The 144,179-nt window shown below is 44.0% G+C and overlaps 1 protein-coding gene across 2 annotated transcripts; it reads left to right on the forward strand.

Moving 5' to 3' along the window:
* The first annotated feature begins 17,279 nt into the window (after positions 1-17,279).
* IGSF5 (immunoglobulin superfamily member 5) lies at positions 17,280-81,306 on the forward strand. Of its 2 annotated transcripts, XM_077479884.1 has the most exons (9): positions 17,285-17,545; positions 40,898-40,990; positions 54,605-54,925; positions 57,171-57,476; positions 61,918-62,046; positions 65,064-65,088; positions 69,551-69,654; positions 75,222-75,292; positions 77,813-81,306. In XM_077479884.1, the coding sequence occupies exons 2-9, from the start codon at positions 40,933-40,935 to the stop codon at positions 77,873-77,875; spliced, it is 1,077 nt and encodes a 358-aa protein (XP_077336010.1). In that variant the 5' UTR covers positions 17,285-17,545; positions 40,898-40,932; the 3' UTR covers positions 77,876-81,306. The 2 variants fall into 2 exon arrangements, with proteins under 2 accessions (XP_077336011.1, XP_077336010.1); XM_077479885.1 differs by lacking the exon at positions 61,918-62,046 and having other exon boundaries at positions 17,280-17,545.
* The last annotated feature ends 62,873 nt before the right edge of the window (positions 81,307-144,179 follow it).

The following is a 144,179-nucleotide window of genomic DNA, read 5'->3' on the forward strand; positions in this document are numbered from 1 at the left end:
GCCGTAGCAGCCAATTATTTTATTATCAAAAATATTAAAACAATTAACATAAATAACATAAATAACATAAATGAACGCAACTAAATCAGATATTAAGGCACTTCCTACATTGCAACTCCTCCCCGTTGGTCTGTGCTCGGATAACCCACCAATCACCATAAACCATTAACGGCACTGCGGTACCCAAACTATAACGGACCTCCAGCTGACGAACTGGCTCAGAGGCCAAACACTGCCCGCAGTGCACCTAATCACCCACTGTAGCTAAAACTGTTAGCTATATCACCAACCGACGGGTACTATAACACCGATAGGCCCCGAACTCTTCCATCCCTGGGGTAAAATCCTGTATCTGCACAGACCAACCACATGCCACAGCAAGCAAGGGGAACACCTTACCCTTGCATGCCCTGCCACACCCTCACAGCTCGCTGGATCCCGTCTTGGATCCCCAGGGACCAAATATCGGTTCCCACATCGTTCAGGTGAACCCCATCCCTCTTCAGGCATCGCCAGGTGTCCACTTCCAGTTCAAGATGCCGGATGGCCAAACCCCCATTCCTGACGAAAAAAACACTAACTTCCCTATTAACCTTTTTTCGGGCCCTGTTCAGCCGGTCGATCGACCGTGCGAACCGCCATGCCGTCCTGGCCACCATGTCAGACCACACCATAACCATGTGTGAAAAAGCAAGGCGCAACTGCCAAAAATCAAACTTGATCTCCTTGACGAGGTCCAGCATGGTCTTGACCCCCAGGTCATTGCCCCCGACGTGCAGCACCAGCACATCCAGAGGCCCGTCCCAGCGAGCAAAACGGTGGACTTCCGACACCGCCCTGCCCCACAGCATGCCCGGCAACCCCAGCCAGCTTATCAAGGCCTCTTGCCTAGAAAACCCAAGCTGGCGCCCATCCGGGCGGGCATCTCCCCGTCTAGCCCCCCAACAAACATATGAGTGGCCCACTATCCACACCCTGCCCGGCCGGCCACCTGGAAGAAAAGGAAGAGAAGAAAGAAAAACAAAAACATACCCCCAACATCAATATAAACACAAACCAAAAACACAAAGAAAAGCAACAAGCAACAATAAGCATTCACATATCCCCCACCCAACACTCTACGCAACCAACAAATGAGGGCGAACGTACGACCGAAACCTCCTGGATTCCCACCTCCCAATACGCTTAACCGCCGCCTCATCCAGACCCCACCGGACCGCCTCCGTGGCCGCCCCAATGCGGAAGGAATGAGAGGAAAACTTTTGCCCCCCCAAACCCAAAGCCTGCAAGCATCGCTGAAAAATCGCCGAAAACTGGAAACGCGAAAGAAATTGCCCATCCTGATGCACCAAAAATGGCCCGTGGATCGCGGGGCGAACCGACAAAAATTTGCGCACCAACCCAATCGGACACAAAGGCGAACCCGGCAAGGCAAACACCTGCACCGACTTGCCCTTGCCCAGCTGATCCGTTTTGGAGCGGCATACCCGGATGGACAGTCTGTCCACCTCACACACCACCGCGTCCCAGCCCAGACCACCCAGCCGGCTCCGCGATGGGCTGACCAACTCGCTAACCCGCAAAGCCCCAAAAAATGCCAAAGCAAAAGCCGCTCTGAACAGAACCACCTCGTATGGCGACGAACAGACCCACACCACCTGCTCCAACAACCGGCCCAAAAGTTCGAACGAAACCGGGCGCCTAGAATCCCTCCGGACCTGAGAACGCCGATAACCCTTCATGGCCTGACCGACCAAGAAATCCTTTGTCGCGTCCAGCAAACCCCTGAGCTTGAACCAAAACGCCAACCCCGCTAATTTCTTAGTAAGCCCGGACGCAGACACCCCAGCCTCAAAGTTCCTGGCCACAAAATAAACAACCAGCAAGCGCAGATCCTGTTCCCCCATACCCCCCGTGGCCTGCTGCATGAACGCAGCCCATTCACTCCACACCCTGCTGTATGCGGACCATGTCGCTTCGCTCACCGACCGCCGTATCCAGCCCGCTACTCGTCCAAGACAATCCTCCACAGCCATTCCGGACAAGGGACCCCCTGCAGTTCCGCCCCCGGCGCCAATTCCCGAAATCTGTCCCACTGAAAGCGAGACAAAGCATCAGCGATGACGTTCTCAACGCCTGGAAGGTGCACAGCATAAATAAACACATTCAACTGTAAGCAGCGCAATACAAGGTGCCTGAGCAACCGGACCACCGGCGGTGAGGCCGCCGACACCTTGTTGATCACCTGCACCACCCCCAAATTGTCCCCATGAAAGCGCACCTTCAGATTCCGGAAAGCCTCCCCCCACAGTTCGACCGCCAAAACCACCGGAAAAAGCTCCAGCAGCAACATGTTTTTAACCAGGCCCGCCTCCTTCCACGCAGCCGGCCAAGGCCCCGCGCTCCACTTGCCCTGAAAAAAGGCACCGAAGCCCGCCGACCCCGCCGCATCCGTGTACAGTTCCAGATCAAAATTGCTGACCGGGCCCGACATCCAAAGCGCCCTGCCGTTGAACTCAGCCAGGAACGCGTGCCATGTCGCAAGGTCATCCCTATGTGCCTTGACCAAGCGCACATAGTGCTTGGGCGAGGTGGCCCCCGCAGTACTGGCCGACAGCCGTCGGCAGAACACCCTCCCCATTGGCAGTATGCGACACGCAAAGTGCAGCTTACCCAGCAGCGATTGCAGCGGCCTAAGTTGAACCTTGCGCAAACCCAACATCCCGCGAATCTCCGCTTGGAGCGCCCGCAGTTTCTCCTCCGGCAACCTACACTCCATCCTCTCCGAGTCCAGCACGATGCCCAAGAAGCTCAACACCGTCCGCGGGCCCTCCGTCTTGTCCGGAGCCAAGGGAACGCCAAACTTGTCCGCAACGTGTTCCAACGTAGCCAAGAGTATCGCGCACAACTCCGAAGCAGGCGGGCCCACGCAGAGGAAGTCGTCCAGATAGTGTATCACTGAGTTCAATCCCGCACCACCCACTCCAAGAAAGAGCTGAACCTCTCGAACAGAGCACACGATATGGAACATCCCATGGGCAGGCACCTATCGACGTAGAACCCCTCCTGCCAATGACACCCCAGCAATCGGAAGCTGTCCGGGTGGACCGGGAGCAGCCGGAAGGCCGCCTCAATGTCGGTCTTAGCCATCAATGCCCCCTTCCCATATTTTCGGACCCAAAAGACCGCCGCGTCAAAGGACGTATAAGACACTGCGCAAATCTCAGGATCAATGGCATCATTCACCGATCCCCCTTTTGGATACGAAAGATGATGAATGAGCCAAAATTTATTAGGCTCCTTTTTGGGCACCACCCCCAAGGGAGACACCACCAAATCTGGAATGGGCGCCGTCGGGAAGGGGCCGCTCATGCGCCCCAAAGCCACCTCCTTTTCCAGTTTCGCAGACACCACCTCGGCGTGAGCCAACGCCGAACGCAGATTACGAGCCAAAGGGGGTGTCACCCCCAGTTGTGCCGGAATATGAAAACCTTCCGCAAACCCCCGGGCCAGCAACTGCGCCGCTTCCCGATCCGGATACCTATCGAGAAAAGGCAGCATCTTTCCCACTTTCACCGGAGTTGTCCCCTTTTCCAGCCGCATCACCGGCCTTGCCCTTCCCGTGCTTGAAACAGCGGGACGAAGGGTGACCCCCACCGCAGCCAGTGCATTCGTGCCTGTACTTGCACGACCCCCCGAACCTACAGGACCCCTCGTTGAACTGCCAACACACCCCTTTTTTCCTTGTGGCCGGTTGTCCGGGGTTAGTGGACCCACCGGCCCCGCCTGGAAAAAACTGGCCAGTCGACCGCGCTGAAGTCATAAGGCGCATCCAAAGACTGATGTCCTTATGATCCCAACGTAAAGACGGGCGAATCGCCCTCCGCTGACGAAACTGTTCGTCGTAACGCAACCACGCCGTTCCCCGTAGACCCGATAGGCTTCTCCCATGGCGTCCAAGTAGCAAAACAGCGCAGAGCAGTGCTCCGGGTTCCTCTCGCCTATCACACTAGCCAAAATCGCGAACGCCTGCAGCCAATTGGCAAACGTCCTGGGAATGAGCCTGTACCGCCGCTTCTCCTCATCCTCCTTCTTGTGATCCTCCGGCTTCACCCTATCCAGATTGAACTTCTCCAGCGGCAGCAGGGTGAAGATCTCCACATACTCACCCTTCCAGATCTTCTCGCGGACCTCAGGCTTCAGATGAGCCCCCCGAGGGGGCCCTCGAAGCAAACATACACCTCACATTTCGCCGCATCCGCTAAACGGACCAAGTCCTGCTTTTTGGAGGCCTCCGAAGCCGTCCCACCCCCAGCGGGTGCCAAACCCGCCCCCAGGTCAGCCACCGCAGCCACTACGGCAGCAGGCGCCACCGGCTCCGCAGCCCCTATCGTCGCCTCCCCCCGCCCCCCAATGTCCCCCATTCCCGGGGCCACCCAAGCCGACACCGGGGCCCCAGCCCCGCCCACTCCCGGTTCAAACCGATGGACCAGCTCCTTCAAACCCGCCAGAAAACCCCGCAACCCCTCATCCGCCGCCGCGCGGTCCGTGACCGCTGCGGTCGGCGCAATGGGCACGGCCCCCGCCGGCCGCCCCGCACATACCCGGCCCCCACCCGCCGCCCCCCCCACATCGCCAGACACAGGATAACAAACATAAGCGGACTCACCGTGTTGCCTGGATGGAGTCCCACCAGCCGAGGGTCCCGGGTCCACTGCCGTCAGAATGCTGTGCCGTCCCTCGTCCTCCGACTGCGACAATTCTCCCTCCGAGCGGACGTCCGCCAACTCCGCCTCGCCTGCTGGCAGCCATCCATCGGAAACGTCACTGGGTGCCGGGGATCCGCGGAGCTCCCTGGCCTTCTGCAACCCGCCAGATCCACCTGCCGACTTCCGCGAGGACTTGCCCGGGCCAGCTTGCCGTTGATCGCAGTGCCGCCCCAGACCACTGCAGGCAGCCGCCGTCTCTCCGCCGTCCGCCACAGCCCGCCGTCCCAAAGCAGGGGACGGCTGCCGACCATCGATCCCAGGAGCGCCACCTGCCGACAGTCCCCTGCGCCCGGCAGCCATTCTCCCGGGCGATCCCGATGCAGGCCCCGCCCCCGCCGCCTCCAGGCCATGAGGTAGGGCCCTCCGCACAGTCCTGGGCCTCCTGCTCCCGTCCGCCACCGGCCCTGAACGTCAAACCCCCCCCCACCTGGCTCACACCAGCCCCAAGGTCCCCAAGCCCAACAGTCCCCCCAGGCCACTCCGCAGGCCGCGCCGCGCGTTTCGCGGGCGGGCCCGAGTGTCCCCTGCCATCCCTGCCGCTGCCTCCACGTGTCCCAGGTCGGGGGGGGGAAGGGGGGTCAGGTGCAAAGCGAGCCGGCGGCCGGGAGCGCCGCGCTCGCGCCCGCCCGCCACCCTCTCGCTCGGCCACCGGGGGTACCTCACCCAGCGCCGCTGCCAGCCTCTCCTCAAGCCATCCCGGACCGCGGGACGCCGATGCGGCCTTCAGCCGCGCGAATAGGTCCTCCACGGCCGCCATGTTGGAGCTCCCTGCTGAAGCTCGTTTCCCTGCAGACTGAGGAGGGGAGGAGCTGTCCACTCTAACACATTAACACTGCTCCTCCCCTCCCAGCCTCTGCACGGCAACGCCCCTACAGGATCCCTGAGTCTCCCAGTTAACCCTGTCATGCCCGCCCTCCGCCTATTTTTTGTCTTGCTGCGGGCTCTCTGTATTGCTGCAGTTGTTCCGTTTTATTTGATTTACTGTATGTGTAATTAAGGAAGTTGTTAGTAAGCAGGCAATTCTGGGTAGAATCTTCACAGGAAGTGAAGCAGCCACCATTCTTTGAGAAGACACGGCAGGAAGCAAGACATGTTTTTCTCAATCTATTGCCATCTCCCCTTAGAGAACTTAAAAAGTATGTTTTTACTATCACATCTTGTATTGTATATCGTTGTTTCTGCAATGTATGCTGTATTGTATGCAATATTGTACCTATTGAGGTCTATTTTTGTTATTTTGTAGTTTCACCTGGCTTGTTCTAATAAAACTGAGATCAAAGAAATATGGTATCTGAAGTTATTGGGAGAAGAAGGTTTAGCTATATGTACTTGAGACAGAACAGTAAAGCTGACGCTTTACCATCAAATTTGCGGCACTATTTGACTGCTAGCGGGCGCTTTTACCCCCCGCGCTAGCGGCCGAGAAAGGGTTAAATCCACTGCAAATCGCTCTTGCCCCATTCATTTCAATATACACACCTTCACCGCTCCAAAGATGGTGCTAGCAGGATTCTTTTTTAGCATCCTGCCAGCGCACCGCTCCAGTGTGAAAGCCTACTCCTCCAATGCTCCTCCCCATTGGGGCAGCTCTGCGATACCACCGGCAAAATGCAGCTCCGGCGGCGTTTTGCGGGCAGATTTAGCCCCTTTTCGGCTGCTAGCATGGCGTTAATAGCACCGCTAAAACTACGGTGGTGGCACAGTGTGAAATAGGTCTTAGGGTGTCCTATCCAAGAAGAAGGAGATAAATATAGTCCCACTAAAATGTAAAGGCAACACAGGGGGCACAGTCAGCAGCACACATTAAATATTTGTGACTTACCCTCCATGCTGCACTCTCCGGCCTGTTGTTGGTGTCTGTGTCCATGTGTACTGACGACTCCCCCTGGCCCTGACCTGCCCAATCACAGCCCCAGCCAATCCTGCAGTAGCCACTAGGCTCTGCCTCCGCAGGGATGGATAAGCAGAGAGTATTGGCCGCAGTGAAAGAAATCTCTTCATGCTTTCTTTCCTCCCCTGTCCAGCAGCCAGCCGATAACTGGGGGGGGGGGGGGTGCTGGTGAAAATGTGTGCTGGGGGATGCGAGATGGCCTGGCCCCTGGAGATATGAGGGGCCCCTTACAAGTGTTATGCCTGTACCCCCATGATGGTGGACCTGTGCATACCTCCCCACTTCTGCACTTCTGATAACTGGAGTTATTGAGTATTATGATGTGTTGGCTCTGGATGGGGTGTTGTCAACCAGAAGGATTTAGGAACTAAAGCAATAAACACAGGCAGATGCCACCTGTCAGCGCCTAATGAACATCATTGTCAATGGGTGGCCTGGTTCCTTTAAGGAAATCAAACATGATATCCAACCATTCTACTCTATGACGGATGAATTGACAGTAGATGATGGTTTACTCCTGAGTGGTCAGAGATATGTAATCCCTCACTCTCTTCAAAAATACTAATTGACACACTCATTCTGGCCTTGATTCCACTAAGCGAAGGGGACGATCCGACAGAGTGTGCCTCCTACCATCCCATATTCCTCCTGAATATGGACTTAAAGATCCTGACCAAAGTGCTTGCACTCAGGCTTGCTAAAGTTATCCCCTCCATAGTTAACTTTAGACATGTGCGATTAGTTTTGTACGAATCTCAAATTCCGAAATACGAATTGCCATGCGTCCGAATTTTGTACGAAATACGAACTTTTGTTTACGAATCCCCAGGAGGAAGTCCGCACAGCACAGGGATGGTGGGAGCCCCTCATCTAACGAAAATGCATATTTCGGATAAAAACCAAACTTCCATCAGCATCAACTGTCATATTGAGGTATATTTTTGCTTTTAAATTCATCATAAAGAACGTTCGTACAAGTTAACGAACCTAACGAAAATACGAAGACATGAAACACGAAGTACGAATTAATTTTAATACGAACCATAACGGAACAGAACGAAACAAATTTATTGACGGCGCCCATGTCTAGTTAACATAGATCAAACGGGTTTTATGCCAGGTAAATCAACACGACACGAATTTAAGGAGACTTTTCACTGCAGGTGGCTCTAGGTATTTTTGAAAAATTTGCTACATTTTCAGGCTTAAAGGTAAACTGGAGTAAGTCCTCTATTCTTCCCCTAGGTGCAGAAGCCAAAGAAATGGCTAATCCAAATCTGGCGCTACAATGGGTCACATATCTTAAGTACCTAGGAGTTAAACTCACAGCGAATGTGCATGACTACATGTCCCTCAACTTACTCCCGTTACTGATGTTACTTAAGCTAAAGGTTCAGACATGGACTAAATTGCCATTGTCTTTGATAGGTTGGATCAGCCTGCTTAAAATGAAGATTCTCCCAGTAATCCTATACTTCCTACGACATGCATCCATATGGGTGCCGAAATCATACTTTAAGAAGATTGACAGTATTATTACCTCTTTCCTGTGGGCACCTAAACTGCCAAGAATAGGTATCAAAGTGTTACAGGAACCCAGGGATCAGGGAGGACTGGTGCTACCGGACTGGCAAAAGTACTATTTAGCGGACCAGATGGTGTATGCCCGTAGATGGTTATTGTCGGATGATGGAGATTCGGCCACAGTACTAGAGGCAGCTCAGTTGGGGTCATATGAAAGTTTACGATTAGCTCTGTTCAGGGGTACTAAATTTGATTTACCAATGAAGGCCACAATAAGAGCATGGGAGGCAGCAGTGAAACTGGCCTGTCCTAGCTACAAGGGAGTAACTTCATCTGCCCCTCTATGGATGAACCCCACACTGCCCCATTTTTACAACCTACCAGATATGAGCAATTACGGGGATAAAACATTGAAAGACATCACCTGCTTTGGGGACCTATTAACCTTTTCCCACCTCAAATCAAGACATGATCTCACCAATTCATACCTATTTCCGTTTTTCCAACTCAGATATGCTTTCCAGATGCAGTTCAGGGAGGTGAAAGTAGAGTCTCTACTATCAGATCTTGAAACACTATTGTCGGTTGAGGAATTCGTCAAATCCCTATCAGTAACCTACAAACAATTCTTCAAAAAGACACCACAGGTATTAACCAGGTGCAGGGAAAGGTGGGCTGCAGAGGTTCCCGATATACAGGGGGAGGATTGGGATGACCTAAGGACACAACTATTCAAACACTTTGTATTGGTTAGAGATATACTGATACAATTTCAATTCCTATATAGGAGTTACTACACCCCGGCTAGGTTAGCCAAGATTTTTCATACAGCCTCAGCAGAGTGTTGGAAATGCTCCTACTCGCCTGCTATTGCTGATTAAATTTTCTGGCAGGGCCCTCACATCCAGCAATTTTGGTCGGAAATCACTTCCTGTATCTTGGATCTCCTGGTAGTACCAGTACCAATGACAGTGAGGGTATGTCTGCTGGGCCTGGTGGATGATGTGGTGCCATCTCGCGCCCTGAGAATTCTGCTTAACATATTACTGTTCTATGGGAGGAATGCCATATTATTGAGTTCATGGGTTGTAGTACAAATTTTGACAAAGTCTGGCAGACATGGTACTTTATCACCAAGGAAGGTATTGAGAAGAGCCTAACGTGGCGCAAAAGGAAATAGATGAAGTATACACTCGCAAGTTAAATGTTATGTAAGGAATTTAGTGAGTAACGCAATAAGCTGTCCCATCTGTCCGTAATGAGATATATCATTAGCTTCCCCTCAAATACTGGATTTGGGGAAAAACTGAAGCTTCCTTCTTAATTGAGCTATGACTAAAGGGGGGGGGGAGGGGTTGTTTTGAAGAGATAGTGAGAGTCACAAATGTTGTGTGATATATGTAAAAAACTCAATAAACAGAATTTATAAAAAAAAAAAAAAAAGATCCACTCTGATCCCTGAGGTCGCGGTTCCAGAGACCCTGTCATTTTCCCCAAAACAGGAAGCTAGAGAGTTCCTGATAAGTTCCTGAGAGAAATTTTCAGAGTTACCTGGCACAACTTCAGCAGTTCAGCATGATATAGTTACTGAACCTGGGGTCCATGTCAAGCTTAAACTCTACCGAATTCCTGAAGCTAGAAGAAAGGACATCAGTGATGAAGTTAAAAGGATGAGGGAGCTAGATGTCATTGAGGAGTCCAATAGTGACTGGTCTAGCCCCGTTGTGTTAGTCCCAAAACCTGATGGCACATGTAGGTTCTGTAACAATAACAGAAAGCTTAGTGCTGTGACAAAGTTTGACACATACTCAATGCCCAGGGTAGACGAACTTATAGACTGACTTGGCAAGGCCCATTATCTGACCACTTTGGACTTAACAAAAGGTTATTGGCAAACACCCCTGACTGGTAGCGCCAAAGAGAATACTGCATTTGTGACCCCGAAGAGTTCCTTTCAATATAAAGAAATGCCTTTTGGGTTGCAAAATGCCCCTGTGACATTTCAGAGGGCCATGGACAGGACCCTAAGACCCCACTGACGATATGCAGCAGCCTATCTAGATGACATAGTGGTACCTAGCACTGACTGGGAGTCTCAATTGCCCCGTGTCCAGGCTGTCCTTGATTATCTCTTCAAAGAAGGTTTTATGGCAAAAAAAATGTGCCATTGGTTTAGAGGAAACCAGGTATTTGGGCTACACTATTGGCCGTGGTGTCATAAAACCTCAAGTGAATAAAATAGAAGCCATCCAGGAGTGGCCATGTCCTGCAAACAAGAAGCAGGTCAGGGCCTTTCATGGGATCACGGGGTATAATAGAAGGTTTATGCCGAATTTTACAACTATAGCTGCCCCACTGATGGACCTTACAAAAGGGAAAGACAATGGTCATTGACAGACATAATGGTGAAATGGTCCCCAGTAGCAGAGGAATAATTTCAAGTCTTGAAGAAGGCTCTTTGTGCACAGCCAGTGCTGTACTCTCCCGATTTCTTCAAAGATTTTTTTGTTCAGATGAATGCGTCTGATGTAGGTATCGGGGCAGTATTGTCACAGGTACACAATGGGGAAGAACTCCCTGAGGTGTACCTAAGCAGAAAGCTCAATGACCATGAGAAAAAGTAAGCAGTCATTGAAAAGGAATATTTAGCCATAAAGTGGGCTGTCGACGCACTAAGGTACTATTTGTTAGGGCACCAATTTGAGTTAATAACTGACCATGCTACCCTGAAATGGATGGCCTAAAAGAAGGAGACTAATAGATGGGTGAACCGGTGGTTTTTGGCTCTACAGGATTACTCCTTCACTGTAAAACACAGGCCAGGTGTTCAGATGGGGAATGTAGATGCCCTGTCCCGTGTTCACTCCTGTTGGGCTACAGGTGTTCCAACCCTGCGGTTGAAACAAGGCGGGGGGATATGCAGCAGAACATCCAAGAGAAAGACGGGAAAAGTCTCCTTTCGGGTTTATACGTTGCCCGGGCTCCTCTCATACACGTTCAGGGATCTCTGATCCACGATCCAGTTTGGATCTTGGTCCTCTCCCCTAGGCCAATCACCTGTGACAGACAGCCTTCGCTCTCTGCTTGGGAAACACAGACAACACTGGTCTGTGAGAGCAACAGGTTGGTAAAAGGCTGTTAAGCTGTATCTGTGGAAGCTGACAAGGTGTGGGCATGCTCAGCCTGGTAGTTGGGGCCTGTATATAGTGTGTAGCTAGTGCCGAGACACGGATGGGTTTTTGTTTGTTTATTTTTTTGTTCTGTTTGTTTTCTGAAACAATGTACAGCACCTGTATATAGACTTGTATACATCACCAGTAAAAAACGCACTGTTTGTCACTACCTCACTGGATTTGGTATCTGTGCCTAAAAGACTGCTTATCCAGGGAGCTTTGTACAGCCTACCTATCCCCCAGGTTACAATATGCATATCCTTTCTTTAAAAGGAGAACGATGTAGAATGTGTATGTGTTGTATTTACAGTTGTGTTAGGCCCTGGGGGTGGGAACAGGAAGTAGGAAGTTGTGAAGTAAAACCAATTTCTTCTAGCTTCACATGTGGCTCTCTGCTGGCGGGAAAAAACAAGCTCTTCATAAGGTTCATCTGACTAGTCATCTTTGCTTCTACAAAATCTACATAAACTAAGAGCATATGTTAATATAACCAGCTCAAAACAACCTGATGCTGGGGTCTCCTTCTATAATCTGTTTATTAAGGTGTTATGTGTTTATTGTTTAGTGTGTCTCTCCCATTGTGTGCCTACTAGGTATGAATTACCATTGTTAATTGAGTCACCTATTGTTTCTGTCTATTGGCTAATCCTCTTGGAGGTTCCTACATGATGATTAGTCTTATGTCAACGTTACCTCTTTATCTAACCATGGTTGAGTCATATTTGGTTTTGTTGTTCATATGGTGACTGTCCTACTTTTGAAGTGTATAAAAACCTGCATTTTGGTTCAATAAACAGTCATTCCTTTGGTTGTGCCTCAACATCTTGTCTGTGCACAATGCTTAGAGTATCGGGTTGGTTTTAGCTCTCAGTCTGCTGGAAGGCTTTGGAGGGGAGGAGGCATTGTTTGGTGGAAGCACCCAGGTGGGTTGCCAAGCGTTCCATCACAATATCTATCACTTATATGTCTCTATCCCCCTTTAGAGCATGTTTCATCATTAACCACTTAAGGACCAGGCCTCTTTTTGAGATTTGTTGTTTACAAGTTAAAAACATATTTTTTTTTGCTAGAAAATTACTTAGAATGCCCAAACATTATACATTTTTTTCTAAAACCCTAGAGAATAAAGTGACGGTTGTTGCAATACTTTCTTTCACACCGTATTTATGCAGCAGTCTTACAAGCGCACTTTTTGTTGGAAAAATTACACTTTTTTGAATGAAAAAATAAGACAGCAGTAAAATTAGCCCAATTTTTTTTTTTATATTGTGCAAGATAATGTTACACCGAGTAAATTGATACCCAACATGTCCCGCTCATGGAATTGCAACAAACTTTTACCGTTAAAAATCTCCATAGGCGATGTTTAAAAAATTCTACAGGTTGCATGTTTCGAGTTACAGAGGAGGTCTAGGGCTGGAATTATTCACTCACTCTACCGATCACGGTGAATCCTCACATGTGTGGTTTGAACACCGCTTTCATATGCGAGTGCTACTAACGTATGTGTTCGCTTCTGCACGCGGGACTGGGTGCGTTTAAAATGACATTTTTTTTTCTTATTTATTTTATCTTTTATTTCTTATTTTTACACTGTTCTTAAAAAAAAAAATCACTTTTATCCCTATTACAAGGTATCCCTTGTAATAGAAAATAAGCATGACAGGACCTCTTAAATATGAGATCTGGGGGTCAAAAAGACCTCAGATCTCATATTTACACTAAACTGCAATAAAAAAAATGGCCCTTTAAGAGCTATGGGCAGAAGTGACACTTTGATGTCACTTTCGCCCTGCGATGGTATGAAGATGGGTGGGAGCCATCTTCCCCTCATTCATCTCCATACCCAGCAAGGAAGACGGCTCCGGTAAGCAGCAGAGGGCACCAGAACGTGGTGCGTGGTGGGAGGCCCCACTCCCGCCGCAGATAAAAGTCATCTTGCAGTGAATCCACCACAGAGACCACTATTATCGTAAACTGGCCGAAGAAGAGGATACTGGGGTTATAGTAGCTAGCTGCCATAACAATGATATCCCTCTTCAAAGTTAGGATGTATATAGGTGGGCGGCGGTGGAAGTGGTTAATGTTTCCTTTTATTTAGTCCTGTAGTGAGAGCAGCTTTTTTTTTTTTTTTTTTTACTCCTGTAACATTATCACCGTGCTTTTAATCTTTTTGCAGGGGCAGCCGCCGCAAGCTTACTCCGTACTGACATACAACATGTAATTACGCCCCCAGAACTACATCCCCTGCTTTTTCTACATGCAGTGTGTGGACGAGCTCTTGGGAGACAAGGTTGCAGTTTTGCTGGGAAAGAAATACTGTAAATGTATGATTGTAGAGAGGAGCAGGGATAGGCAGTTCTGAAGTCCAGCAGGCAGGGCTGACACACACTGTTTGCGATTACAGCACAGAAGCTTGTGTTATCATCTCAAACAGGAAGATAAAAGCTCACTGATTTTCAGTTAGATTAACAGGTATTTTTTGCACTTTCAACCTTTTTTTTCCCTGCCCAGGCCAGTTTTCAGCTTTTTGCACTCTCAAGCCCCATACACACTATCAGATTTTCTGCTGATTTTTTTTCCTTCAGATTTACCAAAACCATATAATATGAGGTCAAACTGTAGGAATTTCAATTAGTATGCAATCAGGCAGGCCCTTGTACTACATGGTTTTGGTAAATCTGAAGACAAAAATCAGCAGAAAATCTGATAGTGTGTATGGGGGCTTTCACACTTGACAATTGACACGGTCATGCAACACTGTTCCCAAACAATTTTTTTATAATTTTCTTCACATAAATAGAACTTCCTTTTGGTGGTATTTAATCACCACAGGGTTTTTTACTTTTTGCAAAATAAATTATTAAAGATTGAAAATTTTGAAAAACAAAACAAAAAACAAAATGTTTTCATAGTTATAAAATTTTAAAAAGGTAATTTTTCTCCTTCGCTGGTGGACACTTATCGGCAGCACTGATGGGCACTTATCGGCAGCACTGATGGGCTCTTATGGGCAGTACTGATGGGCTTTTATCGGCGGACTAATGGACACTTATTGGCAGCACTGATGGGCTCTTATCGGCGGACTGATGGTCTCTTATCGGCAGCACTGATGGACACTTATTGGCAGCACTGATGGACACTTATCGGCAGCACTGATGGACACTTATCGGCAGCACTGATGGGCACTTATCGGCAGCACTGATGGGCACTTATCGGCATGACTGATGGGCACTTATCGGCAGCACTGATGGACACTTATTGGCAGCACTGATGGGCTCTTATCGGCAGCACTGATGGGCTCATATCGGCATGACTGATGGACAATTATCGGCAGCACTGATGGACACTTATTGGCAGCACTGATGGGCTCTTATCGGCAGCACTGATGGACACTTATCAGCATCACTGATGGACAATTATCAGCAGCACTGATGGACAATTATCGGCAGCACTGATGGACACTTATTGGCAGCACTGATGGACACTTATCGGCATCACTGATGGACACTTATCGGCATCACTGATGGACAATTATCGGCAGCACTGATGGGCACTTTTTGGCAGCATTGATGGACTCTTATCGGCGGACTGATGGGCACTTATTGGCAGTATTGCTGGGCACAGATTGGCAGCACTGTTGGTACTGCGCTGATAATCAGGACACTGATAGTCAATGCCTTTATTATCAGTGTACATGTCCTTTTTTAGAGAAGCTGGTTATCAGCTCTCTTCCCCTCTCCTCATGCTGCCAGCATGAGGAAAGAAGTCATGATAACCGGCTACTGTTTACCGCCGTGATCAGCTGTGATTGGACACAGCAGATCACATGGTAAAGAGCCGCTGATTGGCTCTTTACCTCAATCTGTGATCAGCGGTGTCCTCCAGACACTGTGATGACAGAATTCACTCCACAGCGGGCGCACGGCACGCGAGATCACAGTAGGCTGCCATATGACGACCTCCCAGAACTAGCCGGCCACACTGTAGCTGTCACTGAACTATAGTGTGATCGGCCAGTGGTTAAAGTGGTTGTAAACCTCAGACATGAAACATGAACAAAGCATATCCCTCTATAGTGTGTACTTGTCTCAGTCCAGAGCACTAAGTGTCCTTTCTCTCTGCTGTCTCGTTCCTTTTTTGTCAGCATGAGTCACTTCTGACAAGTTTTTCTGACACCAAGAGAAAAAAGGTGACAGGATAGGGAGCTCCAGCACACAGCCTGTGATTGACAGCCTAAGATCTGTTCCTATGTGCCGCTTCGATCAGGGCTTAGAGATCTCCACACTGAGCTCTGCAGAGTGTAACATCAGCTCACCACCCCCCTGCTTTCCGAAAGCTCAGGCAAGCTGTATAAGTTATGGACATTAAACGGCTGTAGAGAAGAGAAGACTACAGATAAACAGGTACAACTTATGTAGGAGAATTTGTTTAATCTCTGTGTGCTACCTGAGGCCAGTCACTGCACTAGGTTTACATATCTCCGAACTTTTGGCAAAATGGAAAAATTCAATTTTTTATGTCACACGGAGATGGGGGGGGGGGGGGTGCTGAGTTTGGTCTGGAGTAGGGTTAACCCACATCCCAAAAAATTCTATGTATAGGGAATTGATTCCCCTTAGGGGATTTTAAAGGGAAAATTACTACTTGACTTTTTTATGTCACACAGTATTTGCCCCATGGTTTTTTAAACACAATTTTTTGGGGAAAAAAAAACTCTTTCAGGAATTAAAAAAAAACAAAAACGAAAGTTAGACGATTTTTTTGTATAATGTAAAAGATGACGTTACCCCGGGTAAATAGGTCTGGTGCTAGAATTATTGCTCTCGCTCTGACGTTCACGACAATACCTCACATGTGTGGTGTGATCACCGTTTACATATAAGTGTGGGAGTAACGCATGCGTTTGCATTTGCACAAAAGCATGGTGTGACGGGGGCGCTTTATATTTTTTTATTAATATTTATATTTTTACATTATTTTTTATACTAACTTTATTGCTATCACAAGGGATGAACAACATCCCTTGTGACAGCATGGGCCGTGACAGGTCCTCTTTATGGAGAGATTTAGGGTCTATTAGACCCCAAATCTTTCCTCTGGCACTCCAATGCAGCCGATCAGACACAGATCGGTCTGGTTGGCTGCTTCCCTGGCCGCTGGTGGCCAGGTAAACAAAGGGGTGGGACTGGAAGTGACAAACTACTCGTCGCTCCCGGTTTCCAGGGTTATAGAGGGAGGGGAATGACTTTGGTTCCTCTCTCTCTGTAGAGGACAGCCATCGCGATGGGACCGGAGAGCCGGGAAGAGGCAGCGGCGGTGGGAGGGGGTGGGATGCAGAAAGTGATCGCGGGGCTAATTCTGCAAAAAAAAGGGAATCACTGGCTTCAGAGAATGATACTGAGAGGACTCCTGTAGGTGCGGGCATCATCTCGGTATAACCACTGCAAGCCAAGGATGTCCATTTACGTACCTTAGGCGGCAAGTGTTGAATTCCTACAATTATCAGCTCCATCTAGTGGTCATAATGTGGTATTTTCTTGATTCATGCTATGAATAAATAGAGAAAAAAAAATAACCTAAGAACATTTGATTTCACATTGAACATGCAAGTTTCCAGAGCGAAAAGCTCTGAATTTGTTATTATAAATACACACTTTTAATTCCATGTAACAAACAATCTGTCTGCTCAGTGTTCTTTGCCAAAAGTGGAAAAAAGAATCGAATCGAGGAAGGCTGGCACATACGCCTCTTTCTTTAAAAGTCAAATAGATGTAATATTCAACTTATACAGCCCTCCTTCAGTAATGAGTGAAGGTGACATAATCATCGAAACTACCATAGTAAATTGCTATCCTCAGTGTACACTCCCAGGCCTTCCTCCTGCATGGTTAATGATTGCCGGCTCCCTGTACAGTAAGCGGACTCTACCCCAATGTTATCATCCGAGACTGACAACCTCATTGCCGGGATCTGCCCTTGCTAGGTCATGCTTTAAACTAAGGAAATACCTAGCCCATTGCCAACGATCGCTGGAGGATTAATCGCTTGCCTTGTGGAGTCTTATCGCCTTGATTGTTGAAGTCCCAACCTGGCAAAAGGAGTTGTTACTGGCTGTGGGATGTGGAGGTCAATGTAAATTTCACCGTCTGTGGTATAAGAAGAAAGTCACACCGCGTGAGCATCAGGTAAACAACTTCTCACATTTTTCTTGTTATATACAATTGTATTAATGATCTACTTGATTTTCTCTTTTGTTTAACCACTTACAAACCCCCCCCCCCCCCCCCACTAAAGTCAGCCCTGGAAGATTTGCCCCCTTAATGACCAGGCCACTTTTTAGCGATACAGCACTGCGTCACTTTAACTGACAATTGTGCGGTTTAGCGACGTTGTACCCAAACAAAATTGACGTCCTTTTCCCCCACAAATAGAGATTTCTTTTGGTGGTATTTGATCACCTCTGCGGTTTTTATTTTTTGCGCTACAAACAAAAAAAAGCTACGAAGATTTTTGAAAAAAACACAATATTTTGTGCGTTTTGCTATATTAAATATCCCCATTTAAAAAACAAAACAAAAACGAATTTCATCAGTTTAGGTCGATATTCTTTTACATATTTTTGGTTAAAAAAATAATCGCAATAAGCGTATATTGATTGGTTTGCGCAAAAGTTATAACGTCTACAAAATAGGAGATAGATTTTTGATAGTTTTATTATTATTATTATTTTTTTTTTTTTTACTAGTAATGGCGGTGATCTGCGATTTTTATTGGGACTGAGACATTATGGTGGACAAATCAGACACTTTTGACACTTTTGGATATTGACATTTATACAGCGATCAGTGCTATAAATCATACCTCCCAACTTTTTAAGATGGGAATGAGGGACACCTATCAACAAAATGATGCAGGCATAGGGACACACCCCTGGCCACGATTAAACCTACAAGTGCTATTTTTAACACTGCTATTCCTTTATATTGGCTTTTGGAATTTACAAATGCAGCAATTTAGAATTTAGATGAAAAGGTGAAATTCTGTGAAACATTTTTTGATAGATAAAAAGTGCATTTTATATACAACTATATGGATCAGACCAAAATGAGGGACAAATGAGGAGGAATGAGGGACAGAGGGACATTACTCTAAATCAGGGACAGTCCCTCGAAATCAGGGACAGCTGGGCACTATAAATAGCCACTAATTACTGTATAAATGTCACTGTCAGGGAAGGAGTTAACACTAGGGGGCAATCAAGGGGTTAAATGTGTTTCCTATGTGTGTTCTAACTGTGGGGTGGGGGGGGGGGGGGGGTAGTGGGACTGACTAGGGGAGGAGAGAGATCGTTGTTCCCACTTGGTAGGAACACACGATCTGTCTCCTCTTCCCTGACTGAATGGGGATTTGTGTTTTTACACACACAGATCGCGGTTCTCGCTCTCTGTCAGAAGCGATCGTGGGTGCCCAGCGTTCATCGCGTATCAACTCTAGGGACACGCTGCCAGTGCATGCGCCTGCTACAGCTTTTTAAAAAGCCGACGTACAGCTACGACGGCTCACGCAGGGGAGCCAGCCTGTCGCGGTATAACTGCAGCGGCTGGTTTGGGAAGGGGTTAAAGTGATTGGAACACAAATAAGGTTCGATCGCAACGAATGTATGCTGACTTGCTGCTGAAAATGCTGGGTTCTTAGCTGCAAGTCTGGTATCAGAATTATCTTACTTACTGAACAGGTTTAAAAGCATGTCCTACCAAAACTTTTTTTTTTTCAATTAAAAACGGATTGGAAACTCTGTCAGTTTTCTTTTTTTAATATTATCTGGTTTTTTTTTTTGCTACAGGCAGTTCTTGGGTTACAAACAAGATCGGGTCTGTAGATTTGTTCTTGAGCCAAATTTGTTTGTAAGTCAGAACAGGTAAAAAAAAAAGTATAGCTCCAGCCCAAAAAATAATTTTTACCTTTTTGGGATAACACAGGGAAGGGTAATCACCCCTGTATCATTTGTTTTTCTGTCTGTGCCCCTGTTCAGAAGATTTCATCTCACTTTCTGTCACAATGACAATTGGATTTTGAAAATGTTGGGCTGTTGTGGAAACAAGGATTGGTGATAAAGCTTCAGTGGAGACACCTTTTTCCCATGATAACTCTAAGCCCTTGTACACACGGTCGGAGATTCCGACGGAATTTGTCAGATCGGACCGTTTTGTCGGATATTCCGACTGTGTGTGGTCTCCATCGGACTGTTTCCATCGGAGTATCCAACGGACCAAATTTTCCAACTTGTTGGTAAAATTTTCAGACAAAATGCTCCGATTGGACATACTCCGATCATGTGTAGAGAATTCCGATCGGACAAAGTGCCACGCATGCTCAGATCAAACTCCTACACCAAAGCTATTGGCTACTAGCGTGAACGTAGTCCCGTCGTAACGAAATAACGTCATCACGTCGGATTTTCCGACAACTTTGTCCGACCGTGTGTATGCAACAGTTTCGGACAAAATCCGTCGGACAAAATCCGATGGATTTGGTTGTCGGAATCTCCGACCGTGTGTACAAGAGCTTAGCCCTTGTACACATGGTCGGACATTCCGACCACAAAATCCGTCAGATATTTTCCGAAGGATTTTGTCCGAAACTGGTGTTGCATACACACGGTCGGACAAAGTTGTCGGACAATCCGATCATTCAGAACGTGATGACGTTCGTTCGTTATGGCGGGACTACGTTCAGGCTAGTAGCCAATAGAGTTAGTCTCGTAATTTGATCTGAGCACGCGTGGCACTTTGTCCGATCGGAATTCTCCACAAACGATCGGACAAAGTCCGATCGGATCATGTTGTCGGAAAATTTTATATCCAGCTCTCAAACTATGTTGGTCGGACATTCCGATGGAAAAAGTCAGATGGCGCCCACACACGGTCGGATTATCCGACAACACGGTCCGATCAGACATTTTCCTTCGGAATTTCCGACCCTGTGTACAAGAGCTAACAGGAGTAAATTTCCCTTCCTAGGGGAAAATGTCCTCTCACTTTCTGTGGTCTCCCTCTGTTTATAGGTAGGAGTCGTTTGTAAGTCAGATGTTTGTAACCCCCGGGACTGTACCCGTTTTTTACTCGTTTGTTACTACTACCATTAGAGAAATGTATTCTCAGTTCTTGTCCTGGTGACAATGGTGTATGTACTGTAAAGCCAAAAGTTTTATTTTAGCTTTGGATAGAGTAGTGAACTTTAAGGACCCCTGTCAATTGTTTTTGTACCATTGTTCCACCACCCTTTACTTCCTTTCACAGGAGAACCAACAGAAAGTAAGAGGAGATTCCTCTAATGCAAGGACCTATCCCCTCTTAGGCAATTGTCACTGGAACTGGTGACATTAGAAGATATCCCCTCACTTATTGTTTTGGTGACCACCAACATTTTGGATTGTCACAAGCACAAATAGGGTGAATTTTCTCAGCAGGGGCACAGAGAGCAGATAAAAACCTGACAGATTATCGAATGCTTCTCCATTCTATCCAAAACAAAAGAGTTTTTTTGGCTTTACATACATTTTAAAGTTGAACCCTTTATCAAAATCACATTTACTAAACAATTGCATATGTGCTGCTTCTATTTCTTGACATTACCCATCATCATGTGATAGTAGCATTACTTCTCTCAGGTTGATATGAAATCACCCCCAAAGTAGTATTTAGCCTGATATTTCTGGAAAGCCCTAGTACTTGGTGCATCCACTCTCATGGCGGAGTCCTTGGTATATGGTGGGATAAACAAGTTGGGCACCAGTCACTTTAGTCTTTTCTTGTATCTTACTGACATGAACTGGGAAAGAGGATTAAGGACAAAGGATACCTAAAAAAGGGTGGCAGCAAATCTGGCCTACACAAGGTTATTTTTAGTTTGGTGTAGCTCGTGTTTGTCTTTCTCTAGTTTCCTAACAGTCTTTGATCCTTAAAGAGCAACCATGATTTAGATCCATTAGAGAGCTACAGAGCAGTCACAATCACTTTGTTAAATTACAATGGATCTTCTTCTTCTGGACAATTTAGGTCCTTGACCCTTCCAGAGCAGCTACAGGTACCTTAATCTGGAAAACAGCCTTTCTCATACTTTTTACCCCTGAAGAATCCCTAAAATAAATTAATTGAATGTCCATGTGAAAAATGTCCCTTACATTGGAGATTAGTAAGAATCCCTCCTTACAGTGGTGATCAGACAACCAAACATATATACAACTAAAAGATAATTAGCGATTTTGCAAAGCAGCGTTGACCCTGTAACTATGCAAGAGCCATCAGATATGAGGTCAATCGGCCACAACCTAAGGTACCCCTAGCCATTTGTGGAGGAACCTAAAGCCCCGTACACACAAGAGGACTTATGTCCGACAGACTTCCGAAGGAGTTCTGTCGGAGTTCTGCTGGAATTCCGACGGAGTTCTGACAGACTTTTCGGCTGAGCGGACTTGGCCACACACAATCACACTAAACTCCGACGGATTCGAACGTGATGACGTACGACTGGATTCGAATAAGGAAGTTCATAGCCGTTCATAGCCAGTAGCCAATAGCTGCCCTAGCGTCGGTTTTAGTCCGTCGGAATAGCATACACACGAGCGAATTTTTCGAAGGGACCAGGTCCGGCGGAGTTCCTTCGGAAAAATTTGAAGCATGTTCCATATTCTAAAGTCCTTCGGACTTTGGCGAGTCAAAAGTCCGTTGCAGCCCACACACGATCGAATAGTCTGACGGACTCAGTCCGTCGGACTTTGGATGTTGAAAAGTCCGCTCGTGTGTACGGGGCTTTAGGGTTCCACGGAACGTTGGTTGAGAATGGTTGCTTCTGAAGTTTCTCCCCAGCTCCCCATGAACATTCTCAAGCACAAAGGTTCAGTTAAAGATGCCTTCTCCAGGCAGACATGTTATTTCCCAGTTCCTTCAGGACACACCGTCCAGCAGGACAATTGTTCTTCATGGAGCATTTACACTGGCTTCACCTGGGGCAGGGCCCGAAGCAGAGAGGAAGACTCGAAAATGTTGGATTATTCATCTACCTCAGCCCACACCTCTGAACAAATTTCTCAATGATTGACTAGAGAGGATCAATATTTAGAACTCAATTATTGTTTTTGCCACTCTGACCTGGAACAACTTCTCCTAAGCAGTAGCCGGCAAAAGCAATCAATATCCTGAGCTGAAGAAAAGCCTGCAGAGCACAGAAAAAGTAAACAAAGGCTTATGCAGGCCATACATGGTCGAATTTTGAACAAATTTTCTTTTCAAAATCAGAAAATTAATATTTTTTTGTGATCCGATGGTGCCACCATTGATTTTCGAATTTTGGCCGACCAAGTCTTCAATTTCACCTCATGTTGCTACAGAAAATAATTTTCTTGGCCGGGAATCTTCTTTTCTCTCCGTAAATTTTCTTTTATTTCCATACATTTTCTTTTCTTATTACATTTCTTGCACGATTCTCCCATCATTGATTAGAAAATCGTTTGTTTTTCAAAAAATTTCCAACATGTCCGATTCCTCAAATTTTATTTCCGCACGAAAATCGGCTGTTGCTGCAGCCCACTAATGGTGCGAAATTCATACGAAAACTCTTAGATACGATTTTCGAAAGAAAATTCTTTCGAAATTCGAACCGTGTATGGCCGGCATTAGACTGCCTACAGCCTAGCTGCTTGTTCAGACACTGAATTTAAAAGGGAAATATGGGCAAGGCCATACACAGAGCCCTATAATTCTCTTCTAGATTGCAGGAGTGCTCTCCTGTGACCCGGAATCGTATCACGTCACAGACCCGGTCTAGGCTTTGGAAGCATCTCACCAATGATGTCATATCCACCCAGATGCCTAACCAATAGCTGGCTCAGCCTCTCAGAATGTCTCAGAGATCTTGAGCCAGCCGCTCAAACCCCCTCCACAGCCTCAAATGAGTGCTGGAGGGGCAGAGCGGAGAGTGGTGACTAACAGTCACCACTCTCTGCTCAGTGAAGACTGAGAACTGTGCGATCAGCAGTCATGTGATCCCTCAGTTCTAAGGTTTAGAGGTGGTGGGGACCAGCTGCAGCATTACACCGATGCTGTAGCAGGAAGATGAGTATGAATGTTTGTTTTTTTACCATGCCCACACTTCTCCTTTAACTACAGACATTGCAGCTCAAAGCAGAACTCCAGAATTCTGACAGCAAGTCCCATGCTTTCAATAAGACACTTGCATCCCCCCACCCCCTGAGCAACAGTGGGGGGGTGACAAACCTGGTGGGAAGGCTACCCAGCCATAGGGCACTCATGGTTTCCAACAACTTGAAGTAGCAGATTCAAGCTGGACTGACAGCTTCTGTTAAGAGGGGGTAGAATGCAGCCTGGCCACCCTGTGCCCAATCAGGAAGGTGTCCAAAAGAGACACCAAGCTTTCCATTTTCATCAGGAACCTTTCCTTAGTGCAATTACTGTCCCTCACAAGCGGCCGGGTACCTGTCCCTACTCCACCAACTCACCAAATGCATGCCAAACCTGGGAGCCAGGGCCTTCAAAAAGCTTTGCCTGACCCAAGATGTCACATGGGGAGGCAGCATCCAATGGGATCACTTCCCCAGTGACCCAGTAAACCATAGAGTAGCCATGTTCCTCCTGACTTCCTGACCAACTGCAGTGCTGCTGCATATAGCGCCACCTGCAGTGGAGAAAGTAGATTGCACCTGCCTACAGGCTTCCCTTGCAGGTCTAGTCCAAGTACCTCTAATAGTAGCAGGTGAGACTCCTCAGGAAAGGATCGTGGTTGGCAGAGTGCAGTGTGGCACCCGAATCAAGAACCTGGGGAGTACGGTGTGAAGACTTGAGCAGGGGCACACTCAGAAACAGTCAATTGCCAGGGTCAAAAACTAGCTCACATAAGGGCCTCCTTTACAAAGGTAGTTTGCCGCCTTTCCTTGGGATTGGAATGTGCACAGACATGCACGTGGATGTGTCTATGTGTCAATGCACACTGATTACTGGCCAGAGCTTGTCTGTGTGTTGGCCCATGTGCATGAGAAATTAGCTGCACGAGTATGAGTATTTGTTTCTGGACAGTAGTAGTATTGCTACTGTTAGCAACAGATATGAAACAATTGTGGTTAAAGGTAGGTACACTTGTGTTAACAAAAGCAGAATCACTTCAACAATAGGCTCAGTAACACTTGCTTTTGGGGTTCTGAGTAATTTTCTAGCAAAAAATACTGATTTTAACTTGTAAACAACAAATTTCAAAAATAGGCTTGGTCCAGAAGTGGCTAACCACTTCAGCCCCAGGAAGATTTTACCCCCTTCCTGACCACGGCACTTTTTACAATTTGCCACTGTGTCGCTTTAACTGACAATTGCGCGGTCATGCAATGCTGTACTCAAACGTGTGTCCTTTTTTTCCCACAAATATAGCTTTCTTTTGGTGGTATTTAATCACCTCTGCGTTTTTTGTTTGTTTTGTTTTTTTAGCTATAAACAAAAAAAATAGACAATTTTGAAAAAAATATATATTTTTTTACTTTTTACTATAATAATTATCCCCAAAAATGTTTTTAAAAAACAAATTTCTTCATCAGTTTAGGCCAATATATATTCTTCTACATATTTTTGTTAAAAAAAAATTGCAATACGCATATATTGATTGGTTTGTGCAAAAGTTATAGTGTCTACAAACTATGGAAAAGGTTTATGGCCTTTTTAATGGCATTTTTATTATTATCTTTTTTTTTTTTACTAGTAATGGTGGTAAATGCGATTTTTAACGGTACTGCAACATTGTGACAGAAAGATCGGACACTTTTGACACATTTTTGGGACCTTTGACATTTATACAGCGATCAGTGCTATAAATATGCACTTATTACTGTGTAGATGTCACTGGCAGGGAAGGGGTTAACACTAGGGGGCGATCAAGGGGTTAAATGTGTGTTCCCTAGATGTGTTCTAACTGTATGGGGATGGGAATGACTGGGGGAGGAGACATGTCGTTGTTCCTACTTTGTGCCACCTATCAGCGTCCATCAGTGCCCCCAATCAGTGCAGCATCATCAGTGGCCACCAGTGCCGCCTATCAGTGCCCATTAGTTCCACCCATCAGTGCCAATTATCAGTGTCCATCAGTGCCACCTATTAGTGCAGCATCGTCAGTACCCACCAGTGGCGCCTCACCAGTGCCCATCAGTGCAGCCTCTCAGTGCCCATCAGTGCAGCCTATCAGTGCCCATCAGTGCAGCCTCACCAGTACCCACCAGTGCCGCCTCACCAGTGCCCATCAGTGCAGCCTCTCAGTGCCCATCAGTGCAGCCTATCAGTGCAGCATCATCAGTGGCCACCAGTACCACCTATCAGTGTCCATCAGTGCTGCCTATCAGTACAGCATCATTAGTGCCCACCAGTACCTCCTCACCAGAGCCCATCAGTGCAGCCTATCAGTGCAGAATCATCAGTGCCCACCAGTGCCGCCTCATCAGTGCCCACCAGTGCCCATTAGCTCCACCCATCAGTGCCACCTATCAGTGTCCATCAGTGCAGCATCATCAGTGCCCACCAGCGCCACCTCACCAGTGCCCATCAGTGCAGCCCATCAGTGCCCATCAGTGCAGCCTATCAGTACACATCAATGAAGTAGAAAAATTAGTTTCCAACATTTTATAACAAACTATGAGAGTTGTTTTTTTTCAAAATTTTTGGTCTTTATGCGCTTATTTAGCAAAAAATAAAAAGCCCAGTGGTGATTAAATACCACCAAAAGGAAACTCTATTTGTGTAAAAAAAAAAATATAAAAATTTCATGTGGGCACAGTGTTTCATGACCGCGTGATTGTCATTCAAAGTGTGACAGCGCTGAAAGCTGAATACTGGCCTGGGCAGGAAGGGGGTGAAAGTGCCCAGCAGGCAAGTGGTTAAGGAGTTAAAATGAGTCATATCTATCGGGCAGACAAACATAGCTGAAAATGAAATGAGTTATCCAGTTGTGCCCCCGGCTGAAGACGCATGGCGCTGCCATCAAACATGACGGTCTGTAGTTACACCGCTGAGTTGGGGAAGAAGATGCATCCCAGGAATCAGCAACTAAAGAGTTAATATATACAATTGGCTGTCAGCTACATTAAGTGGCTGTAAATCTCTCCTTGCTGGCAATATTATGGGGACAGTCACTTATTAACACAGAAAATATGGTTTGCATAAAGCATTCACCTGCATTCCATAGGGTATCATTATACATTATGATGTGCATTCTAGCAATGATCAGCACACTCCAAGCACTCCGCAGGGGGAAGTGAGTGACATACACTGCCAGATATTAAAGCAATGGCACCAAAAAAAAAAAAAACATTTTGCAGCAAAACATAATGCAGCAAATATGGAGATGAGTCGTGTGATACCTGGGATGCCCCATGTAAGTAAGAAGAGTGCAGAGAGTACATCCACCCTCGCCAACAACAACCCGGCACATGCCACCCATAAAGTTTATTCTGCCTCTTTCCATTTCTCATAAACACACTAATTCAATTTAAACTCAAACCTTTCCAATTTAATTCCACCGTTTATTATAGGCCCAATGTGAACATCACAGGGTCTCTGTGCTTCTCTATGCAATGCTGGTGGACAGGGCTGCTGTTAGAAATCACGGGGCCCCATACAGTCTACCTGACTGGCCCCTCCCCCCCCCCCGGTCAAAAGTGACTAAGGACATAGATTTTTCGGTCCCTTTCTCTACAGCCTCAGCTGCACAGATGAATGAATAGGAAGTGCTCTGAGGTTTCCTGTTTATTCACAAACTGAAGCATAGTAAACACAGTTTACTGTGCTTCAGTGACGAATGGACGCAGTGTTCTTTCAGGAATGGTAGGGGTCTGTAAATGACATCCCGCTGATGGCAGGAGAGGTGAGAAACCGGCAGGGGCACACAGAGAGGCAGCAAAAGGAATTGCAGTGCAGCCGGAGGGAGGGAGAGGAGGAGTGGCTGGCAACGCTGAAGTGGGAGACAGAAGAGGATCAGTGTCTGCAAAAAAATAGTACAGTTGGCCCTCCTGCTCAGCAGGTAGCTAGGCCCCCCTCCCCCCTTTTGAACTGATGAGGCCCCAGGCCAGTATGGGAGGGCTGGCTGTACTACCTTATCAGCAGCCCTTGAGGCAAAAAGGAAGTTCTGGGCAGCCGCACTCCAGAATATAGCCTTTATTAGTAAAAAGGCCAACAGATACAAGCCACAGCAAAAAAGGTTCCATGAAACCTCCAGAACCAGGGGGAGGCGATAGAGAACTGGTCTAGAGCTAGAGCCTTCCAGCCTGACCGGAACCTGAACCCTGACCCAATTAACAGACTCATGCAACTACATAGCTCCCAACTGTCCCTGATTTGGAGGGACTGTCCCTGATTTGGAGAAATGTCCCTCTGTCCCTCTTTCCTCCTCATGTGTCCCTCATTTTGGACTGATCTATATAATTGTATAGAAAATGCACTTTTTATTTTTCAAAAAGTGTTTCGCATTGCTAAACCTTTCATCCAATTTCTAAATTGCTGCATTTGTAAATGTTAAAAGTCAATATAAAGAAATAATTTGTTATTTCTCCTTTAACCACTTGACCACTGGGCACTTAAACACCCTTAATAACCAGGCCAATTTTCAGCTTTCGGTGCTCTCACATTTTGAATGACAATTACTCAGTCATGCAACACTGGACCTATATGAAATTTTTGTCTTTTTTTTCACACAAATAGAGCTTTCTTTTGGTGGTATTTAATCACCTCTCAGTTTTTTATTTTTTGTGCTATAAAAGAAAAAAGACTGAAAATTCTGTAAAAAAATGAATTTTTCTTTGTTTCTGTTATAAAATTTAGCAGATTAGTAATTTTTTCTTCATAAATTTTGGCCAAAATTTATACTGCTACATATCTTTGGTAAAAATAAGTACAAATTGGTGGATATTATTTGGTCTTTGTGAAAGTTATAGAGTCCACAAGCTATGGTGCCAATATCTGAAAATTGATCACACTTGAAGTACTGACGGCCTATCTCATTTCTTGAGACCCTAACATGCCAGAAAAGTACAAATACCCCCCAAATGACCCCTTTTTGGAAAGAAGACATTCCAATGTATTTAGTAAGAGGCATGATGAGTTTTTTGAAGTTGTCATTTTTTCCTACAGTTCTTTGAAAAATCAAGATTTTTTTTCCTTTTTTTTCCCCACAAAATTGTCATATTATCAGTTTATTTCTCACACAGCATATGCATACCACAAATTACACCCCAAAACACATTCTGCTGTTACTCCCGAGTATGGCGATACCACATGTGTGAGACTTTTACACAGTGTGGCCACATACAGAGGCCCAACATGCAGGGAGCGCCATCAGGCGTTCTGGAGCACCCAGGACAATTCTGACATTTCTCTCCTACATGTAAAAATCATCATTTATTTGCTAGTAAATTACATAGAACCCCAAAACATTATATATGTTTTTTTAGCAAAGACCCTGGAGAATACAATGGTGGTTGTTGCAACTTTTTATCAGGCACGGTATTTGAGCAGCGATTTTTCGAACGTGTTTAAAAAAAAACAGTTTTGTGCTTAAAAAAAAAAAACAGTAAAGTTAGCCCAATGTTTTAGCATAATGTGAAAGATGAAGTCACGCCGAGTAAATAGATACCTAACATGTCACCCTTCAAAATTGCACACGCTCGTGGAATGGCGCCAAACGTCGCAAATTAAAAATCCCCATAGGTGACGCTTTAATTTTTTTTACTGGTTACATGTTTTCAGCTACAGAGGAGGTCTAGGGCCAAAATGATTGCTCTCCCTCTAACGTTCGCAGCGATACCTCACATGTGTGGTTTGAACACCATTTTCATACGTGGGCGGAACTTACGTATGTGTTCGCTTCTGCATGAAAGCTCATGGGGAAAGGGGCGCTTTACATTTTTTTTTTCTTTTTTATTGTTCATTTTACTTTATTTATTTTAGTTTGACATTTTTTTCCCAAAAAATGTATTCGCCCCCTAAAGTTAACCCCTTCCCTGCCATGGTCATCGGTGCATTTTTATAGCACTGATCGCTGTATAAATGTCACTGGTCCCAAAAATGTGTCAAAAGTGTTTAATTTGTCTGCTATAACATCAATGTAATCGATCGCTGCCATTACTAGTAAAAAAAAATAATAATAATAATAATAAATCCATAAATTTATATATTTCAGGGATATGTAATTAGCGGACCTCCAGCTGTTGCAAAACCACGTCCCATCATGCCTCTGGCTCTGGGTGTAATGCTTGTGGCTATCAGTGTCTTGCTATGCCTCATGGGACTTGTAGTTCTGCAACAGCTGTAGGTCCGCTAATTACATATCCTTGCCCTATTTTGTAGACACTATAACTTTTGCGCAAACCAATCAATATACGCTTATTGCAATTTTTTTAAATATTTTTTACCAAAAATATGTAGAAGACTACGTATCGGCCAAACCTGAGGAAAACATTTTTTTTTTTTTTTTTTTTTTTAATTTGGGATATTTATTATAGCAAAAAGTAAAAGATATTGGGAGTTATTTAAAAAAGGCAAATCCCCTTTGCACTATAAGTGCACTTGGAAGTGCAGTCACAAATTTGAGGGGTAGATTTGAAATGAGGGGAAGCTCTGCTGATTTTATCATCCAATCACGTGCAAGCTAAAATGCTGTTTTTTATTTTCCTTGCATGTCCCCCTCGGATCTACAGTGACTGCACTTCCAAGTGCACTTGTAGTGCAAAGTGGATTTGCCTTTAGTAAATAACGCCTATTGTGTTTTTATTTTAAAATTGTCGCTATTTATTTGTGGGAAAAAAGGACATCAGTTTTGTTTGGGTACAGCGTCACACGACCTCGCAATTGTCAGTTAAAGCGACGCAGTGTCGGTTCACTTTTGACGCGGCCATGAAGCACCATGGCGGCAGCATGTGGCAACCCCGAGCAGCTGCATCTCCCTCTGACTGGAGGTCAGGGGGGGGGGGCCCTGATCATCAATGGTTACAGGATTTTTATATATATACTGTATATATATAAAAATCCTGTAACCATTGATGATCAGGGCCCCCCCCCCCCTGACCTCCAGTCAGAGGGAGATGCAGCTGCTGGGGGGGGGGGGGGTTGGGGGGGTTTATGGTGCTTGTCACTTATGACTATTGATCATGGGTTCATTTTTTTAAGATTAGAGAAATGAAAGGTATATGGAAACAATCTTAAACTCTTTACAGTGATTCCTTTATATACTAAAAAGCAAACAAAAAACAAAACAAAAAACTCCATAATGTTTGGTTAATAATAACTACCACCAAATTAAAGCTCTATCTGTCAAAAAAAAAAAAGATATCAAAGTCAATTGGATACAGTGTGTTGCATGAATGAGCAATTGTCACAGCACTGAAAAATGGAAAAACTGGCCTGGTAATTGCAATTGTTAAATAGGTGGGTGTCTTGGTACTGCAGGGGCGGGGGGAATACCCGTAGGTTGACACCACATGCCCTCTGCTACGGGTACAAGTAGCATGGCCAAGTTGTCAAAAATGACTTTGGGAGCACATTCAGCATCCCAAAGTGATCTGTTGGGGTGGAGGTGACCTGACATAGTCCAATAATTACCAGCACTAGGCTAAAGAAGAGGAACCATAGCATGGACCAAAGGTGTCTACAGCTGTGGACTCCGGTGGCCATTGTCTAAAGAAAGTGCTGTTGCAATGATTAGTATGATGATAATGAAAGATAAGTGAACACCATAGGCGTGCACACGGGGTGTGCCGGGTGTGCCTGGGCACACCCTAATTAGCCTATGTGACGCAGAAGGCCGAGGAGAGGAACCCGCCACCTGGAGAGAAGCGCCATAGATGGAGTAAGTGCAGGATTCGTATGTGACCGGGGAGAGGGGGTGGTTTGGGGTGATGCGAGTGACCCAAGTGACCAACCGACCCACGGGGGGGGCAAAATTATACTGCCAGCTGCCACTGGGAGCCACTGCGGTAGAGATATGAATGGGAGGTCATTGTCCTTTCTACTTGGGTCACAGCTCTCTCTGATATCTACCACTTTTTAAAAGGGGGGGGGGGGGGGCTGCACATGTGAAAGAGCTGGTATTTTTAACACAACACTGAAGGATAGAAAAACAGAAAACAACCTTAAAGTGGATTTCCACCCTAAAGTGGAACTAATACAATTTGCACTCGAATATGCAGTGCTGTTCTCAAAATTCCCCACCAGATGGTGCCATTGTGTTAGAAGCTCACACCGCCTGCTTTCACCTTCCCAAATCCTGTATTCATTCTATTGCATTGTATGACTTCAAAAAAGATTGATGCCACTAAACCAGCCTTTAGTATAGCCACAGATTTTTAAAGTCAAAAAAGACATAATCAAGTCACCATTTTACGTATTTGCTGTGTGTATTACTATTTAACCATCAATTGCATGTCATAAAAATGAGAGACAGGGGGTGCAATGAGCCAACATACTCTGCTCTACTCTACTTCTGCTGTCAGATTAAATCATATTGAGTTTTTAGGGCGGTGGGCATGGTTTATGGTCAATGAAGCGCCTAGAGGCGATTCAGTTCGCATTGCGCGCTATATAAGTATTTCATTCATTCATTCATTCATGAAGGACTTAACTACTGACTAAGAACAAATGCTTGTTAATAGTTAAATATTATTTTTTTTTTACAATAGTACCTTGGATTACAAGCATAATCCGTTCCAGAAGAATGCTTGTAATCCAAAGCACTCGTCTATCAAAGCAAGTTTCCCCATAGTAATCAATGGAAACTCAGATCATTTGTTCCAGTGTCACTGCTAGTGTATGCAGTACCGCCTCTGGCCAGAGGTGGGAGCGCTGGAGACACTCGGAGACACTCGGGGACGGAGTGTTTCTGAGTGTCTCCTTTCGGCTCTGAGTGTCTTTGAATGGCACTGGTGCCCCTGCACCTCTGGTCATATGCGGTAATGCACACCCCAGAGGCTTGAGTCCTGCTCATCTTGCGAGACAACACTCACAAATCCAGCTCGTATTGTGAAACACTCGTAAACTGCATTACTCATAATCTAAGGTTTTACTGTATTTTTATATTTTTAGAAAAAATGTGCCCGATCCCAGGGCCGTATTTAGCACAGGGCAAAAGGGGCAGCTGCTCTGGGCCCAGTAATTGCTGTGGGGTTCAAAGCAGCTGCCTCTTGAGCCCGTAAATAGTTGATAAGTGGATTCTGGAGGGCCCAGGAAAATGTTTTCCTAGGATCAAATCAATATTAAAGATGTCCCTGCTCAATGCTTCAATGGGGAAGAGTGAGAGATTAACATTTTAGCATGATCACCATCACCACTGTTAGCATTGTGCAATCGTTATGGGTCCTGCCAATAGATTTTATTATTCGACCTGAGTATTATCGATGCATTCTCTATAAAATTTGTTTTTAAAAAAATGTAATATTTAAGTTTTTTTTATAGATTTCAAAAAACAATTTCTTATAAACATTACCATGCGACTGTAGCTTAGTGCCTGCCAGCAAGCGGAGCACTCGCATCCCCCTCCCTCCGCTGTGTTGCGAACTATGCTACAAAGTGGACTTTTAACATTTTGGCTTGGGGTTCCTCTTAAAATTCATACCAGACCTGAAGGGCCTGGTATGGATTTTGCGGGGGACTCCTACGCCATTTAAAAAAAAAAAATTGGTGTGGGGTTTCCCTTAATATCCATACCAGACCCAAAGGGCCTGGTAATGGACTGGGGGGACCCATGCCGTTTTTTTCAATGATTTTAATCTATATTGCCGGGACCCCGACAATTCATTACAGCCACAAGCATTTTTACATTACTTTTTTTCCTTCAGAAATGTCATTTTGCTCTGGTATTGTTCTAAACACGGGAAAGATACGCTACTTTACAGGCATACTACAGGAATATTTCATTTTTATTGTTTCACTTTAAGCATTATTAAAATCACTGCTGCCGAAAAAACACCAGTTTTTAAAACTTTTTTTTTTGCATTGACACATGTCCCCTGGGACAGGACCCGGGTCCCCAAACACTTTTTATGACAATAACTTGCATATATGCCTTTAAAATTAGCACTTTTGATTTTTTATGTTCGTGTTCGGCTCATCCATACTGAGAACTACCAGATCCAGAGAGACACCTTGATATGGGAGAGGAGAGCAGAGTTTTCCCGGGAAATTGAGAGGAGAGCTGGGCAGACAGTAAGGTTAACTGGTGTGTGCAGACCTGTTGCTGTGTATGCTTACACTTAGAGAGAGCCTTGTGAGGGCCAGAGCGATGAGGACTGGGTAAGAAGAGTTTCCTGCTGCTAGGGCCCAGAGAACTGCAGATCTGATCCCTGCATGTGTCCCTGCCTAGCCCAGACAGAGCAGCCAAGGACCAGAGAGCCCAGGCTCAGCCTAGAGGCCCTGATTGTGAAGACTGCATTACCAGGGTCGTGTTCTTGAGGACAGCAGACCACCAAGAGTTCAGAACAAGATGAATTGTGTATCGGGATTTGTAAGTGGAAACAACTGTTACTGTCAGCAGTTTAATGTCAGTAGAGGCTGTCCATTACTTAGCAGCCTAACATTCATCCACTGCATACAGTTCTAAAGAAACAGTAACAAGTGCACCACCATACAGATGGGCCCCAATGTTAGCCAATGTTTGCAAATTAGGCGCTGGGTATTATACAAACACCTTTCATGGATACCCCATTCAAGAACGCGTACACATCCACCCATCACAGAGAAAATAGTCACAAACACAAATTCTACCGGGGTAGGGGAGTGAGCCTGTTCAGGATAAATATGCTATATCTCCATCTTAATTCAACAAGGATAAGCCACGTCTAGCTGCTCTCTAAAGACTGGGATAGTCTGATACTATAAAACCACAAGAAAAAAAAAAAAGAAAGGGCGCACCATCCTAGTGCATTATCCCAAAACCATAATTGTATTGTTAAAAAGTGGTAAAAGTATTATACTCACAAAATCACAATTGAGTTAGAGCTCATCACATGATACAGCATAAAAGTTCATTGCATGGTACAACATCGTTCAGTCGATAGTGCATCAAAATCTCAGTCAGGAGGTGAAGACCCAATAGGCTAACCTCTTCCTCAGAGGTTTGCGCCCCTTTTTTTTGATTAGTTATTGCAGAAAGTTACTGTGAGGCTATTCATTGCCATATTTTAGTCTAGTCTTCACCTTATTTCGTTTAATGCATTCAAACATATTCAGTTACCTGTTTATTGCTCTGTGCATTGCACTTATAGTTACATAGTTGGTAAGGTTGAAAAAGACACAAGTCTATCAAGTCTAACCTGTGTGTGTGCTTTTATGTCAATAGTATATCGCTGTATGTTGTGGTCGTTTAGCTACCTATCAATAGTTTTTTGAAATTATCGATGCTGCAACCACAGCTTGTGGAGGAGAATTCCACATTCTTACCGCTCTTACCGTAAAGAACCCCATACACTGTTTGCGGTTCAATTGCTTTTCCTCCAATTCTAGTGAATGGCTGCGAGTCTTTTTAAATGCCCTTTCGCTGAAAAGTTTTATCCCTATTGTGGGGTCACCAGTACGGTATTTGTACATTGAAATAATATTCCCTCTCAAGCGTCTCTTCTCCAGAGAGAAGTTCAGTGCTTGTAGTTTTTCCTCATAACTAATATCCTCCAGTCCCTTTATTAGCTCTGTTGCCCTTCTCTGTACCCTCTCTAGTTCCAGCACATCCCTCCTGAGGACTGGTGCCCCGAACTGGACAGCATACTCCAGGTGCGGCCAGACCAGAGTCTTGTAGAGCGGGAGAATTATTGTTTTATTGCCGGAGTTAATCCCCTTTTTAATGTATGCCAATATTCTGTTTGCTTTGTTAGCAGCAGCTTGGCATTGCTGAGCCAATCATCTACTAGGACCCCCAGGTTCTTCTCCATCCTAGATTCCTCCAGAGGTTCTCCCCCCAATGAGAAGATTGCATTCATGTTTTTGCCGCCTAATTTTATTATTTTTAATTTTTCCACATTAGACCTCATTTGCCATGTAGTTACCCACCCCATTAATTTGTTCAGATCTTCTTGGAAGGTTTCCACTTACCTGCCTTGAAACAATATATTCACTTTATCTACCATCAAGTAGCTTGTGGTCTAGTTCCTAATATAGTGTGTGGTGTACCAATAATCAAGGTACAACCGGGTGTGTCAGAGGGGATAGAAAGGTTTGCAGAGTCACAGCAGAACAGAGAAGCCATCAGACCAAGCAGCTTCAGCAGGGGTAGCGCCACACAACCGTAACATTTTCTCTATTTATAATAAAGACAAAATGTTCGTTCTCTGCGCACTAAATCTCGGTTGGACAATACACAAAAGGCACATTCGAAGGGTCAAATTTCCAAAACCCACAGCAAAATGTCCTGGATATCAGGGGAAGCTGGAAAGTCATAGGGGCATCACAGCATCACAGGGGGTACATAATTGGAATCTAGCCCTGTGTGAAGCCGATATCCAGCTGACCCTCCAGCAGAAGAGACTTTTATGTGTAATTAGCTTTGGCGGGCCTTGTGAAGATTAATTACTGGAGTGAGTCACAGGAAAGACAAAGCTGGCACTGAACAGGGCGCCCTGCAGCCTTCATTTTCCATAGAGGTCCTGGGCAAATCTTGGCATCTTACCTTCGTCTTCTTGGAATTTCCACATCCCAGGTGCTCGCTAATTAAATAACAATAAAAGTATTAATTTTCTTGTTACGTATTGGGCATCAAACAAGGGCTGCGCTGTGCCTAGCTGCTAATGCTGCAGCCTGTCTGAAATACCTGTTCTGAAAGGTTAAAAAAACAAATTAAAAGACCATTGTAATCATTTTGGTCAAGTTTATTTTGTTTTTAAAGTTTATTAGTTTTTAAACCAATGTTTTATATTGATTTTTTATATTTTGTTGCATGATAAAAGAAAGAGGGGTGTTGCAGTTGAAGTCCTTTAAATTCAGATGTTTTGACTTTCCTGTAAAATCATCATGTCTGCAGGTGTACTGCTAAATAATTAGTGAGCCCCGTGCATAGTGTAGAAAATATATGTTAAAAAAATGTTGAGTGACAGAAAAGTACATCAGGTGTAAAAATATAAATGGGGAACAGATGAAGATTTTGATGATAATTCTCTGCAATCTGTTTCCCGTGATTGTGCCCCTTCTGCCTTTAAGAAATATTGCAAATAGACAGCGTAGGGTGATCTATTTATTATGACAGGATGTTTTTGTGGGTAAACCCCATCCCCACCAAAAGAGGCTACCTGCTCTATACTGTTGAGTGCAGTTGAATATACAAACTGCACACAAAGCAGAGATAAACTAATAAACTAGCTCAAACAAAAAATGTGCATATATATATATATATATATATATATATATATATATATATATATATATATATATATAGATAGATAGATAGATAGATAGATAGATATCTCTCTATCTATCTATCTATTCTATCTATATGTGTATATATATATATATATATATATATATATATATAGAGAGAGAGAGAGAGAGAGATAGAGAGAGAGAAGAGATAGATCTATCTATATATAGATATGTATATATAGATATATATGTAGATATATAGATATGTATATATATAATTTTACAATGCCTTAAAAAAGTATTCCCAATCCACATTCTGTCATGTTACAACGAAAAAATGTAAATGTATTTTATTGGGATTTTATGTGATAGACCAACACAAAGTGGCACATAATTGTGAAGCGGAAGGAAAATGATAAATGTTTTTTTTTACAAATAAATATGTGAAAAGTGTGACGTGCATTTGTATGGCGCCCCCCTGAGTCAATCGTTTGTAGAACCTCCTTTCACTGCAATTACAGCTGCAAGTCTTTTTGGGGATGTCTCTACCAGCTTTGCACATCTAGAGAGTGACATTTTTGCCCATTCTTCTTCTTTGCAAAATAGTTCAAGCTCTGTCAGATTGGATGGAGAACGTCTGTGAACAGCAATTGTCATGTCTTGCCACAGATTCTCAATTGGATTTAGGTCTGGACTTTGACTGGGTCATTCTAACACATGAATATGCTTCGATCTAAACCATTCCATTGTAGCTGTGGCTGTATGTTTCGGGTCGTTGTCCTGCTGGAAGGTGAACCTCCGCCCCAGTCTCAAGTCTTTTGCAGACTCTAACAGGTTTTCTTCTAAGATTGCCCTGTATTTGTCTCCATCCATCTTCCCATCAACCCTGCTGAAGAAAAACATCCCCACAACATGATGCTGCCACCACTATGTTTCACAGTGGGGATGGTGTGTTCAGGGTAATTTGCAGTGTTAGTTTTCCGCCACACATAGTGTTTTGCCTTGAGGCCAAAAAGTTAAATTTTGGTCTCATCTGACCAGAGCACCTTCTTCCACATGTTTGCTGTGTCCCCCACATGGCTTCTCACAAACTGCAGACATGACTTCTTATGGCTTTATTTTAACAATGGCTTTCTTCTTGCCACTCTTCCATAAAGGGCAGATTTGTGGAGGACGCAACTAATAGTTGTCCTGTGGACAGATTCTCCCACCTGAGGTGTGGATCTCTTCAGCTCCTCCAGAGTTACCATGGGCCTCTTGGCTGCTTCTCTGATTAATGATCTCCTTGCCCAGCCTGTCAGTTTAGGTGGACGGCCATGTCGTAGGTTTGCAGTTGTGTCATACTCTTACCATTTTTAGATGATGGATTGAGCAGTGATCCCTGAGATGTTCAAAGCTTGGGATTTTTTTTTTATAATCTAACCCTGCTTTAAATTTCTCCACAACTTTATCCCTGACCTGTCTTGTGTGTTCCTTGGCCTTCATGATGCTGTTTTTTCACTAAAATGTTCTAACAAACCTCTGAGGGCTTCACAGAACAGCTGTATTTATACTGAGATTAAATTGCACACATGTGGACTTTATTTACTAATTAGGTGACTTTTGAAGGCAATTTGTTTCACTAGAGTTTAGTTAGGGGTATCAGAGGGGGCTGCATACAAATGTATGCCACACTTTTCAGTTATTTATTTGTAAAACAGTTTGAAAAACATTTATAATTTTCCTTCCAATTAACAATTATGTGCCACTTTGTGTTGGTTTTTCACGTCCCAATAAAATACGTTTTTAGTTGTAACATGATAAAATGTGGAAAATGTCAAGGGGTATGGATACTTTTTCAAGGCACCATATTTATATATATATATATATATATATATATATATATATATATATCTTTTTGCAGCAGTAACGTGGGGAATTGCAGTTCCAGCACCTTTAGCACTGAATGTATGTAATGGCAATGGGTACTGAGGTATTCTGGCAATGGCTACTGGGGTCTATTGTTTCTGGGGGGGGGGGGGGAATTGTTGAGGGAGAGGTCTATTGTTGCTGGCTGCTGGGAAATATGTTTTTGTTGCTGGGGGGGGGGGGGGGGTCTGTTATTGCAGGCATGGATCTATTGTTGCTGGGCTGGATCTAATGTCACTGGGTGGTATTTTGTAATGGGCGGTCCATTGTTGTTGCGGAGGGTATAATGTTCTGTGGGGATATATTGTTGCTGGGGTGGGTCTAGTGTTGCTGGGGGTATCTATTGTTGCTGGGGCATCTATTGTTGCTGGGGTGAGGTTTATTGTTGCTGGGCATTTATTGTTGCTTGAGGGATCTATTGTTGCTGGGGTGGGGTCTGTTGTTGCTGGAGGATCTATTGTTGCTGGGGAGGTTATTTTGGCTAGAGAATATATTGTTGGTGGGGTCATTGTTGCTGGGGTGGGTCTAGTGTTGCTGGGGTATCTATTTTTGCCAGGGGATCCATTGTTGCTGGGGGAATCTATTGTTGATAGTGTGGGGTCTATTGTTGCTGGCTGCAGAGGATCTATTTTACTGCTTTTCCTGTCATCATTAATAAATACTATACAAAATACAAAAAATAATTGGTTCTGTTGTCCTGTAGTCTGTAGTAAAACCTTGTGAACAGCCTTCCCAGAAGAGCTGTTATAGCTACAAAGGGTGGAACAACTCAATATTAAATCCTACATACAAATGCCACATACACATGGTCAGATTTTCCGACGGAAAATGTTCGATGGGAGCTTTTTGTCGGAAATTCTGACCGTGTGTAGGCTCCATAGGGCATTTTCCATCGGAATTTACGACACACAAAATTTGAGATCTGGATCTCAAATTTTCTGACAACAAAATCCGTAGTCGGAAATTGCGATCGTGTGTACACAATTGCGAAGCACAAAGTTCTATACCATATATATATATATATATATATATATATATATATATATATATATATATATACTGTAATATCAAATCCAACCTAAGGGATGAGGCACCATAAGCAGATGTTGTCTTTCATTAGAAGACATTTTCCTTGAAGGCATTCATGGAACAATTTGAACAACACTAAGTAACTGATAAAACAATCTGCTTAAACAATGTATGTATGTATGGGATTACACAGAATACACAAATAATGAACAATTCTTGATAATCCACAAAGAATAAACATATGAACAAAGGTGAATAAACACCTAAATTCTTTATATGATTTTGCAACAGAAAAAAAGATACAGATCATAATCCCTATTAAAACCAGATGGGTACAGTGAGGACAATCCGCGAATCCATTACTTCTCTTTTTCTAATACTAAAATTAATCCATTGCAATGAATGTGAACTGGATGGTGTTTTTTCAACCAGATTGCCTATGAAACTATGTATCTTTTTTTTACTTCAGGGTAAGAACTAAACTCCTCATTTGCATTATTTTCTCCTAGTAAACTTCAAGGAGAAGTTCACCTTTAAGGGAAAAAATATACACATGTTTTTAGAAAAAACTACAAAGCATGCTCCTGCAGTCACGTCCTTCAGCTTCTGCAGTGGAAGATAGGACTTGTAGTCTGTTCATTATGACACGGCTGTGTAGGGCTGTGAGGGGAAGCCTCCAAAAGTTGCACTGATTATAATTGCGACAGCAGCTGTGGGGGACTGGGACTAATAGGGCACAGAGTAGGGGGGGGGAGGGATAGCTTAGGGAATGCGGGGGGGGGGGGGCTGCAGGAACATGTCACACTGTAAATATGGGTGTAACATATTCCAAACAAATCCTTTTTATTTGCACAGCTGCAATGAACATTTGCAGCATTTTGTGTAATATGATCATCATTTTCTATGATTGTCAGCACCATCTAGTGGTCATATTGCAGTAATTTTCCTGATTGAGGTATTTTAGGAAGAAACAGCATTGTGGCCACTAGATGGCACCTGCCACCATAGGAAATATTAATTTTACACAAAATACAGGGATTTTTTTGTTGCGCTTGTGCAACTGTTTGCCGCGTTTATACAGCAATTGTTTTTTATAAATAGAGGCCTTAGTAAAATGTGGGTAGAAAGGCACGTAAACAAAAACACACTAATATGACTATTGTACACCTGAATAGTGAACGTTATGAATCGCTCATCCTAGGTCTGCTCTCATTTGTGTTTTAGGTAGTGAATCATATGGAAGCAAATTGCACAGTCAGATGGAAGGAAGCAGAAGGATCTGTGCGCTGATCATTGTCTTCCTGTGTTTCATGCAAGGTATTGTAAACATTATATATACATATCTCATGAAGGTCCGTGAGATTACAGCTTTATCACATAAACTGCAGCTGCTACCAATCAGCAGTAAATATATAGTTTTATATATAGGAGTTGTAGTTCTATTCCCACATAGCTTTTCCACTATGTTGTCACTGCTCCTCTTTTGTATCCAAATGGCATTTCCGCTGTGCATGTGTCACTGCGCCCCCTTCTGTTTGCTCTGCGGACTGCTGTTGACTCACTATAGATGTGATATCCACATTAAGTCAGCATGGGACAGTTTTGGGGTTTGTTGAAAAATGTGAAAATTTTGAGGTGATGCATTAATGAAACAAGGGAGGTTTGTGTAGTTTATGAAACACTTTTTTAATGTCCAACTTCACCCAAAACTCTTTTTGTTTTGGACAGGGAAAAGGAAAGGTTAAACTTCTTTTGGATTTTACTGCAGTCTCTGTCCCCATTTGCATTTAGTTGTTGGAGCCAGCTCTAAATACTGAGATTTTTTTGCAGTCCTTTCACATTCATGGTCTCTGGTGAAGTGTCCCCCTATATTGTATTGGTGGTTAGAGAAGAGGGACCCTCATACATTTGTGGTCAGTGATGAAGGGACTTTTAACATTGGATTCTTAGCCCTTGTACACACGATCGGAGATTCCGACGGAATGTGTCCAATCGGAGCGTTTTGTCAGATATTCCGACTGTGTGTGGTCTGCATCAGACTGTTTCCGTCGGAATATCCGTCGGACCAAATTTTCCAACTTGCCGGAAATATTTTCCGACAAAATGCTTCGATCGGACATACTCCGATCATGTGTAGAGAATTCCGATCGGACAAAGTGCCACGCATGCTCAGATCAAATTCCTACATCAAAGCTATTGGCTACTAGCCTGAACGTAGTCCCATCGTAACGAAATAACGTCATCACGTTATGAAAGATCGGATTTTCCGACAACTTTGTCCGACCGTGTGTATGCAACAGTTTTGGACAAGATCCGTCGGACAAAATCCGACGGACAAAATCCGACGGATTTGGTTGTCGGAATCTCCGACCGTGTGTACAAGGGCTTTGTGTAGTTCCTCCTTATATTGGTGGCACTGGCCATTGGGGAAGTGCCCCCTTACATTGGTAGTCAGTGTAGTGCCCTTTCATGTTGATAGTCACTGGTGAAGTGCCACCTTTTATTGGTGGTCATCGAAGAAGGGCTCTCTTACAATGGTGGTCAGTGATGAAGGGACTCCTAACATTGCTGATTCTTGGTGTAGTCCCTCCTTACATTGGTGGCCATTGGGAAAGTGCCCTCTTACATTGATAGTCAGTGTAGTGCCCTTTAATGTTGATACTGGTGAAGTGTCACCTTTTATTGGTGGTCTGTGAGGGGTCCTCTTACATAGGTGGTCAGTGGTGAAAAGACTCCTAACATTGGTGATTGATGGTGTAGTGCTCCCTCACAATGGTGGTCATTGGGGAAAGTGCCCCCTTAGGATTGTGGCCAGTGCACTGCCCTTTCATACTGATGATCAGTGGGGAAGTACCTATATTGGTGGCCAGCAAAGAAGGGTCCTCTTACAATGGTGGTCAGTGATGAAGCAACTCCTAACATTGGTGATTAGTGGTGTAGTGCCCCTTAACATCGGTGGTCATTGGGGAAATGCCCCCTGACATTGGTGGCTATTAAAGAAGGGTCCTCTTACAATGGTGGTCAGTAATGAAGGCACTCCTTACATTGATAAGTGGTATAGTACCCTCTTATATTGATAGTCTTTGGGAAAGTATTCTTGATATTAGTGGTCAGTGATGAAGGATCCCCTCTCATTGGTGGCCAGTAGTGAAGGGGTCCCTTACATTGGTGGTCAATACAAGCTCAGCTTAACAGATCATTGGTGTCATTGAGTGTTTATCCAAGAGAAGGGGGCTTCCCTCATCCCACACCATTGCCTTTGATTGCTCTTGATAAATATCAATGCCAGATCTAGCCATCAGACAGAGGATCCATCTGCCCAGGGACGACATGCATGCCAGCTGGTTATTACAAGCTCACAGGCATCAAGCAAGAGGTTCTGGGAACATGCCCAAGATCTAGCCGTGTCTCTGATCTGTGTGTAGCAAGGTCCCAGGCCTCTTTTGATCTGGTGAGAACCTCCAGGACCAGGAACAGCTGACATCCTTCTGTATGTAGTGGGTTGTGAGGTATGGTGGGTGCAGAGTAGTTAAAATTATTGAGTGCCAGACACTTCTTGAATGCAAAAGAAAGTTTATTTCTCTTAACAAACTTTTTTGGGGGAGAGAGGGTTAGGGCCAGGACACCCCTAGGTAGTTGCAAGCTTAATTGGCAGACTCCGAGACTTAAAAAGGAGGACAGCCATGCAGGGAAAGGCATCCAGCAAGATGCTACATCTGCATTTGTAGGAATGCTCTCTCCTTTGGCAACAGCTTGGCACTCTTCACAGTGGTATCTTCCTCCAGCGTCACCCCCACTTCCCTGCTGGGTCTCTAGCTTGGCACTCTAGATACCTCTCAATCTTCACCCACGCTGGCCTGCTCGGTCCCTAGCTTGACACACAGGTCTGCTCTGCAAGCATCACCTCCACTGGCTGGGTCCTTGGCTTGATTCCCATTGAAGTTCCCAAATTCTACACCATCCCTGGTTAGTGAGAATACTGCCTCAGTACTTTCTTACAGTTACTAACTGTGGTCCCTGCTAATAAGGCGGATAGTCCCTTACTGGTGACAGCTTCCCTTCTACCTCTGACCATGACAGATTCTCCAGCCGGCAGAACCGTCACTTCTGGTTGGACTGCAAGCCACAGTCCCAACCCTGCGCTGCTCTCTTGCTTCTGAATAGGCCCTCAGACTGCCTAGAAGCCAGATGTGCTCAGGAAAGGCCCAATCTCCAGCCTAGCAGCCCGGGCAGTACAACACACGTCCACCCAGACAGCCGTCCAGGTGGCACAGAACGTAGATCACCTGACTCCACCTGAATATATAGGCTCTCCTAGCAGGCCAAAGGATTCAAGAAAACCCCTGCCCATTGGCTGACACACCCACATACCCATAACCTGACCTTGGGTTGCCCTTCTCAGATTTAATACCACTAAATACCCGGCCACCTAGTGGTAGCCAGGTATTTAGAAAAAAGTGCAACAAGGCCAAACTTTGGTCAAAATCAATGGATCTCTAACAATCAATCAGGATAATTACTTCTGGCAAGTAAATTTGTGAGAAGCAACCCTGCCTAAACTCCAGGGTGCTACATCACCCCCCTGCCCACAAAACTACATCTCAGAGTTTGCAGAAAAATAATTTTAAGCTCTCAAGCCTGACAGCAAGTGTCCTAGCAAAAACTGGGATGGGTGGGGAAAACAGGAAAGGGTTAAAAATATGACAGTATAGAAATATAAACATATGTTTGGCATACCCTTTGAATAAACGTAGATGTAAAATAGTTATATATCTATTAAAAACTATGATAAGTCATATAGGGCAATAAAGTATCAAACATATCTATGTACAATTTTAAAGGCAGGCCTAAGCAACAACCTTGATTCCTCATTATCTATCTAAAATATATGTACAGTAATAATATGGAAATTGATGAGTGTTGACAGCAGGTTAGATCCTTGTCTCTCCTTAGCCAAGGAAGACGCACCGATACAGCAATACATGAAAGAGAGAATCAACAGCAATGCAAATACATCCTATCCAAAGAGTAACATCGTGTAGTATATACATACGCAATTAAGCAAGTTTGAATTGTCCTCAACTGAAGACAGCATAGCAGTGTAAATACACCCTATGGAATGCTAAATTATTTACGTTATTGAAAGCAGGTCCCATCCTAAACAGAGAATGCCATCAATCTGCAAACTTACACTTAGCGCATAATATGAATAAAGTTCACTCAGGTCAGCACAGCTCACGCCACCTGGTGGCCACACTAGAACAGTTCAACTGGATGGTCTAGTCCATTATTCACATGCATAGTGAGAATTGACCCTTCTATTATAGCCTCTCCGCAACTCCAGGGACAAAAAGGCACAGTTGCATTTCAGGCAACAAGCAGCCTGGCCTTAGTGCAAGGGATCGCACTTCAGGACATCGGTCCCCTTGCAAAGATATACTCAGTCTGTCCATGTGACAGCCGGGGACTTAGAAGATTTTATTTTTCAATTAGGAGCAATAACTTACTGAAGATCACAGGTCGTCCTTCAGGGTGGATCACCTCAACAACTTCAAACTTTAGCCAAGCCAACATGGCTCCAGGTGGGCACTCCGTGTATCTGCTGGCAGCATTTAGTCCAGCATAGTCTGGGCAGATCAGCTCTCTGGAATGTTCTCCACTACACTTGTAGCAACACTTTGCAGGTCGGTTTAACCCTTTTTCAGCCACTAGCGGGGGGTTAAAACCGACCCGCTAGTGGCCTATTGCACCGCTTAAGCGACAGTAATGCGCCGCTAAAAATAGCGCAGATTTACTGCTGGTGTCCGCACTGCCCTAGTGTGAAAGGGCTCTTAGGTTCCACAGTGAGTATAACAAGCACGCTTTACTGCATATACAGACTGATTTTACTGTTGTGGGATTAGTAATACTTTAATGTGCAACTACTTGGCCATACAATGTACAGCCAAACAGCTTACACAGAGAGCCTGCAAGAGCCTTGCATACCATTCATAATCTGCTGATCATGGGTGCAATGCTTTTTCATGCTCCCAATTAAAAAAAATAATAAATGCACATTTTTTTACCTGCAAAAATATATATTTTTTAAAAAGGTGAACTTATCCTTTAACCCCTTAGCGCTGGTGCCTCCCGGCTCCAGCTGCCTTTTTCTGACATTTGTTGCTTACAAGTTTAAATCAGTATTTTTTTGCTAGAAAATTACTTAGAAACCCCAAACTTTATATATATATATATATATATATATATATATATATATATATTTTTTTTTTTTTTTTATTTTTTTTTTGCAGAGACCCCAGAGAATAAAATGGCAGTTGTTTTATGTCACACTGTATTTGTGCAGCAGTCTTTCAAAGTCAAGTGGGGGCTGTGTTGTTCTCACTTGGCTTCCTGCCCAGCCACCAATCGGACCGCTTCCAGGTTTACTGATGAAAGCTCCCAGGAAGTGGCAGGAGGGGGCACCTCTCCTGCTGCTTAGAAAAGTGATCTTGTGGTAAATCTGCCACTGAGACCAGTTTTATATGAAAGCCAGCCACTAGCTGTAAATAAAGATACCAGTGTTATGGCAGCTAGCTCCTTCGATAACCCCGGTATTTAACGTCAAAGTAATGATGTACATTTACAGTTAAGTGGTTATGGGATTTCAGATGCCAGGATTCGTGCCGGGTTTAAGATCATGTGACTGCCGGGATTGCCTGTCACCTGATTAGAAAGCTCTCGATCACAAGTAGCAGGAGGAAGGAGCTTTCCATTAGCTCCCAGCATAGCTGTATTTACATTCTGCACAGTGTTAAAGCAGAATTCCACCCGAAAGTGGAACTTCAGCTTTAACCACTCCTCGCCCCCTTACATGCCACATTTTGTATGTCATTTTTTTTGGGGGGGGGGAGTGGGTACCTAGTTTTGACAGCTACCCAGCTCCCACTCCCGCTGCCTAGGCGACTTATCCTCTCCCCCTTCCTCCCTGCAATCTTCTGGGACACGCCACAGGTCCCAGAAGATTGCCGGGCCGCTGAAAAGGTGCAGCGCGACTGGCGCATGTGCAGTGCACACATGGCTGTGAATCCACAAGCTGTCACAACCTGCTGCTCACAATTGCAATGCCGGCACCACAGAGAGGAGAGGGAGAGGAGGTAGGTTTCAGGGGTGGCCACATAACTGGACCATGGGACAGGTGAGTGTGTGTTTCTTAAAAGTCAGCAGCTATACTTTTTCTAGCTGCTGACTTTTAAGAAACGTAAAATGGCTGGAACTCCGCTTTAAGGCCTACCCTCCAAGAGGCCTCATATTTGCATACTGTCAGCAGTAAAAGGTTAATAAGAGCTTCCATCATCCCTCATTCTTAGAAAGCCCAGACTCCATTTTAAAAACAGAGGGAGAGGAAACCACCAGCCATTATTCCTGCAGCACATGTTGGTGGACTAAACCTATATCCCCTACAGGCAGCATCACCGGTGAATAGGGATGAGCTCGGTGTTCGAGTCGAACGCATGTTCGATTCGAACATCGGCCGTTCGTCTGTTCAGCAAAATCAGAACTTTGTGGACCATTCGCACCATATTCGTTTGGCACGAATGGCCCACAATGCACTACGCCATCGCAGTGCATTGCTGGCTCATGACTGTGACCCCGCATGCTTGGCCAATCACAGCGCCGGCAGCGAGGAGGGCCATAATTGGCCACAGGCTCAGGGGGGTTTAGTACACGCCCCACAGCGTGGCGGCCTTGTGCAGTGTGTTGCGGCATTCAGGGAGAGAGCAGGATAGGCAGAGACAGTGTGTTCTTTTCTTGTGAACCTAGCGCTGTTAAAGTGAGTGTTGTCTGCCTCCAGCACAATATACACCTGAAGATACCCCTTATTGCTGGTGTTCTGTAATACAGGCATCTGCAGCAGTTAAATTGGGTGTTGTGTGCCTACCAGTTCAAATTTACAAACAGATTCTACTTAATACAAGCAACCTACACAGTCTCTGTCTTGTTTGCAATGCCTGTATACTGCTGTTCTGAGTATATAGGGCCTGGGGGCCCCACGCCTTTCCTTTTTTTAATTTGGGTACGGGGTTCTCCTTAATAACCGTACAAGACCCAAAGGGGCTGGTAATGTGCAGGGGGGCTACCCATGCCATTTATTTCTCAATGATTTTCATCCGTATTGCCGGAACCAGACATTACATTAAAACTGCAATCAGTTTTAAATGATTTCTTTCTGTTAAATGTCATTTTGTGCAGGGACTGTTCTAAACACGGGAAACACGTGCCACTTCACAGGCATGCTATAGACACCCCCCAGGCACGATATTTAACCACTTCCCGACCAGCGCACGACGATGTACGTCGACAGCATGGCACGGGCAGGCATATTGGCGTACATGTACGTCCAATATTCGTTGCCGCCGTGCCATCGGGAGCGCGCCGCCGGCGGCGCGCTCCCGCGCTGGTCGGGACCCCCGTGAGTCCGGTCGCGGGACCCGCGGACTCGATCGCCGCGGGCATCCCCGCGATCGTCTCACGGAGCGGCCGAATGGAGGAAATGCTGTATAAACAACATTTTCCCATTCTGCCTAGCAACTAGTGACGCTGATCTCTGCTCCATGTGATTGGAGCAGAGATCAGTGTACACTAAATGAAAGCCCACACCCCCACAGTTAGTAACACACCCCTAGGAACACTTAACCCCTACACTGTCACCCACAGGTTAACCCTTTCACTGCCAGTGTCATTTACACAGGAATCACTGCATTTATATAGCAGTGATTACTGTATAAATGACAATGGTCCCAAAAATGTGTCAAAAAAGTCCGATGGGTCCCCGACAATGTCGCAGTCACAATAAAAATCGCAGATCCCCGCCATTACTAGTAAAAAAAAAAATAATAAAAAATTATTAATAAAAATGCTATAAAACTATCCCTATTTTGTAAACGCTATAACTTTTGCGCAAACCAATCAATAATCGCTTATTGCGATTTTTTTTACCAAAAATATGTAGAAGAATACGTATCGGCCTAAATTGAGGGAAAAAAATGTTTTTTTATATATTTTTGGGGGATATTTATTATAACAAAAAGTAAAAAATAATGCGTTTTTTTCAAAATTGTCGCTCTATTTTTGTTTATAGCGCAAAAAATAAAAACCGCAGGGGTGATCAAATACCACCAAAAGAAAGCTCTATTTGTGGGAAAAAAAGGACGTCAATTTTGTTTGGGAGCCACGTCGCACGACCGCGCAATTGTCAGTTAAAGCGACGCAGTGCCGAATCGCAAAAAGTGGTCTGGTCTTTGACCAGCAAATTGGTCCGGTCTGAAAGTGGTTAAAGGAATATTTCACTTTTTTTTTTTCACTTTAATCGTCATTATAATCAGTGCTCCCGAAAAAACTGCAGTTTTTTTTTTTTTAAATTGGCATTGATCCATGTCCTCTGGGGCAGGAGCCGGGTCCCCAAACCCTTTTTAGGACAGTATCTTGCATATTAGCCATTAAAATTAGCACTTTTTATTTCGAACGTTCGAGTCACATAGACTTCAATGGTGTTCTAAAGTTCATACGAATTTTCGGTCCGTTCGAAAGTTCTGGTGCGAACCGAACCGGGGGGTGTTCGGCTCATCCCTACTGGTGAGCATGGACATATTGCCATCTGCAGCCTAATTATTTAATTGTGTTTTTGTATGCTTTCAGCATTGATTGTATGCATTTCTCATCTGTTTTTTTCCCAGTAGTTTCACACCAATCTGTTTTTTTTTAATAAAGCTTCAAAATTACACACAAGGAAACGTGTAGCAAGGACAGAACATTATGAAAAGGAGCTCCTAGAGATGGAGAATCAAAGACATCAGGGTCTAGGTCAGGGGTGCCCAACCTTTTGAAGAGCGAGGGCTACCTAAGCAACTTGGTAACCGGTTGCGGTCCACAATGAGCGGAGCGGCTGCATGGCAGCCCACACTACTCTATAGAGCCACTTTACTTTTTTTTATATATATTTTGCGGATCGAATTGGAGGTAGGCGTTTGTAAATGGACACAAATCTATGTACATCTTCTACTCCTTAGCCCTTGTACACACAGTCGGAGAATCCGTCGGAATGTGTCCTATCGGACCGCGTTTTTCGGATAATCCGACTGTGTGTGGTATGCATCGGACTGTTTCCGTCGGAATATCCGTCGGACCAAATTTTCCAACTTGCTGGAAATATTTTCCTACAAACTGGTCCGATAGGACATACTCCGATCATGTGTAGAGAATTCTGATCGGACAAAGTGCCACGCATGCTCAGATCAAATTCCTACATCAAAGCTATTGGCGACTAGCCTGAACGTAGTCCCATTGTAATGAAATTACGTCATCATGTTCTGAAAGATCGGATTTTCCGACAACTTTGTCCGACCGTGTGTATGCAACAGTTTTGGACAAGATCCGAAGGACAAAATCCGACGGATTTGGTTGTCGGAATCTCCGACCGTGTGTACAAGGGCTTAGAGGTGAATGGAGGGCCCAATTGGGTTGGACTGACCGTGTGAAAGAGGCCTATGGCTCAGTGCAGGTAACCCCCAGGTGCACTGCTCTGCACCTGCGGATCAGTTTGAAATCAGCACAGTAACCACTGCAGAACAGATATGCCCATATATACACTGGGATTTTAGTAATAAACTTACTATTAATAACAGCATTCTATTCCATCAAAGAGCAGGAGATCACGGGCCACATCAGAGGGTTCTGCGGGCCACTGGTTGGGCACCCCTGGTCTAGGTCAACCCACCAAGCTCCACCAATATAACATAAAATAGCACTGATCAGTGACCAAATATATGAATTGGTTGGACCTTTGATGATACTTCTCAAATGCGAGAAAAAGAAAGGGATGATGTAAAACATTTTTACTGAAAAACTGGATGTTAAAAGAGCTAGTGTGTCTTAAAACATGTACTGATCCTTTAAGAGACTATCATTTCCATAGGTGATTTCACAATACCTGAGGAACTCTTGGCAGCAACATAACTAGGGAATACAATATCCATTTGGTTGTGTGCCTTTTATTATTTCTACCGTGACTGTGATAAATTAGGACCACTCACAGGTCTGCTCTCGTTCCCCTCTAGGAAATAGAAACTTGACAGTGTGACATTGGGCTAAACGACAAACCTTCAACAGTGAAAAATACAGAAAGGCAAAATGAGAATTTCATATTAGATGAAAAAAAATCGCTGAAGTCCAGGCATTTGTCCATGCAGAAATAAATCAACAAAATGTGATAGAAGCCCTTTGGCGAGTCTATCAACGCTGAGATGGATAACACATCACAAACTATGAGATATGCAGCAATTACTGGGCAATTTCCAGCAATTATAGATTGTTATGAGTATTGTGTACAGAACTGGAGGTGTATAATTAAAAGGCCATGCAATCAGAAACTACAGTATCAGGGAGACGGTGCTGATGATTAGATGTTATATGTAAGGAAAGAGATCAGAGACATGAAAACGTATCTAAGCTCATTTAACACAGCCACCTTGGCAGGGCTGGGACAAGGGGTGGGCAGGAGGGGGCGGCTGCCCCTGACGCAATGGTTTATTGCAGGGGTAGGGGGCACCCTGACCCTAACCCTAAGGGAAAGGGGGGGGGCGCAATTTGGCGTCTTTGCCCTGGGCGCTGGATGACCTTGTCCCGGCACTGCACCTTGGAGACAGCATATAAGGTGCTCATACGATGGTATTTTGACCTGGTCCACATTGCCCATGCCAATCCATCCTACAGTGACCGCTGCTTCCGGGTTGTGGCCATCGGGATGATTTTGTCCATATATGGTGGAAGTGTCCTAGACTAACTGGCTTCTAGTCCCATGTATTCGGCCTCCTATTCACGTTGTTTCATCTGTCCATACCAAAAGAAGGCAAGTTTGGCTTTCTCTCTCTTTTTCCCTTTTACCATGCTCAGGTCCCACAAGTACAAGTGAATTCTCTAGGTTCAATAACGACTACAAGTATGGCCTTCCTCACTTAGGCTGTATGGGAATGAGGTCCTGTACCCACCGCTGTGACTGCTGGCCAGAAAGGGAGCTTGTCTATGCTCCAGGCAATGTTAGAGAGTAACTAGACCCACCAGGCCACATCCCACCAGGCCACACTGGACCCCGCCAGGCCACACTCCTAACGATATAATGGAAAAGAAAATACATGCGCTCAAGTAATTATCTATTTATACACTGGTGCGCTGCAATCCAATAAACCCCTTCTATGAAGTGAGAAAAATATGTGTAAAATTGTGTACTGCACCCCGTGTCTACCTTTTAGTGAAATAACAAAAAAATATGAATATATATATATATATATATATATATATATATATATATATCCGAACTTTACCACTGTGCATATAGTACAATCAAATCTCAGCAATACCACCTACTTATTGTTATATTGATCAGTGCTTTAACAAGTGCAAAAAACTCATGCACATATAAATGCATGCATATACAAACACAAAAAACAAAGAAAACGCAAAAGCAGATACCCAAAAAAATACCAGAAACTCCCCCCTATTTCAAATCCATGTGTGTATGGAAATGGGACACTTTTCCCCAGTCCCAATATTAATATAAGTTCCTTAATCAATCAATAATCTTCCAGTATTCACGTGTGCAGCTCTTCACCACAGAACACCCTTCGTGCCGCCACCACCTTACAAAATGGCCACTCCCCAAATTTAAATGGACATTCACCTTTGGTTCAATCAATGGATAACCACTCCTTATACTCGCTTGTTCTCTAGTCAGCAATCCACCGGTTTATGCATACTCATAAAAAAATATATGGAACCAACATAGTGTAAAACGTTCCAACTTTTATTGTAAAAAAACGTAAAAACAAATTGCACTCACATGTTCCTGTGTCATTTAGCCGACACTAAGCTTATCCAGCCATGTATGAAAAGTGCGTTTTGGGCCAATCAAAGTTGTTCCACAGGTAACCTTCCTCTCTCTCTCTTGCACCTGCACTGCACTGCAAACAAATCCCACAGCCTCTACGCGTTTCGCAGTTCCCTCTGCATCATCAGGAAGCTCCCCGATGAGGGCTGAGACTGCCATTCACTATCATACTGCAGGTCTTGATGTGATGTGTGGCTTCTGGGACACCTAGTCACTCTCTACCATTGCCTTGAGCGTAAACAAGTTCCCTTCCCAGCCAACACTCACAGCGGTGGGCACAGAACTTCATTCCCGTACATCCTGAGCAGGTCACACACATATCCTTCCTCCTGCCTCTCATGGAAAGAGCCCCGGGGGAACAACTTCTTATTTCCTATATACCCTGCAACGGGAAGTGACCTAGCCACCAAAGCTAACACACCACCATCCACAGGTAACCCCACAAAAAACAGAAATTAACCCATGCAGTACAATAGTACAATTTCATAGGTCCTGCCTACATGTGTACTTAAAAAAAAAAAAAAAGCAAAAACAATGTTATCTATCTTTTGTAAGCTACTTGTCTCATTGTCCCACTATGTATTAGAGCTGAACAAGAGCAGATTGAAGTCATGCTTGTGTGACACCCATGGCTCCCTCCATAGATGCAGTGAAGAATTGAATGTAGATATGAAGTAACAGAAGTATGAAATCCACTCAATCACCAGGTGAAAACAGAGGGGAATAAAAAACAGAAAATTCGAAGGCAAGCTGAAATATAGTACATTATTGTTTTTGGGTTTAAAGTGATGGGCTCATGGTGCTGCCAAACTCTGGGAGAAAAGAGAAGAGAAGAGAAGACAGAGTGTAGTAACAAGGACATTGTGCTGCTGACCCACAGATGCTAAATATGTATACCATTCCAAGTAAAATGTTTATGGCACAGCTGTGAATGTGGTGAACTTAAAGGTCAACTCCATTCAGACAGCTGCTTGTTGGGTTGAAACAAACCTGTAGGAAATATTTTTGTTGCCAAAGCATTTGTCAAGTAATATACTTACCCCTGTGATACACTCACCATGTCTGTACTTGATGGTTGAGATGGCTGACAGCACTGCTGAGACTACAGTTCTGAAACTTCTACCCAGGCCCTGTTTTGCCCTTTCAGCTTTCTCATTTGTGCTGGAGACCACACTGGACCGAGTAGCTCAGTTACTAGTCATGGATGGATGATGATGTGGATGAGTAGAGAGAGTCCCTTCAGTAGGTTGTGCTCAATGTTGGACAATTGCGGTGAACCGTTTTTTTGGGGTGTGGGCTGCTGCCTTTTTGGTCCAGCCTTATAGTTCTTCCTGTGTGTAGTGTAGGAAAAATAGGAAGGAAGAAGCGCCCGGTGTCCAAGGGAATACAAGTTTTATGGTAGATTAAAAGGTGTTTATTAACAGATAGTAAGTACATCAAACCAACACTTTTTGAGGGGAACTACTCCCTCTTCTTTGGGGCGCTCCTTCCTTTCTATTTTTCCTTTCAACTAACAATGGCCATTGGTCATTGGGACACTGGTGATGCTGAAACGTTTGTCAAGTTATATACTTACCCTTGTAGTACACCATGACTGTTCTACATGATTGAGGTGGCTGACAACACTGTTGAGTCTGCAGCTCTGTAAGTTCTGCCCTACCTCCTGTCTGCTCTTTCAGCTATCAGGCCAGTGGTCATTAGGACACTGGTGATACCCACTTTGACTTTCCATTCCAACATGAAAAATTAGGCACTGAATAACTGCTGAGTGGTTCTAACTTCCATTGAAAGCTGCACTCCAGACAGATCTACAAACTTGATCTAATCCAATCTAAAGATTTAACAGATACCCAAACTATTGTAAACTAAAAAAAAAAATTTTGGATGTTCCAATTTACTTGATTATTCTTTGAAGGTCATTTTATAGGGCCTGGTGATTTTATTACAGATGTTCAGATGAATAAACAACATTTTGGTTTGTCTACAGACTTTTTATTTCTTCCTCTTCATAGATTTTGCCTTGAGCTCTGAGATTGTGCAAGGTCCTCAGAATGTGACGGTCCTCGCTGGTTCCAATGCCAGCTTCACCTGCACCGTAAAGGCTGGATGGAAGAGCATTTCCTGGTATCTGAATGACATTTTTGTTGTCACCATAAGCCAAGCAGGTAGTGATGTTAGTGACGGGCAATTAGTTGTACGGAACAACACAAATACTATCACCGGAGAGTTTACCACCGAAATTATCATTATCAATGTCCAAAAGAACAACTCTGGGACTGTAAGATGCAGCAGCCTCTCTGCGTCATTTCAGGATGCCTACCTCATGGTTCAAGGTATGTACGAGACCACATTTACTATAGGGTGGCCAGGGATTAATTAGGAAGGAAAAAGAGAACAACATCTAAAGTGTTAATCTAAAACACCAAATCAACCCCATATAATGAATCCCATATAAACACTGGAGAAAAAAAAGGAAATTTATTGTCAGATTATCATACCACCTGCCCTTTTTAAAAAAAAGCGCTAAAAGCAAACACTATCCCAGATGTTCTAATAGGACAGATATGACAATAGTCTTATCAGTAGACTCCAAAAGCTCTGATCAGATTAAACGATAATAAATGTATCTGTTACATTTTTAACCAAATGAGTGTAATGTCATGTGATGCATTTGTGATATAAAACCCATGATGTCTTGCACCGTACAACATTACACGTATCTGTTGAAAAAAAATACCTCTTTCTTCCCCCTAGATTTCACAGTTTAAAAACAAGATCTCCCTGGAAGGCACTGGTAATGTAGCCTTCCCAGGGTGCATCTGTGAGGAACTGGCTACATCTTGAGACACGAACAATGGAAAAATGTGTTTTGTTTCATTTCGGACTCATTTGTTAAGTTAATTATTTTGTTTCGTCATACTCGTTATGTTAGAATGATTTGTTTTTGGAATTTATGTATATTTGGATTCGTGTCATTTATTCGGATTCATTTGGTATATTTGTTCCAAATCTATTCATATTTTGGAAGTAAGTTTGGAAGATTGGCTATATTCCTTTTTATAGTGTTAATTCATTATTTTGGGAGATTACTTGTGCACTTTGTTTGGATTGGATGGAGTTGGACCCATCAGACTCTCTAAATCATAATGTAATAAACGGAACAAAATGAATTTCGGATTCATTCATTATGTTATAAATCGGAGATTCTGATAGATCCACCTCCACCCAACCCAAACACAATAAGTAGGAATCATCATTTTATTTCACTTTTATATCTTTTTGTATTTATTGCAGTATTTTTCCATTTCATATGTAGCACATTTTTTATAATGAAAAATGTTAATGCAACATAAAAACAAAATGGATCCAAATAAGTTTGGATCATTTGTTATTTTATGTTATTTCGGATGCTTCAAACATTAACAAAAGGTCTGCATGAATACAAATATATTTTGTTGTTTTGTTATAAATTATTTTGGATTCATATCATCATAATTCCTTACTATTGTGATTCGGAGATTCGGTTACATCCAAATCTTCAAATAACGAAAATGAAATGATGCCAGAATTTCAATTTGTAATGAAACAAATGAGCCTCCTTATACCAGTAAGTGGGGGAAGGTAGGTTTACAACTAAAGATTTCATATTGGCTATGACTTCAGGATGATTACAGATCTTTTCTTATGAGAAGTCTTTATGTTTTTTTTTTTTAAAGTGATTAAAGCAGCGTTCCGCCAATTATTTTTTTTTTTGAGTCAGCAGCTACAAATACTGCAGCTGCTGACTTTTAAAATATGGACATCTACCTGTCCAGGGCGCCCCCGATGTCGGCACCAAAAGCCGATCTGTCCCTCGGCTCTTGGGTGGAGGAGCCACCATCTTCAGTAAGGGAATCAGGAAGTGAAGCCTTGCTGCTTCACTTCCTGGTCCCCTACTGGTCCCTACACATCTCACTGCATGATTCCACGGGTCCCTGCTGTCTTCTGGGATCCCATGTGTCTCCCAGAAGATAGCAGGGGGGACAGAGGAGGCACCGGATATAGCATAGATATCCACAGATACTGCGGCTACCTATGCCCGAAAGTGGGAGCAAATACCTGGATTATGCAAGTATCTGCTCTCCCCTCCCCACCGGAAGGGGGGGGGGACAATTCCGAAAAGCGAAAGTTCAATTTTTGGGTGGAACTCCGCTTTAAATGCCATTGGTGTTGAACCAGTAATGATGAGCAAAAGACAGGAGTGGGCAGACCAAAGACTTCTTAGCCGAAGTCAGAAGACACTTTATACTGCAACCTAAGTTTATGGGGTCCAGTGGCATTCTAGAAGAATACAAAAAATTCCTGCAGGCACCAGGGACATTGCCATGGCATGCCAGCTGCCAAAAAAAACTCTTTGAAAAAAAGTCTCAAAAATAAAAATTTTAAACAAATTTAAGTTTTCATTTTAAAGTATATCTTTTACTGAAATGTATGTTGTCTGACTGTAATGCTAGCATAGTATGCAAATAATTTCTGCAGAACTTTTTCTTTTTTTTGCCTGTGGTTGTCATATTTGTAACAAGATTTTTCCTCAAACAGTAAAAGGATCGGTCCAGGTAACCAGTGGCAGCTCCGTCACTGTGGCCCCCAACACCACAGTAAGCATCTCCTGTCAGGCCTCAGGATGGTACCCCGCTCCCACCATCACCTGGAATATAAACAACACAGTTGCAAGTACTATATATTACATTACTGACTACACTACGGGAACGGATGGCTTTGTAAGTGCAGTGAGCACCTTCACCATCACCCCAATGGCAGATACAAATTTAACCTGCCTGGCGAACATACAGGTGCTGGATGCACCCCTGTCCACAACGGTGACCATAGCAGTACGGGAACAAGGTAGGAGCATCCATCTATTTTAAACAGGTCAGGAGAACTCTGGATAGTGTAAAAATTATACGATTTGCTTGTCAATTTGGAATGAACAGCTCAGACACAAATGCCATCACCAATGTAAAACTGTGGAATTTGGGGTCAACCCAAACATTTACCACGTGTCTAATTTGCATAAATTATTACATGCAGTAAGTCCAATTCACAAAAAATTAATAGAAAAAATAAGGATTATGACTTGGTTACCACAACATGAAAGACGTGCCCGTGAATATCATCAAAAACACATGTGGTAAGCTCATAAGTCCAAGTCACAAATGGAACAGAGTAAAAAAACATGCAGTATTTATCACACGGGTTTGACACGGGTATCACATGCGGTATTTGTCAGAAACAGCCTGGGGGTCCCCCCCAATAGCTGGTTTCTAAGGAGTGCGTCAGGAAGCCGGTCCTTATTGATGGATAACTCATCAGCTGATAGAGGGCTCCCCGCTGTCAGCTGAATGTACAGTAAATAAAACATGCCGGCAATTAAAAATTCTGAAAAAAACCAACATCCCCCCATGCATACCAGGCCCTTCGGGTCTGGTATAGATTTTATGGGGAACCTCACACCAAGATAAATAAAAAAAAGGCGCGGGGCCTCCCCCCAAAATCCATAGCAGACCCTTATCTGGGCATTCAACCTGGCAGGTCAAGAATGGGGTGCCCTCCCCCTCCTGAACCATATCAGGCCACATGCCCTCAACATTGGGGGGGGTTCTTTGGGGCGGGGGTAGGCTCTGCCCTGCACACCAAAGCAACTTGTCCCCACGTTGATGGTGACAGGGGCTTCTTCCCCACAACCCCCGGGCTGTGATTGTGTGGGTCTGCGGGTGGTGTCTTATCGGAATTTGGAAGCCCCCTCTAGTAAGGGGGCCCCCAGATCCTACCCCCCTGCTATGTTAATGAGTATGGGTTAGCCCTACCCATTCACCAAAAATGTGAATGGGTAGGGTACAAACGTACAAATGTTTTTAAACATTTTTAAAGTCTCTGTCTCCTGTTTGTTCATCTTTAGTGCTGAGAAAGGGGCTGGGGAATCTGTGTCCTCTGTCCCTTGGTCTGCCCCATGGGGGAGATGTCAGGGTTCTGTTTAGATCCCAGACATCTCACCAAAGCCCACCCCCCCCCCCCCCCAAAAAAATATTAAAAAAATATTGTAAAAAAAATTCTAAAAAATTAATAAGTTTAAAAAAAATAAGCTACTGACACCACTCTCCCCAGCCCTTTCAACACTGTCCACTGCCCCAACCCCCTCCCCCAAAAAGTATTGTGAAAAAAAAAAAATTAAATTGTAAAATATATATATATATATATATATATATATATATACATACCACCTACCCCCCACCCCCTTCACTGCACTGTGCACTGTGAAAAAATATTGAAAAAGTGATTTAACCGCTTGCCGATATATATTTGGGGCTTACAGGCAGAATCACGTACCTGTACGTTGCCTTTTAAGAGGCGGACAGCGGGTGCAGAGATCAGTGACGTGTCACATGTAGCCACGCCCCCCCACAGTTAGAAAACACGCCACAGGACACACTTAACCACTACACTGCCCCCTAGGGGTTAACTCCTTCACTGCCAGTGTAATTTACACAGGAATCAGTGCATTTGTATAGCACTGATAGCTGTATAAATGACAATGGTCCCAAAAATGTGTCAAAAATGTCCGATGTGTAAGCCATAATGTCGCAGTCATGATAAAAACCGCTGATCGCCACCATTACTAGTAAAAAAAAAAAAATAATAATAATCAAATTAATAAAAATGGCATAAAACTATCCCCTATCTTATAAACGCTATAAATTTTGCACAAACCAATCAATGAACGTTTATTGCAATTTTTTTTTAACACAAATATGTAGAAGAATACCTATCGGCCTAATATATATTTTTGGGGGATATTTATTATAGCAAAATGTCAAAAATGATGCGTATTTTTCAAAATTGGCGCTCTTTTTTTGTTTATAGCGCAAAAAATAAAAAACGCAGGGGTGATCAAATACCACCAAAAGAAAGCTCTAGTGGTTAAAAGATATTTTGCCCATGGGGAGAGGGTTGGGGGGGGGGGGTTTGTTGCAGGCGCGACTCGCCACCTCCCTAAAATGAGTTTTTGCAGGTTGGGACGTCTGCTGTTGCTGGGGTGGAGGTGCGGGGAGAAGGACAATGATAAGATGGTGGTGCACTGCTGGATCCGGGGTAGGGCTCCTGGAAGAGGTTGTTGCTGCCCATCCACCTGCTGCTCCTCGCTGCACATGGCCCGCAGCTTGCAGTGGGAAGAGTTAAGACAAGAAATCCTTCTGCCTTTAAACCCACTTTAAAGTACAACTAAAAGCAAAACATTTTTTTTAAGTTTTGGATAGAGTGGAGAGGGATTAGAACCCCTGTCAGATTTTATTGCTGTTCCCCTATTAGGGAGATCCCCCCTCTCTATTTGTCCTGTTTACCATTATCAATGAAAGTGAAAGTAAAATAAAATTCCAAATTTTGGGTTGGCCCCAGAAAAACAATAGAGGGGAAATCTTATAATGGGGACACTAGTTCTGGTGATCTGGGGGTACCCAAAAAATTCCCTGCAGGGATTTCCTCTCACTTCATGTCCCATAGCCAAACAGGAAGGGAAGGGTATTCTCCGCAATGGGACACAGAGGGCAAAATATAATCTGACAGGAGTCATAACCCTTCTTTGCCCTATCCAAAAGGAAAAAAAAAATGTCACCTATAGTTCAGCGAAGATGGGTGTTCACAGAGAAAACTAGCACTCCTTTTAAATTTGGTGGTCAGTAAATCTTCAAATTTGGTAGATCGGCAAACCACCCACCACCCCCCTCCCCATCGCTCACTCGTCTGCCCACCAGTCCTGCACTTACCCCATCTAGGTTACGGCAGCTTCTGCGGCTTTCCCCTGCCGCTCTTCCTTCTCTGCAGCTTCCCCCTCGGCAGCCAATACGGTCGCTTCTGCTCTCAGCCAATTGGGTCTTAAGACCCATTTCCTGATTGGCCAGGAGGAGAAGCAGGAAGACAATAGCAAATATTAATTCACTATTATCATATAACTGGGTGATCTCAGGGCGCAGTGCTCTGTGCCCGAGCCCACCCTTTTTTGAAGCCAAATAGAGCCTCGGGCTCTAATAATGTGCTTAAAAAAAAAAAGAAGCCCCATTGGAATCCATGCGTCCGGCGCCCTGCATGTAGATTAGGGGGCCTGGCGCATAATTTAGGGGGGCGGCGCTTGCACCTGTGATGGAGTGGCTGCCACTGCTTAGGAGTACTGCCTGCTCCTATGCTCCTATATTTAGCCACTTGCCGACCGCTGCACACCAATATACGTCGGCACAAGGGCAGCAGTGGGAAAATGGGCGTACCTGTATGTCCCCTTTAATTGACGCAGCGTACAGCGTGACCGCGCCCCTGGGACCAGCGGACTCGATGTCCGTCGGGCCCCTGGCGATCATGTCATGGAGAAACAGAATGGGGAAGTGCCTATGTATCATTGATCAGTAATCGCTGTCATGTGAGTGGTAGCCGTTCACCCCCACAGTTAGAATCACACTTAACCCCTTGATCGCCCCCTAGTTAACCCCTTCCTGCCAGTGTCATTTACATTGTAATCAGCGCATTTTTATAGCACTGATCACCGTATAAATGACAATGGTCCCAAAATAGTGTCAAAAGTGTCCCATGTGTCCGCCATAATGTCGCAGTCACAATAAAAATTGCAGATCGCCGCCATTACTAATAAAAAAAAAATAATAAAAATGCCATAAATCTATCCCCTATTTTGTAGACACTATAACCTTTGCGCAAACCAATCAATATACGCTTATTGCAATTTTTTTACCAAAAATATGTAGAAGAATACGTATCGGCCTAAACTGAGGAAAAAAAAATAGTTTTTGTATATATTTTTGGGGGATATTTATTATAGCAAAAAGTAAAAAATATTGCTTTTTTTTTTTTTTTTAATTGACGCTCTTTTTTTGTTTATAGAGCAAAAAATAAAAACCGCAGAGGTGATCAAATACCACCAAAAGAAAGCTCTACATGTGGGGAAAAAAGAACGTCAATTTTGTTTGGGTGCAACGTCGCACGACCGCGCAGTTGTCAGTTAAATTGACGTAGTGCTGTATCGCAAAAAGGTCAAATTTTCCAGGGCTGAAGCGGTTAAATAGGATTTTTAATGCTAATTTCCTGTAGAGCAAAATTGGCAATCCATCTTTAAATACATTTTGGCAAATGGTCAAACCGCTAATCTCATTATCAAATCGCATTCGCCAATATTGCCCATCCCCCCACCCCCATTGTCTTGTTTGGTATGAAAATGTCGGAGCCAATCACAGCCTTTGTGAATATTGAGCTTGGCTTCAGTCATTCATGTCATCTCCATTTTCTCTAGGTACTAACTCCGGCTTGAGCCGAACCGCCATCATCCTCATTGCGGTCTTTGCATCGATTGGAGGCCTCCTGCTCCTGATTGTCATTATCGCTCTAATTGTAATATTTTGCTGCAAGAAGAAAAAGAAAGGTAAAAATATGAGCAGCTCAGTCCTTGTTACACTCTGCCTCCCAATAGCAGAAGAGGCTCTGCCTGGAACAAGCCTGAGTATTATTTTAGGAAAGCCATTATCTGTAATAGAACGACGGCTTCCATGCAAAATTCATTTCATCAAAGCTTTATTGCAGCGCGGCAACCAGAGAGCCGCATAAAGAGGCGCACTCAAGCCGCACAGACGTGGGTCATATTCTAACAAGGTCATTCATTGTTTAAATCATTTTCTGCTCCGTGTCAGCATTGTCAGCGTAAAGAATACGCAGCTTCCAAGAACTCCATTTCTTCAGTTGTATTTTTCTGCAAAAATTTTGTAAGATAATAAGCTGTGCTGCTTAGTGGACTTTGAAAAAGAACCAAATGTTGTAAGAATGACTGCTTAAAGCAGAATGACGAAAGACTTTTATTTTGTTAAAACACCGGGCACCAAAAACACAAACCATTTTTCTAATGCCTTGTACACACGGTCAGACATCCCGACAACAAAATTCGCCTGATTTTTTCTGACGGATTTTGTCCTAAACTGGTGTTGCATACACACGGTCGGACAAAGTTGTCGGAAAATCCAATCGTTTGGAACGTGGTGACGTTCGTTCTTTACAACTGGACAACGTTGAGGCTAGTAGCCAATAGCTTAGGTCCTGTAATTTGATCTGAGCATGCTTGGTACTTTGTCTGATCGGAATTCTCTACAAACGATTGGAAAAAGTCATTTTTTTGTTGGAAAATTTGAGATCGGAATTTCCAGCGGAAAAAGTCCAATTGAGCCTACACACGATCGGATTTTCCGACAACATAATCCGATCGGACCATTTCTGTCTGAATTTCCAATCATGTGTACAGGGCATAAGCCTTTTTTTTTGCATTTCAGCGCCGCTGATATCTGATCTCCTGCAGCCCTTTTGCAACCATTTTCTGTCTAAATGCACTCCAGTGATGTCTGTGTGACATTTTTTTAGGACAGGTTTCATGATGGTCACAGCAGTGGACCATGCCTGTGTAATTTGTGCTAAAATGGCCAGTTGTAGCTTTAATTAGAGGCCCTGTATAACCCTTGTATACAAAACAATCATTCAGTTGTGGGAAATATACCCCTCAATTATTTAAAAGAGAAGTATGGGAATTGTTTTGTATAACCACTTCACCGCCAAAAGGTTTACCCCCCCCCCCTTTCATGACCAGGCCATTTTTTGCAATACGGCACTACGTTACTTAAAGTGGTTGTAAACCAATTTAAAAAAAATCCAAAAAGTTGATATGTCCAATGTTACTATTTATAATGAATTTATAATGTTAGTTTTCTTTTCATTGATCTGGATGTAACCCATGTCAGATATTCTGCCTGTATAATTTCTTGTATGCGCAATAAAAATCTTTTTTTTTTTTTTTATTCCAAAAAGAATAAAAACCTGCAAGACAAAGGCATAATGAGCTAGTATGTATAGCATACTAGATTGAGATCGAAGCCCCCGCAGCGGTCCTCATTCCCCGTTCTGGCAGCCGACATTTCTCCGGGGGGTTACTTCTGGGTATCCCGGCTCTGGCACTGTGATTGGCCGGAGCCGTGATGACGTCACCGTCGTGCCAGTAACGGCACAGTACAACTTAAGCAATGGCACGTGTGTGCCATTGCTTCCGTTTGCTTAAGTGCGCATGTCCGGATGACACCAGCACATGCAAATACTGTAATGAATATTCTCTTCCCAGAATCAGCCCAGTAGGAGGTTCCTGGCCGCTGTGCATTCTGGGAGGGGGTAATTATTGTAGAGATTCCACGTGCTCTTACTCAGTTCGTTACCCCAGGCCCTCCTGGCCTGAGGGCGTGTTGCTATAAGTTCTGCTAGTAGGCCCAGAAGCCTGTCTGGGGCCTACTAATCATGAGGCAGTCCTTAGGCTGTCTTAGGCTGTGTGGAAGAAGCCGAGCCAAGCTGAGGAGATCCAGGGGAGGACCCTTGCTGGAGAGAGCCAGGATGAAGGCTGGTCTCTCAGAGGGGCCTGGTGACTCGTTTGGAGGACGCACCTATATCTAATCCTGTTTTCTGTATCACTGGGTTGGCTTAAAGGTTCTGGTACTGTCAAGCTGTTCTACAATCTAAACAAGATAACTAGCTCCTGGCTGCTAGGTCTGTGAGAGATACTTATCCAAGAGTTCTACTGGCTGCTAAGTCTGTAAGAGAGGCTTGTCCAGACATTCTACTGGCTGCTAGGTCTGTGCGAGAGACCTACCCAGGTATCTAAGATCTTACAAAAGGAAGTGGTATTGCCTTTAGGATTCAAGGATGTAAGTGATCTGCAAAAAGGGTATCTGAAACCTCCCCTAATCCTCTTTCCTACTACTTCTCTCAAGTTCTCATTAAAGCATTGAAAAATACTTAAAGTGACTGGCGCCCAAATTCTGTTCTAACTTCCCATTATAGCCATGGACTCAGTTCTGGGGTGAATGTAAGCTTGCTCCTTGCCTCTGGAGGTACCTCCCTGCTCCCAGTAAACCCAGGAGGGCGCTACATAAAAAATGTAATTCAAAAATTACGTATCCTTGAGAAAGGGGACGTAACTAAGGCTATCGTTCAGACCAGATGGTCTTGTAGCCTGAAGCTCCCATATCCACCTGGCCTCATGTTGCAAAACTGTCTGATCAAATGATGACACTCCTCGGGTAAAGAAGAGCTGGAGACTTCACTCTTGTCTAAATCACTACACTCATCCCTAGTAAGAGGAGAAATGCTGCAATTAAGCATTTAAAATAAATTGTATTTTCAGTGCCTTACAACTTACCTAGTTTACTGCAGCAATAGGTTGCATCTCCTTAATCCATTTTAAAGCTTAATTTCCAATTCTAAATGGAGTGTACCTTTAATAGGGACTCCCGCACCTAATGCAGACTTCACCTTCCATCCACTACATTACCCCGTGAATAGTTCTGTCTACTTAATAGCTTTGTAATAATAATTGTTATCCCTGCCACGCTGACATTTGTTTTTGTGTCTTTGCAGAGACCGGCTATCAAAGTGATTCATGGTAAGCCACCTCTCATTCTCCTGCTGGGAGTGTCAGATATTGCCGTCGGTGTCATTCGCCCTGAGAACATGTTTGATAGGATATATATATATATATATATATATATATATATATATATATATATGGCCATATTCCTTCAGAAGCTGCTTAGAGCTGTCACTGCTTCTGCCAGTAATGTGATGGTGACACGAAGAGTCATAGATGCCCATGGATGTCCCTCTAATGTGTCAGCGCCAATATTTATATCGCCGCTGTATAAATATAGCAGTTGTGTCCTAGTTGCTTGTACATGTCTTGAAAAATTTGCCTATACACAACACATTTAATGCAGAGAAATGGCATCTGTTACTTTATCTTGCAATGGTTTGCTTATCAAAGAGGTCATATACATTCAGTTTTTTTTTTTAAGCCTAAGTGTATTTGCAATTTTACAGTCAAATTTGAGAAAACCCCACTACAGTATGTGTTTCCTAAATAACTTTAAGTGGAGTTCCACCCAAAAATGGAACTTCTGCTTTACCGGTTCCTCCCACCCTCTGGTGTCACATTTGGCACCTTTCCGGGGGTGAGTAATACAGTTATTTTTCTCCAACTTCTGGGTGTATATTCCTAAGCCACCCGTGGGTATCTACGCCACTCTCTGCGCCTTCTCCGCCCCCCCTCCACCATCTTCTGGGAGACACACAGGTCCTAGAAGCCAGCAGGGACCAGTAGGGAACAAGGAAGTGAAGCCGCAAGCCTTCACTTCCTGATTCCCTTACCGAAGATGGAGGTGGGAGCACCCGACAGCTGAGGGGTAGATCTGCTTCGGGTGCCGACATAGCGGGCAACTTGGACAGGTAAGTGTCCTTATTTTAAAAATCAGCAGCTGCAGTATTTGTAGCTGCTGACTTAAAAAAAAAAAACGGTGAACCTCCACTTTAAGGACACACAGTGTTCAAATATAGTTTTCAACTGATAATGAGATCTACCAGCACAGTACAGACAGGGTTAAGGTAAAGTACAGATAAAAGGTAAGGCAATGAATGGCTTTAGGTGGGTTTACATCGGTACGTGTGTAAGTCCGTGTGCAGGGCTGTCTTAGTAGCATCATGAGCCCCTGGGCAAAGTAATGCACTGGAGCTCTTACCAGCATGCCCCCAATGTATGCACCTATAGAATTAAAGTATAAATGGCTGATAGAGTTAAAAATATATTCATTAGCACTTTTAATAAAATTGATTTTAAACAATAAGAAAACATGCCATAAATCAAAGACTAATCATTATAAAGGGCACAGTACAGGGGGGGGGGGGGGGGGGTCAGGAGGGCACAGTATGGGGGGAGGTCAAGTGGGCACAGTACGGGGGGGGTCAGGAGGGCACAGTGCAGAAGGGAAATACACAGGGGGAAACCAAAAGGGCACAGTACAGGGGAGAATGCAGAAGGGCACAGTAGAGGGGGGTCAGGGGGGCACAGTAGAGGGGGGGGGGAGTGAGGAGGGCATAATATTGCACGCCTATCCTGGGACAGCTTAGTAAAAAGCATGACTGTTCCAGCAAATTCAGAACAGTTGGAAAATACATAATTCAAGATTATCATGGGGCCCTCATGCACCTAGGTTCCCTAGGCGGTGACCACGAGTGCCCATGCATTAAGACAGCCCTGTCCATGTGCGTAGACTGGCATACAATCCTACAAGTAGACAATCTGTGTCCAGGAGAGTATAGATTTACACATGGGCAGGTTCATGTATGGAAAAAACTTGCATGAGGGTAGGGTGCAGCGTACTAAACTCAGAGGCAGAGGTAGTTGAGAACAGTATATTGGGAGAGTTCCAACAATGTACAAACAGGCTGGGCGGGAAGGCGCAGCCGACTGGAGCCACTTACACACAGTAGGAAAGAATCAAGAAATAATCATTGACATAATGCCGACAGGGAGAAGTGAGAATTCAGCCTGGCTGGCCTACACCCAAATGGGAGGCATCCTATGAGTAGATAGCGTAGTCCCTGTACTTTCTTTACTCCTCAGGAACCTTTCCCTGTATCTAAGCACTGTCCTTGCCAGAAGGGAGAATCTATCCTTACACTAGCCACCTGCACAAAGCACACCAAACCCAGGAGCCAGAGTCTTAAATAGACTCTGCCTTGACCCAAGTTGGCCATGTGGGGAGCCAGCATCCAATCGGACAGCTGTCTCCTGATGACTACAGGAGGTCATAGAGGACCAAGTTCTTCACAACTTCCTTCACCTTCTGCATTGCCAATTTGGTTGATTATCTACATTGAGTGAGTCTGTATTCCCATCTACAGTTGGGAATACAGACTGCACCTGCCTACACGCATACAGCAACGTAAGCCAATCATTACTTGGATTGTGTATACATAGCAGCTGTATATGCCGGATATATATATAATATACAAGTCGTATGTCCAAAAGAACTCTATTGCACAAGGCTAAAAATTGTCATTTACCCTTTGCAAGCTTCTTATTCACAAAAATCTGAATTTTTCCTCAAAAAACACCATAAGGGCTCATGTAGGCAGACGTTTATTTCCTGCATTTGACATTCATTGGAAAATCGTGTCAGATGCAGGTTAACAGCATTCCATTCCTCTCCTTCCTGATTGGCTGAGACACAAAGTCAGTGAGCCAATGAGGAGAGAGAGGGGGCAGGGCAGAGCCGCAGCTCCATGGCTGAATGGACACACAGAGCAGAGGCTCGGCTTGGGTGCCTCAAGCTGCTTGCTGTGGGGGCACTTTATAAGAGGAAGGGGCCAGGAGCGCCAGCAAAGGAACACAATAAGAGGGGGATCAGGGTGGCTCTGTGCAAAACCAACTGCACAGAGCAGGTAAGTATAATAAGATGCTTGTTATTTTTTTAAAAAACAAGACTTTAACATCACTTTAAGGTGAATCAAAACCCATATAAACACTAGCACACTGCAAACATACCTAACAACTAATAACTAACTATATACAATATATACAAAATTGGGAACACAAAAAAGCAGGGGAAAACTGGAGATGCAAGGAGCAAATGGTAAGGGGGACCATAATTGGGATCAGGAACACGGGGGAGCAGGTACAAGGCAAAAGGGTACTGGGTACAGGGCAGGAACAAGATCAAGATACATGAAACACAGAATCTGGCAGCAGCAAGACACTTGAGCAATAGGTACTAGTAGGGGAGGACTTAAATACCCTCCTAGCAGCCAGCATCAGATGGAAACTGATTACTGGGGTCTGCTGGCTGCTGGGAGATACCTGCTGGTGGACACTGGAATTACATCCCTCCACCCGGGAAACCTCAGTGCCACCAGCAGGTGATCCAGGACCTGACAATCAGTTTGTACCTTCATTTTCAATTCCCAGGGACCTGTCTCTGCTCCAAGGTTATTGCCTTCATGGTCTTATGAGGTGTAATGTACTGCCCCAAACCACACACTGAACCCTAACCATGCCATGACATTGACTCTTTGACCTTTCCCCTGACCAGCTCTATTCAAAGATGGAAGCAACCACAAAGTAGCATGTAGAAACCCAGAAAGGAATGCCTGACTGAAACCCTAAAAGAGTCAAAGATCATTGGTAAAATTGTCGGTAAAAAGTCACATAAAAATAGCCAAAGCTTTTCAGGGGCAACACCACTCCTCCATCATCAGAACTAAACACAGGATAAAACTTGGATGGACTCAGAAAAAAAACAGTGACCTCACAGAACTATGTGAAGCCCCATACACACTATCAGTTTTTCTGCTGAGTTTTTCCTTCAGGTTTACCAAAACCATGTAGCGCAAGGGCCTGCCTGATTGCATACAAATTGAAACTCCTAAGGTTTGACCTCATATTATATGATTTTGGTAAATCTGAAGGAAAAACTCAGCAGAAAAACTGATAGTGTGTATGGGGCTTTAGAGCTGGTACTTAACTGCTAGAACAACTAGACAACAGTTGCTGAGCAGTAATGGGGCCATGAGAGTGGTGTTTCCTCCGAAACGTGTTGACTATTTTTATATGACTTTTTAGCCAACAGTTAAACTTATCTTGGGCTCTTTTATCCGATTTTGGTCTGGCACTCCTTTCGGTATTTCTATGGTTTGAGCCCATTGTGTGCAGCCTTGTTGCGTAGGATCCGTCTTGCCAAAGCTATTGAGCTTGTTTGAAATTTTCCTTTATCTGATTACACTTGCAAATTTAAAAGTTCCCTGCACCTCTTTGAGTATGTTTGTTCTTCTGGAGTAGAAATGAACATATGACCCTGCAAAAGGATGCTTATAGAAAACATTTTTTAAATATCAGATCATCAACCTTGAATAATGAGTGTAGGGTAGCGGGTATTTTTTATGGTTTCTGGGGTGCTGCTTTAAATCCTGATAGATGAGATTGCTGAAGTTTCTTTCGCTGTTTGCTGAAATTGTGCTGTCTATGGTTGCCAAGTACATGATGTTCCAATGTGAGTTTAATTGTCGTCTCCTAGGAAAGCACCACAGCGGGATTTCAGTAACATCCAACCCATTGACAGAGTTAGCCTTGGAGAGTACAATTACACATACACACCAGATCTTCCATCAGCAGCACCAAGTAAGTTTTTCCTTCATTGTATTCTCTTATGTGAATTGATCATTTATACTTATACTTAAAACTGGTCCATGCTTAGGGGCCTATGACAGGTCTTACTCCTTCTTGCTACTCCACTGTGTACATCAGGGGTTTACAAACTTTCTAAACAAAGGGCCAGTCTACTGTCCTTCAGACTTTAGGAGGGCTGGACTTTGGCCAGTGGGAGTTGAAAATGCCCCAGAATCAGTTGAAGTAGACAGTATCTCAGGCTTTGTGGCCAATGGGAGTAACAAAATTACATGACGTCTGCGGCCTGTAGGAGGAGGAATAGTGCCCCATCATTGATATCAGTGGGAGGAATAGTACCCCATTATTGGTGTCAGTGGAAGGAATAATGCCCCATCATTGATATCAGGGGGAGGAATAGTGCCCCATCATTGGTATCAGTGGGAGGAATAGTACCCCATCATTGGTGTCAGTGAGAGGAATAGTGCCCTATCATTGATATCAGTGGGAGGAATAGTACCCCATCATTGGTATCAGTGGAAGGAATAGTACCCCATCATTGATATCAGTTGGAGGAATAGTACCCCAACGTTGGTATCAGTGGGAGAAATAGTAACCCATCATTGGTGTCAGTGGAAGGAGTAATGCCCCATCATTGGTGTCAGTGGGAATAATAGTGCCTTATCATTGGTAACAGTGGAAGGAATAGTACCCCATCATTGATATTAGTTGGAGGAATAGTACCCTTTCATTGGTATCAGTGGGAAGAGCAATGCCCCATCACTGGTATCAGTGGGAGGAATAGTACCCTGTCATTGATATCAGTTGGAGGAATAGTACCCTGTCATTGGTATCAGTTGGAGGAATAGTACCCTGTCATTGGTATCAGTGGGAGGAATAGTACCCCATCATTGATATCAGTTGGAGGAATAGTACCCTGTCATTGGTATCAGTGGGAGGAATAGTACCCCATCATTGGTATCAGTGGGAGGAATTGTACCCCATAATTGATATCATTTGGAGGGATAGTACCCCGTCATTGTATCAGTGGGAGGAATAGTACCTTATGATTGGTATCAGTGGGAGGAATAGTAACCCATCATTGGTCTAAGTGGAAAGAGTAATGCCCCATCATTGGTGTCAGTCGGAAGAATAGTGCCCAATCATTTATATCAGTGGGAGAAAATGTGCCCCATTGTCTGTCTCATTGGAAGGAATAGTGCCTCAGTTGTGGTGTCAGCTTCAGGAATAGTGCCTCATTGTTGGTGTCGGTGGAAGGAATGGTGCCCCAAGGATCAGATAAAGGTAAGCACATCCAGCACGTGGGTCACAGTTTGGAGACCACTGGTGTACACTAATGCAGATCAGGCCAGGGAGAGATATTACATGGCCATCTGGCATCCCAACTCTTTAACCGGGTCACTACCACTACCAGAGAGTCTAATCCTTCCTACTAGGATTTCTGTTATTGTGCAGCAGGAATAGTGAGACCTCATTGTGGAAGGTAGAGCTGCAATTATTTTCTATGTGGTAGGTTCACACCATACAGACCATGAAGTCCATATACAAAAATACATATAATTTTCTTCATCCACCATCTGCTTGTGTCAAAAACAAAATTCCTGCAAACAGTGCCACCACCTATAGAAAAGCAGCTTACTGTCTTTTTTGACCCCCAATTTAGAAAGGTCAAACAGTCGGTCTTAGTAACAACACCAATAGAATACAATGGAGGAGAGTTACTAAAAGTGAAGCACTGTGCAGCTGTGCATGATAGCTAGTTGGCTTCTATCTTGAGCTTGTTCAATTAATTTTGACAATAAAACCTGGAAGCTGATTGGTTTCTATGCAGAGCTGCACCAGATTTTGCACTCTCCAGTTTTAGTAAATAACCCCCTAAGGGGCCTATTTTTGCTTTCATACCATCTGTTAAGACGCTTATATAACTTTCTCCTTAGCAGTGAATGTGATTCAGCATTGGCCTTATAGCATAGGGAAGGCAAACCCTGAAGTTCCACTGTATACAGCCTATGGATAAGTGAGATCACTCCTGTGGGACTACAAGTCCCACCAGCAGTCTGTTACTTATTCACATAGTGACAGTGTACTGTATTGATCTGGGCAAGTGCCCGCTCACCACAACGGCCCAGCTGCTTGTGAGGCTCTTTTCCTGATATCTCAGTCCCGATCCAAGCTGGCGCCGTCACACCGCACCGCTCCTTCTGATGGCTGGTGACTGTAATGTAGGAAAAACCTCTAGAAATCTTGGATCCTCCGGTCCATCTGCACACTGGTCCAGCTGACTGTGCTCTGGAACTCCTCAGAGGGCAAACGATTCCGCTATGTGCCTTCCAGGCCGCTGTCGGTCACACACAGACATCCTTACATGCAGGCTTTGAATGGCGTCCCAAGAGCCTGGAAAAATGGCCGTGCTGCCACTTTTATATCACTACCCAGCAGGCTGTTCTGTGACCTGGCCTTGTAGGTAGGTAGTTCACAGATTGAGTTTTAGTACATGATTCACTTCCTTATTCACTACATCCCACACAATGCTTTGGAACGTGGCTTTAATGGAACCAAACAAAAGTCTTAATAGCATTAAATAGAAAGGACTCTAGAGGGAGCCAAACTCTTACTTATAACCTACAGCAAAGCATAAATTAGCAAAGCATGGCTACACTTCCCTATGTGGGAAACTAAGGTGGAATCCAGTTCACGTTTTTCAGGCTTCCTACAGCGGCGTTCACCCGTGGGGGGCCCCACGCAGGGGAGACGGATGTCAGCAATTCCCCTCTCCCCAGGAGATGGAGGTGAATGCGCCGATCAGATGCCCCAGATAGCAAGGATAACTTTCTACACATTTGTAACTGTGTTGAATTGTAAAACTTGATAAAACCACTTCAGCCCCGGAAGATTTTACCTCCTTCCTGACCAGAGCACTTTTTGTGATATGTAACTGCGTAGTTTTAACTGACAATTGCGCGGTCGTGCGACATTGCACCCAAACAAAACTTGCTTCCTTTTTTTTCCCACAAATGGAGCTTTCTTTTGGTCGTATTTGATCACCTCTGCAGTTTTTATTTTTTACGCTATAAACAAAAAAAAACAAATAAAGAGCGGCAATTTTGAAAAAAACGCAATATTTTTAACTTTTTGCTATAATAATATCCCCAAAAATATATAAAAAACAATTTTTTTCCTCAGTTTAGGACGATAAATATTCTTCTACAAATTTATGGTAAAAAAAATCGCAATAAGCGTATATTGATTGGTTTGTGCAAAAGTTATAGCGTCTACAAAATAGGGGATACTTTTATGTCATTTTTAGTATTTTATTTTTTTATTAGTAATGGTGGCGCTCTTCGATTTTTTTTATCGGGACTACGACATTATGGTGGACACATCAAACACTTTTGACACTATTTTGGGACCATTGCCATTTATACAGTGATCAGTGCTATAAAAATGCACTGATTACTGTGTAAATGACACTGACGGGGAAGAGGTTAACCATTAGGGGGTGATGAAGGGGTTAAGTGTGTCCTAGGGAGTGATTCTAACTGCCGGGGGAATGGGCTACCTAGGACATGACAGCAATCACTGCTCCCGATGACAGGGAGCAGTGATCTCTGTCATGACACTAGGCAGAACAGGGAAATGTCTTGTTTACATTTTCATTTGTTTGCATCTCCCCGTTCTACCTCTCCACACCGCATTCGCGGGCCGACGGAGAACATCAAGTTGTCGGGGACCTGTGGGCACACTCCCGTGGCATGCGGCAGGCGTGTATGCCCAAAAGGCGGAAAATTTAAAGGGACATACCTGTACGCCCATTTGCCTGCCTGTGCCATTCTGCTGACATACATCTGTGTGGCAGTCGGCAAGCAGTTATTTTGCTGCACATTTTCACTGGCGAGTTGTACACTTGCAGAGCACTTGAAGCACAAGTTCTAGTTGACACTTTTCCAATTTGTAGCAAATTTGCATGGCAAGTGTCTAGCAGGAGCAAAGTTGCAGTGGTGAGTCTACAGCTAGAGCTCTGCAAGTCTACAGCATGAAAATTCAGCCACAGTGCCCCCCTGTGGTGGGATGACTATTGCACAACATTACTGAACCTGAATTTGCAGCAGTCTTGTAGAATGTTTGCATAGAAAATTGATCAGGGTTATGCAATGCGGAATTGCTGCAATTGTGCGACAAACTTCTGAAGCCTGGAAAGACTAGCAATAGCAAGTCATTTTCAATCGTGCAGCACAATTGCTTGCTATCTAGGGCCTTACCTTAGGGAGGCTGGGGGAAGAAAGGCTTCAAAGACATTGTTTGCCTGGTAGGGTGAGTCTGTGCATGATACAGCAACACAGAGAAACATTCTCTTCCTGGCCGAACAGAAGTGTGTCCTGAGACACGATTGCCAGGGAGTCCTAAGATTTCCTGGCCAATTGGGGTTTCCTGATTGGCCAGTTGTTTTCCCTTCCCCCCCCAAAAAAAATAACCACAAGCTGCCACTGGTTCTGGGGGTCCTGTTTCAGAGCTCACTGCTACGCAATCTCCAATAGACCTGTGCACTGCCCAAAAAATTTTTGTTTTCCTTTTTTATTCGTTTTTTTGTTTTTTTTTGGGTCATTCTTTATGATCGCAATTATTAAAATTGTACATTCATAAATTCGTACATTTGTAAATTAGAAAATTTGTATATTCGTAAATTTGAAAATTTGGAAATTCAAAATTCGAAAATACGAAAATCTGAAATTGTAACTAACTATTAAATTCTAAGTATTGTAATTTCTTTTCAAAATTAGCTGTTAGTGAACGTAACGAATACGAATTTATCCAAAATTACGAATTATCTGAAATAATGAATGCCGTATCTAAACAAATGGAATGGAACAAATTAATAATAAATAATAATAAAGTTTTTACTATTATTATTGTTATTTATTATTATTAATTCATTACGCTCCATTCGTTTGGATACGGCATTCGTTATTTTGGATAATTCGGAACTTCGGATAAATTTTTATTTGTTACGTTCACTAACAGCCAATTTTGAAAGGAAATTACAATACCTATAATTTAATAGTAATAGTTAAGTTATTATTAGTTAACTATTATTTCACAATTTCCCTAATTTACTGATTTACGAATGTACGAATTTATGAATGTATGAATTTACGAATGTGCGAATTTACGAAAGTGTGAATTTACAAACTTTTGAATATTCAAATTTACGAATATTCGGAAAAATTTGTTAAACTGGTTTCGTTAATTCTGATATTTCCGAATTGTCAAAATTCGTTAAACAAATTCAGGAACGGAGCAATTTGCATATGTCTACTCTAATTCTGTCCAAAATCAAAGTCTCACTCCTTCAGCTGCATTGAGCCTAATCTCAGGGCTGTGGCGCACGCTACTTGACATAAAAATCTGCTGGCAAGAATGGGGGCCCCTGATATTAATGCTCATAGCAGGTCGATGGCCTTGGAAACTGAGATTCACACTTTATCGGCCCTTTAAAGCTGTATGGAATATCCTGTTTGAATTGAGGAGAAAATCACCAAGCTGTTAATCATTTCGTTCTTTAGGTTTTCGATCAAATCGCAGTGACTCGGCCTTCTCCGAGACAATGGTAACTCCAAGAAGCAGTTCATCAAAGGTAACCAGTACTGGGCTACAATCACTACTACTAGTTCAAAAAAGAATAATAATAATTATAATTATTATAATAGAATTATAGTATGGGCCCAAGAATGATAATATCTCCAGGGTTAGCTGGTTAACGCCTGTTTTATTATTCATCTTTAACCACTTGACCTCCGGAAGATTTACCCCCCTTCATGACCAGGCCTTTTTTTGCTATACAGCACTGCGTTACTTTAACTGACAATTGTGCGGGCATGCAACTCTGTACATAAATTAAATTTATGTAATTTTGCCCCACAATTAGAGCTTACTTTTGGTGATATTTGATCACCAATTTGAAAGAAAAAAATATATTTTACCTTTTGCTATACAACATAGCCAATAAAAAAAAATAAAAAATAAAAAATAAATGTCTTCATAAATTTAGGCCAATATGTATTACATATTTTTGGTTAAAAAAAATCCCAATAAGTGTATATTGATTGGTTTGAGCAAAAATAATAGCATCTACAAACTATGGGATATATACTATTTTTTTTTTGTTTTTTTTTATACTAGTAACAAGTGGCACCCCCATCCATGCACCTGGCCTCCTAATCTACATATGGGGAGCCAGAAGCATGGATTACAATGGGGGATTTTTTTTTTTTGAAGTATGTGATTAGAGCCTGAGGCTCTAATTGGCTTCAAAAAAGGGTGGGCTTAATATTTGCTTTTGTCTCCCTATTCTCCTCCCGACCAATCAGGAAGCGCCCGCGGGTCCTGAGACCCGATTGGCCAGGGAGTCTCAGGACCCACATCCTGTTCGCCCGAGTGGAGAAGGAATGGCCCTGGAGCGAGGTCTCCATGAACGGCTCACCCACAGCCACATCCAGCACTCCAAGCTCGGACAGTGGAGGGAGGAGGAGGGGAGATCACAGTGTCATCCCAGGTGGACTCATCATCTGCCTCCTACGGTAAGGAGGCCCTTCGCCTTCCTGCCCATTCGTCTCCCACTGGGGGGGGGGGGGGGGGGGGGTTGGTGGTGTTGGTGATCAGCGTCTTCATGTACCTCTCCCATGTGGGGGGGGGGCAATTCCCCCTCCCTTCCTGCTGGGAGGGATGGGTAGTTGGTGGTGCTGGTGATCGCTGGCTTCATTGTTTCCCAAGCGAGGGGATGGTGTTGGTTTGAGGATCAATGGATATTGAGCACCATCCGCCTCTGCTAGTAATGGTGGCGAATCAGTGACTTATAGCGGGGCTGCAATATTGTGACGGACAATCTGACACTAACTGACACTTTATGCCAGAGAGGCACAACCTCTGACTCAGCCAATCAGAGGGCGTTTTGTATTCATTGCTAGAATACATTGCTTTCTTTGAATGGCTGAGCGCCAATCAGATAGACTCTAATGTGTTCCGGGTATGAGACAGGAAGTCTTGGCTCGAATCCTGAAAACAGTGCAGTAGCTGTATGCACTCTATACAGCACATTCAGCGGGTTCAGTGCGTTGGGACAGCTTGGCCAAAACAAACTATGTAAAGGGTATCAAAATCTGGAGTTCAGCTTTAACGCCTCCAGGAGGGTTATTTTTTCTTTAACCGCTTAAGCCCTGGACCATTTGGCTGGCCAAAGACCAGACCACTGTTTGGGATTTGGCACTGCGTCGTTTTAGCTGAAATTGGAAACAGCCTTTCCAAGGGTTTTCGAGTTCAGCCGAGCTGTTCCCAAGTATTTCCGAGGCTCTCTGGCACCGCCCCCCACCTCTGGCCACATGCGGTATTGCATGCAACAGAAGTCAATGCGGAACAAATTATCTTCATTTCCATTTACTTCTAAGGGGAAACTCGCTTTGATATGCAAGTGCTTTAGATTACAAGCATTCTCCTGGAACGGATAATGCTCGTAATCCAAGGTTCCACTGTACTGGCAGGAAAAAAATGTTTTACTATCCAAAGTTAAAACAAGGGTAGAGGATTTAATAGATGGAAAGATTAAAAGAAATGACTGAAGTTCCGCTTTAATAAAACATTTGCCTGGAGTTGGGTTATACATTTACCCAAAGTTTATAAGGTGATAAATACGTATCCCTCTTTGATAATGTATTGTCATGGGATATTTACATATTTCCTCCTTAGCACAATACTTTCCTTTGTCATTAGCAATATCTGTGTGTCTCTAATTTTAGGAGAATCCTCCGGCACATAGCGGGTATAGTTTTTGCCAAATGAGAGAGAAAAAAAACATCTCTCTTTTTTTTGGATATCTTCATCTCCAAAATAAATAAGTGCAGCTTCCAAATAATACTCTAATTACAAACTCAACAGACATTGCCGCAGATGCAAGGAAATGACCGGTGTATTATAACAGAAGGGAAAGTATGATATGTATATATATATATATATATATATAAAGCGCTGCGCAAACTGTTGGCGCTATATAAATCCTGAATAATAATAATAATATATATATATATATGTATATATTTATATATATATATATATATATATATAATTTTTTTTTTTTTATCTGTTACATTTTTTTTCCATGCAGGTTGTTGGACTGGAAAGAACTGACGACCATTTGAAGAAAACCAGACATCTTACACATGTATGATGTCATTCCTGGAGACGTGATTGGAGCTACATTACCTGGCAGACTGAATTCAATAAACCGGTCCTGTAATGAAAATTTCCATGTCGAATCCCAGATTTTTTTTTTTGCTATGTCACAAGTGATAGGAACCACCAAGTCAAGAGGAAAAGATTAATCTCTCCCAAATGGGACTCAGATGACAATAAGAACCTCATAGCACCCATGCTGGATTCCAAAATGAAAAAAAAGGAGCCAGGCCTTAAAGTTAACCTCTTGGCAGATATAAAGGACACAAATTAATGCAGCTCGGTGTATATAAATTTATTATTAAATGTATTAAATGTATTTAGTTAACCACTTCAGCCCCGGAAAATTTTACCGCCTTCCTGACCAGAGCATTTTTTGCAATTCGGCACTGTGTCGCTTTAGCTAACAATTGCACGGTCGTGCGACGTTGTGCCCAACCAAAATTGACGTCCTTTTTTCCCCACAAATAGAGCTTTAAACAGAAAAAGAGTGTCAATTTTGAAAAAAAGCAATATTTTTTACTTTTTGCTATAATATTGCCCAAAAATATATATAAAAAAATGTTTTTTCTCAGTTTAGGCCGATATGTATTCTTCTACATATTTTTGGTAAAAAAAAAATCGCAATACGCGTATATTGATTTGTTTTGAATTTTTTGCACTATAAACAAAAAAAGACCGACAATATTCCCAATAAGTGTATATTGTTTGGTTTGCGCAAAAGTTATAGCATCTACAAACTATGAGATATATGCTGGGTTTTTTTCTTCTATTATACTAGTAATCAGTGGTGGCCCGTCCCTATGGGGTGCAGCGCCACTTTCTTACTTACTTTATGCTATAACACATATCCAATAAAACATTTAAAAAATCTAATTTCTTCATCAATTTAAGCCAATATGGATTCTGCTACATATGTTTGGTAAAATAAATTCCCAACAAGTGTATACTGATTGGTTTGTGCAAAAGTTATAGTGTCTAGAAACTATGGGATAACATTATTTATTTATTTTTAATTTTTTTACTAGTAATGGCAGCGGTCAGTGACTTAGGGTCCTGTACACTGGCTTGTCCATGTACAGACTCCACTTTGCTCAGCAGGGATCGGTCTGCTGCCCCCGCAGAGCAGGCAGATGACAGGTCTGTCTACTCTCACTGTGCAGAGATGGACCTGTCAAAGCCCCGCTGTCCTCTATGGAGATGGGATGAAAACGGACCATGTGGCTGTTATCATCCGATCCTATCCGATCCGATTCTCTAGACAGATGGAAAATAGGGTTTCCATCCATCTGGATTTCATGGACAGGATCAGATCGGATAGCGGCGGGTGTCAGCTGACATCCGTCGCTCCATAGGGGTGCATGGAGCATCCGATCAGATCCGCCTGAAAAACTGGTGGACCTGATCGGAAAGCCCATGTGAAAGGGGCCATATAGCGGGACTGCAATATTGCAGCGGACAAATCGGACACCTGACACTTTTGACACTTTTTGGGGACCAGTGACACAAAGGCTGGGTTCACACTAGTGCGAATTGGATGAGGGTTTCCCTACATCCAATTCGCATGACAGGAGACTGTGACTGGCTCTCAATGAAGCTGGTTCACACATCTCTGTGGCGGCTGCGGAGCGATTGTACAGGAGTCCTGTGCGTCTTTGGCTCTGTTTCAGGGCAAAAAAGGCAAAAATTTGTCCCTGATTCATCCCTGAAACGGAGAACAGGGACGCACCGGTGCCCTGACTGAAAAAAGATTGAGAAACACTGGCATAGAGGAACCGATCTCTCTGGAGAAATTGGTTCCTTTATATGCAGCCACCCACTTGCGACCAAGCCCTGTTGTTCCGCCATCAGGCTTGGAGGAAAGGTCCCTGTCCGGGGGTCATGGGGGCCCTTCATGATTTCTTGCATCGGGCCCCTGAAGGTTCTAGTTACACCAATGGTGGACTGCCATGTCTTGGTAGGTTTGCAGTTGTGGCATACTCTTTCCATTTTCAGATGATGGATTGAACAGTGCTCCATGAGATGTTCAAAGCTTGGGATATTTTTTTTATAACCTAACCCTACTTTAAACTTATCCACAACTTTATCCCTGACCTGTTGAGTCTGTGTCTTGGTTTTCATGATGCTGTTTTTTCACTAAGGTTCTCTAGCAAACCTCTGAGGGCTTCACAGAACAGCTGTATTCATATTGAGATTAAATTACACACAGGTGGACTCTTTTTACTAATTAGGTGACTTTTGGAGGCAATTGGTTCCACTAAATTTCAGTTAGGGGTATCAGAGTAAACAGGGCTGAATATAAATGCACGCCACACTTTTCAAATATTTATTTGTAATAAAATCTTGAAAACCATTTATCATTTTATTTACACTTCACAATTATGTGCCACTTTATGTTGGTCTATCACAAAAAAAAAAAACAATAAAATACATTTCCATTTTTGGTTGTAACATGATAAAATGTGGAAAATTTCAAGGAGTATAAATATTTTTTTAAGGCACTGTATATCATATTTGGTATCTAACAAATTGTAATTTCATTCTGCTAAATAATATTCTGGTCTTCAGATTGTGAAACCTTGTCATACGGGAATATAGATGTACCTAGGATAGATGGCATTAGGGTAAGTCCACTGGAGCATTATAAAACACACCAGAATGCCTCCAACACGGTCCTCAGATCTTTTGACTAGGTGGATGTAACTCAATAACACCCTCTGGAGGGTCAAGAAAAACCCATTGCATTAGCAGCTCTGGATCTTGCGTCTCTGTAGCTCAGAGATTGCCAGGGTATTGTTTGTATGTACTCTGTTGTGATATTATTTATTCTCAGTTTTACTTGATTTAGGCCCCTTTCACAAATGCAGTCCGTTTGTCCGTTTTTCATCCATCCATTGACGGTTTAAAAACGGACATCAATGCATTTCTATGGGAAAATGGGTGTAAATGGATGATCATCTATTACATCAGTTTACATCCGCATCCGTCAACATCCATTTTTTGAAACAGATCAAAGCTCTATTTTTCTTCCGTTAAAAAAAGGGTTAGGAGGAAAAGCGGGTGTAAGCAGACAAATCTTCCATTTTCCATCCATTTTTGCATGGGTCTTGGATGTGAAGAAACTGATGAGAAACTGATGAAAACTTCATCGGTTTTTTTCTTTGAAAAGATGTGACTGAACTGATGAAATGAACGGTCCGCATATGTCATATGTTTTATAGGTTGGACTTGATGGACTTGTGTCTTTCTTGAACCTCACCTACTATGTCAAAGGAGCCTTATCAGTTGTTGGATGATTATGTGTATAAATGAGAATATTTGTATACACTGTACATTTCTATTGTAGGACTGGGTCACTACTCAGGGGGTTGTTTTTTTTTGTTTTAATTAATACATCTGCTAAATAAACACCTTTAAAAAAGGGTACTGAGAGTCAAGTTTCTGAAGGCCAGTGACTCTGCCATGGCAGATTGGACTACTCTGCAAGCGATCTGAACTCTGGAATCAAAGACTTTTGCTTATTGCTGCTTTATAATATTTATTTCTGTAAATATCTCCTGCATTATTTTTCATTAAAAAGCTGAACCTCCAAATGCTTTAACTAGAAATTAAAGTGATACTAAAGTCTAATTTTTTTGTGTTTAAAAATAACAAACATGTTATACTTACTTCCTTCGTGAAGTGGTTTTGCACAGAACAGCCCAGATCCTCCTCTTCTTGGGTTCATCTTCAGTGCTTCTGGCTCCTCCCTCCTGTTTAGTGCCCCCACAGCAAGCAGGTTGCTACGGGGGCACCCAAGCCGAGCTGCTGCTCTGCGTGTCTATTCAGATACAAAGCCATGGCTAGGCCCCGCCCCTCTCTCCTCATTGGCTCACTGACTTTGATTGACAGCAGCGGGAGCCAATGGCGCTTTGATGCTTTCTCAGCCAATGAGGAGGGAGAGTCCTGGACAGCTGCGTCTCTCCTGCAACATCACTGGATAGAGATGGGTCTCAAGTAAGTATTAGGGGTACTGCACACAGAAGGTTTTTTTTTTATCTTAAAGTGGAAGTAAACCCTCCTATCATTTTCAGTCAAGGAAGCTGCCATCTTGGCCTCTAATAATTCTTCAACTGCCATAATGCTGCACATGTGATCAGTTATGACATCAGCCATTGGATGGTTTGAAAGTTTGGTTGAGAGCACAACCAATGTGAACGTTAGCATTTCCGGCATGCCGGGAATGGAAATGTTTTTTGAAACTGGGTTTACTCCCGCTTTAATGCATAGAATGCATTAAGATAAAAAAAACCTTCTGACTTTACAATCACTTTAAGAACTATGTTTCTGTGAAGAGCTGGCATGGTGTAAAATCTAAAAAACAAAAGTAGCTTGCTCTAAAACGTGTCAAGTTGTAAAAAATATAAACAAAAATTCATCAAAGAACGCTGCACTCACTAAATAGCCACATCTCAATAAATCCAATGTAAATCTAGTTGTGTTGCACTGTAAATAATTGCAAAACTAAGTGCTCCATGGAGGTTAAAGAATGAATATAAATAAATATATACAATTCATATGAAAAAATAAGCAAAAATATATGTGAAAAAAGTGCACATGGAAAATGATATACAGTTGTGCTCAAAAGTTTGCATACCCTGGCAGAAATTGTGAAATTTTGCCATTAATATTGAAAATATGACTGATCATGCCAAAACTGTCTTTTATTAAAGGATAGCAATCACATGAAGCCATTTATTATCACACAGTTTTTTGGAGCCTTTTCAAATCATAACGATAATGGAAATCACCCAAATGGCCTTGATCAAAAGTTTACATATCCTGGAATGTTTGGTCTTGGTACAGACACAGAAGGTGGCACACACAGCTTAAAATGGCAATTAAAGGATAATTTCCCACATTTGAGGCTTTTTAAATCACAAATAGTGTCTGCGTATAAATAGTCAATAATTTTGTTAGCTCTCACATGGATGCACTTAGCAGGCTAGACGATGAGCCATGAGGAGGTAGAAAAGAACAGTCAAAAGACCTGCGTAACAAGGTAATAAAACTTTACAAAGATGGAAAAGAATTTACAAAGATATCCAAAGACTTGAATATGCCAGTCAGTACTGTTAAATCAGAATTAATTAATAAGAAGTGGAAATTTTGGGGATCTCTTGATCTCTTGAATGGATCCCATTCAAAGAAGAAACAAGGGTTGACATTTCAGCAAGACAATGATCCCAAACACAAAGCCAAGGAAACTCTCAGCTGGTTCCAAAGGAAATAAAGCTGCTAGAATGGCCCAGCCAATCACCTGATTTGAATCCAATAGAAAATCTATGGAAAGAACTAAAGATCAGAGTGGGCCTCTTCTATGAACTCTAATCTTTAGTTCTTTCCAATGATTGTTATATAGACATGGAGCCGGTGAAAGATGACACTTTGCCCTAGATAACTCTTCCTAACACTACCCCTGCTAGCTGAAACTGCCCTCTGGTAACGCAGTTGGTAAACGCAATACTCTACAATTCTGCACCGCTATGCAAATATTGAATATAACCATATATCTGTGCCAAAGACCATATACTTGTTTGTGAGGCACTATAACAAGGATGCATATAAAAGATCCATGCTTTATCTGAAGTGTGTGGCTAATTACTCCCAACATAAGGTACCCAGCTTTGGTCCCACCTACACACTGGTGCATTTATATCATAAAAAAACTATAAAGGAACACAAAGCGTTAATATGTGCTATTACTATTATTTTATTATGATGATTGCATTTACATATATACAGTATGTAAAAAAAAAAAAAGCTGTAACTAATCCATAGGTTCTCATTTAAACTCAAATTATTCAGCCTTCAGGACAAGGTAAGCCAAGGTCAATTGTTTCTCTGCCTATGAGCGGCTTATAATAATTGGCTGCTCAATTAACTTTGCTGCAGTTCAAGATTAAAGGAACGCCATTCCTGTAATTTATGTACGATAGTAAAATCTTTACAAGTGCAATAATGTTCCCATTTTCTATCAAATAAAAAGTAATTTTTTTATATATACATTTGTACATCTGCCATTTATACATATACATTTGTTATTATCTCATTTATAGCATTTTTTGTTTCAGCTAATAAATACTGCAACATATGTCCTATTTTAAATGGAAATGTTAAATATTATAGGTATTTATGAATGCATACATCTTCCTAGGCTGTACATTTAATTTGCAGAGTTCCGATGTGAAGATTGGAATTATTAACAGTTGAATTAAATAATTTCTCTTTAGTAAAGTCTCAGGATGAAATAAGTAGTTTAAAGCAGTACTGAACCCAAAAACAAAAATGTAATGTATTTCAGTTAAACAAATCCATAAATGTGGTAGCTACATTTGTTTTCTTTTATTAGGCGTTATTCTGATCTTATTTAGGGTGTCTCCACTCTAGAGGAGCCATGGAGAATCCTTTGGATTGTCAATCTTGGGAGAGGGTGGTGTTGGATGCACTAGTGGATTTAGGCCTTTAGACCCCAGTGCATGAGGCTCTCGGGCTGAATTCACACCTGCGCGTTTTCAGCTCATAAAATGCTTGTAAAACGCTCAAAAAACACGAAATAAAATGCCCAACAAGCAAAATCCCATTAATTTCAATGCCACCTGCTCACATCTAAGCCCCTGTATACACGGTCGGAGATTTCCACAATCAAATCCGTCGGATTTTGCCCGTCGGATTTTGTCCGTCGGATCTTGTCCGAAACTGTTGCATACACACGGTCGGACAAAGTTGGTGAAAAAATCCGATCTTTCAGAACGTAATGACGTAATTTCGTTACGATGGGACTACATTCAGGCTAGTAGCCAATAGCTTTGATGTAGGAATTTGATCTGAGCATGCGTGGCACTTGGTCCGATCAAAATTCCAGTTGGTCGGGAAATATTTCCAACATTTTGGAAAATTGGGTCCGACGGATATTCTGACGGAATCAGTCCGATGCATACCACAGTCGGATTATCCGGCGACACGGTCCGATAGGACACATTCCGACGGATTCTCCGACCGTGTGTACAAGGGCTAAGCGTTTTGTCACCTGAAGCAAAACGCCTGAAAAACTCCCTAAGCTCAAAAAAGAACATGAGCTTCTTTGGGGCAGATTTCAGGTGTTTTTCTGCTTTTTACATTGGTGACTAGAACAAAATCGTGGCAAAAGTGCTGTAAAAACACGCAACTTTGAAACTCTCAGGTATGAATGCAGCCTAAAGTTTAGCTGCATTTGGAGGGCACAGGTGCACCAGCTCTACAGTGGGGAAAATAATTATTTGATCCCCTGCAGATTTTGCAATTTTGCCTACTTACAAAGAAATGAAGGGTCTATAATTGTTATCGTAGGAGTATTTTAAATGATAGAGATAGAATATCAACCAAACAATCCAGAAAAAAACACATGCTACAAATGTTATAAATTGAGTAAAATAAGTATTCTATCCCCAAGCAAAATATAACTAAAGCCCCATACACACGATCGGAAATCCCACCAGCAAAAGTCTAATGAGAGCTTTTGGTCAGATATTCCGACCGTCTGTATGCTCCATCAGACTTTTGCTGGTGGAATTTCCTCCAGCAAAAGAGAAGATTTTCAATTTTTCGGTCAGAAAAATATCCAATTGTCTGTAACAATTCCGACGCACAAAATTCCTACACATGCTTGGAAACAATTTGACGCATGCTCAGAAAATTGAACTTCATTTTCTCGGCTCGTCATAGTGTTGTACGTCACAGCGTTCTTGACAGAGAACTTTTATGTGACCGTGCGTATGCAAGCCAAGCTTGAGCGGAATTCCGTCTGAAAAACCATCCAAGATTTTTACGACGGAAATTCCGCTCGTGTGTACGGGGCATTAGTGCTTGGTGGAGAACCCCTTGTTGGCAAGCACAGAAGCAAGATGTTTCTTGTAGTTGACTATCAGGTTTGCACACATCTCAGGGATTTTGGTCCACTCTTCTGTACAAATCTTCTCTAAATCTTTAAGGCTTCTTGACTGTCTCTTGGCAACTTAAAGTTTCAGCTCCATCCATACATTTTCTATAGGATTTAGGTCTGGAGACTGGCTAGGTCACCCCCTGACCTTAATGTGCTTCTTCTTGAGCCACTCCTTTGCTGGTGGTGGTATGTTTTGGATTATTGTCATGCTTGAAGACCCATCCATGACCCATCTTCAGTATCCTGGCTGAGGGAAGAAGGTTCTCATCCAAGATTTTACAATACATGGCCCCGTCCATTGGCTCCTCAATGCAGGAAGTTCGACCTGTACCTTTAGCAGAGAAACAGCCCCAAAGCATAATATTTCCACCTCCATGCTTGACTGTAGGAATGGTGTTCTTAGGGTCATAGTCAGCATTTTTGTTCCCCCCAAACACGGTTATTTTGTATTTTATCTTTTTGCAAATAAACGCTCCAACAGTTGTCTCTTTCTCACCAAGCTTTTTGCTGATGGCCTTGTAGCCCATTCCAGCCTTGTGCAGGTCTGCAATCTTGTCCCTGATGTCCTTTGAAAGCTCTTTGGTCTTGTCCATGATGATGAGGTTTGAATGGAAGAAAGAGATTCTGTGGACAGGTGTCTTTTATAAACATAATGATTTGTCTCAAGGAGCACCTTCTTAAATTGACATGACTAATCTGTGTACCACATGAGCTCATACTGTAGCCTGTCTGTGGGAGTCAGAATTATTGTTGGCTGATAGGGGATCAAATACTTATTTTAATCACTGAACTGCCACTCAATTTATAACATTTGTATTGTGTTTTTTTTCTGGATTTTTGGTTGATATTCTGGAAGCTTATTGGGTACTATGCACACCTGCACCAGATTCTGTGTGACTCAGTTTTAGTAACTCTCCCCCAAAGCGTATTTTACTCTGGAAGACTGAAGACATCTGGGGCGAAGAAGAGTTACTAGAGAGACAGCTTCAGATTGGAAGTGAGTATTGCATCCTGATGTGTTTTTTAAAAATCTTTTTGGAGAGGCCCAGAGGGGTTATTTAAAAAAAAAAAATTGACTGGAATTGGGCTTTAGGATGTAAGTTTGGATTAATAGGCCAGCCAATGTGCAGGAGGGCTGTGTGTCCTAAGCCAGTATATTTTGCACAGCTGTAATGAGTGACTGGAGCGCATTTTTAATGCTGCATGTGATTAGACTATAGACAAAGCAGTAATTAGATTTGCATGATAGATTCAGAGTCCAGATATCCATTAATCTGAAAATTGGAGAAGTGTCATGCGAAGCCAATACTGTGTATTGAACATATTTCCCGTTTCAGAAATAGTTTTTTAATCACTGAGATGCCTTTGACATTTCCCCAACAAAGCCGCTTAAATCATCATTATTAAATGGATAGTTTATTTTGGATGGATTAGGTATAAATATATGTCATTCCAATCACAATTATTATGATTTAGTGATATATTGACCCAAGTAGGAAGACTTCAGTGTGTCAGTCCTGGTATTCACAAAAAACTGTAAGAAGGCGGATGCACTGAATGCTAATTGGCTGTTGTCAGCATCCTGAGGCCGTGGTTGGTGGTGTGATCTAGCAAGGTCATCTTAACACTTTTCATTTTTTATTTAAATGAGGTTAACAGAACAACAAATCGCAATGTGTAAAGTGCAGTTATTAGTCAAATCATAAAAGAATTATTTCAGTGACTTCTGTAGATTACATGCTTGGCTGTTATATTGTATTAGACATGAAGACACATTTTTATTTTATTTTTTTGCTTGAGTAGGGAAGGGTTAAAACCCCTGTAACACCCTTGTCCCAAAGCAGGGCTATAGGTAAATTTAGTTGTGCTGGGTGGTAGCAAGCCTGCCTAATTTGTAGTGTTTAGTGGTCCAATGGCTTTTCTCCTAATCCTGTTTAGCTGTGGTTCCTCCCTTTTCTCAATAGGTGGTGCTGTTGACTTTGACATTAGTATGATGAACTGTTATAGCTGCAAAGAGTGGGCCAACACAATACTGAACCCTACAGACTAATGCCCTGTACACACGATCGGACTTTCCGACGGAAAATGTGCGATCGGATCTTGTCAGAAAATCCGATCGTGTGTGGGCTCCATCTGACTTTTTCTGTCGGAATTTCTGACACACAAAGTTTGAGAGCAGGATCTAAAATTTTCCGACAACAAAAGTGTGTAGACAATTCCGACGGATGCTCAGAATAAATTACGAGACAAAAGCTATTGGCTACTGGCCTCTTTATAGTCCTGTCGTATGTGTTCTATGTCACCTTGTTCTGAACAATCGATTTTCCAACAACTTTGTCCGACCGTGTGTATGCAAGACAGGTTTTGGCTGAAAGCCACCGGGAAAAACCTGAAGGATTTTGCAGTCGGAATGTCAGACCGTGTGTACAGGGCATAAGACTGGGATGCCATTAAAGTTCATGTGTGTGTAAAAGCAGGTGTCCCAATAATTTTGACAATATAATGTAGACTATAATGCAGGGGCATTTAGAGGCATAAAAAAAAAGTTCCAAACACCAGTAGGCGCAACATAAAAAAATGCCCAGTGTGCATGAGGCCTAAAAGCTGACCCTTGTATACTTTCCCATCGGTGTTGGAAGATTTTCCCCGACCACTGCCATATATATTTATTTATTTTGCCCATGGTTTCACTTTAAGGGATGGAATTATATGTGTGTTAAAGATCACCTCCTCTGATGCAGGACAAATTAAAGTTTTACTACAGAGCCCTGGGGTTTCTAGGTAAATATCACTTCTAGGTGGACTGACCCTTTAAGTCAGTGAAAGGCAAGAGGAACTCTCAGATGAAGATCTATAAAACACGTTTATGTGGATAATAAATCAAATTTTCATAAATATAAAGAAGACACTGACATAAACATGACATTTATTTTTCTTGTAAAATATTGTTTGTACATTGAACTAACGATTTTCCAGTAATTTAAAATAACCAGGAGAGCCACGGCAATAAATCTAATGCGGTGTATCTCTCGTGCCACATCCTCCTGCAAAAAGATCACAAGGCAATGAAAGGTCAGCAATTCAGAATTCTTGAAGGATGCAGCTTTACGGCTGCGCATTTTTTATACCTGTCTGCCACGGTGCACTAGTGACCACTGTGCTGCCCTAGAATGTAACAAGGAAAAATAATACTGCAGAATTTTTGAAGAAAATGTAGTGGTAATGTTGCTTGTCCATTGTGAAACACCTTAGCATAAACTTGTTTCTTAAAGCGGAGTTCCACAAACAAATTAAAAATAAACAGCAGCTACGAATACTGCAGCTGCTGACTTTTAATATTAGGACACTTACCTTTCCAGGGCGCCCGCGATGTCCTCACCTAAAGCCGATCTGTCCCTCGGCTCCCGGGTGGAGGCGCCGGAATCTTCGGTAAGGGAATCAGGAAGTGAAGCCCCCTTTCTAGGTTCCCTACTAAGCATGCGCAATGTCACTGGTCCCTGCTGTCTTCTGGGACCTGTGTGTCTCCTAGAAGACATGGGGGGGGGGGGCGTAGGAGGTGCCCGGACATGGTGTAGATAGATAGCCGTGGATACTGCGGCAATCTATGTCCGGAAGTGGGAGCAAATACCTGGTAAATGCCTCCCGTGTGAAGGGGGTCTTATAGCTGAAAATAAAAAATAATGTTTTTTTTTTTCAAAATTGTCGTTCTTTTTTTTGGGTTTAAATGGAAGTATATTGGTGATTATATTTCCCCTAACGTGCCACATCTCTAAATAGCTAGAAAACGAGAAATCCCCTAGGGGTGGGACTTTGAAGTCACTTAATAGTGATACAATAAAGTATTTAAAAAATCTTTTTATTAAGTAGAAAAATAATTGTTAAAATAGAAAACATACAGTTACTCCAAGGTATTTTTATTCTGCGGTCTCGTACCTCCAGACATCAAAAGCACCTTCCAAAGGAATACACCTTACTTTACCCTCTGACCATATATGTCAATCTTTAAAGGGGTCTAATGGCCTTAGCTCCAAAACTCAGACCTCATGTACTATGCAGCTGTATGACTGGTGTCATCCTTGCACTAACTTTCAGAGCAGTACTGCTTAGTGACTATTTTTACAGTACTGGCACCCGGTGTCTCCGATTATTATACACAGCCTCTCGGTATGCTAACGTACTACTCCTCACATTTAAAATGTGTTGTCAGACAAACTACAAAGCCCAATGAAATCCTCCACTATTCAAAACAATATTATGGCTTCTATCTGTACATTGACCTGATAGCAATCCTTTTACTACAGTTACTTGTGGATGGGAGGCTATCTGCAGGTGTACATCATGGCACCCCAAATATGTTAATCAGGCATACAGGGGGGACAAGAGCGCACATTCCCTAAAACCGATAATGTGTTTGCAGGGCGAACAAATCCCCCCCAGACGATTGTTCTGTGCATTGCACAGGGGCCCTTCACTGGTGGACATGTCCCCACTCTGCAAACGCCTCTCTCCAAACAGGACGTTTTCTACTACCTAATGGGCAGGCATGTACTGGCCATAGGGACTATAGGGAGTTTCCCGGTGGGCCGATGGCTCAGTGGACCGGTTTCAGTGACAGCCAGTGGCATCGCTGGGGGGGACTTTTGGGGCTATAGCCCTGAATCTGGGGCCCATAGCCCCGAGTCAGTGCAATAGTCCCCAACCACAAGGTCCCGGCCCACTACCTGCCCTCTTTCTGGTGACCCTGATATTAGGAGGGGCTCTCTGTGGACCCGGATGTAAGGGGTTGGCTCTCTAGGGACCTTGATGTAAGGCAGATGATCTCTGGGGACCCTGATGTAAGAGGGGCTCTCTGGGAACCCAGATGTAAGGAGGGGCTCTCTGGGGACCCTGATATAAGGGGGGCTCTCTGGGGACCCAGATGTAAGGAGGGGCTCTCTGGGAACCCTGATATAAGGGGGGCTCTCTAGGGGCTTTTTTGCGCAATTGCGTACAGTTTATATACTGTTTTTTGCGTGTTTGCAAAATTAAAGTGGGCCCGTCTGGATGAAGTCCAGGGCCAAATTTTTGTCCCAGTCCAGCCCTGCTAATGGATCTCAACCAGCGTCAGTCTGCCCCAGGCCACTCTTTAGAGCAGCCTGCAGGAGTGTTAATACTGGGAGACACTTATGAAAATACATCATACATACATCTTATGAAATTTCCACAACAGCTCTCTCCGCTGCTCTTCGCCGTGTGCATCGAACCCCTGGTGGCCCGCATCTGGTGGGACCCGAACGTTAGCGGTGTAATTGTTAGAGGTCGCGAGTTTAAAATGTCATTGTTTGCGGACAATGTCCTTCTGACCCTGACACGTCCGCACATTTTTTTTTTATATTAGATATCTATTTTACAAAGAACATCTAACGAGACAAAACAACAGCAGACATGCACCTCTATTTAGGATTCAATTTCCTTTTATATTATATTATTCTCAGCTTCTTAGTTTATTATAAATCAATCTCCTCTCCCCACATCTGTTCCCCCTCCTCCCCAAGCTCCCCACATAGACCATCATAAAACAGATTGCTAGAATCAAGCCAATAGGACCATATTTTATTGAATTTTTGGGGAACTCCTCTGTGTTTATAAGCTAGTCTTTCTCTTTTTAACCACTTGCCTACTGGACACTTAAACACCCCTCCTGTCCCGACCAATTTTCAGCTATCGGTGCTCTCACACTTTGAATGACAATTACTCAGTCATGCAACACTGTAACCAAATGAATTTTTTGTCCTTTTTTTTTCCCACAAATAGAGATTTATTTTGGTGGTATTTGATCACCTCTGGGGTTTTTTATTTTTTGCGCTATAAATGAAAAAAGACCGAAAATTTAGAAGAAAAAAAAACAAATTTTTCTTTGTTTCTGTGATAAAATTTTGCAAATTATTAATTTTTCTTCATAAGTTTTGGCCAAAATTTATACTGCTACATATCTTTGGTAAAAATAACCCAAATTAGTGGATATTATTTGGTCTTTGTGAAAGTTAGAGAGTCTAAAATGTGGGGTGCAAATCACACAAAATTGATCACATCTGATGTACTGGTGGTCTATCTCATTTGTTGTGACCCGAACAAGCCAGGAAAGTACAAATGACCCCTTTTTTTAAAGTAGACCTTCCAAGGTATTTAGTAAGAGGAATGGTGAGCTTTTTGATGTTGTAATTTTGTCCCACAATTCTTTGCAAAATGAAGATTTTTTTATTTTATTTAAATTTTTTCCACAAAATTGTCATTGTAATAGGTTATTTCTCTCACGTGGCATGTGTATACCCCAAATAATGCCCCAAAATAAATTCTGCTACTCCTCCTGAGTATTACGATACCACATATGTGGGACTTTTCCACAGCCTGGCCACATAGAGAGGCCCAACATGCAGGGAGCGCCATCATGTATTCTAGGAGCATAAATTACACATCTAACTTCTTGACTACCTATTACACTTTTGAAGGCCCTGGAGCACCAGGACAATGAAATGTGACACCGACATGGCACTGATGACAGATGGCACTGATACGTGGCACTGATACGTGGCACTGATGACAGATGCCACTAATATGTGGCACTGGTGACACGTGACACTGACAGATGGCACTAATATGTGGCACAGATGACACTTATACGTGGCACTGATGACACATGGCACTAATACGTGGCACCGATGACAGATGGCACTAATACGTGGCACTGATGACACGTGACACTGATGACAGATGGCACTGATACCTGGCATTGATGACACGTGACACTGATAACAGATGGTACGTGACACTGACAGGTGGCACTGATGACAGATGGTACTGATACGTGGCACTGATGACATATGGCACTAATATGTGGCACTGATGACACGTGACACTGATATGGCACTGATGACAGATGGTACTATGTGGCACTGATGACACGTGGCACTGATGTGGCACTAATGACAGATCGCACTATGTGGCACTGATGACACGTGGCACTGATGACACGTGGCACTGATGACAGATGGCACTTATACATGGCAATGGGAACAGATGGCACTGAGGACAGGTGGCACTGATGACAGATGGCACTGGGCACAAAAACCACAGAGGTGATCAAATACCACCAAAAGAAAGCTCTATTTGTGGGGAAAAAAAGGACGCCAATTTTGTTTGGGAGCCACGTCGCACGACCGTGCAATTGTCAGTTAAAGCGACACAGTGCCGAATCGCAAAAAGGGGCCTGGTCCTTTGGCTGCAAATTGGTCCGGGGCTTAAGTGGTTAAAGGGTAGTAACTTACCCCCTCAAACAGTTGATAGAGAAAAATCAACCCTGCTTTTTTCCATTCTAAAAATTATGGTAATTTGTTTAACTCAGATAAACAATAGTTGTCCCATATTGGCATAGGTCTTGTATATCCCCTATGATGCCTAATGCATTGTTTCCCATAATCTATGGATTAAGTGAAAAGTTGGAATCTTTTTCTTCTTATAAAATTGGTGGGAGACAATTTGCTGTACCAATGGCGAGGGTTTAAATTGGGACATTAGTATATTCTGTATAGGATCTTGAGTATCTAGCTCCTCCCATCCACACCAGTGCTGAAACTGTGCTGCCATAAAATAGAATCTTGAATTAGGGACCGCTACACCCCCTCTATCTTTTGCTTGTTACAGTGTTTCTAATTTAATTCTTGGTTATTTAATTCTTGGTTATTATCTTGGTTATCCATATGTCCATATAAGATCTCTAAAGATCGCGTCTATTGTCCTAAATAGTTTTAATGTCAACCAGAATGGACAATTGTGTAATAGATATAACAATTGGGGCAGCCACACCATTTTCACCAGGTTTGCTCTCCCTATCATAGTCAATGGAAATTTGCACCAGGTTTTACCTTATTGCCTAAATGTATCTACAAGGGGAAGTATATATTTTTCTATATATTCATTGACATTTGGTGTAATTACCACCCCTAAGTACTTGATGAAACATACTTCATCTGGTGATCCTGGTGTGGGAGTTCCAATTGAATTGTATAATAGCTCTATTTCCTGTATTATCTATGGATATTTGTAAATTTAGAAACAATCATCTAATAGTATTAGCTGTTGATCTATTAGGGATAAACCCTGACTGATCACAATGTATCAATTTGCCAATGTACTTTGAGAGTGTGGTTACCATTACCTTGCCAGAAGTTTGACATCCGATGTCAACAACGAGATTGGGCGACATGAGTCGGGCCAAGTTGGATCTTTACCTGGTTTCAGGATAGAGATAATCACAGCTTCATTCATCGAGGGGGGCAAAGACTCCCACACCATGCACTTCCTACGCACTGGAGGCAGCTAAACCACAGCACCCCCTGCAGTCCGAGGCCTCTCTGGTAACAGCCTTCCTTTATAACCCTAAACTACCAGATTGCTTAAGCTCTTAGATGATCTCCCCATGGCTGCAAAGGAAACTTTTTCGCTACGGACACTTGGTGGATCCAGTGTCTAGGATCTTGCTACCCTTTGACAAACTCAGAGCCAAACACGATCTTCCCCTTAGTGCCTCCTTTGGCTACATCCAGATACGGCATTATGCACTCATCATCCAACCCTCCAATTCTCGAAGCCATCCCCATTTGAATGTTTAGTCCTTTCGGGCCTCATGCAGAAAGGACCGACCTCAGACATATATAAACTTCTAAACTCATTTGATATGGTCAATAGGGGGAAACATGGATACATGCGTAGATGGGAGGAACACCTCGGAGAGGAAATAACACCCGAAAAATTGGCCACTATATGGAGATGCTCTATATGCACACTTTACAAAGAGAATTCATATAAGGTGCTCTTTCACTGGTACTAACTCACGCCTGCATGCTATATACCCATCAACCTTGGAACACTGCTGGAGGTGTCTCCAAGACCGGGGCACGCTATACCACATCTAATGGAGCTGTCCCTCCCTCTAACCCTACTGGCATGTGACCCCCCCTCCACCGGCTATTTGAGGTAGATATCCCTCTCTCCCCTAAGTTCTTCTTGCTCACTCCCACCACACTCCCCGGACTAGCCAAAAAGCTGGCAACACAAATACTAATGGCAGCCAGGTGTCTAGTATCCCTCCATTGGAAACACTGAAACCCCCCATCATTATCTGATCTGTACACCAGAATTAAAGACGTAGAGATTATGATGTCAATGATGGCCAGACTAACAGATCGAGTAGACAGACACACAGCGACATGGGAGCCGTGGCACAGCCGGTTGGACCCCCCATGATTCCATGAGACCCCCTCCACCCTGTACACTGTCAACGCCTGGAGCCCAGGAGAGACGCAACCTAATGATTGGGACCCTTTCTACATTCTTTCTTTTCTCTTCTTTCTCTTTTCTTTCCCCCCCTCTGGAAAAACGGGCCAAGCTATTCTAATCTACAATATCCGCTGTTGGTCTGGTTGACAGAAGGGCTAGAATTGCGATCACCCCAGTGTTCGGTCTTCTCGTTTTATAGAACGGTACTTTACTTAATTGTCCTTGTGGACCTTATGTCAATCCAGTTTTATGTAGACCACTATATCCTTTCCAGAAATGTTGTTTTTAACAATTGTATTGTTTACACTGAAACTTAATAAAAATTGTCAATTATAAAAAGAAGAAAGACTGTGATATAGCCACAAAAGGGTGGCCAACTCTATATCAATGTCTATGGTTTTGGGATCAGATACCTATTAAATACATACAGATGTGATGGCCGGGAGTCCACAAACTTTGTCCATAATATACTGTAGTGTATTTGCCCACGACCACTTACCTTCACATCAACAATTCAACCTTGGTTTCAACAAGTGCTGGTAGAAGGAGAAATTAGCTTACGTTCCATGTTCCTCTCCGCGTGTCACCTTTATGGCATTTAGCAGACTGATTATTTTCCCGAGATCATCAAGCTGATATTTCAGGACTGGCAATTTGTAAGAAAATTATAAGAAAATAAAATGTAATGTCGTTATAGACCTACGGTAACAAATCTCACTGCAAAAGTCTATACAGTTCTTAAAAATTCTATTACCGTGCTCATAAAAAAGTACTGCAAAAGAATATAATTAGCCTCTTTTTTGGATCTAGAGCAATGCGGGGATATAATTATTACCAGCCACACTTTTGAAAACTGGCACAAAAGAGTTTTTTCTTTCCTTTTTAATATTTCATACGTCAATAACCTGAGCAGATTTTGGAATCAGATCTACCATATGTTTAGGCGTGATGGCTTGTATTTTTATAAATGGGCCTAATGCGTTTTAACGTTTTGCTCCAGGGAGTCAGGCTATTCAATGTGATGAATTCCTCTAAGATTTAGAGCATTAGGAAAAAGTTGGAAAAACCTATACATTTTTCATACGCCTACCTCCCAACTTTCTGAGATGAAAAAAAGGGACATCTTTAGCACAAAGTATGGAGCAAAAAATACAACTTTACCAAACCACCAGTTACACAAACCACTAAAAATTAATAGGAAAAAACCAAAAAAAAATAAAATTGAACAGTTAAATTGGACGTAAACCCGATTTTTTTTTTTTATGTCATAATGTAGAGTATAAGATTTCCTATCATTTGAGCCCAGTCTTGCCACAAAGAGTTAATCCAGCTCTGAGCAATCCTCTTTTATTGTTCAGTGAGATAAATCTTTACAAACAGAGAAAAACTTTCTCAAATCCTCCCCCTTGCTGTGAGTGACAGGTGATCTACATATCTCGTGCACTAGCCTAAGAGACATGCATTATTTTTTAATTTCCTCCCACTCCTTTCTTCTGCTGCTCTGCAAGGATTGGCTGCTCCACACCTCAGCATGATTTGGCATCCTGAAGTAATGTGGGGACTTTTCTGGGTTTTGACTGGATGTTAGTGATCATAGCAGAAGTTCAGTGTAAGAAATACACAGGAGAAAATGCATGTTGATAAGAGGAGTGTAGAGGTGGGCGGGGAGTCTGCTGTCATCACAGCTCCACCCACTGTGCCCTGTAAAACAGACCCACCCACAAAATCTGCAAAATCTCGGCTCTCGGGTCCCGGCGCCGCCATTCCTTCTAAGGGAAACAGGTAGTGGAGCCTTACGGCTTCACTGCCCGTTTCCTACTGCGCATGCGCGAGTCGCACAGCGCTTTGTGAATGGGACGCGCTGTGTTCTGGAACACACAGTTCCCAGAACACAGCGCAACCCATTACCCAGAAGACAACGCGACGAAGAGAGAAGAAAGAAGATCTCTGCGGAGGAGGAAGAGGAAGATTAGGATTATGTGCATAGCAACAGGCATTTCTGGTAAGTAAAAAAAAAAAAAAATTCATTTTTTTTTTATATTTTTTTGTAATTTTTTATATTTTATTTTTTTCAGGGTGGCCCTCCACTTTAATGTAGAGGTTGGATAAAAGGTTTAGTGCTGCGTACCACTTTTTCTGTCCAAACATCAGACCGGAAAGCGGGACCAATGAAGAGGTAAGAGGGACTTGATTCGAAACCTTTCAAATTCAAATTTCGTTAAATTGTTTTTGTTATTTTGGATTCATTTAAATTCGGTACTATTGTTATTCGGAAGTTCTGATACATCTGAATTTCCGAAAACAAAAATTTTGTACGAATTTCAAGTTTACTTAACAAGAATGCTGTACATTATTATTATTATTTTACAGGATTTATATAGCACCATCAGTTTGCACAGGGCTCCGAGGGCAGACAGCACAGTTATAATACAATTCAATACAGGAGGAATCAGAGGGCCCTACTCGTTAGAGCTTACAATGTAGAAGGGAGGATGTACATAAAAACTACTTACAATTTTAGGAAAACAATATGCAACATTTTTACAAGACAGAGTTTTACAAAATATGCATAGAATATACACATGGACAAGCTATCTAACCTTTCTAGACAATGAGAATGGACAAAATATGCAATAGGGCAGCCCTCAAAAATTCCACTCACCTGTTCGCAATTTGCGAGTGGAATTTAATGCAGGGCGAGTGAAGAGCAGGGGTGGACCAGGCTGACCGTTTCCTGGCTGAAGCGATCAGCGAGGAAACTGTCAGCCGGAGGACACAGAACAGGATTGGACTGCCCTGGAGCTGCTTTGAGCTGAGGTGAGGCTGCAGTGCACCCCTCCCTCTCTCCCCCTCCTCCTCTTGTCTTGTGGATCTCACACACACAGCATGGATGTCCCGCTGGCTGGGTCTGTGTCCAGTGTGGTGTAACAAGGTCCCGCCCCATTAGACCGGCTCATGTGATAGTATCAGTGTTCCACCTATGAAACAAGCCGGTCTAGGGGGGCGGGATCTTGTTACACCGTGCCTCGAACATAGACCCAGCCAGCTCTGTGGCACACAATGGCACATCCCTGTTGTGTGTGTGATCCATCCAGGGGAGTCAAGGTGAGTCTGTATTGATAATGGGGCACAGTAAAGCTGCATTAATGGGGCACCGAAAAGCTACATTAATGGGTCACAGTCAAGCTGCATTGATGGGGCACAGTGAGGCTGCATTCACAGGCACAAAGAGGCTGCGGGTACAGTGAGGCTGTGGGCACAGTGAGGCTGCGTTCACAGGCACAGTGAGGCTGCGGGCACAGCGAGGATGCATTTACGGCACAGCGAGGATGCATTCACGGCACAGTGAGGCTGCGTTCACAAGCACAGAGAGGCTGCGGGCACAGTGAGTGTTTACAGGCATAGTGAGGCTGCATTGATGGGCACAGTGAGTGTGCATTCATCTGCACCATGAAGCTGCATTTGCTGGGCACAGTGAGGCTGCATTTGATGGGTACTTATATGCTTTATGTTAATATTTTTAAAGTTGTTGTTATTTATTATTGGAACTTAATTCTGCTTAAAACATAAAAGTGTAATTTCATGAGCTAATTTACAAGGGCATGTTTAGGGGTGGAATTAGAGCTGGGGCAGGGAAGAGGTCGGGTGGGGCAACTGGTGGCGAGTAACTCTTAACACCTGGCTAGTGTCTCAGGACTTGTGTATTCCTGCAATAGGGATACACAAAATAGTTCACAGTTGGTTATTAATTGGTGACGCCAGATGTTCCTCCCTAGATTTCGTACTGACTAAATTTGTAGGGTGGCGTATCTGGTGTCACCACGTCACTTCCGGTTCCGGTCCGTGGAACGCACTGCACCCCAGACATATTAATTTACAGGCTTGCCATTGTCTTTTACAATGTAAGTGCATCAGAGTTTGTTTTTAATAAAATATACTTTTTACAGACTTAAACTATGGGGTTTGTCTATGTCCCTTTGCCACTTGTATAAGCGTATATTGGGTGGAGATTGTGGAGTGAAAGTCAACATATGCATACTGAGGAGAAAAACTCAGCAACAACTGGAAGGCTTGCACCCCTGGGGGGACAGAATTGTCTGGTGAGTAATGATCTGAAGGAGGAGCACCAGTGGAAGCACTGATTCATGTGTGTGTGTACTATCAGCACTTTTCACCTATTTAACACAAGATTGGACATTTTTTAATGGACTGAATTAATATATAGATTGGATTTATATGTATTAGGTTTGGTTCATTAGCACTTTGCACTTTGGGGTATAATTTTTATTATTGAGCTGGATGGTGTTAGCACTTTAGCACCTGACACTTTATGGACTGCATATGGGTTTTGCATCCCATACTAGCACTTTATGCAAGGCTTACCTTAAAATGAAGCCCTCCAGCGGCGTGCTGCCACCGCTGACAGGACTTCCATCTTCACCCGAACTTCTTTCCGGGTTCACGGCCTCCGGCTACATGAGTGGCCAGGGCGGTGATGATGCCACTCCCGCGCTAGCACGTGGGAGCCCTAGTTTACGGCATAAGGTCTAAAGTTCTGGCACTGTATGCTGGACCTTCAGAGTGCATGCGCCAGTAATGTCACCGGTTGCATGCAGTGTGAATATCTACTAAGTAGTGCACGTATAGTAGATATTCACAGTACCTACAGGTAAGCCTTATTATCTTTCCTGTAGGTACAAGTGAAAAAAACAGAGTTTACTACCTCTTTAATTAAAATCAATCAAAATATAACCACTCCTAAGGAAAAGGCAAACAATCGCCCTTAGCAAAACACTCTTTAGTCTGCATGTGCCGGTCTCTCACAGCCCAAGTCAGCAGTCCTAGAATTACAGAGTGATAACGTCATTGGCAAGTGCCTCCGCCCCTATACGCCTTACGTCCAATGGACAGGAGTTCTTTATCATCTAGACATAATGCCTAAAGAAAATTAAGGTGTTTGGCCTGAACCTTTGATTGCATGGAGGTGGTCCATGATGGTGGGTCATCGATAAACTCAATGACCCAACATTTGCAAAGCAAAAAATGTGTAAAAGCATTTGGGGCCAATGAATATAATAATGGTCATATTTTAAATGCAGGAAATGTAAATGAGAGCTGGGTTTCTGTTGAAGGATAAGAAATCCAATTGTTGAATGAATCTTTGAGAGACAATTTTGATCGGCAGAGCAGCCACAACGTATCTTCAAATGGAAAACCACGAAAAGGCAGCATCATTAAATCAATAATTTGCTGATTTATGAATATGCTCCTCAAGCTTTTATTTTATAGAGTATTTCAAGAGACGCTAAGCTGAGCACATTCTATAAAGGTGTGCTGGGTTTTCTCCAAGCTGATAAATGACAAGAGAAATGGATTCTCAGCTCAAAGGGATCATCATCTGGGATCACAGCGTGAACTCAATGTCAGAAATTGCCGAATGTCACCTTCTTCTCCATATGGAGGAGACCCCGGTCATGAGCTGCTTGTCAGCACTGACACTTTGGTGTCACAGGAAGGGTGACTATGCTCTGCCGCCTCAACCAGCACAAATATCACACGTTCCTAGAGCTTTGTGTAAAAGAGGAGGCTATATAGAATAGCACTGTTTATTACCTTTGAAGGACATGTACAGGAATGTTTTATACATTTTAATTTTTCTAGCTTAGCCCTAAATAATAACATTTAAAAATACTTTTTGTTTTCTTAGGTGAATAAGAATTAATTCACACTTTGTATAATAACAGACAGCAAGTGAAAATCCAGTCTTCTTATCATGTGTTTACCTGTCTGTTATTAGGTGCTCTGTTGAAAAAAAAGCTCCTTGTTAACAGAGGTCAATGGTTCAAGCTCACATTTACACATCATGCACCTGAAAAGTCATTCCCTTCACAACCTCTCCTCTCGCTCAGACAGGGCCCTTATTAGTTTCAATGAAAGGGGAATAGACTGAAGGCAGGACCCTTAGTCGTTTCAATGAAAAGGGAATTGACTGAAAGCAGGGCCCTTAGTAGTTTTAATGAAAGGGGAATAGACTGAAGGCAGGCACCTCAGTAGTTTCAATAAAGGGAATAGACTGAAGGTAGGACCCTTAGTAGTTTTTAATGAAAAGGGAATAGAGTGAAGGCAAACAGCTCATGCTGTGCTTTCTGTTCAGAAAATCCATTACGTTATGCATATCCTGTGTCAAAGGTTCACCCAGTGGCATGTGCCCTGGGCACTACTTGACTACACTAAAGGGGGTAGTTTGAGTGTGCTATAGCACCCCAACAAACTCTGCTAGCACTTCTAATGCACCCTCATCAGATTAGCAGGTCAAAGTACCTGTGTTTATTGTGAAATCTAGGATTTCCTAGGGTCCCTTATAGCATCAAGTGCTGTCATGGTGCAGACAGACCAGTACACCCCCATCTAGTGCCACCCCTAGCGTTCAGAAAAGGATGGAAGCCTACCTCCATTTAGACTTTCTCCACCTCATGCCCTCTGCCCTGCTGCCAATGCCGTACTAATTATAAAGAACAACACTGAATTGAGGGAGCTCTGAGGACACTGATATGAGGGGACTGTGAGAACACTGATATGAGGGGGCTCTGAGGACACTGATATGAGGGGGCTCTGAGGACACTGATATGAGGGGGCTCTGAGGACACTGATATGAGGTGGCTATGAGGATACTGATGTGAGGGGTCCCGACTCCCGATGACACTGTTCTGAAGGAGTTCAGAGGTTAGGATTAAATATTGCAGAGTTCATGGGTCTGAATGAAGTACAGTGAGGGAAAAAAATTATTTGACCCCCTGCTGATTTTGTAAGTTTGCCCACTGACAAAGAAATGATCAGTCCATGATTTTAATGGTAGGTTTATTTTAATAGTGAGAGACAGAATAACAACAAAAATATCCAGAAAAACACATTTAAAAAAAGTTAGAAATTGATTTGCAGTTTAATGAGTGAAATAAGTATTTGATCCCCTATCAATCAGCAAGCTTTTTGGCTCCCAGGTGTCTTCTATACAGGTAACAAGCTGAGATTAGGAGCACTCTCTTAAAGAGTGCTCCCAATCTCAACTTGTTATTGTATAAAAGACACCTATCCACAAAAGCAATCAACCAGATTCCAATCTCTTCATCATTATTATTATTATTATACAGGATTTATATAGTGCCAACAGTTTACGCAGCGCTTTGCAACATTGGGGCAGACAGAACAATTATAATACAATTCAATACAGGGGGAATCAGAGAGCCCTGCTCATTAGAAATAGTGCAGTTGTACCTCCACATCTGGTGGACCTGTCCCACCGTAACAAATTTTTGGTCTTCAATCTTTCATATACTAACCACACTATTTCATCGCCCCGTGGATCCTGATCCTAAAATAGCGCTGTTGAATTGGCTACCACTAAATTTCACCAAACCCCAAATTCGACTTTCCCTCCAAATATTGACTGCAGCTAAGCAAACGATAGCAAGAGCCTGGAGGACACCTACTTTACATGTAGCTGAGACCAAACACAGAGTTACACAGGCGATGATACATGCGAAAATAGAAGCGGTAACGTTGGACAAAGTCCCACTGTTTACTAGAATTTGGCAGCCATGGGTAGACAATTTCTTGCCTAAGGACTTTGACACACGCCTTATGGCTCCTTAGTTTAAAATGATCAGTGTTATGGGGCTTGTGGTTCCCCTGGGTCCGCCGACCATGCTTTTCTTTCTCTCCTTCCTTTCCCTTACTTGGTCACAACTTTTCCCTCTCTCTCTATGACCTTATTTCCTCCTTCTTTTTCTATCCCTGTATTTTCTTTTTCCCATTCTCTCTTTTTTCTATGTTGGGTAAAATACCTTAAGCAACGCTGTTCTCCTTCACTACTACCCTGAGTAGGGACTGGAGCTCTGGATAAAAATGTCTACGGATTTCTTTTTCCCTACCGACACTAGTTGGCCTAGTTTCATTTGGCCCCCCCTTCCATTGTTTTGACTTTTATTTACCCTATTCATATGGGAAGTAGGGGCTGATCTTGTGCCTATATCGAGTTATTTACATTTACAATGCTTAAGTAACAGCGTATCTGACTATCCTTCGTTGCTGTTTTTGTTGTAAACTGTTCAGTTTATTTTACTGTACCCTGCCTGATTCCTTAATAAAATATTTGAAAAGAGAAATAGTGCAGTTGTTAGATGGAGGCGGGATAGGCTTCTCTGAAGAGGAACGTTTTCAGGGATCGCCTAAAAGTGGATACATTTGGAGGCAGTCTGACAGATTGGGGTAGGGAATTCCAGAGGATGGGCAAGGCTCGGGAGAAGTCCTGGAGGCGGATATGGGAGGAGGTGATGAGGGAGCTAGAGAGCAGGAGGTCTTGGGAGGAACAAAGAGGGTGATTAGGTTGGTATTTTGAGACTAGGCTAGTGATGTAGCTGGGGGCAGAGTTGTGGATGGCTTTGTAACTTGTTAGTATTTTGAATTTAATTTGTTGAGCGAGTCGCAGCCAATGGAGGGATTGGCAGAGAGGGGTAGCAGACACTGAGAGGTTTGTAAGGTGGATGAGTCTGGCAGCAGCATTCATAATGGACTGAAGGGGGGATAGTCTATTTAAAGGCAAGTCAATGAGGAGGGAGTTGGAGTAGTCAAGGCGAGAGATAACCAGGGAGGGAATCAGGAGCTTTGTGGTTTCGTTGGTCAGAAAGGGACGTAGTTTAGAGATGTTGCGGAGGTTAAGACAGCAAGCTTTGAAAAGTGATTGGATGTGGGGACAAAAGGAGAGTTCAGAGTCCAGGATAACACCTAGCATGCTGACATGTGGGGATGGGTGGATGGTTGTGCCATTGCTCTTGACAGATAAGTCAGGGGAAGAGATACGTGGGGGAGGAAATATTATAAGCTCGGTTTTGGAAAAGTTGAGTTTGAGGAAGTGGTGTGACATCCATACAGATATGTCTGTTAGTAAGTTAGTGATGCGTGAGGAGACTGATGGAGTGAGCTGAGAGGTGAAGAGATAGATTTGTGTGTCGTCAGCGTATGAAATTATATTGAAACCCATGAGAGGCTATCAACTGACCCAGGGAAGAGGTGTAGATTGAAAATAAAAGAGGTCCAAGAACAGAACCTTGGGGTACCCTGATAGAGAAGGGAAGAGGAGTGGAGGAAGTAGAATTATAGACCGTGGAAGTAAAGTTTTTTGAGGAAGAGGAGGTGGTCAACCATGTCAAAGGCAGCTGAAAGGTCCAGAAGTAGGAGTACAGAATAGAGTCCGTGGTTTTTGCATTTAGTAGGTCATTTATGAGTTTTAAAAGAGCAGTAAGTTAAGTTATTCTTAATGAGGTGGTCACTTAGTTGGCTGTAAACCAGGCGTTCAAGGAGTTTAGAGGAAAAGGGGAGCATGGAGATAAGGCGTAGGTTGTTAAGATTGGTAGGGTCCAAGGATGGCTTTTTACGTATGGGGGGTGACCAATGCATGTTTTAGAGCATTGGGGAAGATGCCAGAGGTGAGGGAGAGATTGAAGATGTGGGTTAGAGAGTGAAAGATAGAGTCACAGGGCGACCGTAGTATTCGCGAGGGAATAGGGTCCAGGGACAGGTGGTTAGGTGGGCGTTAGAAAGGGGTTTAGCAACTTCATCTGTAGTAGCAGATTTGAATAAGTGGAGTGTCAATTGTACCTGTTGACATGGAGTCTTAACTGGGGGAGATACCTGTAGAGTGGAGATTTCATCACGGATTGTATCAATCTTGTTTTTGAAGTGATTAGCAAGTGAATGAGTCAGTGGGTGGAGGCGGTGGAGGACAAAGTAGAGAGTTGAAGGTAGAGAAGAGTTTACAGGGACTGGATGAGAAGGTGTTAATAAGCGTTAAAATAGAATAGGTCTGCTTGGCAGTGTGGAGGAAAGAATAGTATTTTTGGAGGGCAGATTTGTATTGGTTGAAGTCTTTGAGATACTAATGCCGCATACACACGATCAGACTATCCGGCGGACTTAGTCTGGCGGACAAACCACCATAAAGTCCGCCGGACTTTCCAAATGAGCAGACCTGCCCACACATGAGGAAAGTCCGTTCATTTTGAGCGCGGCTCCAGGTAGCCGGGACCAGCGAAGGAAGCGTCGCTGGCCCCATCACCTGGTGTGGAGTTAAAAGGGAAGTCCTACGCTGAAAAACCGTATCAATAATATCAGACCCTTATTTGAGCATGCAACCCGGCCGGTCAGGAAAGGGGGTGGGGACGAGCGAGCGCCCCCCCCCCGAGCCGTACCAGGCCGCGTGCCCTCAACATGGGGGGCCCCCCACCCCAAAGCACCTTGTCCCCATGTTGAGGACAAGGGCCTCTTCCTGACAACCCTGACCATTGGTTGTTGGGGTCTGCGGGTGGGGGGGCTTATCGGAATCCGTGAGCCCCCTTTAATAACGGGGGCCCCCGCATCAAGGCCCCCCACCCTATGTGAATGAGTATGGGGTACAATGTACCTCTACCCATTCATCTGTGAAAAAAAAAAAAAAACACAACACACAAGGGTTAAAATAGTTTATTGCACAGCTCCGGGGAACTTCTTCCGTCTTCTTCCGTCTTTGGGGGTCTTCTCTCCGGACTCCTCTGCTATCTTCTGCTCTTTTGCTAGCTCTTTTACTAGTCCGGCGGACATATTTTGGTGCAAAACTACTTTCTTAGTCCGCCGGACTTTTGGGTAAAAAAAGTCAGCCGGAGTCCACACACGGGCGGATTGTCCGCCGGACTTTTCCACCGGATTGTTTGATCGTGTGTACGCGGCATTAGTCTTTTGCCACAGACGTCAAGAGCGCAGCTAAGTTTTGAGAATTCTAATGTCATCCATTGCCATGCTTGTGACGGTCGAGGCCTGATTCTGCGTGTATCGATGGGAGCGAGCTTGTCCACCTGTGGAGGACAGGGATTTATTGTACATGGAAGTGGCTTGGTTGGGGCAGGACAGGGGAGAGATTTTGTCATAGAGGTGGTCAGTAGCAGAATAGAGGAGAGAAGTTGAAGAAAGTTTCTACAGGTGATGGTTAGGCAATTGGAGGGAGAGGTGGTGGAAGACAGGGGGAGAGAGAAACTAATAAGGTGGTGATTGGAGAGAGGAAAGGGATTGTTGGAGAAGTTGCAAAGAGGAGAATACAAGGTCAAGGGTGTTGCCATCAGAGTGAGTAGAAACCTGTACCCATTGCTTCAGGTCAAATGAAGAGGTTAGACTAAGAAATTTAGAAGTAGCAGGAGTGTTCGTGTTAGCAGGGATGTTGAAATCACTGAGAAGGATTGTGGGAATTTCCGAAGAGAGAAAGGTAGCCAGGCAGAAAACTCATCAAGGAAAGTCGATAATGGTCGAGGGGGCCGGTAGGTCACGGCAATTCTTAGAGAAGTTGGAGAGAATAGACGTATACAGTGAGCTTCAAATGAGAGGGAAAGAGAGGGAGGAGAGTGAATAACCTGGAAGGTGCTCTGGAGGGAGAGGAGGAAACCCACTCCATCTCCCTTGCACCCATTAGGCCTAGGGGAGTGAGTCCAGAGAAGGCCACCCTGGGAGAGGGAAGCAGGAGAAGGGGTGTCAGATTCGTGCAGCCAGGATTCGGTGACAGCAAGTAGATTAAATGAATTAGTGACAAAGAGGTCATGAACAGCTGTGAGTTTGTTGCAGACAGAGCGGGCGTTTCAGAGGGCACAGGAGAGGGGGAGGCTGGCGTTGGTAGGAAGAGGAATGGAGACTAAATTGTGTAGATTGCGACTTGTGCCAGAGGGTGTGGGGTGAGGGTGATGGGTGTGTTGGATACAATTAAATAAGGGAAGCCCAGGGTTTGGGGAAATATCTCCAGCGGTTAGGAGAAGCAGAAGAGTAAGGGAGGTAATATGAGAATACAATTTGAATGGGGGGACATGCTTTATTATCCTGGGGGGGTTGTTAGCAAGTGGGCTTAGAGTTAGAAAGAGGTGATGAGTGCAGTAATAGGGGGAGGGGAGAAGTGATTGTGATATGTACAGATTGTGGGGTGGAGAAGAGGGGTGAAGAAAAGAGAGTTTGAGGAGAGAGGCTGTAATTGTGAAAAGGAGGAGCGGTAAAGAGTGCATGTTTCAGAGAGGAAGGTGATATAAGTTGGAAATCAGGTCACCTGCAGTCTGCTGTGGTTTGCTTTGTGCAAATCGCTGAAGTGAAAGAGCAGAAGTGCCACTTCACCATGGCCAAGACCAAAGAGCTACAAAATTGAGCAGGTTACTCTGTGGGACTTTTAGAGTCAGAAATTCCTTGACAACTAAGTATAATGAAAATATATTGATATTTTATTAGAAAAGTTAAAAATGAATTAATGACTTATTGGAAAGTCACAATAGGATGCTGATCTGGGGCAGCGGATTCCATCCTGGCTGATCTAGGGCAGCGGAATACTTCTCCCAGTTTCTTTTAACTGGATGTATTTCTGTTGACATCTGAAGAAATATGGTTAGATCTCATGTTGTTCTATTATATGTTCAATATGTAATGTCCATTCATATATTCTGTATGACAAATGCTTATGATGTCCTTTTTTTCTCTTTATTAATTTGTGGACAACCAATTAACCACTAGGCCCTGAAGAAAAGGTTTAATCGCTACAAACCTTGAAACACATCGGACATCTTCTGACCCAGTTCACTATTGGCCAGTCTCAAGTGGTTGTCTGTATACATACACATATATGTTTCTTGATATTGTATTCTGTATAATAGATATATGCATCCTATTGTGACTTTCCAATAAGTCATTAATTCATTTTTAACTTTTCTAATTAAATATAAATATATTTTCATTATACTTACTTGTCAAGGAATTTCTGCCCCTAAAAGACAGAGGAACCTGCTCAATTTTGTATTCAATTTTCAGGGATGTGGGCAGCAATTCCTTTCTCATAGATCAATGGTACTATCACAATTTAAGACCAAAGAGTTGTCCAAGGATGTCAGGGACAAGATTGTAGACCTACACAAGGCTGGAATGGGCTAAAAGACCATCACCAAGCAGCTTGGTGAGAGGGTGACAGCAGTTGGTGCGATTATTTGCAAATGGAAGAAACACAAAATAACTGTCAATCTCCCTCAGTCTGGGGCTCCATGCAAGAGCTCACCTTGTGGAGTTTCAATGATCATGAGAACGGTGAGGAATCAGCCCAAACCCACACTGGAGCATCTTGCCAATGATCTCAAGACAGCTGGGACCATAGTCACCAAGAAAACAATTGGCAACACACTACGCCATAAAGAACTGAAATCCTGCAGTGCCTGCAAGGTCCCCCTGCTCAAGAAAGCACATGTACGGTCTGAATGATGTCTGAAGTTTGCTAATGATCATCTGAATGATTCAGAGGAGAACTTAGTGAAAGTGTTGTGGTCAGATGAGATCAAAATCAAGCTCTTTGAGCTCCATCTGGCGGACAAGATGGGTGAACTAGAGATACTATTGTACAAGGAGGATTTGTATTTTGTGGGACTTTCAGAGACCTGGTTCAACAGCTCTCATGATTAGCTGGCAAACATTCAAGGGTATACCCTTTATCGCAAGGATAGAGAGGGTAAAAAAGGGGGAGGGGTATGCCTATATATCAAGAATAATGTACAAGTGAATGTGAGAGAAGACATCACTAAGGGAGCTAGGGAGGAATCCTTATGGGTAGAGCTCCAAAGGGATGAAGCGAAGGGGAAAATTATACTAGGAGTATGCTGTAGACCCCCTAACCTGAGGGAGGAAGGGGAGACAGATCTCCTATCACAATTTGAATTAGCAGCAAGGATGGGAAGTGTTATTATAATGGGGGATTTTAACTATCCAGACATAGACTGGGTGGAGGGAACCGCGCATTCATCTAAGGCTCGCTAGTTCCTAAATGTCTTGCAGGACAATTTTATGGATCAGATGGTAGATGCACCAACTAGAAATAAAGCGTTACTGGATCTACTGATTACCAATAATACAGACCTGATCACGGATGTGGAAATACAGGGCAATTTAGGGAACAGCGATCACAGGTCAATTGGCTTCTGTATAAGTCACACAAATAGGAAACATAAAGGGAATACAAGGACACTGAATTTCAAAAGAGCCAACTTCCCTAAACTACAAACCTTACTAGAAGGCATTAATTGGGATAAAATCTTAGGAACAAAGAACACGGAGGAGAGATGGGTTTGCCTTAAGAGCATATTAAATAAGGGCATTAGCCAATGCATCCCATTGGGTAATACACTTAAAAGAGTAAACAAAAGTCCTGGATGGCTTAACTCCAATGTAAAAATCTATATAAAAGCAAAGGAGAAGGCCTTCCAAAAATACAAGGTTAAGGGATCATTATCAACATTCAGACTTTATAAAGAATGCAACAAGAAATGTAAGGGTGCAATAAGGACTGCTAAGATAGAACATGAAAGACACATAGCGGAGGAGAGCAAAAAAAATCCCAAGAAATTCTTTAAGTATATAAACAGTAAAAAAGAGAGGACAGACCATATTGGCCCTATAAAGAATCAGGAAGGGCATCTGGTTACTAAGGATGGGGAGATGGCGAAGGTATTGAATTTATTCTCCTCCTCAGTTATCACAAGGGAATCGGGGTAGTTCAGTAACCAAAACTGCAGGGTTTATCCTCATGACACATCTCAGGAAGCACCTCCATGGTTAACAGAGGACAATAAATAACCGGGACCAGATGGCTTGCAGCCGAGCGTACTTAGGGAACTCGGTCAGGTAATTGCCAGACCATTGTTCCTAATTTTTACTGACGGTTTACTGACTGGAATGGTACCAGCTGATTGGAGAAAAGCCAATGTAGCACCAATATTTAAAAAGGGCCCAAAATACATCCCTGGAAATTAGAGACCAGTTAGCCTAACATCAATAGTATGCAAGCTCTTGAAGGGGATGATAAAGGACTATATACAAGATTTTAGTAATGAGAACGGTATCATTAGCAGTAATCAGCATGGATTCATGAAGAATTGTTCTTGCCAAAACAATCTACTAACCTTCTATAAGGAGGTGAGTTGCCAGCTAGATAAAGGAAGGCCCATAGATGTGGTGTATCTGGATTTTGCAAAAGCATTTGACACAGTTCCCCATAAATGTTTACTGTACAAAATAAGGTCCGTTGGCATGGACCATAGGGTGAGTACATGGATTGAAAACTGGCTACAAGGACTAGTTCAGAGGGTTGTGATAAATGAGGAATACTCGGACTGGTCTGGGGTGGGTAGTGGGGTCCCCCAGGGTTCTGTGCTGGGACCAGTCCTATTTAATTTGTTTATAAACAACCTGGAAGATGGGGTAAACAGTTCAATCTCTGTATTTGTGGACGATACTAAGCTAAGCAAGGCAATAACTTGTCCGCAGGATGTGGAAAAAAATATAAATGCAATCTATATGCTGGAGGGAGAACCTCTGGGGGAATCCAGGATGGAAAAGGACCTTGGGGTCCTAGTAGATGATAGGCTCAATAATGGCATGCAATGCCAAGCTGCTGCTAACAAAGCAAACAGAATATTAGCATGCATTAAAAAGGGGATCACCTCCAGAGATAAAACGATAATTCTCCCACTCTACAAGACTCTGGTCTGGCCGCACCTGGAGTATGATGTCAAGTTCTGGGCTCCGGTCCCCAGGAAGGATGTACTGGAAATGGAGCGAGTACAAAGAAGGGCAACAAAGCTAATAAAGTGTCTGGAGGATATTAGTTATGAGGAAAGGTTGCAAGCACTGAACTTATTCTCTCTGGAGAAGAGACACTTGAGAGGGGATATGATTTCAATATACAAATACCATACTGGTGACCCCACAATAGGGATAAAACTTTTTTGCAAAAGGGAGTTTAACAAGACTCGTGGCCACTCATTAAAATTAGAAGAAAAGAGGTTTAACCTTAAATTACGTAGAGGGTTCATTACTGTAAGAGCAGCAAGGATGTGGAATTCACTTCCACAAGCGGTGGTCTCAGCGGGGGGCATTGATAGTTTCAAGAAGCTATTAGGTAACCACATGAATGACCGCAACATACACGGATATGTAATACTGACATATAATCACACACATAGGTTGGACTTGATGGACTTGTGTCTTTTTTCAACCTCACCTACTATGAAACTATGTAACTATGTAACTCAACTCGCTCTGTTTGGAGGTGGAGGAATGCTGCCTATGACGCCAAGAAGACCATCCCCACCGTCAAACATGGGGGTGCAAACATTACGCTTTGGGGGTGTTTTTCTGCTAAGGGGACAGGACAACTTCACCACATCAAAGGATGCATGAAAAGTTTTATTCCACTTTAATAATAATAATTAGTATTTGTTATCTGTCTTGTCCTTGTCTGACCCCAGAGGTATTGATGGTGCTCATTGAAAAATTATACATATGCTTTGTGAGATCCATAGACTTTGTGCTCAGCGTTTCTCACAGCTGTGTAAGGGATGTTCTGATCAAAGAATTCTGCTTAGCTATAATTTATTCTTGGCAAGAGTCCAAATGACAATGTGAACATTTCCTATTATGCCGCGTACACACGACCGGACTTTCCGGCAGAAAAGGTCTGATGGTCTTCCCGACGGACTTTCAACGGAGTTCCAACGGACTTCTGAATGAACGGACTTAGCCACACACGAACGGACTAAGACCTTTCGAAAGTCTGTTTGTTTTGAACGTGATGACGTAAGACGAGACTAAAAAAAGTTCAATAGCCAGTAGCCAATAGCTTCCCTTGAATCGTATCTGGTCCGTCGGACCAGCATACAGACGAGCGGTTTTCCCCATAGAAATTGAGTCCGTCGGACAGATTTGAAACATGTTCTATTTCTAGGTCCGTCAGATGTTTTTAATGAAAAACGATCGGATTATCTAACGGACTGATTTTGCTGGACCTAGTCTGTCGGAAAGTCCAGTCGTGTGTATGCAGCACTTGACACTGCAAGAGTCTGCACAAGCATTAAAAAAACTAGATAGTTGTGAATTACTTTCCTTTCTATAGAATTTTCATTATTTTCCTCAAAATTCTACAAACAATACCCCATAATGACAACGTGAAAGAAGATTGTTTGAAATCTTTACAAATTTAATATTAATGTATTAAAAATAAAATAAATTAAAAAAATCCCATGTATATAAGTATTCACAGCCTTTGCCATGACACTTAAAATTGGGCTCAGGTCTATCCTGTTTCCACTGATCATTCTTGAGATGTTTTTACATTTGTGTTAAATGCAGTTGGTTGCACACACCTGTCTATGTAAGGTCCCACAGTTAACAGTGCATGTCAGAGCACAAACCAAGCCATGAAGTCCAAGGAATTTTCTGTAGACCTCCGAGACAGGATTGTATTGAGGCACAGATCTGGGAAGGGTACAGTAAAAAATCTGCAGCATTGAAGGTCCCAATGAGCACAGTGGAAGAAGTTTGGAACCACCAGGCCTTTTCCTAGAGCAGGCCACCTGGCCAAACTGAGCGATCGGGGGAGAAGGGCCTTAGTCAGGGAGGTGACCAAGAACCCGATGGTCACTCTGACAGAGCTCCAGCATTTCTCTGTGGAGAGAGGAGAACCTTCCTGAAGAACAACCATCTCTGCAGCACTCCACCAATCAGGCCTGTATGGTGGAAGCCATTCCTCAGTAAAAAGCACATGACAGCCCACCTAGAGTTTGCCAAAAAGCAGCTGAAGGACTCTCAGACCATGAGAAACAAAATTCTCTGGTCTGATAAAACAAAGATTGAACTCTTTGGTCTGAATGGCAAGTGTCATGTCTGGAGGAAACCAGGTACCGCTCATCACCTGGCCAATACCATCCCTACAGTGAAGCATGGTGGTGGCAGCATCTTGCCGTGGCAATGTTTTTCAGTGGCAGGAACTGGCAGACTAGTCAGGATCGAGGGAAAGATGAAGGCAGCAATGTGCAGAGAAAACCTGCTCCAGAGCGCTCTGAACCTCAGACTGGGGCGAAGGTTCATCTTCTAACAACTTTAAGCACACAGATAACAAAGGAGGGGCAATGTGAAATCCCCCTTAGAAATTGTAAAAAAAAAAAGTTTTTTTTAGGAGATGGAAGTACTGCCTCCTGAACATCTGCAAACCTCCGATAGATAGATAGATAGATAGATAGATAGATAGATAGATAGATAGATAGATAGATAGATAGATAGATAGATAGATAGATAGGTAGATAGATAGATAGATAGATAGATAGATAGATAGATAGATAGACAAAGTATATGTGGAATACAGAAAATAGACCATTTGAAATAACCAGCACTTGGTTGGTCCCCATGATCCCTCCAGTGCCAGATTCATATACTGTTATTCCTACACTGCTATCATGTTTTATAGAGCTTACTGTTCCATTGTGTATTGTATTCTATCCATTAAAGGGCTGAACATATGGTTATTTACTGACAATACATAGAGCATTCATAAATAAAATACATGTATTCATATACATTCAGGTGTAAATAATTATGAATATACAAGGGGTAACATAAGATATTGAACACGTCAGCATTTTTCTAGGTAAATATATTTCTAAAGGTGCTATTGACATGAAGTATTCACCACATCAGTAACAATCCGTGCAATCCATACATACAAAGAAAACAAAACAAATACCTTCAGAAATAAAGTTATGTGTATTAAAATGGAATGACACAGGGAAAAAGTATTGAACACATGAAGAAAGGGAGATGAAAAAAGGCATGGAAAGCCAAGACACCAGTTGAAATCTATCAGTAATAAGATATCTATCAGTAATTAGAAATCAATCAATCAATTGTCATGGCAAATTAATATCAACTGGTTCAGTCTCAACTGATGGCCTATAAAAAGGTGTCTCATTACCAAGGTGTCACGCAAGAAACATCTCATGATGGGTAAAAGCAAAGATTGCTCTCAAGACCTTTGCAACCTTATTGTTGAAAAACATTTCTAAACTTCTGAATATTCCAGTGAGCACTGTTGGGGCCATAATTTGGAAGTGGAAAGAACATAATTTCACCATAAACTGGCCGCCACCATGTGCTCCTTGCAAGATTTCTGACAGAAGAGTGAAAATAATTATCAGAAGAGTTGCTCAAGGGCAAAGGGCCACTTGTGGAGAGCTTCAGAAAGACCTGGAATTAGCAGGTACAATTTCTTCAAAGAAAACAAGTAATGCACTTAACTGCCATGGCTAGTATGTGCGCTCACCACTAGGAATGAGCTTCGAGTTCGAGTCAAACTCATGTTTGACCAGAACATTGCCTGTTCACCTGTTCACCGAACAGCAAACAATTTGGGGTGTTTGCGGCAAATTCGAAAAGCTGTGGAACACCCTGTAAAAGTCTATGGGAGAAATCTAAAGTGCTAATTTTAAAGGCTTATATGCAAGTAATTGTCATAAAAAGTGTTTGGGGACCTGGGTCCTGCCCCAGGGGACATATATCAAAAAAAGAGTTTAAATAAAGGACTTTTCCCAACGGTGTGTGTGTGTGTGTTTTTTGAAAAATTTTTACACTTTTTTTGTGAAATGGTAGGAGTACTAGTACCCCCTTACCATTTCAAACAGGGGGGGTGGGATCTAGGGGTCACCTTGTTAAAGGGGGCTTCCAGATTCTTATAAGCCCCCCGCCCGCAGACCCCCACAACCCTGGCCGCTTTGAGGGGTCACAGACCCCCAAAGCATCCTCCCAATGTTGAGGGCATGTGGCCTGGTACAGTTCAGGGGGGGACGCTCTCTCATCCCCCCTCTTTTCCTGTGGCCTGCCAGGTTGCATGCTCGGATAAAGGGTCTGGTATGGATTTTTGGGGGGAACTCCATGCCATTTTTTTTTTAATTTGGCGTGTAGTTCCCCTTAAAATCCATACCAGACCTGAAGGGTCTGGTATGGATATTTGGGGGGAACCCCACGTAATTTTTTTTTAAATTTGACGCGGGGTTCCCCTTGTTATCCATACCAGACCCAAAGGGCCTGGTAATTGAATTCAGGGCTTTTTTTTTATCAATGGCTTTCAATGATTGTTCTCTGTATTACGGGGAGCCAACAATTCATTATAGCCTCGAGTGCTTTTAAATGACTCCTGAACCCCCCCTCCTGAACCGTACCAGACCACATGCCCTCAACATTTGGAGAGTGCTTTGGGGTAGCCCCCCAAAGCACCTTGTCCCCATGTTGATGGGGAGAAGGGCCTCATCCCCACAAACCTTGCCCGGTGGTTGTGGGGTTCTGCGGGCAGGGGGCTTATCGGACTCTGAAAGCCCCCTTTAACAAGGGGATCCCAAGATCCCGCCCCCCCGTGTGAATTGGTAATGGGGTACAAATGTACCCCTACCACTTTACAAAAAAAGTGTCAAACAGGTTAAAAAACACAAGAGACAGTTTTTGACAAGTCCTTTATTCATTTCTTCTTCTTTCCGTTTCTTCTTCCATCTTCTTTCTTTTCATCTTTCTTCGGTGTTCTTGTTCGCCATCTTTTCGTCATCTTCTTCCTCCGCTCTTCTCGTCCCGCACGATCCGCCTCAGTGAGAGTTTTCCACCGTGTGATGCTTCGGTTCTTCCGACACTTCTTATATAACGGAGGACAGGGCCACCTGGTGACCACACCCCCCTCTGACGCACAGGGACTTCCCTATGGCTTTCCCCGTGATGTCAGAGGGGGCGGGGTCCCCCATTTACGTAAACAGTCCCCCGTGATGTCAGAGGGGGCGGGGTCCTCTGTTTACGTAAACAGGGTGACCCTGCCTCCCTCTGACATCACAGGGAAAGCCATAGGGAAGTCCCCGTGCGTCAGAGGGAGGAGGGGTCAGGTGATGGGTGGCCCCGTCCTCCATTATATAAGAAGTGTCAGAAGAACCAAAGCGTCACACAAGGGAAGACTCCCACTGAGGCGGATCGTGCGGGCGGGGCAGAGAAGAAGCCGGAGCAAGATGCGGGGCGAGAAGAGCGGAGGAAGAAGAAGATGGAGAAGAAGATGGAGGAAGAAGAAGAAGAACACCGAAGGAAGACCAGAAGAAAGAAGATGGAAGAAGAAGCGAAAAGAAGAAGAAATTAATAAAGGACTTGTCAAAAACCGTTTCTTGCATTTTTGAACCTTTTTGACACTTTTTTTGTGAAATGGTAGGGGTACATTTGTACCCCATTACCAATTCACACGGGGGGGGGGGGGGCCGGGATACAGTGTGTACAGTGTCTAGTAGGTGTCCCAAGTACTTGCAGTCAGTTTGCTAACAGTACACCCTCATCTGATTTTAGCAGGCAAATTTCACTACCAGTTGCTGAACCGTAAAAAGAAATTCGGTCCCAGCCATCCACATGCTCAGCGTCTAAATGCTAGCTTGGCCAGATTGCAAGCACTGCAACTGCTACCTTTCCAGCTGGTAGACTCTGACCCCTTTCGTGAATTTGTGGACTGTGCTGTACCTCAGTGGCAGGTTCCAAATCACCATTTCTTTTCACGGAAGGCCATTCCGGCTCTCTACTAGCATGTGGAAGGCAACGTTTTGGCCTTGTTGGACAGGCCGGTCAGCAGTAAGGTGCATATTACCGCTGACACATAGTCCAGCAGGCATGGGCAGGGATGTTACCTTTCCTTCATGGCACACTGGGTAACTCTGCTGGCAGCTGGGAAGGATTCAGGACCAATTTTTCTGCCTCTGTTTACCAGGGACATGCAATTACAATTCTTAATCTAATATTTCACAGCAGAGCCCGTTCCTGCACCTACCAAGAGTAATTGTGAGGGCTTACAGTGTTCTGGTACCACCACCACCAAAGGCCCAATCTCTCTGCCCCTGTTTAACAGGGGTATGTAATTACAATTTTTAAAAAAGTATTTCACAGCAGGGCCCGTTCCTGTGCCCACCAAAAGTAACTGTGAGGGCATACAGTGTTCTGGTACCACCAACACCTAAGACCCAATTTTCTGCAGAGTATATAGGGCAGGCCATATAGTATATATACTGTTGTTCAGAGTATATAGTGCCTGGGGGCCTCTCACTATATTCTTTTTAAAAATTTGGGTGTGGGGTTCCCCTTAATATCCATGCCAGACCCAAAGGTCCTGGTAATGGACTGGGGGGGGACCCATGCTGTTTTTTTCAATGATTTTCATCTATATTGCCACGACTCGACACTACATTACAGCCGTGAGTAGTTTTGAATTACATTTTTTCCTTTAGAAATTTCATTTTGCTGTGGTATTGTTCTAAACATGGGAAAAATGCTCTACTTTACAGGCATACTTTAGACACCCCCATGATATTTAAAGAAATATTTCATTTTATTGTTTCACTTTAAGCATTATTAAAATCACTGCTCCTGAAAAAACGTATTTTGTGCATTGATACATGTCCCCTTTAGCAGGACCCGGGTCCCCAAACACTTTTTATGGCAATAACTTGCATATAAGCCTTTAAAATTAGCACTTTTGGTTTTTCATGTTCGTGTCCCATAGACTTTAACGGTGTTCGCACAAATTTTTTGCCTGTTTGAATGTTCTGCTGCGAACTGAACCAGGGAGTGTTCGGCTCATCCCTACTGGCAAGTTAAAGTGATTGTAAACCTTGTTACACCACTTGTACCTACAGGTAACCCTATAATAAGGCTTACCTTTAGGTACTGAAAATATCTCCTAAACTTGCACTGTTTAGGAGATATTTACCATATACGTTGGCACCGACGTCATCGACGCATGTGCACTGAAGAAACAGCTCGCTTGTGCCGTTTCTTCAGCAACCATGCTGTGACCGGCGGCTCCCATGCGAATGTGCGGGAGTGACGTCATCGCGGCTCTGGCCAATCACATCGCTGGAACCCGCAAAACCAGAAATTACTCCGGGAGACGTGTCGCCGATCACAGCGGTGTGCGGGGACTGCGGCAACAGCGTTGATCTAAGGTAAGTATTTCATAATGAGCTAGTATTCGATTCATACTAGCTCATTATGCCTTTGTCTTACAGGGTTTATTTTTTTCTTTCTTCGGGTTTACAACCACTTTAAGTAAATAAATAATTAAAATACACTGTAATCCTATTTGACCCATTGTTAAAGTAATTCTAAAGGGTACTATTTTTTTCCCCATAAATAATATTGCACAGGCAGGCCACTTTTTCTCCTCTTCTGGCACTGGCTCCCCCCAGCCCCCCCCCCCCACCAGGGTTGCCAACTGGCAGTAAATTTACAGACAATTTGTAAAATTCTGTGATTTTTACAACTGTCTGTACATATCAGGGGCTGTTAATTTGTCATGCTGCGTTGACTTTTTCGTGTAAATTAGGCAAAGCACTTTTTATGTGTATTGTTTCCATATTGTTTTTATACTATTTAACCACTTCCCATCTGGCTTATAGTAAAATGACGGCGGGCAGGGTGCGCTCTCGTTCTAGGAAAATTTCATATGACAGCACCCCAGAACTGCCGCCAATGATGCGGCTCTTTACCCATGTGATTGGCTGTGTCCAATCACAGCTGGTCACATGTAAACCAGGAAGTGCCGTTTATCGTCTCTCCTCGGCTCACACTGACAACGTGTGTATAACAAATGATTAGGCGCTTAGCGTGTTCACAAGTGATAGGTGAAATGTGAAACATATTAAAAGAATGTCATAAATATACATCATTAAGTATTAAATCAAATAGCAAAGACAAAAAACAAGCAAAAAGTAAATTTGTGAAGTAAATACCAACACCAAAATCAAGTTGCTCCAATATGTGACTTCCTAGTTCTTCCACCACAAATGCTCAATGGAAAGGTGGAAACTCAACAAAGGAGTTTGACCCCTTTTTACAGGATGGTCAAAATGCTCATTTGAAAAAACAGATTGGTTCTACTGATAACACCACTCCGCTCCACTGGTCCCTCAGCATACAGCTAGGATGTAAGAAATGACTCCACAGGAGACATGGGTAAAAGTCTCATAGTGTAGTAAATTTAATAATGATATAAAGGCAATAAGGTGCAGATTGCATTCACATGTATATGTGCCTGTCCTGGCACTAGGTGTTCACATCGTGTACAGATAAGGCTATTCCTCCGGTGATGGCGTACAATCCACGTCTCACTCTAGATGGTAAAGCCTGTTTGGATATCGTACAGGACCCAGAAGTGACCGATCCTCCGCTCCAACGTACTTTTCGCCGTGCTTAGCATCTTCAGGAGGAGGCGAGGAGAGCCGATCAGCGGCATCTACTTGTAAGGGTGACATGTACAGGAAATTATGGCACTGATCATCAGTGCTCTATTTACAGTACAGCGCCAGCAGTGCCCATCAGTGACACCAATCAGTGCCCATCAGTGACACCTATCAGTGCTGCCTTTCAGTGCCCATCAGTGCCTGCTCATCAGTGCCCATCAGTGCCTTTTATCTGTGCCCATCAATGCTGCCTATCTGTGCACATCAGTGCCGTCTATCTGTGCCGTATATTATTGCTCACTAGTGCCACCTATCAGTGCCCATCAGTATCACCTATTAGTGGCCATCAGTGCAGCATATTAGTGCCTCCTCATCAGTGCCACCCAATCAGCACCCTTCAGTGCCGCCTCACAAGTGCCCATCAGTGCAGCCTCATCAGTACACATCACTGAAGGAGAAAAAATACTTATTTACAAAATGTATTCACAGAAACTAAGACAAACTTTTTTTTTTCAAACTTTTCAGTCTTTTTTAATTTTTTAATCAAAAAATTTAAAACCCATCAGTGATTAAATACTACCAAAAGAAAGATCTATTTATGTGGAAAAAAATTATAAAAATGTAATTTGGGTAGCATAACCGCACAATTGTCATTCTAAAGGCCCATAAACACGATCAGACTTTTTGACAAACAACATGCAAATTAGCTGTTTTGGAGTAACATCCAGCCGTGTGTACGCTCCATCAGACAAACTTTTTCGGTTTTTATCTGACTTTTGTTGGCTGTGCGAATGGACAAACTTTCTGGCAACAAAAGTCAGATGGAGCAAAGTCTGATCGTGTGTACAGAAAACCATAGGACTTTTGTACAAAGTACAAACACGCATGCTCAGAACCAATGCAAAAGATCAGACAACAGTACAGAAGTTGACCAAAGGAGGCGGTAAAGAGCAGAAAAACCACGTGATTTGGTAAAAGTTGGCTGAAAAAGTCCTGCCGTGTGTATGCAATACAAGTTCTCGGCCGACACCCTTTGTACAAAAATCCACAGGAAAGTTTGTACAAAGTCCGATCGTGTGTATGAGGCTAAAGAATGGCAGCGCCGAAAGCTGAAAATTGGCCTGGACAGGAAGGGGGTAAAAGTGCCCAGTAGGCAAGTGGTTAAATATCAGTCTCAAATATATGTCTTAGTTTTTATTAGGAGTTCTGTCATTTTTCAAGTTGTCAGTACAAAATGTGCTCTGTCGGTACATTTTTCATGTTTTGCCAGTAAGCTGACAACACTGCACCCCGACTCTGTCAGCTCTCCATCCCCCAGGTGGGAGAGATGTGGGTTCTCTGGTGAGCTGGGGAATCGCAGTTCTTAATAGCAGTGGAGAGATGGCACTGAAGGCAACACTTGGTAGAGAAGAAGCAGCTCCGGAGGGTCATAAATGAGAGAGAGTGGCGCCTCTAAATGCAGTGGTTAAAAGATTTATTACAGGCACAATGGGATTAAAAACACTTGCAAGCTGGCTCAGTTTTTCTGCTGAGTTTTTCCAAAACCATATAATATGAGGTCAAACATTAGGAGTTTCAATTTGTATGCATTCAGGCAGGCCCTTGCACTACATGGTTTTGGTAGTGTGTATGGGGCATAAGAGTTCATAATGATTTGTCCTCATTAGGGATGAGCTTCGTGTTAGAGTCGAACGTACGTTCGACTCGAACATTGGCTGTTCGTGCGTTCGGCGAATTCCGAACGTTTTGGCCGTTCGCGTCAAAATTCGAGTGACGCGCGCGCGGACCACAATGCACTGCGTTGGCGCAGTGCATTGCTGTCCGATGATTGGCCAAGCATGCACTGTGACCCCGCATGCTTGGCCAATCGCATCGCCGGCAGCGAGGAGAGCCATGATTGGCCACAGGCAGGATGCCTGTGGCCAATCATAGCTCAGACTGTGTAGTGCACGCCCCACACTATATAAGGCCGCCTTTAAGGCGGCCTCCTGTAGTGTGTTACTTTGCATCTGAAGCAGTGGGTGTTCTGTGTACCTTCAACACAGTACACACCAATCGTTTTTGGCTGATTTCCTATCTTGCTGCTGTGTAGTGGTTGTTGTCTGTGCCCTGACTGCAGTATACACCACTATATTCACCTCACCTATATAGCTAGTGATCTAGCTTTAACCACTTAACAACTGCCCATTGCCGATTAACGGCTTCAGGGCGGTTGTTTAACTCAGAGAGGCCGTTAATTAACGGCCTCCCAGAATTCTGCTCTCGCGTGCCCCGAGGTGTGCGCACTCGAGAGCATCCGTGACCGCCGGGTCCATAGGACCCGGCGCATTACGGTAAACGGCCGCTCATAGCGGCCGTTTACCACGTGATTGCTCCGTCAAATGACGGAGTGATCACTTGGAAACAAACCGGCGTCATGTTATGACGCCTGTTCCTCCCTCCCCTTTCTGTACCGATCGGTACAGCGGAGGGGAAAGAGATCGGTGTCAGCAGCGATGTGGGCTGCATCTGCAGTGCCCACATCGCTGCTCACCGAATTTAACCCCTCAATTCCCTGCCAATACTCTGCAATACCAGTGCATACTCTGCAGTACCCTGCCATTACTCTGCAGTACCCCGCCATTACTCTGCAGTGTACCCCGCCATTACTCTGCAGTGCAGTACCCCGCCATTACTCTGCAGTGCAGTACCCTGCCATTACTCTGCACTACCCCGCCATTACTCTGCAGTACCCCGCCATTACTCTGCAGTGCAGTACCCCGCCATTACTCTGCAGTGCAGTACCCCGTCATTACTCTGCAGTGCAGTACCCTGCCATTACTCTGCAGTGCAGTACCCTGCCATTACTCTGCAGTGCAGTACCCTGCCATTACTCTGCAGTACCCTGCCATTACTCTGCAGTACCCCGCCATTACTCTGCAGTACCCCCCATTACTCTGCAGTAACCCCCATTACTCTGCAGTACCCCCCAATACTCTGCAGTACCCGCCAATACTCTGCAGTACCCTGCTATTACTCTGTAGTACCCCGCCAATACCCCGCCAATACTCTGTAATACCCTGCCATAAATTGCCATACCCAGCCATACTCAGAGATACCCAGCCATACTCGGTGATACCCTGAAGTACCCAGCCATAGACGCCTCCCACCCCTCACCGCCCTCCGGTGCTTCTACCAACTCGCCAGTACGATCAAAGCCAGAATCTTTTTTTTAATTTTTTATTTCAGGCTTCCCAGCCTAGAGGTGAGATGTGGGGTCATATTGACCCCCCAGATTTCACTGTAAAGAGGACCTGTCACCCCATATTCCTATTACAAGGGATGTTTACATTTCTTGTAATAGGAATAAAAGTGATCAAAAATATATTTTTGGGAAAAAAAATGTCAAACTAAAATAAATAGTAAATGAACAATAAAAAAATAAAATAAAAATTAAAGCGCCCATGTCCCCATGTGCTCGCATGTGCCACACATGTGAGGTATCGCCGAGAATGTTAGAGCGAGAGCAATAATTCTAGTCCTAGACCTCCTCTGCAACTCAAAACATGTAACCAGTAAAAAAAAATTTAAAGCGTCGCCTATGGGGATTTTTTAAGTAGCGACGTTTGGCGCCATTCCACGGGCATGTGCAATTTTGAAGAGTGACATGTTTGATATCTATTTACTCAGCATAACTTCATCTTTCACTTTATGCAAACATTGGGCTAACAAGTGGTTAATAATAGAGCTTGCAGTCAGTAGTGTTAGGAGATAGTGCGTGCTGTCTGCGTGCTCTGTACCCAGTACATACCGCTATAATATAGGGCAGGCCCCTACTTTCAGACATCCAACTTACAAACATCTCCTACTTGCAAACGCAAGGAGACAGCAGCAAGTGAGATGAAAAAAGATGGACGACAAAACAAATTATACAGGGCTGATAACCCTTCCCTATGTTTTCCAAAAAGCGTAAAAGATATTTTTTTTGACTGGAGCTACACTTTAAAAATGTACCGGTTGAAAATGACAAACAGATTCAACTTAACACAACAAACCTACACAGTCCCTGTCTTGTTTGCACCGCCTGTATACTGCTGTTCTGAGTATATAGGGCCTGGGGGCCACACGCATTTCCTTTTTTTAATATGGGTACGGGGTTCCCCTTAATATGTGTACAAGACCCAAATAGGCTGGTAATGGGCAGGGAGGGCTACCCATGCCATTTTTCTGAATGATTTTCAACCATATTGCAGGAACCAGATATAACATTAAAACCGCAAGCAGTTTTAAATAGTGTTATTTCCGTTTAATGTCATTTTGTGCAGGGACTGTTCTAAACATGGGAAACACGTGGCACTTCACAGGCATACTATAGACACCCCCCAGGCACCATATTTAAAGGAATATTTCACTTTTTTTTTCACTTTAATCGTCATTAAAATCAGTGCTCCCGCCAAAACGGTAGTTTTTAAAACTTTTTTTTGCAGTGACCCATGTCCCCTGAGGCAGGAGGCAGGTCGCCAAACCCTTTTTAGCACACTATCTTGCATATTAGCCGTTAAAATTAGCACTTTCCTAATCGAACGTTCGAGTCCCATAGACTTCAATGGGGTTCTAACGTTCGTACCGAACGCGGGGGTCGTTCGCAAGTTCTGGTGCGAACCGAACCGGGGGGTGTTCGGCTCATCCCTAGTCCTCATGCAGATCGCTGTAATCCTTGTCTGTCTGGTGGAGAGAGAGAGCGGTAACGTGTTTCGGAGCATGCACAGCTCCTTCGTCAGACCATTCTTATGAGACCTAATTAACTCCTTTTCTCCCCTTACTTATTATTTTGCTGATGATTTTTTTTCTACTATATTTTTAATATTTTCATAAATTTTATTCCTTAAACTAAAAGCATTTAAAACACAAAATGTGAAAAAAACACGCTAATTCAATTTTAATTTATTTAAAAATACCTTCATTTTTAAGCAGCTCCATCATATTTTGTAATTAAAAATGTAATTTTAGTGTGATTATAAACTAGACAAATTATAGAAAAAAATCCCTTTTTATCTAACGTAACATTAATTGTTTTAAAACTCAAATTGGTCAAACTAGGGGAAAAAATATATTTTTTTGTACATCTTTTATCTATAGATTACTTAGAAAAGAAACTATTTTTGCAGGGCAAGGTCATTAAGGGAAATGTAATAATTTGTTATCTTAATAAAAGACAAAGTTATCACCAAATTCAAAGGCTGATAGCTGAAATGTTAAAATAGTTCTGGTCCATAAGGGGTATAAAGGTGTAGAACTGGTTAAATCTACCAGAGAAGATGGAGACCGCACAGGACAGAAAAAGGTGAACTTTAAGTTGTCTGTCAATGGAAAACCCTTTTAAGAAGTAAAAGCGTTCCCGCTGTCTTTAATGAAGGTCATTTTATCTTATTTATATCACTCAACCACTTAGCCACATCTCAGCACACTGACTGCACTTCCTCACATTTTCAGAGCTATCCTTGAGGAAATTCTATTTTCGTTTCCTTACATACATCTGACTTCTGTCAATCCTTCCTTCACTTTTTTTGCCATGACAGATTGTCCTTGTTTCAACTTTTATGGTCTTTAAACCGAGCAAAGGGCAAGTACAAATTGTTATACCCATCTCAACCAGTCAGAATGCAGTTTATAGTGCTGTGACGTTACTAAAGTAGATTCTGATTGGTTGCTGCAGGTAATTACAATTACCACTTGGCTCGTTGCACTGTTTACTGGGTAGGCCTGTATATCTTAAAGAGTGCACTGTGGCCAACTGTGAGGGCTTGTTATACCCAGGGCCAGATTAAGCGCATCATAGGCCTGGTGCTGAGGATTTTGGTGGGCCTTTTTCCGGAAACAAAATGAAAATGCAAAAATGTTTTGCTAAAACAAATTGAATATACTCTCACCAGTAATATCAGCCGTGCTGCTTCAACAACAGCAACATAGGGCGACCACATTTCCAAGCTGCCATTCAGGGACACCCCCCTTTACAAAAATAGATGAGAGGGGGATGCAGTCTCGGGGTTGATGGGAAAATAGGTGGCGGGGGTGATTTTTCGGGCAAATGGCTGGTGTTAGCACTTAAAATCATCCTGACACTATGCTTGATATGGCGTCAGGATGATCAAATTCCATTATTTCTATTACTACATTTTTAATATATAGTGAAATAGCTCACCATGATGCAGAATCAGTGGGAACCTGAGCTTGTCACTTCCCACCAGATGCAGCGTGTCACTTGCCACCATTGCCTGCCGCCAGATGCAGCATGCCAGATGCCACCCGCAGCCTACCACCAGATACATTGTGCCACTTGCCACCAGCAGGCTGCCACCAGATACAGTGTGCCACTTGCCACAAGCAGCATGTCACCAGATACAGTGTGCCACTTGCCACAAGCAGCATGCCACCAGATACAGTGTGCCACTTGCCAACAGCAGCCTGCCAGATACAGTGTGCCACTTGCCACCAGCAGCCAGCCACCTGATACAGTGCCACTTGCCACCCGCAGCCTGCCACCAGATACAGTGTGCTGCTTGCCACCAGTAGCCTTCCACCATATACAGTGTGCCACTTGTCACCAGATACAGTGTGCCACTTGCCACCCGCAGCCTGCCACCAGATACAGTGTGCCACTTGCCACCAGCAGCCTTCCATCAGATACAGTGTGCCACGTGCAACCAGCAGCCTGCCACCAGATACAGTGGGCCACTTGCCACCAGCAGCCTACCACCAGATACAGTGTGCCACTTGCCGCCAGCAGCCTGCCCTCAGATACTGTGTACCACTTGCAACCAGCAGGATGCCACCAGATACAGTGTGCCACTTGCCACCAGCAGCCTGCCACCAGATACAGTGTGCCACTTGCCACCAGCAGGCTGCCACCAGATACAGTGTGCCACTTGCCACAAGCAGCATGTCACCAGATACAGTGTGCCGCTTGCCACAAGCAGCATGCCACCAGATACAGTGTGCCACTTGCCAACAGCAGCCTGCCAGATACAGTGTGCCACTTGCCACCAGCAGCCAGCCACCTGATACAGTGCCACTTGCCACCCGCAGCCTGCCACCAGATACAGTGTGCTGCTTGCCACCAGTAGCCTTCCACCATATACAGTGTGCCACTTGTCACCAGATACAGTGTGCCACTTGCCACCAGCAGCCTTCCATCAGATACAGTGTGCCACGTGCAACCAGCAGCCTGCCACCAGATACAGTGGGCCACTTGCCACCAGCAGCCTACCACCAGATACAGTGTGCCACTTGCCGCCAGCAGCCTGCCCTCAGATACTGTGTACCACTTGCAACCAGCAGGATGCCACCAGATACAGTGTGCCACTTGCCACCAGCAGCCTGCCACCAGATACAATGTGCCACTTGTCGCCAGCAGCCTGCCACCAGATACAGTGTGCCACTTGCTGCCAGATACAGTGTGCCACTTGCCATCAGCAGCATGCCACCAGATATGGTGTACCACTTGCCAACATCAGTCTGCCACCAGATACAGTGTGCCACTTGCCACAAGCGGCATGCCAGATAGTGTGTCACTTGCCACCAGATACAGTGTGCCACTTGCCACCAGCAGCCTGCCACCAGATACAGTGTGCCACTTGCTGCCAGATACAGTGTGCCACTTGCCATCAGCAGCATGCCACCAGATATGGTGTACCACTTGCCAACATCAGTCTGCCACCAGATACAGTGTGCCACTTGCCACAAGCGGCATGCCAGATAGTGTGTCACTTGCCACCAGATACAGTGTGCCACTTGCCACCAACAGCATGTCACCAGATACAGTGTGCCACTTGCCACCAGCAGCATGTCACCAGATACAGTGTGCCACTTGCCACCAGCAGCATGTCACCAGATACAGTGTGCCACTTGCCACCAGCAGCATGTCACCAGATACAGTTGCCACTTACCACAAGCAGCATGCCACCAGATACAGTGTGCCACTTGCCACCAGATACAGTGTGCCACTTGCCACCGGCAGCATGCCACCAGATACGGTGTGCCACTTGCCAACAGCAGTCTGCCACCAGATACAGTGTGCCAGTTGACACAAGCAGCCTGCCACCAGATACAGTGTGCCACTTGCCACAAGCAGCCTGTCACCAGATACAGTGTGCCAGTTGACACAAGCAGCCTGCCACCAGATACAGTGTGCCACTTGCCACAAGCAGCCTGTCACCAGATACAGTGTGCCACTTGCCATCAGCAGCAAGCCACCAGATATGGTGTGCCACTTGCCATCAGCAGCAAGCCACCAGATACGGTGTGCCACTCGCCACCCACAGCCTGTCACCATATACAGTGTGCCACTTACCACCAGCAGCCTGCCACTCCCTCCAGGACTCTGCCCGGATGGATAGAATAGAGAGGGCCTGCATAGTCAATCAAATCCCTGGAGCCCCCACCCCTCCTGAGCTGGGATGGTATGGCTGTGTGTATGTATGCCAGGAGTATTGATCAGACCATGTTGTAAAAGGGGGGTTGTGTGTGCAAGCCTTTGGGGTCACACTGGTGTGCTGCAGTCGGTTGCACTGCTTATGTATCTGCAGTTTTATCTGCAGTCCTATTGATTTATATCAGGTTGCAGGTTTTTTCTGCATTTTCTGACAAAGCGCCAAAGATGCAGCATGCAGGAATTTTGGTACGCTTTCAGAAAATGCAGAAAAAACAAACAGCCTAATAGAAATCTATAGGACTGTGGGTAAAACGCAGGAAAACTGTGGATACACTAGCAATGGGCCAAAACACAGAAAATCAGTGCGAACCACCTAAAAGCACAAGGGACCACCAAGCACTGCCACAGGCTGATGACACAGTTCTAAACACTTTGGCTGCAGTTATAACAGCTACTGCTGGAGAAAAAAAGTAAAAAAACAAGGGTAAGGGATATAAGAGTCCAGTCACGGAGCTCACATTTGGATGGTCCTCTGGAGGCTCATCACTCACAGATATCCAGTTTACCTTCTATCTGCCGGTGTTGTGTTCATAATTTCCCACCCACACGGCTCCTTCACTGCACAGACTTCACAGAGAGGGAGAGGGGAGGGGAAAGGCAGAGCCAACTCAGCCTCTCCCATTTGTGTAGGGGGGAACTGTGCACTGTGACATTGTAATAATCACAGTGAGCAAACACAGATGCAGCCAGACACCCCTACATTTACACACACTTCTGTCCCATAGAAGTTTATGGACAGAAGAAAATCGGGCTTATGCTGCAGGCTGTGCGGGCCGATTTTAAGACAGGGGCTTGGAGCTGCAGCTCCATCAGCCCCTATGTTAATCCGGCCCTGGTTATACCATATCTATTGGGGTGCATTTTTCTGTACACCACCGCACATGTATGGTGTGAACCTTATGTAGCACTGACACCCGAAGCAGCGGCAGATTTTATTGGGCTTACCGTTACCCTTTTCACCTCGTGCATGTCTAGGGGTTCCCGAGGTAGATGACCCAAGAACTGCAGAAACTGACGTCAGATCCACTTAAAGGGATTTTTATTCACAAAAAAAGGTTAACAACACAGTCTCTCAATGTAGGGTTAGAGGGTTTAGGTAAGAAAGTCCAGGTACTCTTATCTATAACTTCAATAGAAAGAAAGTCTCTCACCAGTAGAAAATCCAGAGAATAGCCATTCACAACTGGATCCTCACCCTTATTGGACAGTCCTTCTCTCACCAGGCCTAGCAGCCAACAGGGTGCTTAAATCAAGAACAAGTCTCTGCCACAGACTTTGCTATAGAACACTTTACTTTGAAACTGAAAGTTTGTAGAACCCTAGTATGGTACCAGTATCTTGCAGCCGGTCCGACGATACCACATGAGATTGGATTCACTTGGGTCTTCCATATTGTCCAGGCTCTTGATGAGAAACCAACCCCTGCGTGGCCTCCTTCCGAAGAGTCCTCCCCTGGATAGCTTCAGTTGCTGGGCCTCCCAGCTAACTGAGATGGCACCGGACCACCTCCGAATCCTTCCTTCATTTTCTTTGCCTCAGGCTAGCCAGCCCCGAGATGTGTGATCAGGTGGATCCGCACCCCAGGCCATGAGAGTCCTGGGGGCTGGTCAGGAGGACCAGGACCAAACAGTCAGAACATACTTCTGGACCGGAACCCCAAAACACGTGACATCCGTACCTTAAGTACCCTCTCCCAGGAAGTACAGCAAGAGTGACACTCCCACTGGGCTGGCCCCCGAGAGAGAATAACCTCAATGCACCCAACTAGACTGCGTTCTTGACCCTGCCATGATGAGCGCGCCACCTATGGTCAGGCAGAACACCCGGCAGTCCAGCTAGACTGGTGCTGATGTCTAACTTTAGGATAATTAAACCCAAAACCAAACTGTGGTTCAAGAGTAAAGTTAAATGACAAAAACACATAGCGCATGCTCTTCAGGAGCCGGCGCTACACTTATATGCATATATATTGGGTGGTGTGAACAAACCCTTAAAGCTTTGCTTTTCACAGGATGTAACCTTCACAAAGAGTAGTGCTGATATCCATCCTGGCATCCATACTGTGCCACTGCCTGCCCCATTATCAAAATACCTTTTTGAATACTCATTGTGTCTGTACTGTAAAATGCCAGTTGGTATTAGTTGGTTCCAGAAGCACCCTAGTTACAGCTCAGTGCAGGTTTACCTGCCCTCTATCTATCCATTTTAATGCATGTGCTTCTACTATGGAGGCTCTCAAAAATGTATAGAGTTAGGACTGCAGATAATACTGGGGTGCCATGAATGGCTCTGCAGCTTAAGCATGTATTTGCAAATGTGTGTGTAGCACCCTGGGGTTTAGTCAGGGAGCTCCTCGCAAATGTACTTGCCAGGAGTAGTTATCTTGGTCGATTAATAGAGATCTATTGATTTCTCCCTAAGTTTGGTCTTGTTCCACTTTTCTCTTCTACCACTAGGTGGCCGGGTGCTTGGTAGTAAATACGAGAAGGGCAACCCAAGGTCAGGATATGGGCATATGGGGTATCTCAGCCAATGGGCAGGGTTTTGTTTTAATCCCTTGGCCTGCTGGGAGAACCTATATATTCAAGTGAGGTCAGGTGATCTGTATTCTGTGCCACCAGGACGGTTGCCTGGGTGGATGTGTGTCGTACGCCCCGGGCTGCTAGGCCAGAGATTAGTCCTATCCCGGTGGCATCTGGCTGCCAGGCTGTGTGAGGGCCTATCCAGAAGTAAGAGGGCAGCACAGGGTTGGGATTGTGGCTTGCAATCCAAGCAAAAGTGATGGTTCTGTCGGCAGGAGAACCTGACGGTGGTCGGCGCTAGAAGGGAAGCTGTCACCACAAAGGGACCAACAACCTTTACCAGGGACCACAGTGAGTAACTCAAGCAAGTACCGGAACCACATTCTCACCGAAAGGGCACGGTGGAGAATTGGGAAACTTCAGGTGGTGATCAAGTCAGGGACTCAACCCATATAGGAGACTCTTGCAGAGCAGCCTTGTGAGTCAAGCCAGGGACCTCAGGGGTTAGCAGGGGTGAAGGTTGAGAAGTATCTGGAGTGCCGACCTAGGGACCCAGCAGGGAAGCATGGGAGATGCTTGGGGGAGGTACTACCGCAAAGATTGGAGGAGCTCAAGAGATTCCGAGTCAGTGAATCAAAGTCCTTTGACAAAGTGCAGGCAAGTGAAACATGTAAGTCATGGTCGCCACGGCAACATCCAGCTTGCGTTCCGGCCAGCTTCTTGTGACCCCTTGTATCTTTGGCTCTGAGCACCGAAGAGGAGGAGTGATCACTTAGGGTGATAGACCCCAAATATGGGTAAGTACCAACATTCCTCTTTGAGGTTTGGGGCTATCTCAGCATGACCATTCTGGAATATTTTCTCCATGAAGGAAAAGAAATGTTCTCCCATCTCTGGTTTCCTTTTAAGATTGCGTTTATATGCTAGTTCTCTCTTGTTAGGCAAACGTCGTCTTTGTGGCCTAAAGGGAAGAGGTGCAAGCTATTAGTCCCGTCTTTCTCCATACTCCTTTCCATAACTTCTAGGAAGAGCCTATCCTCAATGGACATTGCTACCTGGATTTCTTCCTTTGTTCTCCTGAACACTGTGCTTCCTAAGTCGCTTTGGTCGTCGTCATAGGTATTGCTGTCACAGAGGGGACTTAGGAAGGGAGGAGGTACAGGGTTGTTGTGTGGTAGCTCCATTATGAGGATGTGATTTTGACAGGGTTGGAAAAGAGAAGGATGACCATTCTCGAGGGTACTAGTGAGCAGGTTATTAACAGATGCCAGTTTGTGTGCACCTCCCAGGCAAACATCACCTATAATCACCCTTCCGAGATCCAGTTTTTGGGCATATGGGGCATTGTTGATCAGTTTTCTTACTTTGTGAACTTGCAAGATATCCCTCCCTAGGAGTAAGATTATCTGAGCCTGATCATCTAGTTCTAGTATGATATGTGCTATGTGGTTCAAGTGAGTCTGGGGAGTTGCTATATCTGGCGGGGGAATCTCTGATCTGTTGTCTGGCATCTGGTTGCACTCTAATATCGTTGGTAAGGGTAGGCATGTCTTACCATCCATAGATTCAATTTGTAGGCTGTCAGCTCTTATCCCCTCCGATTCCACTGTACCTGCAGAAGTCCTAAGGGAGTAAGGACTGCTGGGGCCTTTAAGGTTTAGAATGTCCAAAAAAAAACAGATCTAGCTAGTGACTTCTTACTCTGATCATCCAAGATGACGTAAAGCTTGACTGCTTTGTCTCTGCGTCCTTTTGGGTAAACTCTCAGACAGATTTTAGAGCAGGATCTGCCACCTGTACTTCCTTTGCAGACTTCAGTGCACTGTGAAGTGATTGCTATTGCGTCTGTACTAGTCTTTAGTCTCCCTGCCTTGCTCCTTGTCCCTATGAACAGGTATGAAAGTTCTTGGAGTAGGCCTTGGGTGTAGAGCTGTATTGTACTCTGTGCTGTCACATTCTGTACATTTGACACTGACCTTACAGTCAGGGGTCAAGTCCTGGGGAAAAAAGTGTGGGAACTCCCACCCAAGATCCACTCCCCCACCAAAAAAAAAAAATTATGATACGCTCATATGCATACATATTTCACAGAAAATACAGTGTAACATTTATTGTAAAGTGCCAGTTTACAAAAATAAAATAAGTTAACTTGTCAAACTAACAGAATAATCACCACAGTGGGTGATTATCTTTCCCTCGCAGGGAATTTCTAACACAAATACACCCTGTTACATACATATACATATACAAATGCATAATGTCCTGCAAGCTGCATCTTTGCAGTGCTATAGGAGCAGTGTATTCACCACTCCTAAAGCTCCCTTTCCCATTGAAATCAATAGGGCAGCGTTGCCAAAGTGCCAGTAAAGCGACCCGCTGCAGTGGCACTTTGCCAACGCTTTTAATCCTTTTAAGGCCGCTAGCAGGTATTAAAAGTACTCTGCTAACTCTCGAAAAGCACTGCAAAAATGACTGAAAAGTGCCGCTAAAAAATACCGCTGACACCTGGGTGCTGTGGGTGTGAAAGGGCTCTTATTGTGCATAAAGATTATCTAAAAATATTTTTAGATCAATAACATTTTATCAAAATATATAAAATTGCACCAATATGAGGCTGTGACCAACACACAAAATACAACTCAAAAAGGATTTTTATTTTATGAAAAGCAAAAAAAATACTCAAAATTGATAAAATAAACTTAAAGCGGTTCTGCACCTTTAAAAAAAATATTAAAAGTCAGCAGCTGCAATATTAGTAGCTGCTGACTTTTAATAAATTGACACTTACCTGTCCCAGGGTCCAGCGATGTCGGCGGCAGATGACGAGCGATCGCTCATCTCTCTGCTGCCCCCACTGCCATCCTTTGTCAGGGAATCGGGAAGTGAAGAGTTGCGGCTTCACTGCCCAGCTCCCTACTGCGCATGCGCGAGTCACGCTGTGCGTCTCCACTGGTCCCCGCTGTGTCCTGGGAACTGTGTGTTTCCCAGAATACAATGGGGGGGGGGGGGGCATCTGCGGCGGGCTGTCCCGGAAGTGGGTGCAGATACCTGGATTATCCAGGTAACTGCACCTCCCTCCCCCCTGAAAGGTGCCGATTGTGGTACCGAAGGGGGGAGGGATCACATGAGCGGAACTTCCACTTTAGGGTGGAAAACCGCTTTAAAAACACAGTCCACTTTGCAGCAAATATAGTCTGGCTGCCTGCAGGAAGAGAAATCCGCTGACATCCCACCCGCTCGGATCCGAAAAAGTGTGACGGAGGAAAAAGCTGTTTTTCCATCCGTCATCGGATTGGGTGAAGATGGACACTGCGGTCCGTTGTCACCCGATCTCCCATAGGGGAGAGTGGCGCTGTGACAGGTCCATCCCTGCGCAGTGTGCAGAGACGGACCTGTCATCTCCCTGCTCAGCGGAGATCGCTCCGGCCATCCCCGCTGTGCAAGCGCATATCCACGGGGCGGATCAGCACTGATCCGCCCCGTGTGAAAGGACCCTTAAAGCTGTGTGGTATTCCTCAGTGATCAAGAGTGAAAGAAAAGGTTGGAAACATGCAAAGAGAAGGAAGGGGAGATTGTCCCTGAATTGTCTCCTGGAAGTGAGAGCCATTCTCCCTGCAAAGGGAGGTTTTCTAGAAGCTGGGGTGTGGAAGAGAGAGAGGTCGGAGGGAGTCAATGGAAGTGCACACACTCACTTGGAAGGCTCCTGGAGGCTCTCTGATTTATTCAGCAGTACACTATCAGTGTGTCTGTCAGCTGCTTCTTTTAAATCTTCCCGCCCACCTCTCCTTCACAGACTGAAGATGCGAGCAGGGAGGGGGGCGAGAGAAGCGATGTGTGTGAAGCTGCTTGGGACAGGCTGCATCCAGGCATGCTGGAGGTGGAGTTGGATGGAGCAACGTGAGGAATGGATCCATTTCCTCCACCTAGGACAGCTATACTTGCCAAGCCGTCACCTGCACTGTCCACACACAGGCACTGACAGAGCGCAGAGGACGGACGAGGGAGGGGGAGGAGAGGAGAAGGTGGATGGGTTTTCCGGGGACTGGAACTAATTTCTGCATCTCTCACTTACTTCTGCCGGCTTGTTGCTTTTGCCAGATCCTTCCCCACCTCCTCCCGCACTGAGGCTGTGGCTGCACCCTAGGCGACTGCCAGTGCCTAGTCCACCTAGTGGTAGCACCGGCCCTGGGAGGAGGACCGAGAGAGGGGAGGACGCCGTCCTTTACTATGCGGCGATGCTTAGTGAAGGATCGGCTCAGGCGGCTCTAGTCCTGCAAAGGGAACGGCGTTCCTGCTGTGAAAAAAGTGCAGGGACGCCGTTCCCACGCGTTCCCGCAGGACTCGAGCCCTGCTTACAGTCCTTAGTGAAATGTGTGGACTAAGAGCAGCACTTGTAACAGATGTTCTCTTTGAGGAAAGCTTTGCTATCCTGGATGCTCTTTGTCCTGACGTCTCTGCATTCAAGAAGAGAATGTGACATCTTATGTAGAGGGCAGAACTTAGTAGGGTCGCTGTCTTGATCCTCTGGTTGAGACTCTGCAAATCTATGGGAAGGGTTAGTTTTGTGCACTGCTACTGGAGCTCTGAGTAGTTTAGGGCCAGAAGAAGTGGTATAAGACACTGGAAAAATTAAGCTGAGGTCATCTTTCGTTCCTGCTTGTCTTTCTGCAAAGTCCACAAACTCACTAAAGGGTGGAAAAGGCACATTGTGTTTTCGTTTGTAGTTACAGCCATGAGTAATCCAGCTTTCGTGAAGTTTTTGTGCTAAGGAGTTAATATCTCTAGCAGAGTCAAGATAAAAAAGGCCAGGTAAGTCTGCTTCTGCTTTAGCACCTTTTAACTCCATACACAGGCCACTGAATTCTCTGAGTCTTTGGTAACCTTTGCTAGGTATTTTTGGGAAGTCTTCTATCCTTTTAAACAGTGTACTCTCTATAGCCTCTGGTTAGCCATAACATCTATCCGGTCTGTTCCAGATGTTTGTAAGGCCTATCTCAGTGTGGTTTATATTAATGTCTCCGATCCTTTTGGCATTATCAGCAGAATCATTGCCAAGCCACTTTACGAGGAGTTCTATCTGTTTCCTGCAGGATAGATCTAGACCTTAAATGACACTCTGGAAAGAGTATCGCCATGCCCTGTAGTGTTGAGGGCAATCACTGAATTTGACAAGTCCTTGGGTAACTAACTCACTTTTGGCCAGGAACTTGGCAAAGTCTACAGTAGCCTGATTGGCATTGGGCTACTGGTGTATTGTGGTGCGGTGTAAAGGCATACCTGGTAGAAGTCTCTTCTTTAGGCGCTTTGGGTTCAAACTTGCTTAAGGTTTGCCGTTCGTACCAGCTCATTGCATACACCTTTGGAGTGAAGACTGGTGTTTGATGTTTGTATGAAGGCTGGGTATCTTGTGGAAAAGGAGGTTTGGTTGGGACTGGAAAGTCTGGAACTCTGTCAGATTTTTCTTGCTTGTAGCACTGGGGTCCAAGGTCGTCTTGTTGCTGCTTTATTTGATGTGTCTCACTGACGTCAGGTTTAGTTTCTTGTTGTGGTATGCTGCTTGGTTCACAGTACTGGTAGACATAATCTGCTGTGCGTTGCAAAGAATCTTGTTGGTCCTCCTCTAGACCCGGTATGCTGCTGCCTACTCTTGGCTCATCGTAGACGACGGCTTCTAAAGCTTCTGCTTCTGCAATGGTCACGGCAGCGTCTCGGTCCATTACCAGCTTCTCCATGTTAGCTTCTAAGATAGCTTGCTGCAATTTCAGACATGCCTCCTGCTGAGCTAGCTCCCCCTCCAGGCGTATTCTTTGTTGCTCTTTCTCTTGTTCCATGAGTACTCTTTCCCCCTCTCTCTCTTGTTCCTGTCTCACTCTTTCTGCTTCAAGGTGGGCCTTTTCTGTTTTCATCTGCAGCTCTTGGTCTGCAAATGCGAACCTGACTCTTCTTGCTTCAACTTTTGAACCGGCGATAGCTGCTGCATTTGCGACAGATGACCTAGATGAGCTTATTTGTGAACGTGTTTTGTAAGAAGATGTCCCACTGTGAGACATGGTTGTGGGGAAGAAGCTGTCTTGCTGTATAGAGACCGTTCTAGTGTCTATGCTGCTTGACAGAGCGCGTCTCTGTGTAGCGTGGCTGCTTGCTTCGCCTGCCACAGGCCTGTTTCTTTAAGGCTTCTGGCTGTATGGATACTGCGTAGCCCTGGGCTGTACAGACTTCCGAAAGTCAGCTTATCTTCCCTTCAGAGGTCAGCTTAAAAATGTCACTGTTCTGTGTCAAGGACATATAGTTAAACATTCTTGTACAGAAACAACGATATACAATACAAGATGTGATAGTAAAAACATACTTTTTAAGTTCTCTAAGGGGTGATGGCGATAGATTGAGCAAGACATGTCTTGCTTTCTGCAGTGTCTTCTCAAAGAATGGTGGCTGCTTCACTTCCTCTAAAGATTCTACCCAGAATTCCCTGCATACTAACAACTTCCTTAATTACACATACAGTTAATCAAATAAAACAGAACAACTGCAGAAATACCAAAAAGGAACAGTAGATGGAGCCTGCACACCACTTATGATTGTCTTATGTAAATTACACACTTTACATGTAAATTTAGCAACACAGGTACACATAATAAGCATAGACATCTGGTGGACATGCACATTGTAGAAAGGGCACATCGTGCATTTCTAATAAGGGTCATGCCGTGACTGGCGGCTCCCGTGCGCAGTGACGTCACACGACGCCAGTCACAGAGCCGGAGTTCACGGCCCCAGAAGGAAGATGGCGAAGATGGACGCTCCCTGCTACTGGGATGCATAGCTAGTGCGATGCATAGTAGCCCATTATGCTTTACTTTTGCAGGGAAATAAAGAGGAAGTAAAACTCACCAGGGTTTGCTTCCTCTTTAAACCTGCAAGTGCTTTTTTAAACCACTACTATTCCTTTATACTGGTTTTTGAAATTTACAAATGCAGAAATTTAGAAACTGGAAGAAAGGTTTGCACTGGGAAACACTTTCTGAAAGATAAAAAGTGCATTTTATATATAACTGTGGAGATCAGAGCAAATGAGGTACAAATGAGGAGGAAAGAGGTACAGAGGGACTTTGCTCCAAATCAAGGGCAGTCCCTCGAAATCAGGGACAGTTTGGAGCTATGTTGGTTATTCAATGGGTGCATGTGAGGTTTTGGTGCATTTCTAAAGAATCTGGGTCGAAAACAGCAATATGGGGTATGTGTAACATAACTACGAAAGAGACAAGATTTGGCAAGACAAGAAGGAAAAAGTAGTTGCCATAAGTCATCACAAGTAAGAACAGCAACCAGTCATTTGGCGTGGTACCAGGGGGGTTGGTGCATTGACTACCTCCCTAGCTGTCTGTCTCTGCCAGTCCCATGGTGTGGACTAGCGTTGTGGAGATCTTTGGCCTGGTTGCTAAGTATGGGAAGAGAAGAGTTAAGAGTGTGCATGCATGAGGTCCACGCTATGTGCTCAGTGGGACCTCATTCTGTTACTTGGGGAGAGGTAAAAGAGGTATGCTGGCAGGTAGAGTAGGCGGGGCAGAGGCTGTCCCTCCGAATGCGACACATACAGCATATCAGTATAAGTCTGTAGGACATTGAACAAAGCAGCTTATGGGGGAAATCCGTATTTTTGGTACTACACACGTGGCTCATCTCTGAGTCAGAGAGCTGCCTTAATGTTTGATTCTTGACATGACCGTGGCCCAGCCTGGTGCCAGCATTAGTGAACACGCAAAGAGCTACCCCACATGCAAGGGTTAGTGACCCCGTTCATCGCCTGGCGTAGCCCAAAGAACCCACCCCATGGTAGGCCCCCTATGTGACCCTTGGGGTGCTCAACAAGGAGGGAAACATGGAGAGAGTGTTGCCTGCCTACCCCTTACAGGTACTGTACATACCAACCAGTCCCCTTTAGTTCAATGGAAAGATTTTACGCTAAGTTGATCTGGGTAGTTCCTCTCCTGAGCAGTTCATACATTTGTCTCTTCTAGCTTCTCATGGGAGCAACGCTGTATCCTGGCCTAGGCCAACAAGTCCCAGGCCTAGGGCAGCACTTTGCAGGGGGCAGCACGGAAAGGGTTAGTGTAGCACCAGTCTTATGTGGTGGACTGGGCTGAGAGGAAAATTAGTCTAGTGCCCCCATAAAGCGGCCTCACTGCTTCAGGGTATGCGGCGGTCGGCATTCCGCAACTGTAGGGGGGGGACGCTTCTAATTTTGACTGTCCTATCATCCTGGACCACAAACCTTCCTCCACATGCTATGTGTTTTCTGCTGCACCACTGGCATGGTTATATCATCTTAGTTCTCTCCATAAATTATTAGAAATTTGTGCTTAAAGTAGAACAATTGGCAACACTTTTTTTTTCATTTTGGATAGAATAAGGTAGGGTTATAGCCCGTCAGTTTATTTTTTTACCATCCCTGTCCCATTGTTCCCTTCACTTCCTGCCTCATAGCCAAACAGGAAGTGAGAAGAAACCTATGCGAATTAGGGGAATCCATTGCCCCCTCCCCCCGACCCTCAGAACTAGTGTCCCCGAAAATTTCAGGCTGGTTCTTAAACAGCAAGGGGTGTGGCCTTGCCAAGAAGGGGTGGGTTATATTTAAATTAGGGGTGCATGAGTTTAGTCAGGCCTAGGGTAGCACAAAACCTAAATACAATACTGTATGGGAGGACTGTCCTTTAACCCCTTGCTTACTGAGCACTTAAACCCCCCTCCTGTCCAGACCAACGTTCAGCGCTGTCGCATTTGAATGACAATTGCGCTGCCAATTTTTAACATTTTTTTCCCACAAATAGAGCTTTCTTTTTGTGGCATTTGATCACCTCTGCGGTTTTTATTTTTTGTAAAAAAAAATTAAAAAGACCGAATTGAAAGAAAAAACTTTATTTTTTATTTTTTTTTAATAAAATTTTGCAAACATGTCATTTTTCTCCTTCAATGATGTACACTGATGAGGCTGCACTGATGGGCACCAATGGGCTGCACTGATGGGCACCAATAGGCTGCACTGATGGGCACCGATAGGGCGGAACTGGTGTGCACTGAGAGGTGACACTGAGAGGTGGCACTGAGAGGTGACACTGATGGGTGGCACTGAAGGACATTGACAGGTGGCATTGGTGGGCCTTGAGAAGTGTAACTAATAGGTTGCACTGATAGGACTCACTGATAGCTGGCAGCTTTGGGCACTGATAGGTGGCAGTGATGGGCACCGATGGGTGGCATTGATGGGCACTGATCGGCACTGGTAGGTTACATTGAAAGGCAGCACTGATAGGTGGCACTGTTTGACACAACTGGTGGGCATTGATAGGTGGCACTTGTGGGCATTGATAGGTGGCAATCCTGGGCATTAATAGGTGGCACTGGTGGGTACTGTGGGCACTGGCAGGTGGCTGGCAGGGGGTACTGATTGGCACAGAGGAGGTAGAGGAAGAGGCAGATGTGCCTCCTTCCTCTTCAGGACCGATATCCCTTGAACATAAGCCAGTGATCGTCTTTTTTTCTCCTAACGCTGTCAGCGTGAGGGGAGAAAAAAAAACAATTACCGAGCTTTTGTTTACACACGTGATCAGCTGTCATTGGCTGACAGCTGATCACGTGGTAAGGGGCCGGGATCGGCAACTTACTTGGATCAGTGATCACCCGAGTCTCAGTGACTCGGTGATCACAGCAAGCGCCGCGTGGCCCCTCCAGGAGCCGGGCAAAGAGGAGGTCGTCCAATGACGGTATCCCAGGAAATTCAGGTCCGCACTGTAGCTGTCATTCGGCTATAGCGCTGACGTCAAGTGGTTAAAGCCGAGTCAAGTGGTTCCCCTCCTGAGGAGTGCATATGGCCTCTACCAGTCTCTCATGGGAAGATTGTGTTCTGGGCTGAGCAAAATAACCATTCCTAAAGTTTACAACATAGAGAAGAGCATCCTTGTGTGGTCCTGGAGTATCCCATACTGCCCTTCACCCCATCCAAGTTACTCAACGATAAAACCACAAACAGATATCCCCGAGCCTTACTGCTCTTGGTGTCGGTGTGCTCTGTGTGTGCTGGCAGCAGGCCCGGACTGGCCATAGGGCACACCGGGCATTTGCCCGGTGGGCCGCGGACCGCCGGGCTGCATGTCACTGCGAAGCTGGTCCTGCCATAAGCTCCGCGGCCGGCTCCGCGGCCGACTCCGCGGAGACGGCCGCATTTATTTCTGCCATTGAGTCAAAGGCTGCGGGCTGCGGGCTGGGCTGGGCTGCGGGCTGGGCTGCGGGCTGGACTGCTCCTTGTGCTAGCACCGCTCACCACAGCCATCTCCTCGGCCACCTCCGCGGCCATCCGGCCAGCCTTTCACCTTAGGAGGAAATGAAGAAGAGGTCATGTGACCGAAGGGGGAGGAGTTGGAGGAGACCTCATCTGCTTAGTGTCGTAAAAAGGACCTGCAACTAGAAAGGTAAGTGACACTATTGCCTGCCTCATATGTATATTTTTTTATGCATCGTTGCTGATAATGTTTTTTTTTTTTCCATGCCTGCCAATGTGTTTTTTTTTTTTTTTATCATGCCTGTGCCAATGTGTTTTTTTTTTTTTATCATGCCTGTGCCAATGTGTTTTTTTTTTCAAAGCCTGCCAATGTGTTTTTTTTTTTTATCATGCCTGTGCCAATGTGTTTTTTTTTCATGCCTGCCAATGTTTTTTATTTATTTTTTATCATGCCTGCCAATGTGTTTTTTGTATCTTGGCTGATAGTGTTTTATTTATTTTTTTCATGCCTGGCAATGCTTTAGGCTGGGTTCACACTGGAGCGATGCAGGAACGCCACGAATCCGCGGCGAGTTCCCGCATCGCATGCCTACCGGCGGCAGTTCACACTGCCCTATGCGAACTGCTGGGAGTGTCAGTGAAACGTTAATGACACCCCCAGATCAGTTCGCATATCGCAGTGCGATCTGCAAACTCGTACAGGAATCGGATCGCATGGTGTGAACACCCATGCGATCCGATTCTGCTGCGGACCAAAAAAAGGGTCCTGTGCGAGTTTGGGGCGGGTGCGATGGGAATTCAGCCATACTATCTGTATGGCTGAACTCGCATCGCACAGAGATTGGATGTGATTTGCACTGCAGTGCGAATCACATCCGGTTCTCGTAGCCGCAGCAGTGCGAACCCAGCCTAAAACTGATCTTAATAAAAAATAAAAGTGGTCAGTCTCTCTTAGAGATCCCTTTCACACTGGTCATCTCCTGTATTAGATCCGCAGTCTCTGGTCATCTCCTGTAATAGATCCGCAGTCTCTGGTCATCTCCTGTAATAGATCCGCAGTCTCTGGTCATCTCCTGTAATAGATCCGCAGTCTCTGGTCATCTCTTGTATTAGATTTGCAGTCTCTGGTCATCTCCTGTATTAGATCCGCAGTCTCTGGTCATCTCTTGTATTAGATTTGCAGTCTCTGGTCATCTCCTGTAATAGATCCGCAGTCTCTGGTCATCTCCTGTATTAAATCCGCAGTCTCTGGTCATCTCCTGTATTAAATCCGCAGTCTCTGGTCATCTCCTGTATTAAATCCGCAGTCTCTGGTCATCTCCTGTAATAGATCCGCAGTCTCTGGTCATCTCCTGTAATAGATTTGCAGTCTCTGGTCATCTCCTGTAATAGATCCGCAGTCTCTGGTCATCTCCTGTATTAGATCTGTAGTCTCTGGTCATTTCCTCTAATAGATCCGCAGTCTCTGGTCATCTCCTGTAATAGATCCGCAGTCTCTGGTCATCTCTTGTATTAGATCTGCAGTCTCTGGTCATCTCCTGTAATAGATCCGCAGTCTCTGGTCATCTCTTGTATTAGATTTGCAGTCTCTGGTCATCTCCTGTAATAGATCCGCAGTCTCTGGTCATCTCCTGTATTAAATCCGCAGTCTCTGGTCATCTCCTGTATTAAATCCGCAGTCTCTGGTCATCTCCTGTATTAAATCCGCAGTCTCTGGTCATCTCCTGTAATAGATCCGCAGTCTCTGGTCATCTCCTGTAATAGATCCGCAGTCTCTGGTCATCTCCTGTATTAGATCCGCAGTCTCTGGTCATCTCCTGTATTAGATCCGCAGTCTCTGGTCATCTCTTGTATTAGATCTGTAGTCTCTGGTCATCTCCTGTATTAGATCCGCAGTCTCTGGTCATCTCCTGTAATAGATCCGCAGTCTCTGGTCATCTCTTGTATTAGATTTGCAGTCTCTGGTCATCTCCTGTAATAGATCTGCAGTCTCTGGTCATCTCCTGTATTAAATCCGCAGTCTCTGGTCATCTCCTGTATTAAATCCGCAGTCTCTGGTCATCTCCTGTAATAGATCCGCAGTCTCTGGTCATCTCCTGTATTATATCCGCAGTCTCGGGTCATCTCCTGTATTAGATCCGCAGTCTCTGGTCATCTCCTGTATTAGATCCGCAGTCTCTGGTCATCACCTGTATTAGATCTGCAGTCTCTGGTCATCTCCTGTATTAGATCCGCAGTCCCTGGTCATCACCTGTATTAGATCTGCAGTCTCTGGTCATCTCCTGTATTAGATCCGCAGTCTCTGGTCATCTCCTGTCGTACTTTTCTCAGTGAGCAGTAATAATGTGCAGTATCCTGTATCAATGAATGAGGAAGCAGAAATTATGTGTTGTAACCTTTAACAACCAGTCAGTGATCAGTAATAATATGCTGTATCCTCTGGCAACCAATTGCAATTGCTGCCTGATCTTCTGCAGTAAACTGATTTTGAGTCTTACTGCTTTATGTTAAATGTCTAAGAGCGGTTGGGGGGCCCCAAAATACATTGAGAAACCGGTTGCCATTATTTATAATTATTATTTTTTTTTTTTTAATGGGCTGCTCAGCTTAGAATGCCCGGGCCTATTTTATGTCCCAGTCCGGGCCTGGTGGACATCATCATCGTCTGTTCTGAAAGTGTATATCGACTGTGCCTTTGACCATCATCATCCAGCGGCCCCCTCAAGGGCTCACACTACACTACTTACAATAACAATGGGGTTGTGGGCACTCGTTAAACTGCTAACTCCAGAATTTTCCAGCAATAGATTAAAATATGACCTCAACATACATTTTCATTCTGTGGAGCCAGCTTGTTTTTTTTATTTTGACTTGGGAACGCAGCATGTAAAATTAATCACTGTCATAAAATAATGAATCATGGGAGACTTTTATCTGTTAAGTCCTGGCAATAAAAAAAAAAATCATATTCTAGGCCTGCGAGAACCAAGAAGGAAGGGTTGATGGCGCACAACCGTGGATGTGACCTTGCAGATTGAATGCCCTTTTTTTGTTTATTCCAGGTATGTTTGTAGTCTATGATATTCAGAGAGGTCTCTGGGGGACCCTTGGCTGAATACATTAAATGGAGTCTTGCGAGGAATATAAAGGTAGCCTCGTGTCAGTGAGAGTTTGACCTTAGAGAGGTATAAAAACAAAGCTCTGTGGAATTTTAGAAATGTAAGCAAATATATCATCAGAAAAATATGTAAAAAAAACAGATATGTAAGTGCAGACACCCTCACGGTACACCAGGGAGCCCCTAAACTTTCAATTGTGGGGTCTACTTTTCAGTTCTACAATGTTCCCTTTTTAACCAGAAACCCCAGCACTGTAGGGGCTGAACCACGGCTCCATGTCTGAATGGACACAGCGAGCTGTGACTCGGCATGGGTGCCCCCATAGCAAGCTACTTGCTGTGGGGGCACTCCTCGGGAAGGAGGGGCCAGGTGCTCCAGCCAGGGACCTGGGAAAAGGAGGATCTGGGCTGCTCTGTGCAAAACGATTTCACAGTGCAGGTAAGTATGACATATTTGTTATTTTGATAAAAAATAAAATGAGACTTTATAATCACTTTAAATAATTAAGCAAGGCTGGCATCACACTATTGCAC

Source organism: Lithobates pipiens, unplaced genomic scaffold (assembly GCF_037356315.1).
Source record: "Lithobates pipiens isolate NorthernLeopardFrog02 unplaced genomic scaffold, aLitPip1_a1.2 Scaffold_16, whole genome shotgun sequence".
NCBI lineage: Eukaryota > Metazoa > Chordata > Amphibia > Anura > Ranidae > Lithobates > Lithobates pipiens.

What these genes read in the sequence shown, in the direction of transcription:
- IGSF5 (XM_077479884.1), top strand. Translation starts at nt 40,933, where the DNA reads ATGGAAGGAAGCAGAAGGATCTGTGCGCTGATCATTGTCTTCCTGTGT. An exon ending in CTGCAAGAAGAAAAAGAAAG is followed by an intron (nt 62,047 to 65,063) that starts GTAAAAATATGA and finishes GTGTCTTTGCAG; the next exon opens with AGACCGGCTATCAAAGTGAT. An exon ending in GGCTATCAAAGTGATTCATG is followed by an intron (nt 65,089 to 69,550) that starts GTAAGCCACCTC and finishes GTCGTCTCCTAG; the next exon opens with GAAAGCACCACAGCGGGATT.